This window comes from Ictidomys tridecemlineatus, chromosome 1 (assembly GCF_052094955.1).
Source record: "Ictidomys tridecemlineatus isolate mIctTri1 chromosome 1, mIctTri1.hap1, whole genome shotgun sequence".
In the NCBI taxonomy this organism is placed as follows: Eukaryota; Metazoa; Chordata; class Mammalia; order Rodentia; family Sciuridae; genus Ictidomys; species Ictidomys tridecemlineatus.
In genome coordinates, this window is record NC_135477.1 from 135,135,404 (window position 1) to 135,279,582 (window position 144,179).

Here is a 144,179-nt window from a genome sequence, read left to right on the forward strand (position 1 = left end):
CAATCCAAACTAAATATTATCCAATCTAATCTCGGAGTAGTGAATTATTCCACATTTACTACAGATGATGTTCATTATCTCAATTTACACCCCAATGATACAAAAAATAGAGCTTTAGAAGAATGGAATTATTTGAGGAAACACATCCATATGTGCAAAAAAGGATGAACTTTTCATACCAGCCCCTAAGTAACAAATCAAGAGCATATGTTTCCTCTGATAGATAGTGACCTTAGCAGGAGTGGGCTAAAATATCTACATACAATAACTAATGCCTAACTCAGAGCACAGTCATGTTTACTCAGTGATCTTTATTGGTCCCTTGGAGAAACTCTGATATTTTGGAAAATCATTGCAAGGAAATAATCCCTGCCACCTCCCCATTCCTAAGGGACATCATTCAAATGGTTTCTGTATCTTATAGCAAAGTTGATAAATTTAGGAGTAGGGGAAAATAACTTGATGCTGAAAACTACGACCCTCTGTTAGTCCTATGTGGAAAGGCTGCTATTTCAAGCTTAGACCAGCAGACAGGAAGGAGGGGGAGGAAGAGGGAGGAAGGGGGGGGGAGGGGGAGGGAGGGTGGACTATGGTATGAGGACTATTCACACATTGTCCTTCAGGAACCAAATGCAGCTGGTTGTACATCATGCAATGAGAAAACTCAGAATTAGGATTCAGAGGCTTGAGTTCTTTGATTCTACTGTCATGTGACCTCAAAAAGTTACTTAGCATCTTAGATTCATCTTCCTTTCTGAGCTCACTGCATCGCCAAGAAGATAAAGCAACAGGGAAAAAAATCCATGACAAATTTAAAACTTCTATAGGTATGTAGCCCAACTACACACACAGGTGGGTTCTATAAGGTTATGAAGGCATCAGTAAAGAAGCTTTTCCCAACTTAATATTTGCCATCTGCAGATGCATGCTGTTTGCAAGTCCCTTTCCTGCTTCATCTAGCTATTTGTTCAGCTCTAAAAATGAATTGTGTCTCAAATAAGAAGTAAATTAGCCAGTCTCAGGGGAAAAGGATGGCTTTATTACACACAAAGTTTGAGAGGTACCCACTTTAGTGTGAGAAATTCAACACATACAAACACTGATGAATTCCTTCCATGAACTCATCCCGCTCCCCAGACCTTTTGAATGGGAGGACTGCACACCTGAAAATCCTTAGCTGCACCACCTACAGATCCCATTCTGAGCGGCCCACCAAGGCCAACTTGTGGGCCAGGTGTGTCTGCTCAATTTTTTAAGTAGAAAAACATTGTAAATCAGCTCATGCCAGCTTGCCATGCACAAGATGTTATGATTAAATAATTAAAAAAAATAAACAGCATGAGTCTCTTGGGTCTAGTATTTGGCCAATTGTCTCAATTTTTTCCAGTCTATCATTTTTTTTCCTCACCATTCTCAACTTTGCTCTTCCAATGCCCAATTTGTCTAAGAATGAAAGGCACACTTCATGAGCCAAGTTCTGGATCTTTTACTAAAATTCAAACAAAAAAACCTCTTGCCATAATATTATTTTATGTGCAGTTTTCCTTTTTCTTTATTTTCTTTCCTTTTTTGGGGTGAGGTGGGGTGAGGTAACAATTCAAGAATGATCATTTCAAAGACTGCTGTGAAAAGCATCAATGATACTCTTTGAAAATTGTTTTATTTTATTATTTTTTTAAAAAAGCTTCTAACTTCAGAATATAAACTAAAATTGCAATTCATACATATAGAGAGAATACATTTTCTTGTCTTTGCTATAGTAACTTATTTCTCTAATTTTAAAAAAATTTTCATTGACTTATATTTATATCCCTGCTTCAAGATCAAGCTCTCTTCCTGCTTGAAACCCTGCTAAACTCCCAGTGGTTTGCAAAATAAAGTTCAAACTGTCAGATATTCAAGGCACCTGTTAATCTAACCCAAGCTATTTTTCTTGTCTTAGCATCCTTTTCTACCTGGTTTCTACAACACACTTCATAGAGTTATAACTGATTGTGTTTGAACATTTTGACCTTGGGTTTGGAGTGTAGCTCAGCAGTAGAAGTCTTGCCTACCATGTGTGACCATGTCCTCTTTGTTCTTTCTGCTTGTTGAAATTCTCTAGTTCCTCAAAGATCACCTGGAAGTGATCCTCTTGAAGCCTATCCCTGTGACTCTAGTTTCACTTGGTCTCTCCTCTCTCTCTGCTGTTGGGTTATTTTGGGGTAGTCTCCCATGGCACTGCTTTGGATTTAGATAATTTTGTATTGAATGGTCTAACCCAGTTAGCTTACATAATTTTTAAAGAAAGAGACTCGTTTGTACATCCCTGTTTTACTTACATCTAACAGAACCTTGAATATTTGACAACATAAATTGCCAAAAAGAGACCCTTCATAGGTAAATTGTGAGTTGAAGTGAGAAGTTCAAGAGTGATCATTCTTGGGCTTTCTGAGGGACTAACAGAACATTTTGCTCTGTCCCATCCATTCACATTCCCACTTTCTGGATATGAAAACCTGCAAAGAACAGACACCCAGAAAAATCTGTGTGGTCAAAGTTTATCACAAGTAACTTTTGGCCAAGGCTATTTGTCCACAGATGTATATTCAGAAAAGAAGCAGGATCAATATCACTCAAAACCATTGTCTCTCTCCAAATGGTATTTTTGTGCACCACCACAGTCAGCTGGTTTGTTGATTTAACCAGTGTGTGTGTATTTTTTTTTTTACTTTGTCTTTCTATTTCTAAGCTGGCATTTGAAATTTAAATTCGTCTGAAAATCCCAGAGCATACAAAATGAACCAAGGTCAGAGCTGCTGTGCAAGAATATTTTTTACCAAGATCACCTGAGTCACTACTGCATTATGGCTGGTGTTGAGTGATAGCTTCACAGCAGGGCTACTGCTTCCAGCTCTCAGGGGCCTGGAAGAGATGTTTGGATAAAAAGTGAGATGGCATCAGAAGAGAATAAACAGATGGAGAGAGAGCTCCATGGGAGGTTCTTCCTCCACCAGAAGATTGTAAAAGTCAACAAGGAGAATAGTTTGAGAGATATTAATAAAATTTGTTTTGCATTATATTTTTATGAACTTGTCCCTGCCAGTTAGGGGTATCTATTAGTCTTGAGGTGGGGAGGCAGATGGGAGTGATGGATTCAGATTGTTACAGGTGGACTGCAGAGAGAAAGAATCTTTTGCTTCAGACAATCAAAATAGGATTTATAGCAAGATGATAGTCTGGGAAGATGGTTTTTTTTTTTTCCCCTGAGTATTCCCTTCTTCCCTACCTAGGGCAATGCATTTATTTCATCCATTGGCATGACAGTAACTAGCCAGGACAACCAGAAGTTTGATATAAGGTAGAGCCTTACCAGGCTGGAGGAGGGTGGTGGAAATCCTATATTTTGATCTTGCAATATGTAAGGAATAGTGGAACAAAGAGGCAGAAGAGAGTGTGTACTAATCTCTCTATCTGATATATAAATGTGCCTGTTTGGGACTATAGAAGGAATCATCTCTCCAACTGTCCCTCATCTTTGCCAAGTTGACCAGAGACATAGGAAGATAGAAAAAGAGGGGAAAAAGGGGGTGTGTGAGGATGGAAAGGGAAAAGCAAACAGAGCCCTTCGGGAATTATACCTAGTTTAAACGTCAGCAAAGCAAGGAGCATCAAAGTGGAAAGAGGTCATTGTCCTAGAGGTCATAGGAACCCCAAGACAGTACAGAGATATGCTTTGCACGGAAGGATCTCCTCATGTTCATTGTAATGAAGGTATGATAAGGTTCACATTCTCTTGCACAACCATCAAACATTGATAAAGGAAAGAGGTAAGAGTGATATAAATCATAAAAGATTAAAATTTTAACCCCAACTAGTTAAAAATTATAAGAACCCAATTATTATATTTGATAAGGGTTATTTTAGCATCATAATGTTTAAATTATGTAAACCAAAATGCTTTCCTTTAATCCAGAGGATAGGAATTCATACTGATGATTATGTTAATTAAGAGATTAAATGAAGAATTTACATTTTCCTAATTCACCAAAATGTAGTCTGAGTAAAACTCATATCCCAGCACATGGAGAGACATGGCTTTGGGCCTTATTTCCCTGCTTACCTGAGTGATAAGCCTGAATATCCTCTGAAGTTGGGACATGGGTCTAAGAAGACAGTGTTCTCAGACCACAGTTGCCCACTGATCCACAAGATGCCTTTCTGCTGAAACTTGAGGAGTATTTCTAAAAAGCACTTAGGAGAGTGTTAGGAACTATCTCAATGGAAAAAATCTGCATCCCATTTTGTCTCTTCTTTTTAATTCTATGTTTATGGTTCAATTTTTTTCCCTTTGCCATTTCCCTTAGTTCTTACTGTTCTTTCCTCTCAGCTTTCATTTTAAAAGTCTGCCATTTAATTATAAATAAAAACAGAGCAATATTTGTTTTTTTATCACTAATGCTAAACTTCTTGTTGTATATTAACACATTAAAGCCAATGCACTTAAAAAGCCAGAATTTGAATGGTGCAAGTACAATTTAATTATGCAACTTACACATGAAATAGTCATTCCATTGATACATTAACTCACAGAATAACATCATTTTTAGTTAAGCTTCATAAATGCATATGTTCCATGTAGTTACTGGCTAAATAAAGTTCTTTGAAATCTAAACTACTTTAGGAATCCTTCATGTTTTAGTTTAAACACTTAAAATCAAAACCTATAGTGGATGGAAAAATGTTAACAGATGGCTGAAATAAAAGACTATGCCATGTTCATTTTGTCATGCATGATCTGTCATTATGTGTCCTATGATTTTTGCCTAACAATTCCTTAAGACAGGCCCTCCAAGAGCACACTTAACACTATAAGGTCCACAGATATAAAAAGTATTGAGGATCAATGCTTTGGGCTACCAATCTAGGAACCAGACCATCCCTGAGAGCTGATTGAAACATTATAGAAATAAAAGTTCCAATAGGTCAAAAAAGTTTTCTGTCTTCCTTTCCTTTGGTAATCTTCTCAAGTATCATTTTTTTTTTCACTTGGGAAGAATGTATTCTTTTATTTCTGCAGTTCATTTAATCAACATTTCACTATTAACTATGTCTATGTCATTTTGCATGTTTTGGCTGGCTATGACTCAGCCATTACATAAAACCTACCAATTGTGTGTGTGTGTGTGTGTGTGTGTGTGTGTGTATACATGTTTTTAAAAGATAAAAGAAAATCAATATAAAACAAAATTTGTATGTCCATATCATCCTACTTAAACAGAGGGTTACCCAAGAATTTGAGTATATAATAAACAAAACAGTCATTCCAATGATACAATGTAATTATAAAATGAAGCTATCAAAAGCAATGACCCAAATAATCTAAAGGTTGATAGGATTAGATAAAGAGAAAATACACAATAGTCAGCACTAACTGTTTTGCTTAGGATGTGGCATCTGATGAAGTCTAATCTCCAAGTCCTCAATTAGCAGCTCTGGACTCCTGTACTGATCATATTTCTATAACTCTATAGATTCTTCACAATAATTTCTAAGCCTCTTATACAGAGAATGCAAAAGTCAGTTCAAATGCAAACCTCTGTTGCCCAGCACCAAAACTTGCCCCTCTATACACCCTCACATATCAGTGGGGATGGTGTCATATTTATTAAACATGGCTGGGCAAACAGCTGATATTAGAAAATGAAAAGGAAAAGAGAAGAAGGTAAACACGAAGCTTTAGTTCAGCTTTAGAAAACAGATGAAGTTCTTGCAGTGTAATTAGTAATTGTGGCTTTGGCACTCTTTTGGAATTGATATCTTTTTCTTTCATCCGGCTAGATAACCTGGAGTCACTGTTAAATATTTCTAAAGTACAGGTACATATTTCACTTGTTCAACACAGATGTGCTTGTGGTTGCTACTTATTTTATCTTCATCCAAAAGCTCTATCCTATACTTCCACCTTCAAGTTTATTAGCTTTCACACAGATGTGTATCTACTTGACAAATGAACCTGCTTATTCACATACAGGTTATGGTCTGACACAAAGAGATGTTTACAGCCAGGACCCTGACCAGCAAAGAGGATTCCTAAGACACACCAACTAATTAGAACTCAAATGTTCAGAAAATTCACCCCATGAAGGCATCAGGTAATACACAGATTATATTTTCATCTTATAAATTACCATATAATTTGAGTTTGTGTGATACTGACCTAAGTTGAATCTTATAGTCCATTGAAGATTGCCCTTCTGTGCTCATTCTCATAAAAAAGAAATATCAGTAGGAGAAAAAGTGCCATTTTCAAGAAATACTTAAAATAGTGTATATTTCTTTATATGAAGTTGTCTATTATTTATTGAAAAAAAAGTTTATATTCAAGTCATTTGTGTAGGTTATTTGCCAAACATCCCCTAAATGTAGTATAAGGACAAGTTCTTTTTACATGCATGAAAAGAAACAGCGAGGCAAGAATGTGACATTTTTCTGAGTGGTAGAGTTATAATTTACTCAGAAACTTTGACCTTGTTCTGTGAGTTTCATTTTTTAATGCCATCATTTCTAATTTTTTTTATGATTCTACCTCTGCATAATTCAAATGTATTTTCCCTTCCTGATTTTCTTCTTTGGATCATTTGTTAAGTAAACATTTGTTGTGCGCCTAGTATGTGAATTGCAGATTTTCCTTAAATTATGGACATGGTAATATGCGTAGAGCTGAGGTGCCCTTCTATTTTTTAGTGTCATTCCCTCTATCCAGTGCTCTGGAAAGAATGGAAAATGGTTACTGCTAAATCCTTTTGCTCTTTATAACAGTTCTAGATTTTAGTCTTCTTAATGTATTTTATCATATATTTTTTTTCATAATACTCTTAGATTCTTTCATAAGACAAAGTCAACTCAATACTAATATCCTGTGGAACGTTAACAAATGTTTCATAAAATTTTAAAGAAATTTTGTGAATAATAATTTTTGAAAGTTTGAAGAGCTACACAGAACAATTGATTCTGGACTCCTTGGAGCCTTTAATATGGTAATGGTCTTTGTGGCTTCCCAGGAGGCAGATCAAATATATAGTTTTTCCAAAATTATTTAATATAATTTTTTGAGAACTATAGAAAGACTTTAGAGTACCACACTTAACTTTTCTTTAAACAATGCTGTGGGGTTAAACTCAGGGCCTCATACATATTAGGGAAGCACTTGACCACTGAGCCACATCCTCAGCCTGCAGCTCACGTTTTGGAGAAAGCTATTAATAGTGTCTGATCCATTTATTAGTTTCACAATTCTCTGTTCTCCAGGGACCAGCTACATTTTATAGTATTACATCCTAAAACGTTGACATTATGTTAAATTAAATTGAGTCTTGGAACCGTCTGTGTGTTCCTTCTCTATATTCTGTAAGCACACAAAAAGAGACATATTTAACAAGAAAATATTTTGTATTAATTTGGAATAGACAGAATTTTGTTGATATAGTTAACGTTTATGAAAGGGCTATTAGAATGGCTTAATGTTTCAGGGAATAGATTTTGGAGTCCGAAATAAATTCAACTCATATCTTACACTGTGTAGATACAAGATTTTTTGAAGTCTCAGTTTTTTCATCTGTAAAATGAGGATGATTATTTCTCCTTCATTGAATTTTTGTGAGGGTTAAAGGCAACAAATATATATATTTATATATGTATGTATATATATATATACACACACATATATAAACACACATATATGTAACATATGTTAAAGGCAACACATATATTCAATTATTTTATATATAAATTCAGTGAAGAAGATATCCTCATTTTACAGATAAAAATGGAGACTTCCAATATATATATTCATATATATGTATGTATTAATATATATGTATATGTATGTGAGATGGATGGATGGATAAATAGATAGGGTAGCCTCAGGCCTGCCATGGAGCTTGAAAATGTGGCTGAGAAAAAATGTTATGTTTTTTATATTTATTTATTTATTTTGGTACTGGGAATTGAACCCAGGGGCACTCAATCCCTGAGCCATATCCCTAACCCTTTTTTGTATTTTATTTAGAGACAGGGTCTCGATGAATTGTTTAGGACTTCAATAAGTTGCTGAGTCTGCCTTTGAACTCTATCCTCCTGTCTCAGCCTCTGGAGCCACTAGTATTACAGGCATGCGCCACCATGTCTATTTATTTATTTGTAATGCAATAAAATTTTTATTGAGCCAACAAGTTTTTTTTTTTTTTCTATCATGCCTTACGTGTGGGACCTAGGACATCTTATCTATTTTTGGAGGAGTTGCTGTTGGTGCCTTTTACTCGTCTGGTCTACCCAGGCTCTAGCTGTTGGTTGGCTGCTCATGGTTCACACCCATGTCATTCTTTCCTGATAGCTCTTGGTGACATAGCCACCACCAAATGCTGGAGAGGTTACATATGCTTCTTCCCCCAAAGAGCAGGCCCTTGAGAATGCATGATTGATATGGTAGATTAAAGCTCACTACCTTGCTACAGGTGGAGCCACCTCAGTGCTAAAATATCTGCTCCAAAGCTGCCTATGCTTAGACTTCTCTGGGAAATATAGCTTCCCTGCCTTTTCCCTATCATTTCTCCTGACGTTTTCTGTTTGTCTAATATCCTTATAGGTTCCTTTTGAAAGCATGGATCTCATCTTAGTATTTTTCTTCATTCAAACAGATCCTGAAATTATGTCTTCTCCAATTAATTATCATTAGTATCATTAGAAACAAGTAATTCTATATGCCCAAGATTTTATGCCAGTTTTTGGGATTTCTGAAAATTAGAAAACTCAGTTTCCACTCTGGGAAATATAAGGTTTTAAGATCACAAGAACTTCTTTTCTCATCTTTACTGTCAGTGCAAATGCGTGTGAAGATATCCATAGCCTGGCACAGTTTTTTTTAAAAAAAGAGTCCCTTATTTGTTACTAATAAATGCAAGTCTTTCTTAACAAGTATGCAAGATTTCTCAACATCTTCTGAAATAATTCTTAAAGCAGGATATTGAAACATGGAGGAGAGTTCTAATGAACCTATTGTTTCATAAATAGACCTTGCCTTCAATATGTTGAGCTTTATCAGGCAGTCATAGATTAAATGAAAAAGACTCACTACAAATTCACTCGCTCATTCAGCAATGTTTATTAGACATTTACTATGTACTCAGTATGATTTTAAGTATTCATATTAGGGCTCTTAATTCTAATGGGAATAAATTAGACGTATTTCTTTTCAAGTTCCCTTAGCCAGATTTCAATACTTCTTGCAAAGATGCCCAATACCATAGATTGGGTGGAGAGGAGGGCATTGGGAAGAGCCATATGTCATACCCTCTTGAGTGGTCTAGCCAGGTAAAAGGGCCTAAAGCCTAAAACTCACTTGTTTCATTTTCACTTTGCCTCTGTCTGAGTCTCATGTCTTCTGGGGAGCTGGATCCAGCTTTTGGACCCAGAAGCGGTCCTGGGTCTTGCTGGGGGACTCAGTATTTCCAGTAGCCACCAACTGGTTAAAGAAGAACTTTCGTGGCTCGGCATATGGACCCTGGACTGAGAATCTCTTCCCTCGGTATATTTCAAGGTAAGCTCCAACTTTCCCTTTAGGGTTGCATCTTCAAAAGCCATATGCCATTATTTTCACATGGTCCATCATGCAGAACTTTTTATGGCTCATGAGAAACAGAACAGCCTGTAGGTTTTGCAATACTTTTTTATCCTTCTATAAGGATAAAGATGGAGTAGCGATTTAAAACTCTCCATTAAAAGAAGATAAATGTTTCATTATTGCTTTCTGCATTACCCTTTCTCAGAACAGAAGAGTTTCTGGCCAAAGCAGCCAGATAAAAATGCATGAAAGAATAAGAACATTTAAGAAATGAGATGAGTTGTTTTTTCTCTCAGTGGATCACCTTACCAGCCATGTCTTTTATGAGATGCCCAAGAATACAGCAAGAATGTCCTTTATATGCATGTGAAAAATGAAATTTTATCCCAATTCAATAATTCAATTAGATCTGTATAAAATAAATTTTTTTGACAAAAGAGGCACAGGTACATTAAAATAGTTATCTAATTTCACATATCTATTAAGACAAGCAAGACACTAAGCCTAACCCAGGTCTTTGGGCCCTGGGTCTAATGCTTTATATAGTACACCCTAACTGCCTGTGGCATCTTTCTACACATGAATTCACCAATTTTTTTTTTTTTGCCTCTCCAATGCACATATTCTTTCAAATCTTATATAGTCGAGAATATGATCATATATTTTCTTTCCTACAGTAGTGCATGCTCCATGGTTCATTGGAGCAAGGACTACATCATCAATTTCTTCTTCTTTTTTAATCATTTACACTACACAGAGTAGGAGCTTTTTAGTTGGCTAAAGTTTTTTGAGTGAATACATCCTAGGGGACTCAGTCTGGATTTATTTATCTCAGAACAAATCCTAGAGAAGGCCGGGCAATGGAGTGGGTGGTGGCTTGACTAGTTTGTCAGGTATAGAAATCTTAAACCTGAAAGTGGATCAGCAGCTATTCTATTGACCTAATTTCTTTCTCCTTCCACTTATTTATTCCAATTAGCTGATAAAACACACAAGGTCAATTTTGGAGGATAATGAGACTATTTGGTGATGAGACTAGTAAGCTCTTAGTGAATGTATTTTCTTGATGATGGTGATGAAGAAATATAGTTTATCATTCATGTTCCTTCTTGCAATGTGAGATGTTTCAACTGACAAAACAAGCGATGATATTAGGAAAGTAGAATCTGTGCTTTCTGTCTGCTACTAATCACTAGGATGACTAGACACAGGACTCTGACAGTGGCTTGCAGGCAGGAATTAGCCTGAGAACAGTCCTTTGTGAACATGCAGAGAGGTCAATAAGTACATGATTATAAATTAGCTTGGTGGACTAGTGTGGTCATTAGCTGGGTCGAGTGTTCCTATTTCATATAATTGTTTGCTGTACCTGAATTAATTTGAGTGTTTAAATCCCGCATATTAATTCTGTGCTGCAGGACGTAAAGCTTTGGACTAATCCCTTTAATACTCTTTAGTATAAACACCTTAATCAAGCAACAGCCTTATAATTAGTTCTACTTACAGGCTGGATATAATTTACTAGTTTTACAGCTCATAAGTTACCGCAACTTTTTAATCATAGTAATTATGCTTCAGAATGTAAGCATAAATGGACTTTTCTAGTTTATTCCAAGAATAAAACCAAGGCAGTCAAAATCAGGAGATTAATAAAATCCAATATATGGATACACTTTGTATTTTTATGGCAGCTCAAGATCACTCATCCTTGGAATTTAATCACCAGATTAAGGTAGGCTATTGAGCTGAGCAGGTGATTTTTTTTCTTTAAAAGGAAGTACAATTCTATATATATTACAGATTTCTTTTGTTGGGTGTGAAAAATGCTGACGTGATTTAATTTTATCACAGCAGTGAATGCTCTGACAATATCCCTCTCGTGTACTAAACCTAGTAAGTAAATAATGGTTTAGCTACTAAGGATGTGCTGATCCATTTTTCTTTTTATCTATTTTTTCCCTGAGGATTTTAAAGTACAAATCATCTCTGGCATTAAGAACATTTGTATGGTCAGGCTACAGTTGAGAGAGCAGCACTTTAAATTAAGTCTTAAATAGGCATCTATATTAAATTTATTAGAAGAGTTATTTATATTAATTAAAGTAAAATTAATTATTTAAAACACGATTCAGGTTTAGGAATGTTTTATAAAATATAAGGATTCACTATACTGTCACTACACTTCAATGAATATACATTATTGGTTGATCTACTTCAAGTGTATAATTACTATCTTCATATATCTACTGAAATATTTATTTCATATTCTGGTACAAGTTCAATATGTAATTTTCTGAGAAAACTTTTAGGAAAAATAGCCCAAGGCTTTTGGATTCAACTATAAAATCTGTAATTACACAAATAATGCATATATGTGTAGATATAAATATAATTTTAGAAAATATGTATGTATATATGTGTGTTACGTGTGTGTGTGTAAATATATGTAAATGTAAATAGTTGGTCCCTGTTAGACCAAAACAAAGAGTAGTTAAATAATTTATTTTGGCCATTCTAACAAAAGGTGTTGATTTTCTTGTGGTTAATTTGGTCATTGATTTCAGTCAAGATAATTTTTAATATTGAGGGCAGGTCAGAGGCTGCCTATAAAAGCAGTTATTGTAAAGATACTGTGAGGATGTTCATCTATAGTGTCATCTGTATATACTTAAGGAAATTTCCAGAAATGACAAATTCTTTAAGAAGGGGAACAGACTGGAACGTGAACAATTTTGGGATAAACAGCGGGCTAAAGACCAGTTGGATCTAACTGGAATTAGTTTGTGGAAGGAAGAAGTGACCTGAAGAAGGAACAGAGATGCATTCGACTCATGAAGGGAACATATAGTGAACAGTGCCTTGTCATGGTGGAAGGGGTCCCTGGAAAAATCCTTGAAATAACCAGGAAAGCCTCAAACCATGAAGGGGAAAGCACCAAACCAGCATTCCAACTCTGGATGTCAGAAACATTTGTCAATCAGTGAGATTGATAGTTAGAAACCAGAAAGCAGCACGACCTATTTGGCTTGCCATTTCTCACCCAGTGGCAGGCCATAGTTGGGGGAGGGGGCAAATACTGACATTTGAATGAAGATTGAAAAGGCCATTGTCATAAAGATCACAAAAATTATAAAATACAGTACTTCTTGAAGCGAAGTCACAGATTGGGGCAGGGGTCTCCAAAACCCTTCTACATACTCTGAAAGAGCAAACCTATTTTCATAATACGAAGCACTATTTGCTTTCTTCACTACATTGACATATGCATCAATGTTACAAATGCAGTTGTGGGTGGAAACTGCTGAAGCATCAGCCTGCATCAAGGCCATAGGGCCCAAATGTTGTTATTTATTGTATTTATCTCCATCACTCACTGGCAGTTATTAAAAAATGTGAGTGCCTTTCCTCTTTCCTTCCTCCGCTGTTATAGTCAATGCATTTCTTGTAGCCAGAGAGTATTATTTTCTCTTGTCTTTATTGTTTCTCTTTTTTCTTCCCCCTGAGCTGTCTCTTCATGGAAATTTCTGTGCCATGGCTCCCTCCACTCTTCGGATGTCTCCCCACCTTTTCTGAAAAGATTTTGCCAAGTCTTGACCTCATTGGACAAAAGTCTGGGATTCGAGACCACTCTTCTTTTCCTCTTAAATTAAGTTGAACAGTGTCCTCTTCTTCTTGATACATATATTTTTTTTTCTGATTTCTAAAATGACATCTAAGAATTTTGTTTCTGGTATTAGTACTCATACTTTGGGTAAAGTGTCATTGGTTTTATGATTCTCTACTTCCTGATAGACTCTTTTACTCCTGTGTTGGGTGGAAGGCATCTCAACTTTTAAAAAGAATTATTAAACTAATGTGACTGTACTATATTTTCATGGGTTTTTAGATATGGATAAAACAATGGTATCCAAGATAATGGGCTCTGGGCATAATACATGAGCAAAAAACATCTGGGTGTTCAAAATGATGAACCACCTAAAATTACACTATCAAGGAAATTGGTGCTTAGGTCAGCAAAAAGACAAAGATGCCCTGTCATCTGAAGGCATAGTTGAAGTGTAGTTCCATGAGTGGTAAATTTATTTTATTCTACTTAGCTCTAAAGTAGCCCTACAATCTGTGTAATTTAAGGAAGTTAAAATTTTATTATTAATTGTTATGGAATTTTGAGAAATAAAGGCAGTTACTTATGAGTGAAGAGGATCAAAATATGCCACCTCTAAAAATGCCTCTATGGTGACTAACCTCTGGATCTGAGGTCCTTCCCTCACTACAAAATATGGAGTATTTTGAGCTGAAGGCACTTGAGAGTCAAGAGATATAGGCAGAGAATTACTGTATCTGACTACAAGCAGAAACTACTGAAAAATGAGTGCCACTATAAATTCCCTGTGGGGGAGTTTTAAGATGATAAAACAAACAGAAAGGGGGCACTCAAGATGACTTTGCTCAAGCAAACCTGACTCAACTATACTGTGACGTCCATTAATTTTCTGTATATTTACTCATAATCACTTGGCATATCATACATTTATGAACATATGCCCTTTCATAAGAATATAAAATATGTAAAGGCACTGAGTGTTTTATTCACCTGTGTATCCCTAGAACCTAGAAGGATACCTGGCTCATAGTGGGCATTCAATAAATGGGAGAACCAATGCCCACCTTCCTATATATATTTACCTTCAATTACCATACCCACCAGTGGATGGGCAAAATTGCTGTCTTACCACTGACTGCCCACATCAGAAATTGCCAATTGGTGTATTCAATCCCATTTTAATATAAAGTCCTAAATCTATAAATATTTATACTTTATAGAGTACTAAACAGAATACTACACTAGAGAGACATAACATGAATATATTGTAGGTTTGAGTGTAAGGCCAGATACAAAGTAGGGGATGCATGCTTAACTCGATATAACCCTTGGTTTTAATTCACAAACTTCATCCTTTTATATATTTTATAATTTTTTTTAGTGTTACAGTTCTCTGCTATTGTCTCTTTTTGTTCCCAAGTATGTATGCACTCTGAATGGGAAATGAAGTAAAAGGGGACAAACTCCTAAAATTCTGCTTTTATCTCCTTTGATTTCCTTATTGGCAAAGCACTATCAAGCCCAGAAAGACATCCTCCGGCGGCCTTTTGGGTGGTGTTCTTTGTTACGGGAAATCTTTTATTTCATTCCAGCAAAGAAATGAACCAATTTGATATGATTCTTTTATCCCAGAGAAAGGGCACAACTTCTTTATTTTCAAGGTTGTGCATTTTTTTCCAACTGTAAAACATACTCCACCATTGAAGCCATAATTATATGCACTTGTCAATCAATCTTAACCTACTACACTGTGGTTATGGCATTTTATCTAAAAAGAGAAGGATTAAAGGCTTTGCGTGAAATGAAAGGTATACACAGTCAGGGAAGTATAATGCATGTCATTAGCTATCTGGGAAGAGAGAAATGGACAGAGACAGATTACCAATATTTGATTTCTCACAGGCATTATAGAAGTATTTAAGGCTACCTACAAAATAATGTTAGGGAATTTGACACTTTGATTCTTATTTTGTTCTCTTGGCAATTATTTAAAAGAGCTCCTTCATCTAGCAGCTACATAAATCAAATTTGAAAAGGATAACATTTTAAAGTGAGATTAAGAAAAGAAAAAAAAATCCTATTTTAACATAAGTCCTATGCCACAACTTCAAGAAAGGATTTTAAATGTTATTTTCTTCAAATACAGTTTTTGTGGTGGTTGAGATATCTGCAATTATTTTAAATACACCTTGGGTCTCTGATCAGTACTGTCGCAGTTGAGAAAAAAAGGAATTTGTGAAAGGGCAGCAGAATGGAAGCCAAGACCAATGGTCGAATTTATTTTCTAGGAAATTTGTTATGATACAAAGACCAGTTATGTTCAACATTAAAAATGTTGGAATAATGCTAGTCATGAGAACTCAAGAATTAAAACTGTATCTGATGATTTTAAGGATTATGTGCTGGAAGTGAATTTTGATGATCTTCAGAATAATGGAATTACATTCAGAAAATTGAAAATAATTACTAACAATGTTCTGGAAGAATACTGCTTGTGTATCTCCAGTGCAATAAGTTTTGTTATTGATGTAAAAAGTGTTACTCATTTAAACAATGGAAGACTGTCTTTGAAGTTTTGGTTGTTAGAACTACTGGTATTAGGGGCAGGAATTTGTGGCTCAGTGGTAGAGCCCTTGCTTAGCACCTGTGGGGAACTGGGTTCCATCCTCAGTGCCACATAAAAATAAATAAATAAAATAAGGGTAGTGTGTCCATTTACAACTAAATAAAAATAAATTAAAAAAGAAGAACTACTGGTGTTAGTTGTTTTTTTTTTCCTTTGTGAGATTTTAATAAAAAACTTCAACAGTCTAATCCAGAAAATTAACTGTGCTCAGCTGCAAGAGATGTGTCAAGTCCAGAAAAAAATGATGCAAATCTAGACCTATGAGAGCAAGTGACTTAATAGGAGTGGTCAACAAACTGATCCCCAACAGAACACGGGATGACACAGAAAAATCTGTTCTCCCTCTCCATGGCATCATGGGTAGAAAAACAAACTGTGAAAATTGCAGATCCCTTCCCTCATTTAGTATGGATTAACTTACTGACTCATATAAAAATAATATGCAAATTACAGTTGTATGATCTTATTGCTCTAATGTTTAAAATATCTTAAAAGAACATATTCGTCAAATGACTTATGTCATTTCAGTTTTATACAAGACAGGGCTACACCAATTTGGCTTCACTAATGAATGAATCTGTGTACACTACAGGAAGCATACTCAGAAATTTATATCTTAGAAGTAGTATTCTTATTTCTATTTCCTATTTCATAACTCTAGATGCTACTTAAAAGCTTTGATGAAATGACTTTAACTTCTCTATCAAATTTATTTCATTCAACAAATATTTGCAGATCCCTCTAAGGAATAATATTCAGCAAAATATTGCCAGTACACATAGATCATAGATCAGTGTTTAGTTTTAAAATGGTTTGTTTTAATATTGTTCCTGTCACATGCTCTTAGTCTTATAAAGTTAACGTACCACTTTAAAGATGTTGTATAAATAGGTTGCCAGCTGGATAAGGATATGCATTAAGTGTTAATTAATGTATTTCTAAATCACTTCAAACATTGCAATTAAAACGAATAAAAATTTGGAAAGTGACTTTTTTATTTTATAAAAATTCTTGGTTATCATCACCAGTGTGTTTGTGCTTATTTTTAGAATTTTTGATGCTCACTGTATACCTTGTTTCTTATATCACTAAATATCACTTTCGGAAATAACTGAGACACTCTTATAAAATGGTGTTTCTATTATTTGAAGTTGGTTGATTTCCCTTCCTATTTTAGGTTGTCTTAGATAATTTTAAAAATTAATTTGAGTTAGATGTTGTGCTAATCATTCTCTTTGAACCTCCCTTTTCTAGCCAGAAGTAAAGGAGCAATATTTTTTCATTATTTAATTAGAGATATATAATTTATATACAATAAAATCACCAAGTTTAGTTAGACCATTTGATGCATTTTGAAAATGTATACATTATATAACATTAAAAAAATAAGAAAGACATTCTCTTCATGTAAAGATGTAGCAGTTATAGAAAGGCTCCATATTGTTAAGATGTCGATTCTCCATAAACTGATCTTTTCTTTCAATGAAACCACAAATATTTCAGAAGACATTTTGTAGAGGTTGATGAGTTCTTGTAAGATTTAAGTGAAGATTTTTTTTTTACATATTGTACAGAGAAAATACAGAAAAAGCATTTGGCAGAATTGAACATACATTTATGGTAAACAAACAAACAAGAAACAACTATGCAACCTAGAAAAATGAGAAAAGAAACTAAAACCTGTAGTAAACATTATTCTGAATGAGAAAAACCCTCCAACGACTGAGAAACAGGCAAGCATGGCTAATCTCCCCTCTTCCTCTTAACCTAGTACTGGTTATAATTATGAAATAAGTTTAAGAATAAAAATTCTAAGGGGCATAAAGGATGGAGGAATATTGTTTTCATTTAAAGATAACTTGTTGACTAAGTAAAAACATAAGTTATTGAAAGAAACAAATATAGTAGTTGCCCCTTATATATAGGGGATGTGCTCCAAAGACCCTTGTTGAATGTCTGAAGCAGCAGATATTTCCTAACCCTCTACATACTGTGTTCTACCCAACATACTCTGTAACATTGCCATATAGCACAGTGTAATCTGTCCTTCCATGTTTCATCCCCTGGTGCCTGTTTTGAATTATCTGTTTACTTTGTCTTAGATATTTTGTAAATATATAAGGATACTTTAGGACCATTATTAAATAAAAAATAAGGATTACTTATTAACACAAGCACTGGCATACCATGACTGTTAATCTGATAGCCAAGATAGCTACTGTGATTACAGGTGGGAAGCAGATGCAGCATGGCTTTCCTGGTCAAGGGGACAATTCATCATGTTACTCACGATATGCAATTTAAAAGGTACGAATTGCTTATTTTTAATTTTCCATTTAACAGTGGTTAACTATGAGTAACTGAAACTGTGGAAAGCAAAACTGGGGGCAAGAGGGGACTCTATATGAATTAATATGCAAAATTAACAATGTTACCTAATATAAAGGGGTAAATAAATCCATTGCATTATTACCTCATACCAGGAAAGAAATGGAAAATGAAAGTTTAAAAACATTCTATTCACAATAACACTGAAATTGTAAACTATAAATATAACAAAAGATGCAATAGCTTTTCAGTGAGAACTACCGAAAAATAATGAGAAGAATTAAAGAAGTTAAAAACTGGAGATCTTTGCTGTTTAATGAAATGGAAGACTCAAAATTGCTATGATTTTTGTTCTTCCCAAATTTATCTTGCAATCACAATTAAAATCTCAGTAGGATTTTTTGAGGGGCTAGAATTTGGTAAGCTAATTATAAAATTTATACAGGAATGCAATGACCTAGAACAGTCAAGGGAGACAAGAAAACAAAGCAGAAAGCCTTGCATTGCCTTATTTAAAGATTACTATAAAGATATAGTACTTGAAACAGCCTGATATTTCTGAAAGCAGACATATGTGTCAGTGGAACAAAATATGGTATCCAGACATAGAATGATACAGATATGATCAGTTAATTATTGACAAAGATACAAGGATATTTTTAATCAAAAGAATATTCTTCAAGGCAAATCATACTGAAACAGCTGTACATTTCTTATGCTATACAAAATAAAAGTAGATAAAATTAACACTTACCTTACACCAAGTACAAACATTAATTTAAAATGGACCAAGACCTAAATGTAACAGATGAAAAAAGAAAATGTAGGAGAAAATCTTTGTAACCTTGTAGTAGGCAAATCTCTTAGATATAAAGCAACAAGCATGAGCAAGAACAACAGAAAAGATAAATTGCATTTTATCAAAATTGAAAACTTTTGTCCTCTGAAGAAAACCATCAAAAATTGAAAAGTCAAACTATATAAAGAGGAAAAAAATAATAGCTACACATACTTTTATAAAGAAATTGTATCCAGAATATAAAATGGTCTTGTGCAACTCAATAAGACCAAAAATCCAACTAAAAACAAAAGATTTGAGCAGACCCTTTGCAAAGTGAATATACACATGGTAATTTCATACCAGAAAAGACATTCATGTGATTTGTCACTATGGAAAAACAAATTAAAATCAAAACAAGATATTATTCTACACTAGTAAGAATGGTTAAAATTCTGAACACTGACAATACCAAGTGTTGGTGAAGATGTGGAGCATGTAGATCTGCAGTCACTTTACAAAAACTGCAACTTCATAAGTTAAACATACACTTAGTGCAAAACCTGGCCTTTCAACCTTAGGTGTTTACCAAAGTCCACACAAGTGCCTCCACACAAATGTTCCTAATATTTTTATTTATATGAGTATGAAACTGGAAATAACTTAGATTAAATATCCTTAGCATTTTAGAAACTAGTTTATAATCTTCTTTGTAATTTGTTTCTGTTTCTATGTTTCCAAATATTTAGGGATTTTATTGGTATTATGTGTATTGTTGATCCAATTTAAATTTGTTATAGTCAGAGAACATCCTCTAAACAATTGCAGTCCTTCTCAACTTTATTATATCTTGACGGAGGTCATAGAAATACTTATAAAAATGTGAATTCTTGCCTATTAACTTCAAAATATGGGTCATCTCTAGATCTGTTTCTATAGATATTTCTTCTTCTAACTCTTGATAATGTTCTCTTTTTTCTTTTCATATAATGTTAATAGACATTGTAGATGATACATATTAAAAGATATCTTACTTTTCTTTTAACTTTATCTGAAGAGTGTTGCATTTTGTTTTTAGAGGCAGTTAAATTGCTGGTAGATAATTTCCTCAAAGGGAGGTTTAGTTTAGGGATTTGTTTATTGGGTAGATCTATTTTCGTTTTTTTTTTTCTGAATACTATATCTATATCCCTTGTCCTGAATACTGTAGCTATATCCCTTAGCTCAAAGATACCATCTTTACTCCCAAAGCCTGGTTCTCACAGGAGTCAATGTATTTCTCAAGGTGTTTTTCAAGCCTCTATGACTCTGGCTGATCTAGTCCCTGCCTCTGCATCCCCATTGGCCGGCAGCTTCTGAAAGCACTGATCTCCTTTCACCTTCAGCTATTGTTTTCCTGGGACCTTTTAAACATTTTTCCATGCCTATGCAATTGAAGACACAGCCAACTTATTTTAGCATACTTTATCCCTGGATTTTGGATCTTCTCCCTTGGTAGTCTTTTTGTTATAGAATTTCCCCCCTCTATTTCCTACTGTTCCAAAGGATTTCCAACTCTGTTTATCCCAAGAAAACTCTTAAAGTGAAAAAAGTAAAATAAAAAAATCAACAAATGGAATAATATCAAATTAAAAGGCCCCTTCACAGCAAAGGAAATAAACAAGAACTGAAGAGAGTGCTTACAGAATGGGAGAAAATCTTTGCCACCTGCACCTCAGGTAGAGCATTAATCTCCAGGATATGTAAAGAACTCAAAAAACTTAACACCAAAAAACCAAATAACCCAATCAATAAGTGGGCAAAGGAATCGAACAGATGGTTCCCAAAGGAAGAAATAGGAATGATTAACAAATACATGAAAAAATGTTCAGCATCTCTTGCAATTGGAGAAATGCAAATTAAAACTAGACTGAGATTCCATCTCACTCCAGTCAGAATGGCAGTTATCAAGAATACAAATAATAGTAAGTTTTGGTGAGGATGTGGGGAAAAAGGTACACTCATATATTATTGGTGGGACTATAAAATAATGCAACCTTTCTGAAAAGGTGTATGGAGGTTTCTCAACTAAGAATGGAACCACCATATGATGCAGCTATCCCACTTTTCGGCATATATGACAAAAATTTTAAATCAATATACTTTAGTGATGCAGCCACATCAATGTTTATAGCAGCACAATTCACAGTAACCAAGCTATGGAACCAACTTAGGTGCCCTTCAACAGATGTATGGAAAATAAAATGTGATACACCACACACCACACACACATACACACACACACACACACACACACACACACACACACAGGAGTATTACTCAGCCATAAAGAAGAATGACTCTATGATGTTTGCCAATAAATGGATAGGTCTGGACACTATGTTTCTAATTGAAATAAGCCAATCCTTCTCCCCACAAAAATGCTGAATGTTTTCTCTGATGTGTAGAAGCTAACTCACAAAGGGGGAGGAATGGGATGGAAGGAATACAAGTTCAGAGGATTAGACAAAGGGGAATGAACTGAAAGGAGGGTAAATAGGAATAGGAAAGACAGTGGAATGAATCTGACATAACTTTCTTATATACATATATGAATACACCACAATGTACATCTTTAAGTCTAGATCCTAATTAAAATAAGATGTATTCCATGCTTGTATGGTTATAACAAAGTGGATTCCACTGTCATGCCTAACCAATAAAATAAATATTCACATCCAAAACAAACCAACTACTATAAACTGATTAAGCTCTATCACCCAGCTCAGCAAATCTGAGGACTTCCTTGAGTGAGGTAACACAGAAATGTGGGGGTCTCTTCCTGTGTCGTTCTTTATTTCAAGTATACTGACCTCTCTAGTTACTACCTCGCCTCCAACACTTTCAAACAGAAGTTTTACAATATTTTGTTTAGTATTTTAGACTATCATTGGTTGAGCTGTGTGATGACAAATGCCTGAAATTCCAACTGAGGAGGCTGAGGCAGGAGGATTGCAAGTTCAAGACCCGCCTTAGTAACTAAGCAAGACCCTATCTCAAAATAAATAAATATATAAATAGGCTGGGAATACAGCTCAGTAATAAAGGCATTCCTCCGTCCCTTAGTAGTCCCTTATTAGTAGAATGGTTTTCTGGTAAAACTATTTTACCATTGCCTGAGTTGAAAAAGGTCTTAATATTTTTGTTATGGAATTTTGCTATTGTCTCAGAATTGTGGTTAAAGGCCCAGAACTGAAACAGTATATGCTAAATAGTCTTCATATATAGCTAATATGGGTAGCAGAACTCCTAAATCAAAGAAGAAATTTTCAAGAGAATCACCCAAACTGCAAGTGACCACCAGCAGGAAAACTGGCACATCTTTCTTTGGTTGGATATCTTCTTAGGAAATATAGTGGCTGATATATGTTTGAACTGTTTGTACATAAAAAGGAAGAGAACTGAGAAAGTAGTGATTATACAAAAATAAAGAAGTCCAAATTTGTGTCCTGCTGAGTTATGTTTAATATACTGGGTACATCATATTCATTGCATCTGAGAATTTAAGGTACTACATGTGAAAATGAAATATGTAATAGCCTCAGACAAGAGTGCACTTGGTTAAAACAAAATTCTCTAAGGTATGTTACAATCTAGATGTTCTATTGTGAGCCCATTCAATTGAACTATAAATTAGTTAGATATCTGTTCATAATGGAGTCAAAGTATTTAACTCTTTAACAATTGATTTTTGTAGATGGCATTGCTTTGTTCCAGTTTTCTCTCAAATTGCTAGCTGTCTAATATAAATAAAGGGATTTGGTTCTTTGACTCCTTTTTCCCCTTTGGTCTCTCCCATATTCACTCTTTCAGAAAAGAAGAATTTTAATCCAATCCTACATTGCATTTATGCTAAACAGGGATCAGTATAAGCAAAAGAGCAAAGCTTTTCTCAATAAAAATGTGAGAACTCTGGGCAATTTAAAAAAAAAATCTTTCATTGCAGGAGGATCAGGGAGCTTTCTGATGCTTAGATGGTAGGTGGTAGTAGGTTAAATCTAAGGCCCTGGCCAGGATAAGTTAAGAATAGAAGAAAGTCAAACTAGGAGAACATGGGCTTAAGGAAACTTTGGGAAAATTGAAAGGTGAACCAACAGAGCAATAAAGACATATTTAACACAGCCATCTAAATTCAAGCAAGCTGGTGAGTGATACGAGAGTCTTAGAATTATCTGAATATTTTTCTATGTGGAGCATAACTGCTCTTCACATCCAGAGCTGTATGAAATTAGAAAATTCATTCTATTTTTTCCTATATTAAAATGGAATCAATAATGTTGTATAGTTGTAAACTGTTATCAAGATTAAATGAGATAAAACTAAAACACCCCAATAATGCATAATTGAGTAGTACATAACCAATAATTGTGTCCTATAATCATCATTACTATTAAAAATACAAGCCACATGATACGCTTCCTCATTTCTTTCCTAAATTTATTTGTATAACTACATTTTAAGCATGACCTTTTCCCAGTTGTTAAAAACTATACTTCTTAAATCTTTCATTTCCTTTCTCTGTTTTGTCTTCACAATATTTAGCATTATCACACTTCATTTCATTTCTATTTTTTAATTTTGTCTCTTTTCACTGGAATGTTAAGTTCTATTAGGGCAGGAATCATTTTGTGTAGCCTATACATTGCTTCAGGGGTGAAGCATATAACCTGGTACATATTAGGTACTAAAGTTTTCAGGAAGTGTTTGCTGAATGAGTGAATGAATGGTCAGGTGGTAAAATTCATTGTCTGATGATATAGTTCTTTATCATTCTAATTTGAGCATATTTTTTTATTGATAGCTTAATTTTCTTCCATTGTCTTATGTTCTATACTAGAAGAGGCCCTTAAATTTCCATGTGACAGGAAGAGTCCATTATATTGTCATGAGAGGATACTTTTGAAACAGTAACTTTTCTTTTTGTATTTCTTATAAACCTGACCTAGTTAGAACTTGCCATATTCATGTCTTAGGAAAACACTGTTATGACCATAAAGCAAAGAAATGGTTTAGGTTTCAAAATCATGAGACCCAAGGGAATTCAAAGTTATGAAAACCAGCAACAATTCAGAACAGGATTTTCTTCTCTTGTAACTAAAATAGATTCCCTTGACTATGGGGAATTGGCAAGTTAGAGATAGAATAAACAATAAGTGAAAAGCGTTGTTGAGAAGTTTACTCAGGCTCTATCTGGACATTCAAATTAATGTCAATTTCAGATAGACTTGGAGTTCTGAATAGAGAGAGGAGCTAGGCTTCATTTCCCAGGCTGTGAACCAGGGAGAGAAAATGCTCTAGAGCAGAAACGGTTATGTGGTTGACATCAGGATATGGACTTGAAACAGTTTCACCCCTTCATGACATGAACTTCAATTATGGCAAACTTTTGCCTCACTCCTACCATAGTGACTGCTTTCAGGATGGCCACCATTTGGCTTTAGCATGTCCTACTTTTATAGGTGGCTACTGTTTTGACTGCTACTTATCCAGGGATACCCAGATGTTCCCTTTTTCCAATGGGGGAGGAATATGACCCCCATATGCTCACATCTGTACACATTTCAATCATTGACTCCGAGTCTTATTTCTAGAAGGCATTAATGTTTTCTGTAAATCTCTCGCTAAGATTTATATTGTCTTTATTTTCCACTGTGTCTAATAGTTCCATCTTGGCAGGAAAAAGTAAAGAATGATCTTTAAACAAAGTCAGAACTTTTACTTAAGCAGATTTACTAGCCCTGGGCTTTGGTGGAAAGCCCCATCATTGGACATTCCAGGAGTGGCATGAACTAGTGATCTTTCCAGATGTATTTCACATTTCTTTACTTTGAACCAGAACAACTTTGGAGGCGGAAACATTTTTTTTTTCTCCCTGCATTGTTAAAACTTATCTCCAAGAGAAGATTATCCAGCCATCCATGCCCCCCTGCCCATCTCTAAAGCCACACTGGGTTCACCGGCAGGTGAATGGGTTGCAGGTCTTGGAATGTGAAGAAATGGCTGACTTTTCTAACTTGTCCCTTCTTCATTTTCTGGTTCATTGCCACCCCTGCCTTTTACCTTTCAGTTGTTCTCAGGGGTATGAAGATAACTGGTTATTTCAGTGATCTTCTGTGATTGGATATTCCACATTTTTGCCAGAATGCTGCATACCAGCCATGTTCCTGGCCACTGTGTCTCTAGCTGAGGGTTGATTTCCACTTGTTAGCTTAGAATGTCTCATGTTCAAACTTCTGTATCTGAGTGGTAACATTAAAAATTCTTAGCTACGAAAATGGTTGGAACAAAGAGGCAGGCTTTAAACATTTCATTATAATAATATGATTCCATGGTGATGATCCAGGCAGATATCAACTAAAGATTTCCAAGAATCGATGGCAGTGTGAATTGAATAAGGATTACATCAATAGGAAGGATATTAGAAGGCAAAATCAAAAGGATTTCAGCTGGATAAGGAACAGTAAGATATAAGGTTAACTTTCAAAAAAACTTACATATATATATATATATATATATATATATATATATATATATTAGCCTGAGTAATAAGGGGTAAATTACCATTAGCAAAGAAACACAGAGCAAGGCTAGGTAGAGATACAGTGTAACAGTGATAACCAGATTAAAATATTCCAATTTCCATAGAGTATCAAAATAACTGATTATATAATTATCATTGAAAGCATCCATGTCTGATAATTGTTTTAAATGTAGCTGAAAACAGATTGACTTAGCCACCATGAGGTCAGGAGTCATATATAAGCACACACATTGTGACACTTTATTAAGCAGAGTAATTTAGATGTAGTAGAATGGGCCTCTGTACATCCCTGGTGCTCTCTCAGCCTTTACGATATTGATGTAATATGAACAAGATTAACAGCTTTAAAAAAAAATAGTCTGCTTCCTATGAACATATGAAATCAATAGACCAAGAAAAGCGAATACTTTCATCTTTGATTTGGGCTTTAAGTTCACGTTTCCTCTTTTGAACTTCTATAGAGCTGCTTAACTAAATCCCTGAACAAAGAAAGACAATTTAAAACTACGTAAAGGTCCAAAGCATCTGCCTTCCTTGGACAAAATTCTCAGTTGTTTTTCTGATTAGTAACATTTGTTTAGACACTGAGAGTGGCACGGTTGTTCCTATGCTTGCCTACTTTTCTCCATCAAATATCTGAATCTCTCTTTACAGATTTTTCTACCTATTGGTAACTCTATATTAGTTTATATCCACTCACTTTCATTCTGACTGGAAGAAAGAGTCACAATGAGCAAGTTAGACAAAAGTGATCAGAGGAACAGAAAGCCTTCTCTACTGTTTTTACTTTCTTAAATATTGCAGGAGTCAAAGCCTCCTTTAAAATTTCCTCCCCATTCTTCTATAATATTAAGAGGTTTCTATCCATCTTGCAAATTTTCATTTTAAAATAAATGTAAATGGAAGAAAATAAATGATGTAATGGGGTAAAACCATGAAATGTTGTGTCATTTAATAATGAACAGAGCAAAAGTCAGCCAGTAGAATACGTTTAGTTCGATAGCTCAAAGAATATTTATAGAGAAACATTTGCTACAAGCACTATTCCAAGTGGGATAAATTGATGAACAAAATAACAAAGACCCCTGCCCTAATGGAGTTTTCATTCTAGTGAGGGGGACTGATAATCAAAGCTGAACATAATCACAATGTTAGAGAAACATGCACAGGACTACACTCATCTCTGACACTAATGCAAGTTTGAGGGTTCTTAAGACACCCTCAGATCTAATAATTCATTAGAAGATTCCCTAGAACTCATCAGAAGTTGTTGGAGTCATAGGTTATTACTGTGAAAGGATACAGATTAAAAGTAGTCAAGGAAAGAGATGCATGAGGCAGAGTCCAGGAGTGCTCTAAATGTGAAGCTTAGAGTTATGGACAAGATTGACTTTTCCTCCTTAGACTCTAGTCTCAATGGAGGCTCATGACCATGTGTGACTCAAAGTGCCCACTATAAGTCACCTTCCTGGACTTAATGCATCATCCAGATTCCCTAGGTAAGCAAAGTCACTTTTATGAGGAACATACCCCAAGGGTTTGGAGATTAGCTTCTAGGAGCTGAGAACAATGGCCAGATCTCTGGGCAAGGATAGATTTTTCACTATCTAATATAAGCAAATCATATTGAGTACTGAGTGTTAGAAGACAATGACTGCGAGGGGAAAATGAAAAAAAAAAAAGTAGAGCAAGGCAGAGGAAATTGGGAGCCTTCATGTGTGGAGAGGCTGTTGATGGTAAGGACAGTATACCTTATTGGCAAGTGTGTTGATAGCCTCCCCCAGAAGGTGACATTTGATAAGGCAAGGGAATCCAAGTCCAGAAAGGGAAGTGACCTGTGCATATTAGATGGAATTGAACAAAGACATTGTCCAGAGGAATTTGGGTCGGTGTTTTTCCATAATCAAGGAGGTTTGGGTAAAGTAGAATCCCAGAGATGTCAGTAGTGGAATTTGACAAAGAATAATCAGGAGTTGGCTTATGGGAAATTAAAATTCTGAAATCTAGAGGAAAGCAAGGCAAAGAAGCAGGCAGTAGTATATAGGCTTAACACAAGAATATGTCATGTGCTCATTCATTCACTCTTCAAACACTATAGTCTGTTGGGATGTGTTCGCATATCCACTCAGACACCCATGGCCACTCACATAAGGAGAATCCTAGTTGTCATTCCCTAGAATGGCCTATGCTTTTATTTTGAAAAACTCAATGTTCTTCTAACAAGATTCAGTTCATACCCATTTTCAGATTATTCCCCCTTCCATTCTTTGTTAGCATTGTGAGCTCATTTTTACCACACTTAAAACACTGTATTATGGTCTTTGGCAGGTCTTTCTAATATTAAAACCATGAGTTTGTAATTAGCAGGAACCATATTTTATTCATATTTCTATCACTAGCAACTGTTACCTAAACCTGGAAACCTATCAAGCATTTTATGCTCACTGACCTATGGTTAATATTTAACCATCCTAGAAATAATTTTGGAATTGAGTTTTCACCTAAGTTTTCCTGTTTCACTTTTTAATATTAAGTGATAATTTTTTATAGAATAATTCATTTATTTGTTGACTTAACTCTTTTTTTCCCCATAAAAATCAGGCATTCTACTATGTGCTAAGGATAAAAATGAGGAAGAAACAGTCCTGTACTTTTGAAAAACAGAACTCAAGTTTTAGATTTTAAGGGCCCAATTGTCTTGATGTCAGTCATAATACAGCATGATATGAAATAGAGTAAGTATAATTTCATCTCACCACTTTTTAAAAAATATTGCCTATTGAATAGTCACTCTTAGTAATATATAAAAACAGTATTTCTGAGAACATAGAGTAGAAACATTCTAACTTTTCTAACCTGGCTCCATTGTTCAATTAAATTCACCTAAACTGACTTGGGGAAAGATTGTGGACAAGTGTTCTGAGCCTTGGTTTCACTGGTTTCTCCATTTATGAAACAAAGATAATACTTTATTTGAGAGAAATGCTGGAAAGATTTATTTTGAATACATGCAAAACTTATAGGGTCTGGTAATGTTTATTATACTTCCTATCATCCTTGAAAACAAAATATTAAAATTTAGAAATTGCAGGCAAGAAGGGATTATAAAAAAGTGTATTTCATTTTTATAATGCCAACATATCTTAAATTTCTACTCTATAAGAAGAGTGGACAGATTTTAAGTCCTTGTTAAAAGTAAGTGCAGTTAAGCTCTGGCATGGTGGCACACCCCTGTAATCCCAGTGGCTTGGGAGGCTGAGGCAGGAGGATCCAAAGTTCAAAGCCAGCCTCAGCAACAGTGAGGTTTTAAGCAACTCAGTAAGACCCTGTCTCTAAATAAAACACAAAATAGGGCTGGGGATATGGCTCAGTGACCAATGTCCCTAAGTTCAATCCCTGGTACGACCCCAGCCCCTATCCAAGAAAAGTGAATGCAGTTATGTAATTCAATTACTAGCAGGATCCTTTTCTATTAGTATACATCAGAGTTCTGACTGTATTAAAATGATGTTTTCACTTTCCTGTAATCAGAACACACTGCAGGAGGCGATGTTGTTACTTGCTAGTAATGTTCTCTGTATTTCAGATTTCGGATATGGACTTGTCATATTTTACATATTCTTTCAATTAAGGCAGATACACCTTTCTGTATGACTGAATTTAATGTATTGAAAAAGTGGTCCCATTCCACTGGTGAGCTGAAAGAGAACAGCAATGGAGCATGTAAGAAAAGTCAATTACCTAGAGGTTAAAGAAAAAAAGAAGGAAAATGCCACAGTAATGATGGTCCAGTGAATATAGATTTTTAACCCTTCATGCCATACTTTTTAGAGCCACCACAACTTATTTAAGCAATATATCCTTAAAAGAAACTGATTGTACATTTTTATGTTAAAGTATTCAACAAGGTTGATTTTATGTAAAGCTTTTCATGTCGGCTTTTAACCCAGTAAAATCTCAAGAATATCAGCTTTTCCAGGACAGATTCATGGAGTTTGAACAAAATTTCATTTACATAATGAAATATTTCATTATATATATGTGTGTGTATGTGTATATATATTCATATTTATATGTTCTTTTCATGAGTGGACTACTGCAGTTTATATCCAAGTCAAATCATTGTATTGCCTTTAAGAGACATTGTGTTCTCTTTATAAAATTCAAAATAAAACATTGAATTTTAATTAAATAAACATTAAGCTTTAAAAAAAGAGGCAATTTATTTGATTTATTACAAATTTATTGTTTTCATTACATTGTTCCAGATTTACTTATGATTGCTGAGTGTACCTTTCTGCTGGCCACTGGGCTCAGCGGTGCATGTCATGAATAGTATTATTTTTCAATGTCTGTTGCATTACAGAAATCTCTAGTTGATCCTTGCATGCAGTGTGGTTTGTCTCTTTTGAGCTCCCCAGCAACAACAACCTCTCATCATGATTACAGAGTAATCCTCGTGCTCCATCAACTCAGTAATCTATTCCAATCAGTATTTGATGGATTTGACAGGCCATCCTTAGCCAAGTGAGACAGATTCAGGCAGGTCAAGCAACTGAAAATATTGGAGAAAATTCTTGTGTTACATCAAAAATTATGTACACTAAGGTTGTTTCTGGCCTCTCCTCTCTTGATAGAGACTGAATATAAAAATTTTATAGCTCCGTCATTCAAAATATCCCCATCACTTTAGTTATCAGACCCATTCATTCAACTAAAAATCAAAGACATATAAACTGGTATTATATTTAACTAACAGTCATATTTCCAAGCTTATAAATAAACTGATTAATTAGATGCATGACCATTGCTCACTCTTAGTCTTTTTCAATTAATAAGAGTAAAACAGGAAGAAAACTGAGTTCAGTGAAGTTGACTAAAGATCAATAACTTTACCTCACATTTAGTTATTTATCTATTTAAATTTATTTTTTAACTTCTTCTCACCTTCTGGTGCCATCACACAACTGTCAACTTTTATATGACCCCTTACTCAGATTCCATATATGAATGAGATTGCGGGGTACTTGTATTTTTGTGCTGTTTTATTTCACTTAACAATCTCCGGCCCTATCCATGTTGTTGCAAATCACAGGATTTCTTTCTCTTTTATGGCCAAATAGTATTCCATGGTGTGTATGCACCATAGTTTCTTTATTCATTCATCTGCTGATGGATACTTAGGTTGATCACCTATCTTGGCAATTATGAAAAGTGCTACAATGAGCATAGCAGTACAGGTGTGTCTTTGACATAGTGATTTCTTTTGGAAATATTCCCAGGACAGGGACCACTGGATCACATGGTAGTTCTGTTTTTAATTGTCCGAAGAACCTCCATACTGGTTTCCACAATAGTTGTACTAATAATGTACATTCCCACCAAGAGTGTTCAAAGGTTGCCTCTCCTCCAGATTCTTGCCAGCTCCCATTGTTTTTGATGACAGCGATTTTTTGTTGGGTGAAGTGATATCTCATTGTGGTTTTGATTTGCATTTTTCTGATTAGTGACGTTGAACAGTTTTTCATATATGTGTTGCCATTTATATACCTTCTTTTGAGAAGTGTCTATTTGCATCAATTGCTCACTTTTCATTGGGTTTTCATTCTGTAGCTATTGAGTTGGTTGAGTTCCTTATATATTTGGGAGCTTGATCCCTGTCAGAAGTATAGTTTGTAAATATTTTCTCCTACTTTGTTTGTTAATTTTATTTTTTCTTACATAAACATAAACAAATCCCTGATTTGTGAAAAATAATGAATTAACTGTCACAATTCAATTTTGTAGAACAAAAGTAAATACTTTTAAGGATATAGGAAACCCATGATGGCAAACATTGCTCTCCTTTGTATTTTAAATGTAATGAGAAGAAAGGGAATAATTTTTAAAAGCGTGGTTTACTTCAAAACTAGCTCTTAGCCTAAGTATTCTCCAATTCTGAAGATTGGGGAACATAAAAAGAAACTCTTGTGTGTAATATGGCCTACTTGAGAATCCATTTTAGCTAGGGAAGATTGTCTCTCTTATGTATTTTTTCCTTTTTATATTGGCACTTGAAAGAATAGAATTTAGAAATTTTATTCCTGAATATACATTTATTATATTACATTATAGCTGATAATATTCATAATAAAGCATAAATTTTCATCTAAAAGAAATCGAATCAAACTTAAGAACTATACGTAATTAACTGATGTTTCACATTTTTCATTCTGGGACAAAACTGAGCTGTGAATTTGAAGTGTTTCTTAAGATAAAAGATAAAATAGAAGTAATATATAACAGCAAAACATTACTTATCTTGGAAGACTCTGTGATTTTTAAGTATACAAATTGGAAACTTACTTAAGTATAATTGATTTAACCACCTTTGAAAGATGTCAGTATACTTCAAATAGAACAAAAACAACTTGCTAAATGTAGTCCAACAACTTCTAATGTCTAATAAAAGCAAGTCTAGGATAATGTATCGTGATATCAATTTAAAGAGCTTACATCTTGTGCTCCACTATTTCCTGTCTTTTTCCTCCAAGAGCACAGCTGGTTCCCCCGATTTAACAGCTAGATTTAAATAAAAAGAAATCCTAATCTTTCCATCCCTTTTTGCCTTAGAGCTAACCTGCATACAGTAGCAGTTTTCTCAGTTTTATCTGAGATTTCAAAAAACAGCTTCCCATGTGATATGAAAATAGCATAACCTCAAAGCATGAAAAATGATCATTTTTTTTTCTGAGAATGGATCTCAAAGAAGGAGACTTTCTATAAAAATATATGTTGAGTCTTTACTGGCACATCAGTGCAACTGTGTTCATCTTAATATGATCTTCTGCTGGTGTTATACTCCCCAGCACCAAGTGGGTGGACATGCTTGAAGTCACGGGGTGGTGGTGGGAGGGTGTTTGGTTAAAAATACACTCTCTTTTGTAGCAGTACTGAACTAGATCTTCTCTTATCATACATTTACATAGCATTTTTATGTGCTTAAGTTCTCTGTAACATTTAACCTTACTGGACTTTTACCAGAACTTGTTCTCAACTAGTAGTGATTGGAGATTGCTATTTGAAATGGATTATTTGGCAATTTAATCACTGAAGTGCATAACCAAATTCCCTGCTGCCTATATGAAAGGAAGAAACTGATTTTAAATGAAAGTCCCTCGTTTAATATAGGCAAAGCCTAAGGAAGACACAGTAATGGGTCTTATTTGTAAATGCAAACAAGATTTGTTCTGATTGGGAAAGTAATAATGTGGTTAGAAGCCATTTAGTAAAAATATGTCTGAGGTAAGCCAACAAACAAACAAACAAACAATAACAGCAACAAAAACAGGAAATTCAGTGGTCAGTGCTGTCTTGCACATTTCATCTATTATTATACTCATTAATTTTCATCTTATTACAGATACAAACTGTAGAATTGTTATTGGAGCATTTATATGGAGCTAAGTCCAGAGGTGAGTTCTCACTTAAAGCTAACCACTGATCAGATTCCTTCCAAAGACTGGGAAGACACCATAATAGCAAGACAGTCACAGTGAAGGAAGCTCAGGTCCCCAAGCTGTGCATGCAGTTCCACCCTTGGCCATGTGTGTCATTGCAGCCTCATGTAATCTTAAGAAGCCCTGTGGGGGAGCAAGATCTAGATTAATATGCAATGAAGAAAATGCCCTTACCACATTTTGGTCTGAACTTTGCATAGTTAAACAAAAATATATCCTAACTGGGAGTTTTTGGCTTTGTGACAGTTTTGCCAAAGGAGAAAAAAAAAAGTTTTCATAGGGTAAGGAGGAATGGACTCCGGTAAATGTAACTTCACAGACATTAGTATGGAAGTGAATCCAGACAGCTTCTCTCCCCTTCCTCCTGTCTGCACTTTGTGTTTTACCCTGTGGCAGAGTAACTGCTAGGAAATTATGTCTATAGGAAAGTTGAATATTACTTTAAATTGCCAATAAGAAGAGCTTGGGAGCAGACAATAGAGGCTTTATTTCATTTCACTTTATTTTGCTCAGGAATGCTTTATATGCCAAAGCTCCGCGGCAGAACTGGGTGAGTGGGAGGAAATCAGACTTGTAAAAAGTTAACCTTGAACAAAGAAAACACCAAAACCTTCATGTTGTCTGCTATACTGAAAGCTTTCTCAGAGACAAAGCCAAATCAATTGCCATGAAGTAAGTATGCAGATAGTGCAGAGAAAGCCTTCTCTCACTTCCTCCCTTCCGCAAAGGTTCTTCATAGTCTATTTATTTCTTCTCCTCCTCTTTTTTTTTTCTTTCTTTTTACTTCCCAAACTACCCCAGGGAAGCAGCTCCAGCTAGTAGCAAGAGCCTTGCATCCCCTTTGTTTCCTGAATTCCATGCAGACTGTAAAGGCTAAACTCACTTCCCAGGACTAAGCTCACTTCCCAGGGCATGGCTGTGCTTTTTTCTTCTGTTTAATCGTTTGCTCAGGGAACTTGGGGAGAACCTGCTATCACTTTTTTCTGTGGGTGGGTTTAGAAAAGAATAAGCAATGGATGAAGGGTAGCATGTGTCTAAACTGAGAAAAGAAAGATAATAATTAAAAAAAAAATACTGGAAGCAAATTGTGTTGAACTGAGAAAATGTAGCTTTCTTGGGAGGGGCTGGATGTGCTGCCCTGCTTGAAGCAGTGGGAAATCCCACCTGGAGCAGAAACAGAACCTCTCTGTCCTGCCTACTGGTCTAAAGCGGGATCTCTGTAGGTCTCTGGACATTGCAACCAAAAGCTGAAAAGTGTCCCAGAGTCAGTGTCTTCAAAAGAAATGTAAAGGGGCTGAGGATGTGGCTCAGAGGTGGAGCACTCTCCTAGCATGCATGAGGCACTGAGTTCGATCCTCAGCACCACATAAATGTAGAAAAATGATATTGTGTTCACCTATAGCTAAAAAATAAGTATCAAAAAAAGAAATATAAAACAGAAAAAAGAAACAACAAAACCCGAGAAATCTTGATCAATGTTAGAAGGAAAATCAATCTCATTTTTTGAATGAAAAGCTTTCAACTTTGTTTTGACATTTAGAAGACAGTCTAATAATAAAAATGAATTTTAGTTCAGCCCTCACTCCCCCCCATTATCTCCTTTATTTTCTTTCTGATTATCTCTACTCCTTCCTTCCCTTTTCTTTCCTGTCTCCCCCTCCCTCCCTCCCTTCCTTCCTTCCTCCCTCCCTTCCTCCCCCTTTTCTTTTCTTTTCTTTCTAAGAATTTGAGACCAAGGTTTGTCTCAATAGAGAAACAAGTTGAGGATGTTTGCCCTTAAGAAAACTGTGTCATTGTCTAGTCCTAATTGGATTTTTTTTCAAAATATGGGATTTTTTTACATTTTTTAAAATTAACTTATTTATTCTAATTTGTTATACATATCAGCAGAATGAATTTCAGTTTATAGTACACAAATGGAGCACAATTTTTTATTTCTCTGGTTGTACACAAAGTAGAGTCATAGCATATGTGTCTTCATACATGTACCTAGGGTAATGATGTCCATCTTATACTGCCATCTTTCCTAACCCCATGCCCCCTCCCTTCCCCTCCTTCTGCATTGCCCTATCCAAAGTTCCTCCATTCCTCTCATGCTCCCCGCAAACCCTATTATGGATCAGCATCCACTTATCAGAGTAAAACATTTGGCCTTTGGTTTTTGGGGATTGGCTTACTTTGCTCAGCATAATATTCTCCAACTCCATCATTTACTGCTATATCCTGCCAGCCAAAAAAATCCCTTCGATAAGAAAATAGTCTACACCCGGTTAGCAGTATTCCAGTAGGAAGCCTTTACTACCGGCCAGGGCTCGCTCCAAGCAAAAAAGAACAGCCCCCACCAATGTCAGGGTTGGGTTTAAAAAAGGAAAAACGGAAAGCTCAGTATCGGTGGTATCTCTCTTTTGTCCTATTAGCTTGCGCCATGCAAGCAAGCGACTTACAGAAGCAAATTTTTGCAGTTAGCCAAGGGGCCCTCGTTCCTCTTCAGGCCTGAGTATAGCCTGGTTACACCCACTTGCATAACTGTCTTCCTTTTTTGGTGGTTATTCCCAGAATTAACCACCATCTTGTCTCTTTATACAAAATGGAATCAGGTTTGCTATCACATTTACCTGCAAATGCCATAATTTTATGCTCTTTTAATGCTCAGTAATATTCCATTTTATTTATATATATCACAGTTTCCCTGTCCATTCATCTACTGAAGGGTATCTAGCTTGGTTCCATAATATGGCTATTGTGAATTGTGCTGCTATAAACATTGATGTGGTTGTGTTCCTGTAGTATGCTGTTCTTAGGTTCTTTGGATGTGGACTGAGGAGTGGGATAGCTAGGTCAAATGGTGGTTCCATTCCAAGTTTTCGAAGGAATCTCCCTACTGCTTTCCAGATTGGCTGCACCAATTTGCAGTCCCACCAGCAATGTAAGAGTGTACCTTTTTTCCCCACATCCTCACCAACACTTATTGTTGCTTGTATTCTTAATAACTGTCATTCTGACTGGAGTGAGATGAAATCTTAGAGTAGTTTTGATTTGTATTCTCCAATTGCTAGAGATGTTGAATATTTTTTCATATAATTGTTGATTGATTATATATCTTCTTCTGAGAAGTGTCTGTTCAGTTCCTTAGCCCACTTATTGGGTTATTTATTTTTTTGACGTTAAGTTTTTTGAGCTGTTCTTATATCCTGGAGATTAGCACTCTATCTGATATGTGTGTGGTAAAAATTTGCTCCCATTCTGTATCTCTCTCTTCACATTGTTGATTGTTTCCTTTGCTGAAAAGAAGCTTTTCAGTTTCTACAGTTCCCATTTATTGATTCTTGATCTTATTTCTTACGTTTTATAAGTCTTATTAAGGAAGTCATGACCTAATCTGACATAATAAAGATCTGGGCCTACTTTTCTTCTGTTAGGCATAGGGTCTCTGGTTTAATTCCTAGGTCTCTGATCCACTTTGAGTTGAGTGTTGTATATGGTGAGAGATAGAGGCTTAATTTCATTGTGCTGCATATGGCTTTCCAGTTTTCCCAGCACCATTTGTTGAAGAGGCTATCTTTTTTTTTTCTCCAATGTATGTTTTTGGTGCCTTTGTCTAGTATGAGATAACTATATTTACATTGGTTTGTCTCTGTGTACAATATTCTTTACCATTGGTTGCACATTTTTTTTTGATCCAGTTTAGTTGGCTAGTTGATATTTGTATGTGAGTAAATTCCTTTGTTTCCTACCATGTTTTGAATATGTCCCATACAGAATTCAGGTGTTGAGACCCAAAAGCAAGTATAGCAGTATGAAGAGGTAGAACTTTAAAGAGATGAGTAGGTCATGGGGACCCACCCCTTGTGAATGGGATTAGGTACCCTTACAAAGGGCTTGGCTGAGGGAGTTCATTTCTTTTGCCCTTCCACCTTCTGCTATGTAGAGATACAGCCCTCAACAGACAACCTAATCTGCCAATACTTTGATCTTGTATTCCCCAGCCTCCAGAACCATGAGAAAATAAATGTCTGTTCTTCATAAGCTACCTAGTCTGTGATATTCTGTTATAGCAACACAAAACAAATTAATGCATAATCTCCCCCATCAGAGTCATTACAGGATGTTTCAGTGGAAAATTCTTTGGGGTCGTAAAACCTGCCTGAGATCATTGGGGATTGAGGGTGACACCAGAGAATAAAGGTAAAGTTGCAGTGAGATCACTTCTGTCACACTGATTTAACATGAATGGTCAAATTAGCTCCCCTGTCAGGATAAAAATGGAAGCTGTAGTTATAAAACATTATTCCAGCAGCAGCCGAAGGGTCTTCTGATATATTGGGAACATTAATAATGAGTTGTCCATGCATTGCCTTTTGGGTTGTTAGATAATGTGAAGATTATTTGATTTGATAAAATCTGTTTCCTGTGGATGATTGTTTACTAAATTAAAAATGGTTTGTTTGTATTCTCCCTCATCATTAAAATAATTAACATTGCCAACTCATTTTTTAAAGGGATTTAATTGGACATACTTTGGGCTAATTAACAAGGAGGGATAGCTTTATGGAGTAGAAATAGATATTCTGTTGGTTTTTTTTTTTTTTTCTTTTCAAACCATGGTTTCTTTTTGAAAGGAGCACTTCTGCTAGATTGGATCACATGCTCTCGTTTTTCCCAATGAGGGACGGTTAATCAGATTCTGATTACTGTCTTCAGCTTGTCAGGAGGTGAATGGGAGTATCAAGAAGAGTCTAGGAGAATTTGTAATCTCTAGCTGGGGGAATTGAGTAAACACATTAAATCTGGAAAGTTAGTCACCAGGGTAATGTGTTAGGAAGGGCATTTAACTACATTCTGCTAAAAATAAACTGCTAGGAGCTCAAAGAAGCATGACAGTACCAAAGCATTTCTCTTTTTCTCAAAATTTGAGCAGTATATATTGGAGCTACCAGTTTTACATAAAATTTGGAAAAAAACAAGATTTATCATAATGTAATAAAATAAAATACAATCTTCAAAGTAATCAACTATTAAGAAGGGTGAAATTGTCTATAAACTTTTACTGACGTCCCCATTTATGCTTGATGATGTCAAGTCAATTTCAAATCCATATTTTTATTTTTAAGTGAGCAAATTTTAATTCACTTTTGTAGACCTTGAGAATACCAGTGAGTACACTGTGACCCTGTAGGGCAGTCATTCATATTTTTAGATCAAACATTAACCTAAAATTATGGAGCAATTCCTTACTGAAGATATTAAGTCAATACTCATACTATATTAAAAAAATGAAGTTTGTATGTCATTCACTTGTGAAACGGCAGCAAATGAATTCTCAATTTACTTTGTGGTTATAGACAACTTAAAAACATATTTTCTATATTACACTATTATTTCTTTCATTAATTAGAAAAAAATCACAATCATCAAAAGTCAAAACTTAAGTAATAAAAACATTTGCATCACAGCCCAATCTTCTTAAGGAGCCCTCTAATACTTTATATCAAGTTAAAAGTTTTGCTATTTTAGCCCTGAATGAAATTGAAAAAAATGTAAGGTATTAATATATTGTTGAGGCCTATCATTTGATCAGTTTGTCAGAAATTGTGGAAATGGTAATAATCCGAATGTTCTTAATCATAAAAAGAAGCTTTCATCAGACCCTAATCATTTCCCATCCTGTGCGGCTGCTTCTGCCCTTGAGGATTGAGGCAGAGTTCACTGTAGTTTTGCACAGGTCCTGAAAGGTATAAAACCAATGGTTTGGGGTTTATCATCGAATACTACACAAACATAGAAGGCATGTGTTGGTGAGTAAGATAAACAAAACAGGATAAGGACTGATGTTCAAACATAGTCCTTTATTATTCCTTGGGGACGCTCTGGGTGTTTTGTTAGCACTTAATTGCTTCATTGGGCCTGATGTTAATGTATGTTCCGCAGTCCATATCAGGACTCGCAGTGTAGTTGTTAGATAAACAAAGAAGACTTCTTTCACAGTGTGTGCTTTTAGAGGTAACTAAAAATATTTGACAAGTACTTCCCCCCCCCATATAGACCACATTTATACCAAGAACTACTGCATAATATGAACATTAGTGGTTCTAGCCAAGTGTAAAGTGAGATATCTAGTAGTATGATTTTCAACAATCAAAACAGTCATATTATGTGACATCCATCATCATTTAACACAGAAGTCTTGCCAATATTCCAATCTGCTTTCTCTCAGAAGAGGATATTTTTCATTCAATTAGTGGATGGCTTTGCTTTTTTATATGCATATGAGCAGTACAACTTTAGATGATATTTTCATAGTTTTAAGGTTTTTTTTTTCCTCTGCTGTTAGTGACAAAGTCAGAAATTTCACATTAGAAAGCTATATTTAGGATTTGTTATGTAAAAACTCAGTTGTTTACCAGAAAGGTTACAGTGTTCTGCTGAAGGGAAATTTGGAGGAAAGTCTGCATGATTTCATTCCTTCAAATGGGTCTTAAACACCAAGTAGAAAGAAAGCACTAGTTGCTCATAAGGGCTGTGAGTGATCCAGATAGGGTTCCTATTTGGAAAAGATGAATATAACCCCAAAGTCACTGCACAGAGTAAAAATGTACTGGGGATACTACCTTTTAGAGCCTGAAAAGGTCAGGAAGGATTTCTAAAACATTACTTCTTCTAGGATCACAAGAAGGAATAGAGAAAGGAGGAGTGAGATGCAAATGCTTTGAAGTTTAAATGAAGAAAAGTTGCATCCTGATGACCTCTGACTCTTCGATGAAGTGGGTTCTGTTTCTTCTACGAGGGGTTTGGGAGAACAGAAGTTTGTTAAAAGTGGAAAACCTTTGAAATAGTTCTGTTAAGGATAAGAAACAATGGTATAAGTTCCAAGAAACTGAGAAATTTATGCATTTTTATCATTTATGCATCCCAAATGCACAGAGAAAGCACTAAGTTTATAGGAAGTGAATGGTTGGATGGATTATTACCATGCAGTGTTGGAGTTGCTCTGTTAGCTGTAGAGCATAAAATTATGGTGGTTCAATATACTCAATTTTATTATAATTGTATTCAATAAGTCTCAGTCACTTCATGAAGGGCAGATCTGGAAGAGACAGAGAACTGGGATTTTGCCAAGCAGGAAAGATAAAATACAATAGGACACGGGTACTTAGTGTGTTGTTTAAGCAATGAACCATTAAGTCAATCATGGGGGCGAAGGAATGAAGACAAGAGGATGCCATTGCTGATGGGGAGGACTGGAGGGTCTGAAGAATCAGCATTTGGATGGCACAAGTAAGGAATAAAGACTGAGGTTACCGAGGAAATGCCTGATGTTTGAACACCTGAGCAGCTCTTGGTGACAAGGTCTGTGGTATGTTTGTACCTGAACTGATATTTCTGAATTGTATCTTCTATTATTTCTATCCAAATCCTTCCCCATGTTACAATGGCTTTTCCCCTCCATACTCCTTGGTGCCTCTTCTTCTTCTAAAAAAGGGTTAAAATCCATTAGGAAGGCAATAAATATAAAATCCATTAGCGAGACAATAAATATAAAAGCTTGTGTTTGTCCATAACACTGAACTGTAAGAATTATCACACTAATTTTTAAAAAAATTACATTGTATCTGCCTCTAATCTCCCATATAGTATACAAAAAGATACCAAATATGAGCCACTAACATGGGTTCTTCTCTCTGTTTAGCAATATCAATGCTATGAAAAAAAAATATTTAGAAAATATCTTGTAGTCTCTGGCTCGTCAGATTTATGCCTGAGATGCTTACTGTATGAGGTGATATGATCCAATTAAAGGCAGGTGGGACAACAGCATCTCTTGCTGCAGAGCTCTCAAGTCAATGGTGCTTAAAGTTTTGTCTCCTCAGCAAACACATTAGCCCACTCAACGCAAGTCCTGCTGTCTCCTAGGGTACTTCCGCCCAGGACTCTGACAGTGTAGAGTACATCCTCCTTCTCAAGACTGGAGAGCCATGGCTATCCTCTGGCAACTCTCCCTCTTTCAACCTAACAGCACTCCACCCATCCCACACTCCATCTCCTTCCTCTTAGGAACACAGCAAAATTCCCCTCCCACACAAGAAACCTAAATAGAGATGTAGAAACGGCACATAGTAACTTCTGTCTGGGGCTTTTTACAAAAGCTTTTAACAAACACTTGAAGCCAGAAGCCTGAAACTTCCTGGAAGACAAGAGGACAAAGTGGCCTTTACGTTCTTTGGGTGTCTCTTTCCACAGGCAGTCAGAATAACAATTAATAACTTGGAAAATTATCCTGTTCCAAAAAAAAAAATCATGTAGCACAGAGTAAGCAGGTAGATTAATAAGTTTTCCAGAGAGAAATGACCCCTAAGTTACTGTCAGTCCCAAATACCTTCCGCTGCAAAGCCTGACCAGTCTTCAAAGCTGGCATGAAATCATCCCTTTACCAGGGAGTTCAGTAGATGGAAGGCACAGATACTGAGATTCAGAGAGGTGTGAGGAGACAAATTGTATAAATTCCTTGTCTGCTGCCACTGGCCTCCCTTAAAGAACCCAAAACCTGTTCTTGAAACCCTAACCAGCTAACAAGGTAATGGAGCCTCTGTCTGTCAGACAAAAGGTCTGGCAGGGCAAAGTCCCTTGCTAACCAGGGACCTGAACTAAATGTGCAGATGTGGATTCAGTTTTTCATCTTAATTCCCGCCCCCCTCCTCAGGCCTGCCTCCTGGATGCTGAGTCTCTTTGACAAGAGCTGGCTCCTAAGAGAAATTTTTGGCATCAATAGCAGCTCTCTGGAGACCTAGTGTCTACTCCATTCCATAGGTCAGCCAAGCTGTGCACTTTGTTGCAACCCTGTGTGCAGGGCTTAGTGAAGAGTGACTGTGGGAAGAGGCAACTTTTTTTATGATCTATAGCTCCTCCTAGATGACAACTCTACATGACATGAGGGAAGCCCCTGGCATTGACCACATTAGGGCTTGAGTGTGGCAACAAAGCATTAGTCCTCTTTTCACTGGGAATAAGTCTTCATCTCTCCACCATCTTTGAGCTAATGAACTTTCCTGCTTTTGAGGAACCTCTTACTTTCCTTGATGGGCAAGTGTTAGGGGAAACAGGCCCAGAAACTAGTGGGAAACATCTTTCCTGTAGTGTGATCCAACTTATTTTGGACATATCATTTAGTCGCTCTCTGACCTGAACACATCCTGTCTATTTCACTGCATGTATGTCTCTGAGATCTGGGAGGAAAGTACACAAGCTCATTACGTGACCTGAGCCAGTCACTCAAGCACTTCTAAGCCACTGCTTCTCTTTTGATTAGAATCCATGATCATGGGAACAAGGGTAAGGTAATTGCCTGGAAGTTACCTCCTCTGAGGTCTCTGTAGTCACGGATTTTCCACTTAGTGGGCTACTCAGTCTCTTTGGACTTCAAATTGGGAAAATCATTTAAGATAGATGTGTAATGTTATTAAATACGTAATAAAGAGCAGACATTCATCTTCCCAGGCTTTGCTTGCTACTTAAGGATCAATGTGGCTTCTAGATCCTGAATATGGGAGCTAATGCAGGGTGAAGATAGATGAGTGGAGGTAAAATGAGCTATACTGCCACTCACCTGTCTTTCTTTCTATGTATATAGAAAACACCAGGTGCTTCTTGTAGCTCTAGACCTTACTTTTATTGTGTGGGGATTCCCAGGCTGCTGGTTTCTCCTTCTCAGCAAATCGTGATTCCTTGTAACTCTTTTTATATGGCAGCAGCTCTGCTCCACACTTTATGGTCATGGACTCAGATATAATGCACATGGAAAAACAAGCAGGTTTGAAATGAGCCCCCAAACACTATACCCTTGTCACAAACTGCAGGAAACCTGTGTGGTACATGAGCTGAAGTTTTCCCAGAAGATCTCTCCTGGCTTACCTAGCACCTGAGGACCAAGGGAACATCTCACACAAAGACCCTACTATTGCATTGCTATAAAGAATATCTAGAAGGCAGGCTACAAGGTCACCTATCCACAAAAGAAGGTGCCAGCAATGAAGCATTCTTGTATTTCTAGTCAAATACAAGACTCAACATACTTTTGTTGGTATTGTATGAGTGTGCCATATGTATTCCTACCAGGCAGAGGCAGGTGGAGACTAGATTAGTTGGTGCGTGGCACCATTAGGAATGGTGAGAAATTTCATTCCTTCCTACCAAATGCATCATTTTCCACTGGCTTTCCTTCTTTACTACTTACTAAACTCATAGTATCCTATCTGCCTCATTTATCTCTAAGAGCATCCGACCACTGAAGGCCGTGTGATCCCATCCCTCTATGATAATGTCATCAAGTCATGTACCATGAAACTTCCCTTTTCCTAAGATGCCCACTCAATAGAGAATATTCAAAGGCAAATTTAGTATTTGATTCAAGGTTATGAACCCCACAGACTGACAGATCTATAAACAGCACTGACCTTGGTCCTAGCCACACTTGTGAGACACTCCACCTCTGAAATGACCCTGAATAGCCTTTCCCCAAAGCACACCCAGCTCTTATCCACTAGATACTAGCACTTTTTTCTAAAATTCAAAAATCCACTATTATTATTTTTAATTAATTCATTATAATTATATATAAATACAAAATTTATTATAGTACATCCCTACACAACCATAGCTTAATTTGGTAGAATTTGTTCCCTAGTATTTGCCTGTGCCCTCCCCACTTCCTCCCTCTTGATCACTCTCTTTTATTCTGCTGGTCTCCCTTCTATTTTCACATGAAATCCTTTAAGTTTTCTTTATCTCACCTTTTTTTTTTTTTTCCTCTCCAGCTTTCATAAATGAGAAAGAACATTCAACCGTTAACCTTCTAAGTCTGGCTTATTTCATTTAGTGTGATGTTCTCCAGTTTCACCCACTTGCTAGAAAATGACATAATTTTATCCTTACTTATGACTGAGTAAAACTTTATTATGTATACATCCCACATTTTTTCTTTATTAATTTGTCTGTTTATGAACCTACACTAGTTCCAAATTTGGCTAATGTGAATTGAATTTCTATAAACATTAAAATTCATGTAATGCTATAGTATGCTGATTTCGGTTCTTCTGGATCAATACTGAGGAGCTGAATAGCCAGGTCATATAATGGTTCAATTCCTAGTCTTTTAAGGAATCTTCATACTGATTTCCACAGTGGCTGTACTCACATGCAGTCCCACCGACAATATATAAATGTACCATTACCCACATCCTCACCAGCATTTGTGGTTATTAGTCCTTTAGATCATTACTATTCTTTTTTTTTCAACTTAAAACAATATAGTTTGTATTTTTTATTGATGATTGTAATTATACATAATAGTGAGATTCATCATATCATATTTTGTACATGCACATTATGTGATAAATCTCATTCCCAGTACCTTCCCTTTCCCTTCCCTCCTTCTTGCCTAGATCCACTTGTTCAACAATGTTGATCTCCCAAACTGGAGTTAGATGAAATCTCAGTGTAATTTTGATTTGCATTTCTGATTACTATGCACATTGAAATTTTTTCCATATTTTCATTGGCTATTTGCATTTTTTGTTTTGAACTAAGTGTGTTTTTTTTTTCATCTGGCCACTAATTAATTGAGTTATTTGTTTTTCTGATGTTAAGTTTGTGTGTGTTGTGTCCTGTGACTTTTTTTTTTTTTTTTAGGTGCTCAGAATTGAGGCATTGAATCGAGGCTTGCTTAGCCAGTGAGCCATATCCTCAGCCCTTTTTATATTTTATTTTGAGTCGGGCTCTTGCTAAGTTGCTGAGGGCCTTACTAAATTGCTGAGACTAGCCTTGAACTTGGCAATCCTCTTGCCTCAGCCTCCCCAAACCACTGGAATTACAGGCATACACCACCACACCTGGCCTAGTGTTAAGTTTTTTAGTTCATCATAAGTTCTGAATATGAATTCCCTGTGAGAAAAGTAGGGGGAAAAAGATTTTATCCCATTCTCTAGGCTCACTGTTCATACTCCTGTTTCCTCTGCTGTGTAGAAAGTTTTATTGATTCTTGGTTTTATTTCCAAAGCTTTAGAAGTCTTAGTAAGGAAATGGGTGTCTGCACCAATATGTTGATGTGTTGACCATATGTTTTCTGCTAGTGGTTGCAAAGTTTCTGGTCTAATTCCTAGGTCTTTGATTTACTTTGAGTTGATTTTCATGCAGGGTGAGAGAAAGAAATCTAGTTTATTCTACATATATCCAGTTTTCCTGTACCTTTTGTTTAAAATGCTACCTTTTTTCCAATGTATGCTTTTGATACCTTTGCCAAGGGTCGAGTGACTGTTTCTATATGAATTTGTCTCTATCTTCTATTTCAGTCGTCTTCATATCTGTTTTTATGCCAGTACTATGCTGTTTTTATTACTTTATCTCTGTAGTATAATTTGATTTCAGGTATTGTGATGTCTCCAGCATTGTTCTTATTGCTAAAGCAATTCTGGGTCTTATACTTCCATGTGAATTGTAGGACTGTTTTTTTTCCCTAATCTTGTGAATACTGTCACTGGTAATTTGTTGGGGTGTGCATTACTATCTGTTGATCATTTTTGTAATATGGCCATTTTGACAATATTAATTCGGTGTATCCAAGAACATGGGAGGTCTTTCCATCTTCTAAGTTCTTCTTCCATTTCTTTCTTCATTGCTCCAAAATTTGCATTGTACAGGCCTTTCACCTCCTTGGTTAGATTAATTCACAGGCATTTAGTTTTTTAAGGCTATTATGAATGGAATTATTTTCCTGACTTATTTCTCAGTAGGTTCATTATTGGTGTATAAGAAAGCCATTGATTTTTACATGATGCTCTTTATCCTGCTACTTTGCTGAATTTGTTTATAAGATCTAAAAGTCCTCTGGTGTAGTTTTGGGGTCTTTTAAGTATAAGGTCATGTTGTGAGCAGATTTGACTTTCTTTGCCTATTTATATCCCTTCAATTTTCTTCTCTTGCCTGATTGTTCTAGCTAGTTTTAAGAACTTTAGTGAACAGGAGTGGTGAGAGTAGACAAGAATCTTGTCTTGTTCCTGATTTTAGAGGAAATGCTTTCAGTTTTTCTCCATTTAGTATGATGTTGCTTTGGGGTTTATTGTATATAAGCATTATGATGTTTTGAGGCAAGTGCTTTCTATCCTTAGTTTCTTTAGTCTTTTAAACATGAATGAGTGCCAGATTTTGTTGAAGATGTTTGCTCCATCTATTGAAATGATTGTGTAATGAATTACAGTTATTGATTTGTATATGTTGAATAAACCTTGTATTCCTGGGATAAAACCAACTTGATCAAGGTATATAATCTTCACAATATGTTTTTAATGCATATTGCTAATATTTTATTAAGTATTTTTGCATCCATCTTCATAAAGGATATTGCTCTATAGTTTTCTTTCCTTGATATTTCCTTATTTGGGTTTGATATCAGGGTGACACTGACTTCATAAAAAGAATTTGGGGGTATTCCCTCCCTTTCTATTTCATGGAAGAATTTGAAGAGTATTACTATTCTTCTCTTAAGGCCTGGAAGAACTCAACTGAGAATTCATTTGGTCTTGGGATTTTCTTTTTTACTGCAGCATCAATATCATTGCTTGATATTGTTCTGTTTAGGTTTTCTATATCTTCTTGGCTCATTTGGGTAGGTCAAATGTATTAGCAGTTTGTCAATGTCTTCTAAATTTTCCAGGTAATAAAATATAAATTTTCAAATTATTCCCTAATGATCCTCTGGATTTCAGAAATATTTGAAGTACTATTTTTTAATCTTTAATTTTGTTGACCTGGGTCTTCTCTCTCCATCTTTTGGTTAGTTTGACTAAGGATTTATTAATGTTATTTATTCTTTTCAAAGAACTACTCTTTGTTGAATGGATTATTTTTTTATTCTTTAAAATCTGAAGTTAAATGTTTCCTGTTGTCTACTAGTTTTGAATTTAGTTTTTTTCCAATAACAAACATATTTTTTGGAATCTTTCTGTATATTTTAATGTAGGTACTTAATGCTATAAACTTTTCTCTTAAACCTGTATTTATAGTGTCCCAGAGATTTTGGCACCATGTATCAGTATTTTTATTTGATTCTAGGAGTTTTTAAATTTCTCACCTATTTCTTCTATGATTCATTTCTCATTCAAAAGAACTTAACAGATATTTCACAGAAGAAATACAATCAACAAGTATATGATGCAAATCAAAACTACTCTAAGATTTCATATCATTCTAGTCAGAATGGACAATTATCAAGAGTACAAACAACAGTAAATGTTGACAAGAATATGTGGAATATGGTTCACTCATACATTGCTGGTAGGACTGCAAATTGGTGGAACTACTATGGAAAGCAGTATGGAAATTCCTCAGAAAACTTGGAATGGAACCACCATTTGACTCAGTTATCCCACCCCTTGGCATCTACCCAAACGACTTAAAAGCAGCATACTAATGTGGGATATATACACAATGGAATATTACTCAGCCTTAAAGAAGAATGAAATGATAGCATTTTCAGGTAAATGGATGGAGCTGGAGAATACCATGCTAAGGGAAATAAGCCAATCCCAAAGAACCAAAGGTCAAATATTTTCTATGATATATAGATGCTGATTCATGATAAGTGGGGGGCTAGGGAAGAATAGAGTTACTTTGGATTAGACAGAGGGAAATAAAGGGATGGGAGGATATGGGGGTCAGAAGGATAATAGAATGAATCAGAAATATGACCCTATGAGCATATCTGTTTATACCACCAGTGTAATTCTATATCATGTACAACCAGAAGAATGAGAAGTGATATTCCACTTATGTATGATGTGTCAAAATGCATTCTACTGTCAAGCATAACTATTTAGAACAAATAAAAAATGAAAAAAGTACATTATTCAATCTCTATATGTTTATGTGGTTTCTACATTTTTTGTTGATGCAAGGAAATATATCATTTTTTTAAATATTTGATAAGACTTATTTGTGACCTAAAACGTATGTATTTTGGAGATGGTTTCTGAGTAGCTGAGAAGAAAGTAAACTCAACTGCTGTTAGATAAAATATTCTGTAGCTTTGTTAGGTAAGTTGGATTTATAATATTTTTAGGTCTAATGTGTATTTATTGATTTCATGTCTGGATGACCTATCTGTGGGTGAGAGAGGTGTGTTGAAATTAGCCTGTGTTATTATATGGAGTCTGTGTGAGTCTTCCTGTGAAGAAGTGTTTGTTTTAGTAATTAGGTACACCAGCAGCCGGAATATAAACAGACGCAGCTCTTCTTTCTAAATGGCTGGGCTTTGCACATAGGCTGTCTGTCGTTCATTTGATTTGTCATGTATGTCTCATGTTCCTTTCCTCTTTTTAGTGGATAAAGCCACAGACAAACTTCATCATATTTTACATTCAGTGTATGTTGGAAACTGTGTCCGGAACTGGGAACTTTTATTCCATTCTCTGCCAGTCCTTTCCTGGGCAAGGGAATTCTACTTGACGTGTGAGATCTCCAATCCTTAACTCCTCTTAGAATCTCGCCTGCTAAAGGCCTCCTAGGGTTCTTTCTCTCTTGAGTCAGTGATTGATTCTTGTCTTACTTGTCATAATCCTCTGTTTGAGGGATGTCTCCAAACCTCTAACTATTATTAGAGAGGAACTATAGGGGACTGAATAGCGCCCCCCCACAAAAAAAGAGAGGTTCAAGTTCTAACTACCATATGCTGTGAACGTGATCTTAGTTATAAAACGTGTCTTTGTAGATGGGCTTAAAATCTTAAAATGATATTGTCTTGGATTTAGGATGTGCCCTAAATCCAAAGACAATATTCATTCTCATGGTGGTGGAAAGAAAGGAAAGCAATATGAAGATGGATGTACACAGTAGGGTGATACACAAGACTCCTTAATTCCTTACTTCATAGCTGGTATTCACTTCCCTTTCCAATGTATTCTCCCTCCTAAGTCCCTGCTGCACTGGGCCTCTGAAATGAGCTAGGAAGAAGTATACCTGGGATAATAAGAGAGATTAACTCTCTTTTCTGAGAAGAAAGTTAGTCTGATGGTACCTTGGATGCATTTTTTTTTCTTTCCTTTGTCTTTCTTTTGTTTCTTTTCTTTCTTTCTTTTTTCATTTTTTTAACCTACATAACTATGTTTATTGTGGTACTGTTCACAATAACACATGGAATCAGCATAGGTGCCTGTCAAGAGATGAATGTAGGAAAAGTATGGCATATATACAAAATGGACATATTTAGTCATAAAGAAGTATGATGAATCATTTGCAGGACAATAGATGGAGCTGGAGATTATTACGTCAAGTAAAATTAGTTAGCCTTGGAAAGATAGTTATCATATGAATTCTCTCATTCGTGCAAACTAAAGAAAGGCATTGAGGAAAGGGAAGAAAAGGATTCTTTTAAGTGACCTGTCTTAATTAGGGAAATTAGCAGCCTGGATAACATGGTAGGAATAGAAGCAAAGCCACTTTGTAGCAAATTTGTAAAATCTTTCACTGGGAATAAACTCGAGATTTGACCCAGAGAACACCAGAAATTACAATTTACGATCCAAGGATCAATGACATTAATAGTGAGGATCACATACATGCCATGCTGTTTCTTTCCAAAGTGCTTTCAATTACATTATCCCAGGTAATCATCACAACATCCCAGTGAGATTTGCATCAGTGCATTCTCTCAAAGGAGGAATCTAATATTCAGGAACATTGACCACTTTTTCAAAGTTTGGTCCTGGGAATTTTGCTTCCAAATCTAACTGATGTTCTTTCCAGTACACCTCTTATCAACATTTGATAAGGAAGACCTATTACCCAGCTCTAGTTCCCATGGAGGGGCAGAGCATTGATTGGAAGTGTTTTAAATTCTGATATCTTTCCTTGAGGTCTTTCTTCTGAGAGCTGTTTTCTGGGAAGGACTAGCTCTGAATAACTAGATCTGGAACCTCATGAAAAAAGAGATTCATATCAATCCTGGGAGTGCTGGCACTGAGTAGCCCAGCCTTACTATTTAAAGCTGCCAATTTGTTCTTCTTCCTATTTCTGCATTGGAGCCTAATTAAAGCAAGAAAAAATTAAGAATGTAGAATCTGTTCCTCACTCTCCTCTTTCTAAGTAAGCAGAAAACTTTCATTATAAATGAACAATGGGATTTTCTACATTGATTTAAGGATCTCTATTCTTTCATCTTTAAAGTAAAATCAAATATTACCTATGAATTTTAAAAAATGAAGGGTTTTTCTGCATAAGGTCTTAGGTTGATATTATAGTCAGCAGTCTTCTATGGAATGAGGATGTAGAATCTCAAGTCTTCATGATTATATATGTTCCTTTCCATAGGATTCTACACCTTGAGGATAGACCAAGTAGTACCTGGTAAGAGGCTTTTAGGGGCTAGGTATTGCTCTCAAGTCAGCCTGAGCACAAGGAACAGGCTTGACCCAGAAACACTAGAGATGGGAAAGTGACTGATGAGTAAGTGTTGAGGGCTTGTTCTGACGAATCCAATCTATGGCTCCTGAGTTACAATGTTTGGAGATTTCCTCTTCACCCAGGTAGTTGGTCTATGAGCCTTGTTGGAAGCTCTAGTCTGTGTTCTGCCTTGGTCAACCTATTCCTTAGACTTGGTCAACCTATTCCTCATGTTCTAATTTTTCCTTAGAGATCCCATTCCTGATGTCTCTTTATTTCAGTATAAACATGTGGAAAAGAAAATGTTTTGTAGAAACATAGATTTAGAAATACCGGGAATGTTGAACAACAACAACAACAACAACAACAACAAAACAGGTTCTCTCTCTTTTATGCACCTTGCCTGACTGCTGTCTCTCTTTTCTTTTTCCAATTACTGGTAAATGTGGATTCCATTGAAAGTAATATCCAGGCAGAATAAAGATATAACCAATCCCCACAAATATAGCACAGAAACCTCAGGCTTCCCCAAAGCTCAGTTCCCCACCTGTTTGAGCATACTGCTGCCTCCAGGCCTGCATCAGAGGGAGTCACAAGGAGCAAGAGAGGGTAGCGGGAAGAAGCAAAGAGCAGACTATAAACCAATAGCCTCTCTGCAACCACTACACTACATGGATCTCATTTTCCCTCCTGGTTTTTGATCCCTTTCTTATTTCCCATCTCTAGCATTTCTGCACATACAGATTCAAATACCATCTATTTCTGTGTTGCTATGATCAGAATACCCAAGAAACACATCTTAGAAGAGGAAAAGTTGATTTGAGGCTCACAGTTTCAGAGGCAGTCCATAGCTAGCTAATTCCATTGCTCTGGGGCGTGAGGTGAGGCAGAACATCATGGTAGAAGTTCATAAGGAGGAAAGCTGCTCAACTCATGGAAAGCAGAGTAGGGGACATGAGAGTGAGAGAGCAAGAGGGAAAAGAGCTGGAGATAACATACAGTCTCAACGGGCTTACCCAGTGAGCTACCTCTTCCAGACATGCACCTGCCTATAGTTATACCCACTGGTCCATTCAAGTTATTAATCCATCAAATAGATTAACATACTGATGAGGTTACAGGCCCATTATCCAATCTTTTCACCTCTGAACATTGCTGCGCTCTCTAACACCTGAACTTTTCAGGGGTCATTCCTACATATAAACCATAACCTGGAATGGTTATTCCATCTCTCAAAGCTTTTCCTTTTTCCTTTATGAAGTAGGGTTGATGGGACGCTTGTGCCAAATTGAGGCATAATAAGATGATATGTAATGTGCTTTATAGCAAGCATATAAGATGACTTAAGTATTTTTTGTTTGTTTTTATATTGTATTCTCCTCTTTACTAAATGTTTTTCCCCTTGATAATGATCTAGTATAAACACTGATGGACCTCTCCTTTTTGCAAGAGAGAGATGTAAGATTTGTTCTTTAATATTAAAAGAGGGCTGGGGGTGTGGCTCAAGCGGTAGTGCGTTTGCCTGGCATGCGCAGGGCGCTGGGTTCCATCCTCAGCACCACATAAAAGTACAATAAAGATGTTGTGTCCACGGAAAACTAAAAAATATTTAAAAATTCTCTCTCTCTCTCTAAAAAATATTAAAAGAATATTTTGTTTTAATGCCTTGTTAATACCAGGTGCTTTCAATGATTTTATATGACTAAGAATAAGGAATAATGGTGATATTGTGACCTCATACAGAAAAGCCTAGAGATACAGCATGAGCTGGGTAAATTTCCTGTCTCTACACTCAGTGGCTGATCATTTGATCTTGATTTTGACCTTATCACCTCCCACTCTGACATGCAGACTACACTCCCATGATCTTGGAGTAGATGCTGGGTGAGACAGAACTGTTGCCAAAGTGTGGGTGGGTATCTCATCCCAGTAGAGAAATGTGGAGAAATAGAAAACAAGTGTGTAGAGAGACTAGCCATTTGGCATTTCTGAGTAGCAGCAGAACAGCATCTCCTGTAATGTCTCCAAGCACACAAGGTGCACGACAGCCCTTTGCTGAGATTATCCAGCTTCTGCAAAGTTTCTGTCTCTGTAAAACTTGAAACTTTGAAGCCACTGTCAGGAGAGTGTGAAGAGTGAACTCCCTGACCATTTGTTTGTTTATCCTCCCTCCAATAAGCCCTTAGATATACTTATAGAGTTTAGGTAGTATGTCAGACTTTTGATTCAGATAAGATTTGGTGACAAAGGGAGGTAGGATGATGGAAGTGATGTTTCTAGCTTGGAAGCTTGTGGGATGATAATACTTTTGATCTACTTAAGGACTCCAAGGAGAGATGCATAAGTAGATTTTTATTTTGTTGACCCTGAAATGCATCACAGTTGCCAAGAGAATCATATTCAATAACTCTGAGGTCAAGGATTTTAGTAATTCTAAGCTTTAGACCCAGGGTATAACCTTGGGAAAGTAACGTTCACCTGTCTTTATTCTGAATTTTCTCAGCAGTATTATTTCCTATTCAGAGTTGCATTGATAGTTTCTAAGGGCCCAGTGCCCAGCAGTCTTTTTTTTAAAATTTATTTATTCTAATTTGATATATAAGACAGCATAATGCATTTCAATTCATAGTACACATATAAAGCACAATTTTTCATGTCTGGTTGTACACAAAGTAGAGTCACACCATTCATGTATTCATACATGTACTTAGAATAATGATGTCCATCTCATTTCACTGTGTTTTCTACCACTCTGTGCCCTTTCTTCTTCTTTCTCCCCTTGCCTTATCTAAAGTTTCCTCCCATGCTTCCCTCATGCCATCCTCATTATGGATCAACATCCTCATATCAGAGAAAATATTTGGCATTTTTTTGGGGGGGATTGGCTTATTTCACTTAGCATAATATTCTCCAACTCCATCCATTTACCTGCAAATGCCATGATTTTATTCTCTTTTAATGCTGAGTAATATTTCATTGGGTATATATACCACAGTTTCTTTAATGATTCATCTATTGAAGTGTGTCTACATTGGTTTCACAACTTAGCTATTGTGCTGCTATAATGATTGCTATGGCTGCATCACTACAGTATGCTATTTTTAGTCTTTTCTATAGGATCAAAGACAGGAGCATGAATCCTAGAAAATTGAAGTGCTCACTCATAGCCCAAAGAGTGAGCTACAACAATTGCCAACAATATTATCCAGTTCTTGATAATCCCATCCTATTGCAGGTCAAGGATACTGGCACTAACAACAGTGCAAGGTCCTTCCAAGGGTCCCAAAGGTGAACTTTCAATTTTCATCTATTTTAAATTTATCTGATCATAAAATATATGACATCCAAACCCTGGGAAGTAGATAATTATTGTTGTTCAGACTTCCCAATAAGGACAATGAGCACAGTGACCTAGTAGAAAAGTCAGGATTCAAACTCAGGACAGTCTGGCTGTAAGCTCCAATCTCCTTTAATTAAATAATACTACAATTCTTTTTGTTTGTTTGTTTGTTTTGGTACCAGGGATTGAAACTCATAGGCACTCAACCACTGAGCCACATCCCCAGCCCTATGTTGTATTTTATTTAGATACAGGGTCTCACTGAGTTGCTGTGGCTGGCTTTGAACTCATATTCCTCATATCTCAGCCTCCCGAGCCACCACACTCAGCATAATACCACAATTCTGCTAAAAAAAAAAAAAAAAAAAAAACCCTTACTTAAAAGTGAAATCTCATGGAATACAGACATTTGTCTTTGTGGGTCTCTGGCACAGCAGGTCTCTTAGGTTCTTTTGATAGAAAGATGGACCGCAGTGACAATGGATCCATTTCTCCCAAAGTGGCTTAGGGAGCTCGAAATCTTTGTTTAAGGTAAAATGAAATAGTGATATTGCTGTTCCCTATGTGATCCCCCAACTTTTTGCAAGGAGGTTGTATAAAAAATGTCTTAGGTCCTGATTGAGTGCCCAGGCTGGTTCTAAACTCAGTCTGATAATTTAACCAACCAGGAAAGTCTCATGTATTTTTGTCTTTGAATTCAGCGTTAGCACATTTATCTCAGAGAATAGCTGTAAGCATCAACTACTAAAAAGTTATCAGTTTCACCCCATCCCTGCCATACACATGCTTACACAGGCTTGCTTTGCTGAAAAGAGCTAAATTGACAAGGAATTGGAACTCATCCTATGAATATATTTGTCTTTATTTTACCAAGGTTTCCATGAGAAAGCTGAAAAAACAAGTATCATATAACATTTAATTTAGGTTTATGACACTGATGTTACCAATGAAAAGATGTGATTATTTAAACAAATTGAAGTTACAATAAAAGCAAAGCTGTAGCTGACAAGGACACGGTGATTTAGGTGATTTACAAAGGCAGCAGGATTCCAGCTGTAGAGGACATTAGAAAGTATACTATTCACTCCACCTGGTTTCCTGGTTTTCATATAAGGCAACTGGGTCCAGAGGTGTTTGTTGACTTGTTCTGAAGTCACTGCCAGTCAGGGAAGGCTGGTCCTGGAAGTCTCCAGGGGCCAGTTTTTCTGTGTTCTTTAGTTGCAATGTTGTGGGGGGCCTGTCTGTGGACAAGTTTAAAAAGATTTTGTAACTTGTGTTCTCTTGGAAAGTGTAATCAAAATTGCCTGGTGAACTATGAAATAAACTTCTAATTTCCGTAAAAATCTATTAATCTGGTTTTCTGTTAGTTATTGCTTCTTGAGGGAAAGATCTCCCATGTGGACTGTCCTACTACCACCCATCACCACTTTGCAGGCTTCTCACAGGTAGGAAAAGTCAAAGGCTAGTTCCGCTCGTGATGTAGAGTGGAAATGACATATGTCACTTCAGGGCCGAGGCAGTGAAAAGCCCCCAGAAAATTCTCCAGCTCGTTTCCGTTTCCCTGCTATAGAGATCTAGAAGGTACAAGTTCCAGGTATTGATGATTCATAAGTCAAATAGATCTACATTACTACTTGGCAGGTGTTTTTCTGAAGAACCACCTGATCCACAGAATGCCCCAGAAGTGAGAATTTAAACACTGAGAATTCAGGTTTTGAACATCAGAATTGAAATTCCTAGGACTGGGTTGTAGCTCAGTGGTAGAGCACTGGCCTAGCATGTGCAAGGTCCTGGGTTCAATCCTCAGCACACATAAAAATAAATAAATAAAATAAAAGTATTGTATCCAACTACAACTAAAAAAATAAAATAAATAAATAAATAAATAAATAAAAAGAAATTCCTAGCTTAACCTGACCAGCTCAACAAATTTTCTTAGTATAAAGATATATTTATTCACTAATAAAAAAATCCAATCATAGATGAAATAATCATCCACAATCTGACCACAGACAAGCTATAACATTTAAAATTTGCTAAATATTTATTCATAAACGTATTTAATATAATATATGAATATTATATGCATATTATAAAAGGATAATATAAATACAACATGAAATATACATCATATATAATAAGAAATATGGCAAAAATAAACATTTATTGAATACTTTTTCATGAATTGTGCTTATAGTGATACTTGAATTGTTTCACTGACATCTTACAAATGTCCTGAAAATTTGGAAGTTTCTTAATCTCATTTTGTAGATGAGGAAACTGAATTTTAGAAAGTTTAAAATAACAGGCTAAAGGTGCACAATCAGTAAAGCAGTAAAAAGTGTATATGAGCAGCTCATACTGGAATTCATTTGTCTGGCTCCAAACTGGGGTGAGTTTTAGCTACAGAACTATATTGCCTCCAAACTATGATCATATACATGCAATTTCAATCTTCTTGCTCTGCTTATTTTTATTTGATTACATATCATACAGATATTCAGGGGCATAGTTCTCCTACAATATTTTTACTGTCTGTACTGCTGTACTGCAATGCCAATCCTCTACTGTTGGGCTCTTGGAAAGAATAATCAAAATCGCCTGGTGAACTATGAAACAAACTTCTAATTTCAGTAAAAAACTGTTAATATATTTTTCCATTAGTTATTTCTTCTTGAGGGAAAGATCTCCCATGTTTTTTTCTGTGTATACATAAGTCATCATTAAATTCTGGTTTAGATTTTCTGAATTTAAAGGAACTTATTTACATTTTAGATTTTTCTCTGAATTTTTATCAACTGCCCTCTAGCAAGGACCTTATCAGTATCAGTTCCATCAGTCCTGCATAGCAGTGCATGCTTCCTCCACAACCTTATCCATACTCTAATATTTTATTTAAATTTTCACTTATTTGGTTAATTTTGTAATGTGAAATGTTTGGTAAAACTAATAAGCTATTTATATTCCTTTCTTTATTCTTTTTTAAATTAATTTTTTTATTTATATATGACAGCAGAATGCATTACAATTCTTATTACACATATTGAGCACAATTTTTCATATCTCTGGTTGTCTACAAAGTATATTCACAACAATTTGTGTCTTCATACATGTACTTTAGATAATAAATAAATAAAATATTGAGTGATAAGAACTGTGGTACAGATAAATAGATGTCAATCAAAGCCCACATTCCACCATCATTTCTAATCCCATGCCCCATCCCTTCCCCTCCCACCCCTTTGTTTATTCTTTATATGTGTTCTTTGCTCATTTTTTATGATTGAAGATTTATATATATATATATATGAAGTAAATATTTGTCTGGCATTCTGCAAGGTCTTCTAGGAAAAAAAAAGATTTTGAATTACCATAGGTTACGCAACAAATTCCTTATGATTACATAAATTTATAGAATTATGATCTTTTAACTAATCTTAGTGAAAATTGCCAGAAGACTAACCTATGACATTGATCAAGCAGCATATGTATTTTAATTCACTATTTTCTCAGATTATAAAACACAGGTGTTATTTTCATGAAGTATATTGAAGGGCTATTTACGCAGTGGTAGAGCTAACACCTCTATAAGTTTGGACAATGTTATAAATTGGAAGCTATTTTTCTCACATAATAGATTTTTTTACTATAAAAATTTCTAAATGACTTAATGAAATTAGGCAAAGTGGGGTAGGATACCAGTAAATTCAAACATCTCACTTTTAGGGAGAACATTGGCTTGAAAAGTAATATGCATAGTGTTTATGCAAAATTTAAACTTTGCCACAATTTTATTGTCATTTTTATCAAAGCCTTGTATATCATGTATGAAAAGTGTATATATTTATATACACACAGAGAACAGCTGTAATTTACTTAATAGTACTAAGAATCACCTCTCTTTATTTGACAAAATGAAAGACCTTTTTGTCATGCTTATGCAAAAAGACCAGAGATTTAAAATCATATACGTCACTTCAAAGTCACTATAATATCTAAATGTATATAGAGTAGACTTATAATTTTGAAAATGATAACAATTTGTACTTATTAGCTGTAAATGTCAGGTATTAACACAGCCTCTTGTAAAGAACAAAATGCATATTCTCTTTATTATTGGCACTTGGCTTTTAGAATGTATTCATCTAAACAAAATACATGTTATTTCAGCAATGTAAGGGAAAAGTTAATCTTAATTATAACCTCAATTGAAGGAGTAATACTGAAACTTATTTTTATAATAAAAAATATATTGATGGTAATTGAACTAAAATTTAGTTTGCTTGTATTCAAAATTGATGTATCTATACTGTGCTAAATATATTGGAAAATTCTCCTGGTGTATTAAAGCTGATTAATCTTAGTACCCTGTAATTAAGTTTGACTCCAAAGAAAGAAGAAAGATGGGTGACATTTTCAGACTATAATTTAGACAAGTCTTTGAAATCATATAATTTGTGTCATTCTTTTATTATTAGTGTCCCAAAGCAATGTCCCTTCTTTTCCCAAACATAAAACCACAAAAAATAGTTCTATAGACAATTTTAGTGAGGGTTCCATGATATTCTATTCTTTGAAATGTTTACATTAAATCTGTGACTGTTAATCCCATGTTTTGTGATATGTTTTTACTTAGAATTGCCCTTGCTTATGAGGATAAGAAGGTTTTAAAAAAATGGTTTGCCTACCACCAAAGCACATTTCTTTCAAAGGAGTTACTGTAGAATTTGGATATTGCCTCTAGATGGGAAAGAAGTTGATATTATAAAATATAAATATTAGACCTTAGTTATATTGTATGTCTTAAGAGAAACCAATTGTATCATTACCCAAGATAATATATGAAACCAACTTAACAGATGATAGGATATTTAAACTCTTGAGAAAGATGTGAGGAACTCTTATTTGAGGTGAATGAAGTCTCCAGGTAGAACTTAGTTTGCTATTGATGTATAATGTTTTGAAGAACAAAAAGCCTGTAATTAGAGAACTGTGGGTTTGGTGAGAAATACAAACGAAAATCAGAAAGAGGAGATAATTCTGTACTGAGTATATCCAGGTAAATTACTTGTTGAAAAAAACTTGAAAAGCAAAGGTAGGAAAGGGAAATAGAAAAAGCAAAGATGGAAACAAAAGAACCCAGCACACACATATTATGAAAAGAAGATTCAATAAAGGAATTGAGGGACATGGTAGTGGAGATCAGGGAACATGAACTGACTTGGCTTTTTAGCTATTATCATAAAGAAGACAGAAGGTTGTAAAATCTGTTATCAGGAGAAGGGATTGGTGCATTGGATAAGGTGGATCTCATAATTTTTTTCTTAGAGACTCTCAAAGTCTAGTGAGTAAGACACCAAATAAATAAAATATTGAGTGATAAGAACTGTGGTACAGATAAATATGTGTCAATCAAAGCCCAAGGAAGGGAAACCTGCTAGGAGATGAAAGTAGGCAGGCTCCTTGTCATGAGTAAAAGATGAGATGATCATAGAAGAACTAAGAGGATGTGATTAACTAAAGAAGAATGTGAAAGAAATTTTAGGTAAATTGGAAAAGTATAGGAAGAGCCAAGATGTGATCATGTGCATAATATTCAAGGAGCTATAAATATTTAAGCATGAAGACAACACAAAATAGGTATAGGAAAGCATGGAAGAAGTCCATAAAAGATAAATTACAAGGCCATAGAAAAACTTGAAATGATTTTAGAGAATGATGAGATCAATTAATACTTCAGAAAAATCACTTGTGGCAGTGTGGGTAATAAGTTGAGGGAAAGAAAGGAAAACTAGAACAGAAGCAGAAAATTCAGCCAAGAAGGGATAAGGGTCTAATGTCAAGCCAATTCAGGGATAGTACAAAAGGAAAATAATTGGCTAAGTATTACATAGCTAGAATTGACAAAATGTTGAAATGGAGTAGGGGAAATGAGAACTCTAAAATGAACTTTAAACATCCTGGAAAACTAGGAATGTGTTATGGGCTAAATGTTTATATCTCCTCCAAATTCGTGGATGGCAATCTTAAGATCTGATAGGAGATATCAGGAGGTGTGAACCTTTCGGAAGTAATTAAAGTGTGAGAGTAGAGTCCTCTCAATTTTCTGAAATGTGAGGACACTGCCACTGGAAAAGGGTACTCTCCAGAACCCCCCCCCCCTACTAATTCTGACCTTACTTCCAACCTCCCGAACTGTGAGAAATAAGTTTCTGTCATTTTTAAGATACCCAGTGTCTGAAATTCTGTTATAGCAGCCCAAAGTGACTAACAGAATATGGTGGAATAAGTCACCAAGATAGAGAATAAAGATTAGTGAGTTGTAGAGGAATCCTGTTATGTTGTTGCCAAGTTATGTTTGAAACATTCTCCAAGCAGCATTTACTGGGCAGCTGTTGTTATGGAAGAGCACGTTCAATAAGATGCTGAGCTAGAGATGTAGATTGCAAATTGACATGGGTGTGTGCCACTCCAACCAATGTGCTTTTCTTCAATGAGAGACATCTAAAGAGAACGATTACAAAAACAGAGTCAGGCGGCAGGAAAGGATTCCACAGTTTGAACCAGAAGTATAGCAAGAGAGGTAGAAGGAGAACGGAGAAACTCACGGTAAGGAAAAATTACAGGTAGAGTAGGTTAACTTTTTAAAAGGTGGCAAGTAAGGGCCAAAAATTATCCACTGAGCTTGTAATAAGAAATCATTGGTACATTGGGTAACTTTTGTCACTGTGACAAAATACCTGAGAAAAACAGCTTAAAAGGAGGAAATGTTTATTTGGTTCATAGTTTCAGAGATTTCAGTTCATGGTCACTTGGTATGGTTTCTTCTGGGCCTGTGGTGACACAGTACATCATGGTGGGAACACGTGGTAGAGGAGAACTGTTCACTTCATGGCATCCAGGAAGCAAAGAGAGAACTGGAAAATTCTGGGGTCCCCAGAACACCTTCAAGAGCACACCCCCCAGTGACCTAACTTTTTTGCACCAGCCCCACATCCTAAAGGCTCATTACCTCACAATAGCACCACAGGTCAGCAACCAAGGCTTTTAGGATATGGACCTATGGGAAACATTCGGGATCCAAACCATAACAATTGGTGACCACGAAAAGAATGATTTTAATAGAGAGGTGAAGTCAAAAGCCAAATTTGGGTATTAATAAAAGAATAAAAATGAGAAAAGGAACATTGTGTGGTTGCTTTCGGAATTCTTTGGTACTGTGTTTGTCAGATTTTTATCTCTCTGATAATGTACCCGACAAGAAAAAACTAAGAGTAGAGAAAGTTATTTTGGCTCATGGTTTCAGAGGTTTAGTCCTTGATGGGCTGATTCCATTTCTCTTGGTCCAAGATGAGGCAGAACACCAAGAGAGAAAGAGTATGTGTAGGAAAGCTACTCAGGACATGGTGTCTGGGGAGCAGAGAGAGAAAGCAGAAGGGGGATGCAGGGAAGATAATTTCAGGTCACACTCCCAGTGACCTACCACCTCTAGCCACACTGCCACCTTCCTACAGTTACCACCCAGTACACTCACACTAGGATGGACTGATTAGGTCATGGCTCTCATAAATCTGATCATTTAGCCTCTGAATATTTCTACATTAACAGAGGACTTTTTTTGTGGTGGGGGGGATACATCTCACATCCAAACCATAATAAGTATAAATCCATCAAATTAAAAAAAAAAACATCAAGGGGTTGAAGGAGGAATTTTTTTATAAGTTTGTATAGACATAAACATATTTATAGACTGATGGGTAAAAGGGAATTTAGAGAAATAGGAAGTGGAAAGCATGAATGAAGGAGTGAGATTGATACAGAAGTGGGATAAAGCAAGATCCTTAGGACAGTTGGAGACAGTGACCATGGACCAAGAGGAGGGGGAATTCCTCGTTTCTTGAATGGGCAAGGGTGACTTTGAAAGCAGCTAAGTTAAACGTGAAGGGAGAAGAATGACATCAGGTTGGAGAAGTGCTCTTCAGGTGATTGATAAAATGCAGTTTCAAGTTGTAGTCAAAGAGAAGGACTCTTGAGTGCAGAAAAAGTCACTCTTTATCACAAGGAGGTGAGAAGGAGAAGAACTTAATTTAATTGATATAAATGAAGAGAATTAATAGGATTGCTTTCCCCCAAGATTAGAGCCTAGAGAGTAGTCTGAAAATAAAAAGTACAGGTGACAAAGGGTACTATCTAATAATTATAATAGATGTTACTCACTAAGAACTTCCTGTTCTGAATGTTTCATCAAAATGAGGTTTGCTTTAAAGTCTCTTACTTTTTAAAATTTTTGTAGTTAAAGATGGACACAATACCTTTATTTTATTTATTTATTTTTATATTTACTAAGAATTGAACCCAGTGCCTCTCATGTGGTAGGCAAGCACTCTACCACTAAGCTACAACCACAGCCTGCTTTCATGTTCTTTACAATCAATAGGTAATGCTATGTTAATCTCATGAAAGTTAAATAACTTGTCCAAATTCACACATCCATAAAGTTTCACAATCAAAATGCCAAAATGATGTCTGTGTCCCCAAAGACACAGACATAATATTCTTGTATAATATTCTATTTTATCTAGAAAGGACTGCTAGTTATAACCTCTGGACAAGCTAATTTCATAAAACGATAGCTTCAAATTCATATAATTCTAATTTCTAAATTTTGTCATACTTCAGTAAAGATTACCTTTGACCTTGAGTATGACGAACAGATCTAGGGAAAAGCACACAGCAGATTCAAAAAGAATGTGCTGGGCGAGGTGGTGCATGCCAGTAATCCCAGCGACTTGGGAGGCTGAGGCAGGAGGATCAAGAGTTCAAAGCCAGCCTCAGCAACTTCGAGGCACTTGTCTCTAAATATAATACAAAATAGGGCTGGAGATGTGCTCAGTAGTTGAGTGCCCCTAAGTTCAATTCCAGGTACCCCACTCCCAGAAAAAGAATGTAAGAAACTATTTTGAAAATTTATACTCCAATAAAATCTTGAAGATGTCAACAAATTTTTAGAGACATATAACCTACCCAAACTAAATCAGAAGGGCATATTCAATTTAAACAGATCAATTTCAAGCAATGAAATGGAAGATGCTGTAAAAAGCCTACCAATCAAGAAAAGCCCAGGACCACATGGATAGTTTGCCAAGTTGTACAAAACCATCAAACAAGTATTAACACCAATACTCCAAATTATTCCATGAAATAGAAAAAGGAGGAAAGCTTCCAAACTCATTCTACAAGGCTACTATTACCCTGATACCAAAGTAAGACAAAAGAAACGTTAAGGAAATAAAACTTCAGATGATAATCCTAATAAACACAGATGAAAAAATTCTCAATAAAATTCTGGCAAATTGCATACAAAAACATGTTGAAAAGATAGTGCATCACAATCAAGTGGGGTTCATCCCAGGGACGTAAGGTTGGTTCAACATACAGAAATCAATAGATCTAATCCATCATATTAATAGACTTAAAGGAAAGAATCATATGATCATCTCAATAGATTTAGAAAAAGCATTTGACAAAATACAATATCCCTTCAAGTTCAAAACACTAGAAAAAACAGGGATAGTAGGAACATACCTAAACATTGTAAAAGATATGTATGCTAAACCCAAGGTCAATATCAATCTAAATGGAGAAACATGGAAAGCATTCCCTCTAAGAACTGGAACAAGACAAGGATGCCCTTTTTTTCACCACTTCTATTCAACATAGCCAGACCAATCAGACAGACAAAAGAAATTAAAGGGATACAAATAGGAAAAGAAGAACTCAAAGTATCACTATTTGGCAATGACACGATTCTATATTTAGAAGATCCAAAAAATTCCACCAGAAAACTTCTAGAACTAACAAATTAATTCAACAAAATAGCAGGATATAAAATGAATACCTGTAAATCAAATATGTTCCTATATGTTAATGATGAATCCACTGAAAGAAAAATTAGGAAAACTATCCCATTCATGATAGCCTTAAAAAAAAAAAAAACTTGGGAATCAATCTAACAAAAGAGGTGAAAGACCTCTACAATGAAAACTACAAGACACTAAAGAAAGAATTTGAAGAAGGTCTTAGAATATGGAAAGATCTTTCATGCTCTTGGATAGGCAGAATTAATATTGTCAAAATGGTCATATATACAGATTTAAAGCAATTCCTATTAAAATCCCAATAACATTATTCATAGAATTGGAAAAAGCAATCATGAAATTTATTTGGAAAAATAAGAGACACAGAGTAGCTAAAGCAATCCTTAGCAAGAAAAGTAAAGAAGGAGATATCACAATACCAGACCTTAATTTATACTACAGAGCCACAGTAACAAAAATGGCATGGTATTGGCACCAAAACAGACATGTAGACCAATGGCTCAGAAGAGAAGACACAGAGACAAACCTACACAAATACAGTTATCTCATACTAGTACAAAGGTGCCAATAGAAAATCTCTCTTAATCAAACAAACAACAACAACAACAAAAAAAAAACTTAAGGGAATTCAGTGAAATAAATAATGAGATCAGTGAGATTTGTTTAGACATATCCTTTCATACAGATACAGTTGATTGGTCTCTTTACTTGAAAATTTCACAATTCTAATTTTTTTTTAATGGCAACATTCTCCTTATGTCTCATCTTTCATTTATTTCAATATTTAGCTATAATTTTTTTCATTCTGATTTTCTTTGCAAGAAGAGAATGAAATTGTCCAGTTAGTTTTCAAAAGACCTACTACAGTAGATGCACAGAAAATACATGGCAGATTAAAAATAAAAATTAAAAATGTATGTATCCATATATGCATAGATGTGCTATTGTGTGTGAGATTCATGACAGTTTTCAAGTAATTTCTAAGGCTTGAAAATTAGATGGTCAAATTACCTTAGAATTAGAATTCCTGTACTATCTTTCTTTGCAATCAGATTTAGTTAAGATTTTCTCTTGACAGGGGAAGAAATTAATAGGCAGAAGACTATTTATAAACTTCTGAACAAAAATGTTTTTTATACTAATTCCCATCAAGAAATTTAGCCTCAAGAATAAATCTCAACCCCAAATTATTTTTAAAGGTATATCATATGGATGGTTGAATCAATATCAGAACTATTACAGAGCCCATAATTTTTCTCCTTTTCCCTGACACACCAGCAAATAAGGTCAGGTCACAGCATCTCACCTTCCAATCTAGCAGGTCCATAGGCAACAATATTATTTTAACCGTGATCTTAAGAACCAACAATCAAAATGACAAATCCTCACATTATTTGACCATGTTTACAAGTGAGTCCGACATTCCTTGTTAACACCAGGAGGCCACCATGTGGTCTAGGCACTGTTTGTGAATCTGTCCACCTGATTAGTTTGTGTTCTCTGTAATAACCCTGATAGCACTGAACATATGTTGTGGGCAGAAGCTGTCAAGCAAAAAAACCCAGAGTTATTGCCATCTATCTCTGTCACCTTTAATATGCACACTTACTCGCCTGCTGAATACGGTGGTGAAAGATTTAGATTATTATACTTTTAGTATTTTCACATGTAATAAAAATAGTTTGATGAATTTGAAATGACTAGAAGCAAATCATAAAAAATGACCACTCATTTTACCCAATTTAAATTCATAGCCTAGAACACTATGGTTAATAATTAGCTGTAGCTAATGAAACAAGGCACATATAATTGACAAGACTATACCAGAGAGGCACACTATATCATTTTCAGATGCAGTATATTGCATGTGCCAGAATGTTATAAAAAGGAGGAAGCTTGAACTAGGCAGAGTCTACAAAGGAAAGGGGGAAAAACATTTCCTATTTGAAACATATAGTAGCTTCTGTGTGTTATATGATTTTTAAATAGACCTGACATTTTTATTAATGTGTTTAAATAAATGTTTTCTGAATCAATATCATTCTCCAGTAGTTTTTGCTAAATGTTCACCATTAACCACGTGTTTCATCTTTGCATTTTACAATCTGACAAATGTAGAATTCCAGAAAAGCATGTTGTGCACACAGGTTTGCTCAAGCACAACCGCTCTATTCACCTGGGGCTGCTGACTTCTCAGTACAGCTGGTTAGCTGTAAATCAATTACAATCATTTCCTAAGGATTATGAATCGCACTTTAAGAATGTGCTCTTATGTGTCTTAATTTGACTTTGGTAAAATTCCACTGGATTATAGAAACAGTGTAGGGTTTTATTATGAGCATGAGACAAGTCTTATTAAAGATCTGGGATATTTATTATTCTAGTCATGTCCACACTTCATTAGAAGCTGTATTATGAATAACTTACTCATACTCAACACTGATTTTATAACATCTGAAACCAAACATCAATACCAAGCACAAGATGGGAGGAATAAATTTCTCCAATCCTTAGGTCATCCTAAAGGAACAAAACTATGTGAAAAACAGATGAATTATTTAACAACTAATAATGGATAATGCTGTGCCCCTCATCCTCTATATTAATTGTGTTGGTTTCCTTAATCATATGTTTTAAAATGCCAAGTCTGTCTTGAATACGATATACTAACAAAATATTGGGGTAATAATAAAATGAGCTCCTAATATTTTAGAAAAGATTAGGATATTTCGACCCACCCAATCAATATCACGGCCGTAAATCTGGAAAACAGACACAAACTGAAAATGGATGTATTACAAAGAAACAATGGCACAGTATTCAGGATGTACAAAAGAGCACAGAAACTGAAGTTCAGAGCAAAGCAGGAGAACCTTTTGATTTTATAACCTGACAGGGCCGTAAGAGGCAGAATGTTGAACAAGGGGAATTACAGAGTGCTCAGGGTCAGTAGTCATCTGCCTCACAGAGTTAAGCACCAATATTTACAAAGAATCTTTGTTCCCTGCCTTTCCTTTCATCTATTGTCTTTGTGTAGCACGGAATGTCTGAAAGGATGTTAGCTAAAGCAAATGGAATGCTCTTCCAAGTTAGCATCCTTGACCTGAATTTCTTATCAAGTCATCTTCATAAGATGTTATTGCAGTTCGGTGGTAATTTTAATTGCACATCTTGTTCCAGTGCAAGATACAGGCAGAGTAATTCCCCTTTAGGCTTTATCAGCATGTCTTTTAAAAATAACTCCAGAAATGGATTATTTACTATAGACTTAATGATTACAGTTAATGAATACCACCAGATGCCAAGAGAATTTCATGGGTCAACACATTTAAGGAATCATTCTAACATTATTGCATTTATAAACATAAAAATAAAACGCTGTACAGACAATTACATTTACATCCTTAGTGTGAAAAATAATACATTTAAATCATATGTTTCATTTTCAAATAATTTTAAAGCATTTTAGAAATTACAAGCTCTGTAGATGTATTTTTGTTCTCCTAAGCTGAGCTAAACTCTGTTCATATTCTGAGTGTATTTTAACCTCTACAATGAACAAGTGATAATGACCACGTGAGTCTGTTCAATCTCCTTTGACCCAAGGATAAAGGGTTTGAGAAACCTGCATTCAGGGTTTTTCATGATCCATGAGAAGCCAAGGATAGCAGTTGAGCAATTTCATCATCTCTGAAAGCAAAATATACCCATGGAAGCTATTCTCTAAGAGTAATTTAGAGACTTTTGTGAGGTCCATTTATTCTTTTGGGTTATTAAGAAATCAATTGGTAAGTGGCCACTGTAGTATAATAAAATTTTCTTTTACAGCATTTTGTTAAATGTCAACATTTATATTAGTCTCCATCATTATGATCTTTCTTTTTCAGTATAAAACTGTCAAAGAATTAATTATCACAGAGCTCAATTTCACTCTTGGACCACTAATTCAAAAAAGCACTAACAGTAGTGACAGGAATACTTAAAAATAGGATATATTTTTCAGTCTTTGAATGATGCTAAGATGGTTAAAACCTGGGTCCAACTCTTCAGTATTCTGTAATATTTGTGTTCAAATTTATAGTGAACATGTATTTTCTAAATATAAAGAGTAACATTGCATATTAAGAATTTTAACCTTTACACAATCAAGGAGATTTTGTATATTCAATTAAAGCTATTGATGTATGTCAGGTGCAGATTGTAGAAACAAGCCTGAACTGTATTTAATGCTACCAATTGTTCCTAACTTCAATTGCTGCCCTTTATTAGAAATCCACTCAGACCTGTCCTTGGCATCCTGATATGAATATTTTCATAACTTTTGGCTCTTATCCCTAAAACCACAACTTTTCTCCTTCAAAATAGTACTAACTTCAATTTCTGAATTTTAGTCTTCATTTATATTTTAGTATTTGTGGGTGGCTTTATTTTCTTTTATGAGTCTCTATGTTGACTTTATAAATTACACTCACTTTTTAGCCCATTATTTGATCACCTTATATTGGGACTTATTTTAAATTCTCTGACTAATCTGATCACCTCTTGGCTTTATTTTTTTACTTTAATAAAATTAAAGCTAATGCCCTATAAGTCTACCAAACTCTTTTGTGTGTGCTTATTTTTTTTTTTTTATTGGTTGTTCAAAACATTACAGAGCTCAAGACATATCATCTTTCATACATTCGACTCAATTGGGTTTTGAACTCCCCAAATACATAATACAGACTCACTTCTGTTACATACTCACATTTTTACATAATGGCATATTAGTGACTGTTGTATTCTGCTACCTTTCCTATCCCCTACTATCCCCCCTCCCCTCCCCTCCCCTCCCATCTTCCCTCTCTACCTCCTCTGCTGTTGTTCAGTTCTCTCCCCTTTTTTTCCCCCCACCCCCTTGCCCCTCATAACCTCTTATTATTTTGTGTATCACTGAAGGTCTCCTACCATTTCCATATGTTTTCTCTTCTCTCTTCCTTTCTCTCCCCCCATTCGTCTTAGTTTACTGTTAGTCTTTTCCTCATGCTCTTCCTTCCTGTTCTATTCTTAGTGGCTCTCTTTATATCAAAGAAGACATTTGACATTTGTTTTTTAGGGCTTGGCTAGCTTCACTTAGCATAATCTGCTCTAATGCCATCCATTTCCCTGCAAATTCTATGATTTTGTCGTTTCTTAGTGCTGCATAATACTCCATTGTGTATAGCTGCCACAATTTTTTTATCCACTCATCTATTGAAGAGCATCTAGTTTGGTTCCACAGTCTAGCTATTGTGAATTGTGCTGCTATAATCATTGATGTGGCCGTATCCGTATAGTGTGCTCTTTTAAGGTCCTCAGGGAATAGTCCAAGAAGGGCAATAGCTGGGTCAAATGGTGGATCCATTCCCAGCTTTCCCAGGAATCTCCATACTGCTTTCCAAATTGGCCTCACCATTTTGCAGTCCCACCAGCAGTGAACAAGTGTGCCCTTTTCCCCACATCCTCGCCAACACTTATTGTTGTTTGACTTCATAATGGCTGCCAATCTTACAGGAGTGAAATGGTATCTTAGGGTGGTTTTGATTTGCATTTCTCTGATTGCTAGAGATGTTGAGCATTTTCTCATGTGCTTGTGGATTGATTGTATGTCCTCCTCTGAGAAGTGTCTGTTCAGGTCCTTGGCCCATTTGTTGATTGGATTATTTGTTATCTTATTGTTTAATTTTTTGAGTTCTTTGTACATTCTGGATATTAGGGCTCTGTCTGAGGTGTGAGGGGTAAAAATTTGTTCCCAGGATGTAGGCTCTCTATTTACCTCTTTTACTGTTTCTCTTGCTGAGAAAAAACTTTTTAGTTTAAGTAGGTCCCATTTGTTTATTCTTGTCATTAACTCTTGGGCTACGGGCGTTCTATTAAGGAATTTGGAGCCCGACCCCACAATATGTAGATCGTAGCCAACTTTTCCTTCTATCAGACGCAGTGTCTCTGTTTTTATATCTAGCTCCTTGATCCATTTTGAGTTAACTTTTGTGGCTGGCGAGAGAAAGGGATTCAATTTCATTTTGTTGCATATGGATTTCCAATTTTCCCAGCACCATTTGTTGAAGATGCTATCCTTCCTCCATTGCATGTTTTTAGCCCCTTTATCAAATATAAGATAGTTGTAACTTTGTGGATTAGTCTCTGTGTCCTCTATTCTGTACCATTGGTCCACCTGCCTGTTTTGGTACCAGTACCATGCTGTTTTTGTTACTATTGCTTTGTAGTACAGTTTGAGCTCTGGTATCGCTATACCTCCAGATTCACACTTCCTGCTTAGAATTGCTTTTGCTATTCTGGGTCTTTTGTTTTTCCATATGAATTTCATGATTGCTTTATCTATTTCTACAAGAAATGTCTTTGGGATTCTGATTGGCATCGCATTAAACCTGTAGAGAACTTTGGGTAATATCGCCATTTTGATGATGTTAGTTCTGCCTATCCATGAACAGGGTACATTTTTCCATCTTCTGAGATCTTCTTCTATCTCTCTCTTTAAGGTTCTGTAGTTTTCATTGTATAAATCTTTCACCTCTTTTGTTAGGTTGATTCCCAAGTATCTTATTTTCTTTGAGGATATTGTGAATGGAGTGGTTTTCCTTATTTCCATTTCAGAGGTTTTGTTGCTGATATACAGGAATGCCTTTGATTTGTGCGTGTTGATTTTATATCCTGCCACTTTGCTGAATTCATTTATTAACTCTAGCAGCTTCTTTGTAGATCCTTTTGGGTCTGTTAAGTAAATTATCATGTCATCTGCAAATAGCGATAATTTAATTTCTTCTTTTCCTATTTTTATGCCTTTAATTTCTTTTGTCTCTCTAATTGCTCTGGCTACTACTTCGAGAACTAAATTGAATAGAAGTGGTGATAGAGGACATCCCTGTCTTGTTCCAGATTTTAGAGGGAATGCCTTCAGTTTTTCTCCGTTTAGGATGATGCTAGCCTGAGGTTTAGCATATATAGCTTTTACAATGTTGAGGTAAGTTCCTGATATCCCTAGTTTTTCTAATGTTTTGAACATAAAGGGATGTTGTATTTTGTCAAATGCTTTTTCTGTATCTATCGAGATGATCATATGGTTCTTGTCTTTAAGCCTATTGATGTGGTGAATAGCATGTATTGATTTCCGTATATTGAACCAGCCTTGCATCCCAGGGATGAATCCTACTTGATCATGGTGCACAAGTTTTCTGATATGTTTTTGTATTCGATTCGCCAGAATTTTATTGAGAATTTTTGCATCCAAGTTCATTAGAGATATTGGTCTGTAGTTTTCTTTCTTTGAAGTGTCTTTGTCTGGTTTTGGGATCAGGGTGATGTTGGCCTCATAGAATGAATTTGGAAGAGCTCCTTCTTTTTCTATTTCTTGAAATAGTTTGAAAAGTATTGGTATTAGTTCTTCTTTGAAGGTTTTGTAGAACTCCACTGTATACCCATCAGGTCCAGGGCTTTTCTTGGTTGGTAGACTTTGGATGGCTTCTTCTATTTCTTCCTTTGTTATTGGTCTGTTTAAATTGTGTGTGTCTTCCTGTCTCAATCTGGGCAAATCATATGCCTTAAGAAATTTATCGATATCCTCGCTATCTTCTATTTTATTAGAATATAGGGTTTCAAAATACTTTCTAATTATCTTCTGTATTTCTGTAGTGTCTGTTGTGATATTGCCTTTTTCATCCCGTATATTAGTAATTTGAGTTCTCTCTCTTCTTCTTTTTGTTAGCATAGCTAAGGGCTTGTCTATCTTATTTATTTTTTCAAAGAACCAACTTTTAGTTTTATCAATTTTTTCAATGGTTTTTTTGTTTCAATTTCGTTTATTTCTGCTCTAATTTTAATTATTTCTTGTCTTCTACTACAATTGCTGTTGTTTTGTTCTTCCTTTTCTAGGTTTTTGAGGTGTAGTGTGAGTTCATTTATTTGTTGGTTTTTTCTTTTTTTGATGAAAGAACTCCAGGATATGAATTTCCCTCTTAAAACTGCTTTCATTGTGTCCCATAGATTCCAGTATGTTGTGTCTGTATTATCATTTGACTCTAAGAATTTTTTTATCTCTTCCTTTATGTCTTCTGTAACCCATTGATCATTCAATAACATATTGTTCATTTTCCATGTGGTGTAGGATTTTTCCTTCCTTTTTTTATCATTGATTTCCAATTTCATTCCATTATGGTCAGATATGGTGCATGGTATTATCTCCACACTTTTATATTTACTAAGATTTGCCTTATGGCATAATATATGGTCTATTTTTGAGTAGGATCCATGTGCTGCTGAGAAGAACGTGTATCCACTTGATGATGGTTGGTATATTCTATATATGTCAGTTAGGTCTAGGTTATTGATTGTGCTGTTGAGTTCTATAGTTTCTTTATTCAGCTTTTGTCTAGAGGATCTGTCTAATGGCGAGAGCGGTGTGTTGAAGTCACCCGTAATTATTGTGTTATGGTCTATTTGACTCTTGAACTTGAGGAGCGTTTGTTTTATGTAGATTGCAGCTCCATTGTTTGGTGCATACAAATTGATAATTGTTATGTCTTGTTGGTGGATGGTCCCTTTTAACAGTATATAGTGTCCTTCTTTATCCTTCTTAATTAACTTAGGTTTGAAGTTGATTTTATTTGATATGAGTATGGCCACTCCTGCTTGCTTCCGAGGGCCATGTGAGTGGTATGATTTTTCCCAACCTTTTACCTTCAGCCTGTGTATGTCTTTTCCTATCATATGAGTCTCCTGAAGGCAGCATATTGTTGGATTTGTTTTTTTGATCCAGGTTGCTAGCCTATGTCTCTTGATTGGTGAGTTTAGGCCATTAACATTTAAAGTTACAATTGAGATATGATTTGTACTTCCAGTCATGCTTCTTTATTTATTTATTTTAGTTTGGCTAGTTTTACTTTTTTGGTTATTTTCCTCCTCCTTTACTGAGATACCTCTTGTTAGTTTTGGGCACTATTTTTCAATTCCTCTTCTTGTAGTATATTGCTCAGAATGCTTTGCAGTGCTGGTTTTCTTGCTGCAAATTCTTTTAGCTTTTGTTTATCGTGAAAGATTTTAATTTCGTTGTCAAATCTGAAGCTCAATTTTGCTGGATACAGTATTCTTGGTTGAAATCCATTATTTTTCAGCGTTTGAAATACATTGTTCCAGGATCTTCTCGCTTTCAAAGTCTGTGCTGAGAAATCAGTCGTTAACCTAATTGGTTTACCCCTGAATGTAATCTGTGTCTTTTCTCTGGTAGCTTTTAATATTCTCTCCTTGTCCTGTATGTTGGCTATCTTCATAATTATGTGTCTTGGAGTTGGTCTATTATAGTTTTGAATGTTTGGGGTCCTGTAGGCTTCCAGGATTTGGCAATCCATTCCATCTTTCATCTCTGGGAAGTTTTCTACAATTATTTCATTTAATATGCTGTCCATTCCTTTGGTTTGAATCTCTGTGCCTTCTTCTATCCCGATGACTCTCAAATTTGGTTTTTTAATGACATCCCATATCTCTTGAATAGATTGCTCATGGGATTTAAGCATCTTTTCTGTGTTGACTATACTCTTTTCAAGTTGATAAACCTTGTCTTCATTATCTGATGTTCTGACTTCTACTTGATCAAGTCTATTTGTAATATTCTCGTTTGAGTTTTTAATTTGGTTTATAGTCTCCTGCAATTCTAGGATTATAGTTTGATTCTTTTTTAAGATCTCTATCTCCTGGTAGAGCTCGTTCTTTGCCATTTGAATTTGTTTGTTTAATTCATTTTCAAAATATATTTTTATTGCTTGGACTTGCTGTCTCATGTCTTCTCTAATATTCCTTTCCATTTGAGTTAGGTATGCCTTGAGTTCTTTCCCTATCCCTGCTTCTGATGTTTCTATGTCCTCTTGTAGAATTAAGTTGTCTTGCATTGTTTGTACTCCTTTTTTCCCTTGTTTTCTCATGTTGTCCCCGTTGCTTTCCAGCTCTATTTGATTGTCGTGTTTCTATTCTCTTCTATAGATTTGTTTTGGTTCTGTATTACTCTGATGCCTCTCCTTAGTGTTGTTAAATTATGCCTGCTGACGTGGATTCCACTGTGAAGGAAGATCTCCAGTGACGACACTACTTTGCTATGACCGGCCCCAGTTCCTTGCCTGGGTATCCTGATGAGGTGGTGTGACTGGACTGTCTCTGTTTGATTTCAGCTCCCAGTCGCGGCAGGCAGGCGGTCTCTAGCCGCCCAGTATCACAGGCCGAGGGCGGGTGATCGGTCACCTGCGGCCGGGTGTTCTCCTACCGCCCAGCTATGCAGGCAGTGGGTGAACTGTCGCCGGTGGGCCTGCAATTTCCAGCTGCCCAGTCTCGAGGGCCTTGCCTCTAGCCTCCTGGTTTCTCCTGCTAGCCTTCTGTAGCCGCAGGGCAGGCCGCACGAATCAGTGGGCCTGGATCTCCGGGGTCCCACAGTTGGCGATTGGGATCCCAGGCACTCTGTCCTTTGGATTTTTCCTGCTTGCCCCTCCCCCAGCTCTAGCTAGACGGGTTTTGTTTTGGCTGCAGATGGGTAGGGGGGGTTGCAGGTCAGGTGCCTCTAGTTCCCCCCTAGTCTTTATGCAGGCTCACTCTGATTCTCCCTCCCTCGGCAAGCCTAGGAGAGAATTTATGCGAGTTCCCGATGTATGGGGGATGGGCTGAGTGCCACACACCTGTTTTGTTGTTGAGATCTGTCGGAGAATGGCGGTGGATATATCAGCTGTTCAAGATGCTGACTGCTGATTCCCTTGGTGAAGTGTCCGCTGTGGGGGATGGGACTGTACCGCTTCCTTCCCCGTCTAAACTCCCGAACTCAGCCCGGGGGTCAGTGCGGGCTTGGCTGGTGGGATTCCACCTGATCGCAGCCGAGCCTCTCCCTGCTTGCTAATTAATGGCTTCCCTGGGGCGCCACGCCTTCTGTAGCCGCAGGGCAGGCCGCACGAATCAGTGGGCCTGGATCTCCGGGGTCCCACAGTTGGTGTGTGCTTATTTTTATCAAGCCTTTTATATGTACTTATTTTTCTGCTTATTGTTCTTTGTCAATCTGGATGCTTTTTTTTTTATTCCTCCAGTTTGCACTTGGGTGCTGGATCTCTGAAGCTTTGAGAAGTTTGTACATTTCTGCTTTGCTTTTTAGTTTTCTCCTGGAACCAAATGCATTAAAAATCAACAATAAAGTTCACTAGCATGAAGAAATTAAAGTTACAAGGACTGAAAAGTTCTTCTTCTAACAAAAGCTATGAAATAAAAATGACTAATTCCAGGACATTTATCATAAAATATTTTTAACCATATCTCCCTGAATAACCATAATTTTAAAAAATATAGAAGTATGATGAACACAGGAAAAGACAACTAAAGTAAACAGCATTCTATAATGTTCATTAGCATCAGAAATTTTGTTCCTGAGGAGTCACTTTGGGCAGTTGCTGAAAACATTGTCTGCAGAGGGATTTTATACCTGTGCTCTCACTTGCCCTGGAGCCTGTGGATGGCAAACCAAATGACACCTCAGTGACCGGATGTAGTCCTGTTTCTACTCATGCGAAGGGGAGTTGAGGTTTTCTTTCTCTAAAATAGTATATCATTGATCTGTTTTCTAATTCTGTAATGATTTACCTGATTTTTTAAAAATATTTTTTTTTCAAGAAAACTAAAGAATCTAGTCTTAATGGCACATATCTGTGATCTCAGCAATGCAGGAGGCTATGGCAGGAGGATCACAGGTTTGAGGCCAGCTTGCGCAAGTTAGCAAGAATAAAAATAAACAATAACAACAAAATAAACCAAATAAAAACAAAACAAACCCCCCAAAACAAAGAGCTGGGGATTTATAGTTCGGTGGCCGAGGCACATGGGTTCAATCCTCAGTATTTCCAGAACACAAAACGACAAAATGAAAAATAGCAACACCCTACAGCTAACCTACATTTCTTTGAGACAAACATAAGCATAACAGTTTCTTCTTTTAGTTCTCTGTTCTTACTTTTTTTCCCCCTTCATATCATATTTTTGCTTAATTACATATAAATATGTGCTTTTCTTTCTTGATTATCTACTCTAGAAAATATTAATTCTCAAAAAATTATTTTCTCTCCTTTGGAAAAGATGGGAAATTTAACACACTTTTCTACATCTCCCTCAATTCTCCAACTTTTGACTTGCTTATATAACTTCTACTTTCTTCTAGTGGTTTACTTTCTACTAAGTCATATGCTTATGCGTGGCTTATTGGCAGTATCAGTGCACCTTCCTGCTATGAAATATGAAAGAATGAAAATAACTTATTGATGCTTGACTCTTGTCTTCTTTCATTTGCATTTTGAAAACTGTCATTTTTTAAAATCATTGAGCCTTCTAACATCAACTTCTATTTGTAAAAAATATGAAAATTTCAAAGTATTTAGAAATTGTTTTTTAAATTTATAAAGATAATAAACTCCTTTTAAAATACTTTTGTATTTATTATTATTATTTTTATTTATATATGATAGCCAAATGCATTACAATTCTTATTATACATATAGAGCATGATTTTTCATATTTCAGGGTTTTATACAAAGTAAATTCACACCAATTCATATCTTCATAGATGTACTTTGGTTAATAATGTCCATCACATTCCACCATCATTTCTGTATGTATTTTTATGGTGCTTTATCATGTGGTAGTAAGTATAATGTTATACTATTTAAATTTTGGGAAGGTTGTTCTACCATGCATTCAACTCCACTGGATATTCTTTTAGTTAATTCTAGCTTCCTTCATGTTCCCCGAGTCTTAAGTTGCTATCATAATTTATATTCTATGTTATTCTGTTTTTCACATAAATTTATTTTCATCTCACTTAGGAATGCGTTTTTTTACAAATAAGGAAAAGGAACACTGTAACTTAAACACATAGGGGTACTATGTTAGCTTTTGGTCACTCTGACCAAAACCCCTGACAAGACATTCTGGAGGATAGATTCATTTGACTCACACCTTCAGAGTCAATGGTTAGCTGGCTTCAAAGCAGAACATCATGGCGCAAGGGTGAGGCAGAAGAAAGCTGATCAGCTCACAGCAGCACTGAAGCAGAGAGAAAGAGGGTGATAAAGGGGTCGATGAGAAGATAAATCATTCCAGGGCATGCCTCGAACTAGGTCCCACCTTCTGTAGTCCAACCAACTATCAATGGATTAATCCACTGATGAGGTCAGAATACTATGATCCAATCACCACCCCAAAATCCCTCCTCTGAATTTTGCTGCATTGGGGACCATGCTTCCAACACATGACTTTTTTTGAGGAGAGGGGCGAATTCCAGTTCCAAACCGTAGCAGATATATTATCTTATGCATTGAACACTTTAGAGCTAGAATAGCTAACCCATGTTTGGAGAATGTAAGCTCCTTCCTTCTTCCTATTCTGCAGCCCTTATCATGTATCTTTTAACTTTTTGTCAATAGGCATTGTGAACACAATCCAGGAAAAAGAATAAAATGAGAGAGAAACTTTCACTTGAGGGTCATCATCCAGAATTGTGTTATGTAGTGAATTACAGCTGCAAAGAAAGCTAAAAAATCAAGTTTTCATAGCCTTTGAGTAGAGGCAAAATATATCTAGTATATTCTATATCTTCTGCTGGAAACATATTTTTCCTTTAGTGTAAACTATTTTCATGTGCCTAAATATTTCTGAATTTTCTCCTTTCTTTTGAACTCAAGCCTTTTCTGGTTATAGATTTTTGGACTCCAAATTATTTCACTTAACTCTTAGGACTAATTTATTTAATTTTATTCAAGCATCTTATGATGACAAGTGGAATCCTGGACTGATTCTCTACTTTTCTCATATAAGACGTAGGGTTTTATGATTCCCCTATTATTATAAGTCTTACCACATTGTGTATAGTTGGATCTTTTTAAAAAAACTGACACAGCTTTGTTAATTATCCATCTTACTTTGAATACTCTAATTTTGTAATGGCTTTATTGAGGTATAAATTCATTTTTTAAAAGTACATTTACATAGTTTTGCAATAGTCACCAAAATCTAATTTTAGAATGTTTTAATCAAATCCTATGCCTATATTTCACTTCCCAAATATATCTGTTCCATGGAGATGGCTTTAAGCAAGGAATAATCTACTCTCTGTGTCTATAGACATGCTCTTCTCTACATTTTGTATAAATAAAATCATATAATATCTAGTCTATTGTAACTGGCTTTTAAAATTTGTTTTGTGTTTTTGAGGTTCATCTATGTTTTTAATTAAAATTATTTATTCATTTTATTTAAAAATAATACTAATTATTATTTGTCACGACCCCCTTGCCCGCAAGGAAGATGCGACTCAGGAATCTTCTTTCAGCAGTTTATTCAGGCCCTTGACATTCTTCTAATAATTCTTCTAATAATCCTCGGATGCCCCTCCCAGCCTTAATAAAGCACCGCGAACCCCAATGCGAAGCTGCCACGTGGACCCTTCTCACAGGGTGCTAGAAAACGACACGCCAACTTTCTCTGATAAGGAGTTGACAATACGCCAACTCTCTCTGATAAGGAGTTGTCCTTCACAGACCACAGCGGAGCCAGCGCCATCATGTAATAGCGACCACAGTCCGCAGGAACGGCTCACCACAATTATTATTTTAGTTGTTGATGGAATTTTATTTTATTTTATATGTGGTGCTGAGGATTGAACCCAGTGCCTCTCACATGCTAGGCAAATGCTCTACCACTGAGCCCCAACCCCAGCCCCAATTAAATTTATTTTTAAATGGCACATGAAAACATATGTATAGGGTAACATGATGTTTTGATAGATTTATGTATTATATAATGTTTAAATCAGATGAAACATATCTAATTGCTCAAACATTTATTCTTTTTCTTTTTTGTTGTACCAGGACTTGAAGTCAGTGGATTTTAGCCACTAAGCCATATCTGCATCCCTTTTTATTCTTTATTTTGAGACAGGGTCTTGCTAAGTTGCTGAGGCTGGCCTGGAATTTGGAATCCTCCTGCCTCAGCCTTCCAAGCTGCTGGGATTACAGGCATGCACCACTATGCCTGGACAAACATTATTTCTTAATAGTAATAATATTCAATTTCCTTTCATCTAGATTTTTGAAATGTACAGTACACTATTGTTATCTATGGCCACCCAATGGCACACCAGAATTTCTTGCTCCCAGTTGTCACTCATTATCCATTCATCAACCTTTCCCCATCTCTTCCTCGCCCCAGCCTTGGGTAACCACCATTCCACTTAACTTCTTTGAGGTCTAGCTTTTTAGTTCCCACATATGAGTGAAATCATGAGATAATGTATCTTTCTGTGCCTAGTTTATTTCTCTTAACATAAGAATCTCTAATTCCATCCATGTTGTCATTTCATGTTCCCTTATGGTTGAAGAGTATTTCACTGTACATATCTACTACATTTTCTTTAATCCATTCCTCTGTTTGTGGCTACTTAGGTTGTTTCCACTTCTTGGCTATTGTGAATGGTGCTGTAATAAACATGGAAGTGCAGATGTTTCTTTGACAGATTGACTTCATTTCCTTTGGATATATACCCAGGAGTGAGATTTCTGGATCATAGTTTAGTTCTATTTTTAATTTTTTTTTTTTGAGGAATCACTCTACTGTTTTTTATGGCTTAGATATGAGATATCTCCCCAAAGCTCATGTATGAGACAATGAAAGAATTTTCAGGGGTGAAATAACAGTAATTGCAGGCAGATGGGGTGTGGCTGAAGGAAGTAAGGCATTGGGGGTGGGCCTTTGTGTTTATATTTTCAATAGTGAGGGAAGCTCTTTCTGCTTCTGGTTGCCATGTCCTGAGTTGCTTTCATTTCATCAACTATGTCCTTCCACCATGATATTCTGCCTTATAATAGGTCCAGAACTTTGGAGTCAGTAAGCTGTGGACTGAACCTCATGAGACCCCGGTAAACTTTTTCTCTAAATTGTTCTTATCAGGTCTTCTGGTCACAATGATGCAAATCTGACTAAAATGCTGGTTTCTAAAATGGCTATAATAACTTATATTTCCACCAAGATTCCATGAGTATTTCCTTTTCTCCACAACCTGGCCAGCACTTGCTATGGTTAGTCTTCTAGGCCCTTTATTCTGTGTGTATATATTCATGCTGATATCATGGTAGTTGGGTTAGTACAGCTATGTAATATCTTTTGAAGGTAATGTAATATCTCCTGCTTTGATCCTTTTGCTCAAGATCGCTTTGGAGATTTGGAGTTTTTGTGTTTTGTCTGTGTTGTACATGTCAGTACTTCATTTATTTTTATGGCTGACTAATATTCTCTTGTGTTTGACAATCACTGTATCTGTTCCCCTGCTGGTATGCTTTTGACTTGTTTTTAACTATTTGGAATCCTCCTGCCTCAGCCTCCCAAACTGCTGGGATTACAGGCATGCACCACTATGGTTATTATAGATGGTGCTCTTTGTAAATTTTTGTGTAATTTTTTGTTTGAATGCCTGTTTCAGTTATTTGAGTTATGTATCTCAGAATGTTGTTACTGAATTATGTAATTTTATGTTTAACTTTTGTTATGGTTTGGATGTGAAACATCCCCCAAATCTCATGGGTGAGACAATACATCAAGGTTTAGAGGAAAAATGATTGGGTCATGAGAGTCTTAACCCAAACAGTGAATTAACACCTGATGGGATTAACTGAGTGGAAACTGAAGGCAGGTGGGCTGTGGCTGGAAGAGGTGGGGCACTGAGGACATGGCTTTGAGATAATTTATATCAGGTGAGTGGAGTCTCTCTCCCTGCTTTCTGATCAACATGAGAGCCACTTCCCTCTGCACACTCTTCCGCCATGGTGTTGAGCCTCACCTAAAGCACTAAGGAATGGAGCCAGCTCTCTGTGGACCAAGGCATCTGAAACTGTGAGCCCAAAAATAAACTTTTCCTCCTCTACAGTTGTTCTGGTTGGGTCTTTTAGTCACAGCAGTGAAAAAGCTGACTACAACAACGACTTTTTAAGGATGTGCCAAACTCTTTTTCATAGTAGCTTTACAATTTTATATTCTCACCACCAGTGTAGACTAGGATTTGAATTTCTCCACCAAACTTGCCAATACTTGTAATTTTCTGGGTTTTTTTTTTGTTTCTGTTTGTTTGTTTTTTATTTTGGAATCCAAGCATGTGCAAGCAATACCTAACTGTGATTTTGACTTCAATGTATTAGTTGGCCATTTGTATCTTATTTGAAAAATGTTTTCTCAAGTCCTTTGCCCATTTCAAAATTTAATTGGCTGATATTTTTGTTGTTGGTAGCTAGTTCTATAGTTTTAATTCTTGCTTTTAGGTGTATGACTCACACAGATTTAATTTTTTGTGTATTGGATGAGGTAGGGGTGGAAGTCATTTGTTTTCACATAGATATGCAGTGCCTCTTGTTGAAAAAAATTGCTTTCCCTCTGAATTGTCTTAGTGCCCTAGAGTTTATTTCTGAAATTTCAGTATTGTTACATCTTATTACATTGATCTATGTATTTATCCATATGTCTATGTCAATACCACACTGTCTTGATTAGTTCAGCTTTGCAGTATTTTTTGAAATCAGAAAGTGTAAACACAAATTTTGCAAAATTTTTTGAGCCATTTGCATTTCTAAATGAATTTTAAAATCAGTTTATTTTATTTAACTATGAGATTTTCTTCTTTTTATTTTTTCATTGATTTCACTATGTTTGCTTTGTTTTCTCTTTCTGGAATACCTAGTAAGTTGATTTCATATTCCGAACCAATTAAGTTTAAATGTCTGCTGATTTTTTTTTTGTACTGGGGATTGAACTCAGGGGCACTTGACCACTGAGCCACATCCCCAGCCCTTTCTTGTATATTATTTAGAGACAGAGTCTCACCGAGTTGCTTAGGCCCTCACTAAGTTGAGTCTGGCTTTGAACTTGTGATCCTCCCACCTCAGCCTCCTGAGCTGTTGCAATTAACATCTTTTCATCTCCATATTCTCTACCCCCTTGGATTTTTCTATATTCTGAGAGAACATATTTTCTTAGTGTTCCAGGTTTCTCATTAATCCTTTTGTCATTTCTATTGCACTATTAAATGCCACATTATATTTTTTCATACTGTATTTTTAAAACATTCTATGAAAATTCAAATTTCCAAGAATTATAATGGATTCTCTTGCTCTTGACATACATATTTCATATCCCCCATTGTCTATTCAACTAAGAATTCCTTTGTTAGTGTAATTTAGTGACTGTATGTTTCTTTTTAAGACTTTCCTTCAAAAGTTTGGTAATTCTATTTTTTTTTGGGGGGTGGTTACATTAAACTTACGTACTAGTCTCTGTGTAAACAGTTTCTAGAGACAGGATCTAACCTCTACTAATTATTGTAGAAAGTATTTGGTGGTGTACGCCATTGCTTTTTTCTGGTTGTGATCTTTGGGTATATCCCAGGGTTCAATAACTACCCAGAGAAATTTCAGAGTGTGAAGATTTCCTTACTTCTTGACTTTTGATAATTAATATTGTGATGCACCCCACAGCTCAATTAGGGGAGGGGAAGGGAAAACCAATCCAGTGGTTCTGACTATGAGCTTTCTGTCAGCTACCAAATATCTGCCTTAGTGAACATTCCTGTTTATTTTATCCATTGCCTGTGGTCTTTGATTGCTTCCACTGCTCTATAAGTTTTCTGAACTCACGCAGATTGCATCTGCTCTCTAGTGGTCAAGATTATCTCATTATTTCTGGCCTATCGATGACTTTTTCTTATTGTCAGCTCCTTTATTTTTAATTCTCTTTAAGGACTTTTTATTAGCTCTTATTTGACAAGCTATGTCAATGGGAGGTAAGTCTTCTTGGTTTCCTATTTTAATACAGATTTTTCACACTAAAAATTTTAAACACATTGGGTCTAATAATTCTCTAATTTAAAGATATTCCACATTTAGTTGTGTTTTCTGTGTGTAAAAGTTCCTGTGTCCTACTATAGGGATTAATATTAATGATGTGCTTAAGTGGTATTTATGTGTTTCTATCTGTGTATATGTATGAAATAGAGAAAGAAAAAATAGATATAAAACTTGGTCATATGCTTAAACCATCATGCTTAACAGAAAATAATATATTTAAGATATTTATATTGCGATAGCTTATATTTGAAGATTTTCTATTAAATTCTATATGACAGTATTTTCATATTTATCATGCATATAGGTGAGTCCCTTTCTCTATGTGACTGTATACCTATAATATTGTTCTTCCTATTATACACTTTCAATTTGAGTTGTAAATTTTAAAAACCTCCACTAATGTTCTCAGAATTATTTTCTTCTTCAATCTTCTATGGAAAGAGCCCTTTTCTAAGAACATATATCTCTTGTATAATAAGTAACAATATAGCTTTATTTCAGAAATGAATACTTAGGCTCTCAAAATATCTTCAAAATATTGAAGGAGAAAATAATTTGTTGTTTTTAAAGACATCTTTTACAGAAAGCTAAGTTACAAATAAAAGCTGCTAGCAGGCTTATCCCTGTGAGGTTATTTCTATCCAAATAATATAGTGATTGAAGAGGGAAATATAAGGCAGAGTGAAATGATATTAAGTACAGTTGCCACAAGAAGCATTTTTTATTGGCTAGATATTATCATCAGACTTGATAAAAACTTCATTGATCACCCTCTGGCACATTTTCTTCTTTATTTCCCATGAAAGGAAGAGCAAATGAGAAAAACTAAAAGGGTATTTCAGAAATAAGTCACACAATTCATAGAAATCCACATATCAAGAAAGCCGGTTTACCCTCTGGAGACAAATGGTTAGAAGGTTCAGCAACAATGTGAGTTGCATCGATAGAGTTCTCCAGAGATAAGCCCTTCCTTTATAAATATAAGACTGAGAGTTAGGAGTTTGGTTCTGCTCTACAGGCTCCAAGAGGCCAGAATATAGCACATATCTATGGGTTAAGAAAGGCGGGAAAGCCAGCCTCAGTGACTTGGTGAGACTCTGTCTCAAAATAATAATAATTTTTAAAAAGGCTGGGATGTGGCTCAGTGGTTAAGTGCCCCTGAGTACAATTCCTGGTACCAAAACAAAAAAGAAAGAAAGAAAGAAAGAAAGAAAGAAAGAAAGAAAGAAAGAAAGAAAGAAAGAAAGAAAGAAAGAAAGTAAGTTAAAGTAGGAGTTGATTCAAGGTTTGTCATATCTGAGCACTGAAGCTTATAGGGTAGAAATCTAAATCTCTCAGGTCATAGTAAACTATTTATATATTAACTAAAATAACTAAAGCTTAATATAAACTAGTCATTACAATTACACAGATCTTTAAACTTGGTTTGCTCTTGCTGTGTTTTAATGCCTACATTATATGTGTCGATTGAGATTAATGGAAATGTATACTGTTCATATGAGCCCATACTATGTACCAGACAGTACCATGATAAATGCAGAGAACAGACATGAGTGCTGCGTTCATGGAATTAACAGTTAGTTGGAAACAGGTTATTAAATAGTCAATTAAAATATAGTATTAAATAATCAATGAATAATCAATAGCACAGGAAAGCAAGCAAAGTGTATTGTAGGAACAGAGAGCAGGGATACCTCACTAAGTCTGGGAGCAGGGTAAAATTTAGGAAATATGTCTTAGAGGAAATGATTCATGGATCTACGTGGATGAAGTAAAAGGGTTTGATAGATATACAGTTGAGGGAGGTAGAAAGGGAATGAACATTGTTTCAAATAAAACAGCACATGCTAAGTTTTTGACATTACACATTCAAAATACTTTAAGAAGTTAGCTATGGATGGATGAGAGGGTATGAGGCAGAACAGAGCATTACACATGTTGAGGTTACTCAACACCAGGTAATAAAGGGCTCTATGGCCATCCTAATGTACTTAAACTTGATCCTAAGGGAAACGGAAAGCCACTGGATGATTTTAATTAGGGGACTATCATTACTAAGTCTGTCTTTCCAAAAGATCACTATGATTTCTACATGAAAAGTGTTCCTGGGAGAAGCAAGACTGCAGGAAATGAGTGGATTTAACAAGTTCTTTTTAATCCAAGTGAGATATGATGACAGCTAATATGATGAGACATTTTGATAGTAAAGTGAGTTATGATGGGGTCTCACACTGGGGTAGTAGTGTGAGATGTTTAGCTAGGAATATTGCTGCACCATTTTAAAACTGCATTTCCTAGTCCCTCTTGAAGCTAGATATGGACATGTGACTAAGTTCTGAGCAGTGAGAAATTTGTCCTGTTTGACTTTTAGAATGTCTCTTGAAGGAAAGGAGCTATATATACATCTTTGCACCCTCTCCTCTTTCCAGGTATCTGGAGTGAAGATGTCATTATGAATACAAAGGTAAAGGCAATGTGCCAAGGGTGGCACAGCACGAAACTGAACTGTACCTAGATGCATGATGACATCATAGAGCTGCCACAGAAGTCCAGAATCCAAAACATCAGCCTTGTTTTACTTGAGAGAGAAATAAATTCTTACTTGATTCATGTTTTATGTGTCTAGCCAAGCCTATTCCTAACTTGTACATAGGGCTCAAACAACAAACCAGATAAACTGCAAGTATTTGTTCAGGAACTCCTTGTGAGTTAACTAAACCACTACTGAGAGATTATTCTTGTGCTCCTTGAAAAGAAATGTACAAGATAATCATTATAAGAGTTTTTTTTTTTTATGCAGAGGGAGAACCAGGAGTAGGAAATGATCTCTCAATTAGAGAGTTCTGTTTGTGGGGAAAGGTTACATGATTTTTATCTTCCATTATACAGAAAACCCAGTTACTTGTGAGGTGATATACTCAAATGTCAAAGCTCTGAGGGAAAGGGCAGTCGTGATGTGCCCCACGGACAGTAAATCCCAATATAGACATAACAAAAGAAAAACAAAATGTTCTTCATCAGTCTCTCCTTATCTGCTCAAGATACATCCCCTAGTTCAAGGCTGGGAATTGATCAGCAAGCTCCAATAAACCAATTATGTGCTTTATATATCTTGACCTACCTGTCCTGTTATCAGCAAATCTAAATTGGATGAATTGGGGAAATGCCATACAACTATTTTTGACCTGGCTTTGTCATATCAATGCTACTGTGTTCAGATCTGATCTTTATTTCATCAAGAGAAAGCTGTACATAAGGAAAAGTCTTAATATTTATTTCAGATGATTTATAACTGCTTGTTTTAATCAGTTTAATCTGAATTTTCAAAGATACTATGAGTTTATTTAAAATCAAAACTTCCTGCTGATATAAAGAAGAAAAAAAGCATAGTAGTTTTCAAATTATACATATTTTAACACACCAAATTCAATAAATCATGGCAGTATATTTATGCTTTTGTCACTGAAGGTACATTGCAAATCATGTTTTCTACTTCACTATATATCTTAGCAAAGTGAACCCAAAAATTGATTTATGATTATATCATTTATGATTTATGATTAACATCATAAACCCTTACCAATGACAATCACCTGTGTACAGCATAAAAATTAACTTTACACCATTACTGAGAAGAAAATAAATTGTTGATAAAACAGGTAATCACTCAATACTCAAGATATCCAGCAGGTAATTGATCTGCAGCTTTATCTTCTTTAGTTTATGAGAATAATTGTCCAGAAATGACAAACGTTGCCAACCATTTTTCCCCTAGACAATGTAATTGTGAAATAGCCAATTAGACTTGGAGTTTCTGATCAATATCTTGATTGCTCTTTAAGATGAAGCATTCTTTTGATAGTGGCCAAAATTAAGAGGAAGGTTTTCAATAAGTGATTTAGTGCTGTGTCTAACAGTGTAATTAATGGTCTGTCTTTAACTCTACCAGAGTATAACTGGAATTTACTAACATATGCTACTACATTTTTACTTCTGCTTTGATGATGTGCTTTACATTAATATAAATGGGGTAAAATTAATAGTAGCTCACAGTATAGAGGCCCATTTAATTTTGTTGAATATTTTTCAACTGCTTTCAAGTGATGCATTTAGTTTCAATGTAATAAAATAAGACCAGTCATAATTGTAAATTTTAAAGTAAACAATTTGGGGCATACTTTTAAATTTCTAATCAGTTCCATCATTCTCTTAAATGTAAGACAAACATCTTAAAATATTTAAATATTCAGTTCTTAATTGAAATTTTAGTCTTATACAATAAAATAAAGAAATTATGAAGAAAGTACTATTTATTTTCTAGGAAAAATACATGGAAAAAAGTTGATTTACCCCACTTCCAATATACTTAAGAGAATATCACTGTATCATTAAGTATTTTTACTTATTTTAGATCATGAAAACAATGGGGTTTGTTAAATTTTCTTCTCATGTGCTTACTAAAAGATTATATTTACTGCAAAAAAGAGTTCACTGGTAAATATTAGGAGTCACTCAAAAGAAAGAAAACTTCTTTCTAAAAACTTCTTGCTAAAAGAGGGGCTAAACAATAAATGTTTACCAAAAATAAAGGCAAAGCTAAAATCCTTGAGTTACTATTTTAAAACAATGATTTAGAGTTAAAGCAATGATTTAGAAATCAGGAATTATATGTTTGAATTTATAAGAGAAGAAAATATTTGGTATTTTCACTTAGGGAAATGTTAAGTACACTGGTAAAGGTGGTTAGTAATTCTTGAGAGAGGTAAGTCTTACAATGATAAACACATGTTCTGATCCTGGTCATATCAGTAGGCAGAATCATCATCTGACAAAGAGCTTGGATTAAATCATTCCAAAGCACATTCTTGTGCTTAATGTACAAAATGCTTTTTAATTATAAAAAATTGATATGTTGAATTTCTTTGGGGGAGCTAGAGTTGAGCATTTTCATATAATCAGACATGAGGGGTAGGCTGGTATGTACTTTTTTGGTATGCATTTCACTAATTGCATTTTTATAGTAGCTAATGTCGAAGTACTTTAGAAATATTTATGCATATTGATTTCCAGTCCTAATTTTGGAAGGAAGGATGAAGGGAAAATTGTCAGTACCCTGGCAGTCACACTCTTCGAATGCAAGCATTTGCACTATTAAGCATATACCCAGGTAAAGGTGTTCTGATTGAAAGTATATTATATGTAACAAAGAATCAAGAAGACAAACATTGTTCTCAGGAGGGAAGGAGAATATAACATATGGATAACAGGCAGATGCCAAAATGGAAGTTTTCCACTGTGTGCTTCTAGGTTATGCATTTGGACCTTGGAGGCACTCAGACCTCATTTTTGTGTGTGTGTGCTGTGTGAAAAGATGTGTGTACTGTGTCCCGCTTATCTTTACTTCTAAGAGAGAAGCAAAGGCTGTCTTAGAGGAGAGGGAAAACCAATACTGGGAAGGGATCTCATGTTTTGACTCTGGAACCTGTTACTTTTGGCCACAGCCCTAAGGTTATGATTCTTGCCTGGCTCTTTCATGCTGGGTTGCTGGCAAGGAGAAACAGTGCTTCACCTAATCCCCAAGTCACAGGAATGATTCCAGTGTTCTCACCTGTGTGTGACCTTGTAGGTGATTAATTAAAATACTTGCAACAGTGTCCCATCCAATGTTGGGATCCATAGTCTGAATTTTACTTTGTTTCCATTGGATGGCAGACAGGATGAGAGCAGCTTTCATACATGGAAATTTAGACTTAATTTCATGCTGAATCCCCTTGTATATGGAAGTAATTATATATGAGACAATTAAAAAATCCCATGCTGTATTTCAAAGCCATGGTAGAAAAATAAGAACAAAGTACTTTGTATAAAGATTGCCAGGACTGCCAGATTTTTTAAAAAAGCAACATCTTCTCACAAAAGTTTTAAACTGGTTTTCTTTATTGCTTTTCATTCCTATCAGCATTAATAGGATGTTGTCGCACATTGAGATGGAATTCCCCTGTACTTGGCAGGAGAGTAACTCCTGGCTTCCTAAATACTGCTTAGATTATGGATCTTACTTTTTTTTTTTTTAACCTGCTGTGGGATGATGTTCTAATGCTTCTATTCTTATTTCAGGGACTGAGGTTAATGGCAGGACACTGTTGCAAATTGGTTGGTATCAGGATCGTGAGGATTACTAGGGTACCATGTGTAGAATTGAATGGAGGATTTAAAAGACTTTTATGTAAAAATATATTGATAAATCATGATTACCCTGAGTGCAGAGAAGGGATGACTCAAACTTTCCAAACATGTCTTTCTTTGTGGGAAGGGAATGGTGACATTAAGGAAGTCAAAAGGGAAGACAAATAGATGAGGGAAATGAGTGGGTTTTTGTTTCATTTCATTTTGTTTTAACATGATCAGTTAAAGTGTTACTGAAGTATGGAAGTCAGCATTTCCAGGGGTCATTTGTAGCTTAAGGTTGGAGCTGTATAGAGAAACAGAGAATTGACTACAACATATGTGGATGAGAGTTCATCAAGGAGGTGGGGAGGAAAGAATCTGACTTCTGGAAAGTATACACATTTTTGCAGGGCAGGAAAGGAACTAGAGAAGGTGGCAAAAAAACATGTGAAAAACTGGGAGGAGACCAGGGCAATTTCTTCTGACCTACTGGAGAGGATAGCAAGCTAAAAGTAGAATTCAGATATTTTTATCCTCTGGCTTTTTGTAGTTATGTATAAGATGAGATTTATTTCTATAGATGTTGTTTCTTTTCAGAGTATAACTCAGCATGAATCTGTAAAGGTGAGGAAGTTATCCTCTGGCATACAAAAAATGGAGTAAAACACCAAATGGGGTTTCATTCATTAACAGTTTTAATAAGAGGCTCTGTCTTCTGTGCTAGATTGCAAAGTTAAGAGGTACAAAATTCCTCTTCTCATGGTGCTTACAGTCTAGTGGGGAACTACATGTGAGAGGACTTCAGAACCTTTATTTTATTTAAAACAAGACAAGCCTGCAGTGATAACAGGTTTATACCCTGTCTTCTAGTAACTAGAAGTATAGATCCCATTAACTTAATGACAAATTTCATCTAAAGGGGATACTCTCAAATCTATAAAAGTATCACAACTAATGGAAGATACTGAAAGCATCGCCATGGAATGTCAGAAACAGGTCAGTATAAAGGAAGACCTGAATGAACTAAAATTCTTATACTTTTAAGTTGAAAAAAATACTGTAAAAATATTCAGATATTTAAAATTTAATCAACAAATCAATGAAGATATCAATGGGAAGTTGGCATTTGAAAAGAAAAACAAAGAATAATAATTTTTGATCAAAAGAAAAATAGAAGAAAAATTGGAGGCATGACTTGCTGTATCAGCTATAAAATAATCTATAAAATTATACTACTTAGAGGAATGTTGTCATAGTTTGTTCAGGTTCAAAACCAAAACACCATATCATAGGTAGCTCATGAACAAGTAAAATTTATTTCTTAGAATTCTACAGTCTGAGAACAACAAAATCAAGGCAATAACAGGTTCTGAGTCTGAGAAAGACTTGTTTCCCAGTTCATAGACACTGTTTGATACTGTGTCCCCAAATGGCAGAAGGGGACAGAACTCTTTGGTGCCTTTTTTTTAAGTCACATTACCATTCACAAGAACTGCTCCTTTTCAAAGGCTACGTATCCAAACACCATTACATTGAGGATTAGGTTTCAGCATATGAAATCTTTAAGAGACACAAATATTCAGTCTATGCAAATGTGATAGTTGTTTGGAAATATTTCATAGAAATAGAAGATGCCAGAACCATTCACAAGAACTGCTCCTTTTCAAAGGCTACGTATCCAAACACCATTACATTGAGGATTAGGTTTCAGCATATGAAATTTTTAAGAGACACAAACATTCAGTCTATGCAAATGTGATAGTTGTTTGGAAATATTTCATAGAAATAGAAGATGCCAGAAAACAGTGCCATATATGTGCAGCAATTTTATTTGCAATAGAGATGGCATGTCCAATCAATGAAAAATGGTGTATTGCTGACATAAATGGTATTGGAATAATCAAAAATGAAGCTGGGAGAAAAAAGTTTTGACATAGATTTCATGTCATATTAACATATATATTCTCACACAAATTTTAGGTAGCTTAAAAAACTAAGCAAGCAAATACATTTATAAATATTGTAGAAGGAAGTAAAATGTTTTTTATCTTGATCTGAAATGTATGTATGTATATGTACATGAACATAAAATTTAATTTGTATCTCATTCCAAATGGTTATAAGGCTAAAAGACTTGACTAGGGCCTTGTGCATGAGAGATAAGTGCACTGCCACAGAGGTACACTTCAAGCCCTCCAATCATGTTGGGATTGCAGTGTAACCACTGGTATCTGTCTCTTCACGTAGGATAACCTGCCCAAACAAGGAACCCACCTGGAAAGTAAGTGTCACTAATGAAAAAGAACAGGAAACATACATTGTTTGATTTTAAACTACAATGAATTGATCCAGGAGTAAATAAAAAAGAAATAGCTAGAAAATTTTAAAAAACATTTGGAGATTGAACAGTATACTTGCAAAAGCACATAGGTCTAAGAACTTTTTAAAAATATTTTAAGCTAAATAATATTAAATAATACCACAACTTAATAGAACTTTTTAAAAATATTTTAAGCTAAATAAATATTAAAATGATACCACAACTTAATAGAACATGTGGAATGCAGTGTAGGCCATTCTGAGCAGTAAATATATAGCATTGAGTTCATATAAAAGGAATAATATCTGAAATTAGAATCTAAGCATTAGAAATATTAAGAAAGAAATATATATATATATATATATATATATATATGTATATATAATAAACCTAAGACAAGCAAAAGAAAAGAAACAATAAAATCATAGTAGGAATTAACAAAACCCAAATCAGGAAAATAGCAGAGTACATAAGTAACATAGTTACTTATACATCAGAAATTGACTATTGAAATTTGAAATAAAAACCACAATATCATATATTAGCAATCAACAATCACATACTTAGGAATAAATATAAATATATGAAAGATCTACAGGAGGAAAAGTATCAAACTCAGATGCAAGAAATTAAAGTGCATATAATTAAATGTACAGATATTCAATGTTTATGAATAACAAGACTTCAATATTGTTATGCAAACTAAATCAAAATTCCTGTAAGTTGTAGTTCGGAAATTAGCAAACTGATTCTAAAGTTTAAATGATAAGACAAAAAGAAAAAGAAAGGAAAATCAGAACATCAGACTTTTAGTCACAGTATCGAAAAGGAAGAATAAGATCAGAAGACTGACACTACCTGACCTAAAGATTTACTATAAACTACAATAATCAAGATGACATAGATTGACAAATGAGTAGACAAATAGATCAACGGGACAGATAGTGTGACAAGAAATATACTCACAGAAATGGTGTCATGTGACAAGAAATATACTCACAGAAATGGAGTCAACTGAACTTTGACAAAAATAGCAAAGGAAATTTAATAGAGAAAGTAGAAAATTCAGATGAAAGAAATCAAAGTATATATAAATAAACATACACATATCCAGTGTTCATGGATAACAAAACTTCAATATTGTTATGCAAACCAAATAAAAATTTCTTCAAATTGTAATTTGGAAATTTAATAGAGAAAGGATAATCTTTGGCAAATAGTGCTTGAACAGTTAGACATCCACATACTGAAATAAACACATAAATAACATAAACATTAACTTTACACCTTTCACAAAAAATGAACACAAAAGATTATATACTTATGTAAAATGCAAAACTATGAAACTTATTGAACATTCCACATGAGAAAATCTTGATGATCTTTGTTGGACAATGACTTTTTTGATATAATATCGAAAGCTTCATCCAAGGAACAAACATCGAGAAATGGGTCTTCATTAAAATAAAAAGCTTCTGCTCTGTGAAAGTTACTGTTCAGAAAATTAAAAGCAAACCACTTAATAGAAGAAAATATTTGTGAAATATTTAATAAAGAACTTGGATATAAAATTTGCAAAGAGCACCTAAAACTCAACAATATGAAAACAAACAACCCAATTAAAAAATAGGCAAAGTCTAAACAGACTGCTCACTGAAGAAGGTACACAGATGGCAAATAAACCTATAAAAAATGCTTTACATAATATGTCATTAGGGGATTGCAAATTAAAACAGGAGCTACCACTAAAACCTATTAGAATGGCTAAAATTAAACAAATGAACTGGCCACACCAGATGCTGGTGAGAATGTGGAGCAACAGAAACCCTAATTCATTGTTGCTAGGAGTGCATCATGGTAGCATCACTTTGGAAGACAGTTCACTAGTTTTTTACAAAACTAAACTGTCTTATCATTTAAACACCTGCTAATTATTATTAATAAAATGAGTTGAAAACTCATGTCCACAAAAAATTTGCAAATGAACCACTTTATTTGTAATTACCCCAAAGTGGAAGCAGCTAGGGTGCTCTTCAAAAGATGAATGGAAAAACAAATTATAGTGTATCCATATAATAGACTGTTTCTCAGTCACAAACATAATAAACTATCAAGCCACAAAAAGACATTGAGGAAACTTAAATGTATATTGCTAAATTAATGAAACCCACCTGAAAAGGGTATTGTGTGATTCTAACTTTATGACATTTTGGAAAAGGCACAGTGATTATTTTCTAGTGTGTTTTTCACCCCAATGGTTTTAACCTACTAAAGTGCACCTGAAAGCACTGTAGTTTAGTTTTGTCATTTAAAAATTTTTAATTGATTTCAGTTTTTTAAAAATTATGCAGTTAGCTGGGAATGGTAGTGTATGCCTGTAATGCCAGCAGCTCAGGAGGCTGAGGCAGGAGGATCACAAATTCAAAACCTGACTCAGCAATTTAGTTAGGCCTTTCAAAAAATGCAACAACAACTGCAACAACATCAACAACAACAACAACAACAATAAAAGGGCTGGGGATGTAGGTCAGTGATTAAGCTCTCCTGGGTTCAATCCATAGGGCCAAAATAATAGTAATAATAATAATTTTATTAATAATAAGTAATAGAGTAATAATAACATAGTAATAATTTAGTAATAATAATAAGGCTGACAATATTTTAAAAATATCTTGGTTGTTTTAGGTGGAAAATAGACAATTGTAGTGTTTTGATGGAGTAATTATAAGAGACTATTAAATGGCAGCTTGGAAAGTGTAACAGGGGAGAGAAGGATATAGACTCTGCATTTAGAAAGTTGAGCCCCAAGAGTTTCATGACAGATGAGATATGGAATATTAAAAAAAGAGAAGAATTGAAGATGACTGGAAGAAGATGTTATCACTTTCATAAAAGGAGAAAGACCGGAGCAGTTACTGTTATTTAAAAATCATAGGTAAATACATAGTGATTTTGAGTATGTATATTACTAATTCATGTAAGCAATTTTTAATTATTAGAATAAAATGGCATCAAGTAATACTAGAGTATGCCTTCTTTCATTTTACAAAATAATTAGCTTCCATTTTATAATTACATTTATATTTTTATAATAGAAGAAAAACATGAAAAATGATATGATATTATTTAAAGTTGGGTATATGGGAATAACCATTTTGTAATAAATTATGAGTTAATATAAAGTATATTTTAGAACATTCCATGTCTTTAGTTGTTAGTATGAATGTATTATTTAATTTAGGTAAACAAAATTATGTACATGAACATATATGGATGTGGATATATATTTAATTTTGAGCGTACGAAGTTTTTCCCCCATTAATTAGAGTATGGTGTGTAAATATATCACTACAAGTAGTTTCAAATATCATGATTTTCAATCATAGGCAATTGAGTGTGGAAAAACAATGATTCTGTAGAACCCCAAGCACAGCCTCATAGCTTCAGGAACTGTAGTAGAAGGTGCAAAAGCCAGTTCTGCATTCCCAAATCACATAGAGGAATATGAAGGGCAGGTGGGAAGTGACTTAGAGTGGGACAAGAAAGATAGTCACTCTATCCACTGTGGATCAGAGCAAGACCAGGACACCCGTTATTATTGCTGTTTTATTACAGAAGTTCAGATGGAATGAAATATGTCATGAGAGGGGAGGGAAACTAGAAAACCTGGATCTCCTTTTCCAAAATAATAACACCAGTTCCTAAAACTATTAGGTCAATTCCCAGTAGAAGTGATAAAGGCAGGAGGAAGTAATAATGGAATTAAATCATATTTAAATAAAAAATTAAAGAATATAGGGGAAAGTACAAGTTGTGTGTGTATGTGTGTGTGTGTGTATGTGAGAGAGAGAGAGAGAGAGAGAGTGTGTGTGTGTGTGTGTGAGTGCATGCTAAAGCATGGGCACACACAGAGAAGAGAGGGCAGAGAAAAACACAAAGTGACTGAGATGGACACTTTGGATAGTGACAAAAATGTTTTTATATGGACATTTAGTTATTGACCATTTAATATTAGCAAATTATATTTATTTCTTGCAAACACAGATTTAGAAGTCTGATACTTCCAGTTTGATGTCATTAGCATTTTTTTTAATCTACATGATATCAATTCAACAGATTATGTCAATTTTGGTGGATAAATAAAAAAATGAGAGTTCTATGGTTTTTCAATGGATTTTGTTTTATATAAAATATTCTGGTTATTAACTGTATTGATTGTAAATTCATTAAATTATGATATGTTGATATTTTCATATCAAAACAGAATGCTTTTTGAAAGAAAACATGCAGAAAACTTCACAAATCTCTTTTGTTATGTACACAATATCAGTAGTATTCAGTGTTTTCTGGTTATTAGGTATTATACACCATACATACACACACTCATATAATGAAAAAGGTCATTTGTTATATAATTGATAGGAAACTCAAAAGAGGAAATGATGAAAATACATTAAAAAACATGCTCTAAGCTATGTTTTCTTTGCAATCTATGCAGATTGACATTTCAAATTGTGACTAGAGAAAATAAGAAATAATTGCATTCAGTCTTCTACAAATATATGTGCTGCTGTTCCAGAGAGTGACAGGTTGGGCGATGGGATGTTTTAGTATGGATCCATTTATATAGATTTGTTCTCTCCTTAATGGCACCAGGCAGCCGCAATTTCAGATCTTTTGTCTATAGCCCAAGCCCAGGGCAAGATCCTACTGTGGTGCAATGACCTTTTTTATTTCTTTTCTTACATTTCCATTAGTCTTTTTAATCTGTCTAATGCGACAAGTTTATGTCAGCTAGCATTGTCTTAAACTAACATTACTATGCCAGAATTTTCCAAACAGTTTAACAATTTGCCAGCTGTTGCTTTTCATAAAAAATAAAAGGTTATATGTATTATTCAGCTGACTGTGATACAGGGGCGGGGGGAAGAAAAGTGCAAGAGATGGGAATTGTAACTTTCCAGTGCCCTGGTGATTTCAACTCTGCCTATGTTTTTGGAATATTGATAGAGGGAGAAGTAATCAAAGTGAAATTAGAAAGCAAGAAAATGGGACATTTTCTGAGGTAATAACCTCAGAAATCATTTTCCTTTTATAATATCTTATATTTTGTTACTTGAAATCAATTTCTTCTGGAAATGAATTTCCTTCAGACTTGTCTTTCCTAAACACAGACACACACACAGACACACAGATACACACACACACATACACACACACACACACATATATTCCCCCCACTGAAGTTTATCTTGTGTCCTTGTTCTTCCTTTCTGTTGGCCCCAAATGTTCATACTCTCCCAAGAACAGGATTAGAAGCAATTTCATTATCATGATGCACATGGTTATTGACAGTTGTACTGAATAATGGGAATGATCTATTAAACAATGATTGACTTTATGTTGGCTATTTCTAATGAAGTCACAAAAAATGAGACTATAGAATGGGTAAAATGATGTCTCCAAATTTTGCAAGTTCATTTACATGGATATAGAATCTTAACATCCACAAACCTATTTATGTATGTACTCTGGAATTTAGGGAAAATTAGCAAAATATCTATTTTGAATAGACAGATTCTTTCTATCAGTTTGAAGTTTTTATGGCCCACACATAAAGATTGTACTCTCATTACCAGACAGATGCTAAATGCTCATATAAACATAGTAAGTATCTGTTCTGAGAAACAATATGGCCTATCTGTATTCATATATGGAAAACCATAAAATAACTCTCATAAAATATAAGAAGTCATATTCAGATAGAAATCTATGAGATATAATTCAAGGATCAAAATTGCATCAAATGCAGAGGAAGAAAGGTTGTACAGATGGGGAAAGGGGATTATACATTTTTATCAAGTTATAAATAGACTCTTGTTTAGAGATTATTATATCAAGTACTCACTACTACTCAGCACCTCACCAGAGATCTATTTCTTAAAAATCTCACTATTATTATCATTAAGTCAAGGACAAAGAGATAATTTTAATAAAGTTACAGAATTTTCAAAAGGAAAGTTGATAAACCTTTGATATTCTATAACTTTATCTATACATAACTCAATATAGTTTTTCTTTAAAATTTCCTCACCTTGCAATTGCCATTTCAACTGTGTTAACCCGTTGTTCCTAGCCCCAGCAGGAAAAGAAAGACTGGCTTCCCGATATAGCAGTTCTTCTCTTTTAAGGTCTTGTTTCTGGTTCCTTTTGCCTCAACTTCTGACTCTTTTCCTTTCTCAGGTCCTAGGCTTCCTGCTCTTTCAGGGTTTGAATTACTTATTGTATTCTTATGCCAAGTGGCACTGGGTACTTTCTGTATGCTTTGTGGGTTTGGTTTGCTTCCTGACTCCTTTTCCTAGGCTCAGACTCACCTCTTCTTAACATTCTTCTGTCCAAATAGGCTTAAAAGTCAAAATGTTAGATGACATTTAATTGGGTCCGAGTTCATCTTGTTCTAAGTTCCCTATTAGCAGCCAAGATAATATATGATGTTGTAGAAAAACAATTGCCCCCACTAATATGCCCATGTTACAATCTCTGCAACTAATACCTATTACTTTATATGACAAAGTCACTTTGATAGAAAAAGGAAAGGGACAGTGGAATGAGCCTGAAATAATTTTCCTATGTTCATATGAAAACATCACAGTAAATCCCACCATCATGAGATCCTAACTTGAATAAAATATATTCCATGCCATATAATCATAACAACATGGTTTCTACTGTAATGTATAACTAAAAAGAACCAATCAATGTAAAAAACAAGAATCTTGAGATGGGATATTTTTCTGGATTATTTGTGAGGCCTCTGTTATATTGTGATATTCAGAAATTTATGGATATATACATACGCACATGTATATGAATGCGTGTATATAGAGTCTCTGCCCCACCTTCCTGGCACATAGCTCCTAAAGCCCTGGGAATCTCTGGATTGATGAATATCTTTTGCAAGTAAAGGAGATGACTGGTGGCTGAGGCCCTTAGGTGGCTTCAGGAGGGGGACTGGTCACCAGAACACCCAGGTCTGATTAGAGGCTGAGAATTTTCAGCCCCGTCTCATGGCCTCTTGGTTGAGAAGAAGATTGAAAGTTGAGTTGGTCACCGTAATCACTGTAATCACACATACTTACGTCATTAAGACTACATAAAAACCTGAAGGGACTGGGTTTGGGGTCCCAGAAAGCCAAATCTCTGGAGGTTCATAGAGGGTGGCATGCTCTTTAATGTAGCTTCCTCTTCGTATCTCTTCCATCTGACTATTAATCTGTATCCTTTTTAATCCTTTAAAATTAGTAAATGAAGTGTTCTCCTGAATTCTGTGAGCCACTGTAACAAATTTATTGACCCCAAAGAGAGACTGTGAGAGCCTCAATTTATCGCCAATTGTTCAGAAGCACAGGCCCTAACCTGGGACTTACAATTGGCATGCGAAGTGAGACTATCTTGGGGGACTGAGTCTTTAATCTGTGAGATGTTACCCTATCTCTAGGTAATTTCAGAATTGAATAAAATTATAGAACCCTGGTGGATATCCCCTGGAGAACTGATTGCTGATGAGGAGAAATCCCCACACATTTTGGTGACCAGAAGAGAAATATTCTGTGTTGAGCGTACAAGAGCCAAAAAAAAAAAAAAAAAAAAAAAATTACTGGGATCTTTAGGAATAATTTTGTCCACTAATAGGGGTAACTAGTTAACTTATTATCATATTTGCTTATTATGCTTAGCAAGGTTAAAAACCTAACCTTCACCTTTGGTATTATAGATTTTTTTTTTTACTTTTTTAAGTGAAAAAATCCTTTCAACAGATGAAATAAATTGATTTTACCACAGATAACATGGTACTCCTATATCCACTGCTGGATGTGGGGAGGATTGGTGAACAAAATAATTTTTCAGTGTCATGGTACTGGTTGCATGGGCTTTAGTCATATGAAACTCCTATGTGTTGAGTTCAGAATCACTGAAGAGGAAATGAAGACAGACAGAACACCAATATACACCACTGGGCCTGGTGCCTGGTACCTGATAGGGTGTACAGTATCATCCTGTATGTTAGAAATCAGAAATGATGGTATTATTATGGGAAATAGCTGTGACAATAATTTTCCTGAATGTCTTTGATACAGGCAATAATGAAAAAGCAATAAACAAAAAGTAATATTGAAGGAGAAGAGATTCTCTCAGGTATGTCCCGGTAATGCCAGGGTGCCACATCACCTTTCTCCCTTTTATTAAGCTGTAGAATTAGCCTACTACTAGTTTTTTGGAATAATGTGTAATTTCACTTGAACATTATTTTTATTTTTATGTAGATATTCTAGAAATTCTCACCAATGCGAATACATAGGTGATATCAAGCAGCTGGAAAAAAGCTTAACTCACTATAGGGTGCTGGATCCTTTAGTTACACCTGTGATTTTATAAGCCTGTTATAAATTTTTTATCATTTATTTTTGCTTTTAATTTTTCCATTACCCTTGGAATTTATTGATGACTTTTAATTTAGTTTTAATGTGAACATCTCACTAAGAACGAAATGAAGAACATCGACAATTCTGCCACAGTAACACTCCTTTGAATTTGATGACTACAAAAATCTTCTATATTGAAGAATATTTTATACACTTTGTTGGCTATGGTGCTTTCCCTAAGTTGCTACCACAGCTATAGTAACCTGCTATGGATGAAGATTTTGTAATAATTAAGTCTTGAAAACCTTTTAAGAAAGTCATCTAATTTCAGACCTTTTAGCTGAAGGCAGAAATTATGAGATAATAATGATAATACATCACATTGTTTTACTAACTTAGAGACAGTGAATTCTGGACTTTTACAAAACAGAGAGTTTGAGAGAATCTAAAGGGAAAGAGTCTTTCAATGTTCTACAGATGTGACACTGCCTTAACCTTCACTAAGGGATCATAATATCTGCCCATTTAAGAATTTCAAATCTCAGCCTGTCAATATAATCATCATGCACACATGTGTGCATATATGTGCTCATACAAACACACATATGGTATACAATAGTCCTTCCCTACATATGGTTTTGTTTTTCAACATTTCAGTTACCCATAGTTAACCAGAGTCTGAAAATATTAAACAGACAATTCCAAAAACACATATTTGATAAGTTTTAAATTACTCTTATTACAGTGTATTGTTATGGCTGTTTCTATTTTATTACGTTATTATTGTTAATTTCTTACTGAACCTAACTTGTAAATTAACTATTGTAGGCATGTACATATAGGAAAAAACATGCTACATATAGATTTTGGTTTTCTCTGTCTTCAGGTATTTGCTGGAGAGTCTTAGGACTATTACCAATGTCTAAGTGGGGACTACTATATTTTTGAACCACTTTCAGAGTTTTCCTCCATTGTAAGAGAATGCAAGAAAAGATGAAAAGGGAGGAGCATTTAATTGTGGTAACATGATTGATCTAAGGATTACTTTAAATGGAGAGGTCCATTTACATCATGTTGATTCAAACCCAGAACATGATCAAATTACCTATGGACTTACAGATATAAACACAAGTTGGACATGATAAATTACCATTTGTAGATAGAAATATATTCTTGTTGATTCCAAAATATTCTCATTTTCAGGGATGCTCAACATTTCAGAGAAAGGGTTGGATCTCAGGAGACAGCCACAACTGTAACACACAGCTGGAGGAGTGTGTGAGTGGGCACTTAATTTCTATATATTGACCATTTTTATACATTAGGTATTTCTTTTTTCATCCTTGGTTTGGGTAGAAAGTACTTCTTCTGGTGGCAACATAAGACTCCTCAAGAAAAGGCATGAGTATGCTGCACCATTATAAATACATGACATATTTACTTCAAAATGTCTGATAAGCAAGTTCATGTTTTACATATACAATGCTGTGAATTCCTGCTCTTGTCCAGGATATTTCTGCTGGGCTTATTCTTACCTCCCTAGATCATTTTTATAAATAAGTTGTTAGGCATTTATGGAAACACAGCCTTTCTCAGTTGGTTTGAGCCTTTTTGTGTGGAGCTGTCATCACAAATTTCAATTGATATAGAATGAGCTTTTTCTATCTTATAGACTGAAACTTCAATTTTTGTTTTACAACTCATCAAATGGAGAATATAGCGGTTCATAAAACTTACTACCAATATTGGAAATAATGGTAGTTGTATTTGAGCACTTATTTTGGGTCAGGTTCTTAGAAACATTACATATACCACATAATCATTTCTAGGTAGGTATTACTTATATTTTGAGTATAAGACTTGGAGAAGTTAAGCTACTTTCTCAGAGGAAAAACATATGTTCAATAGCTAAGCCTCCAAATTATATGCTTTTTTGGTTAAACCAAGCTGAAAATATCTCAGTGCTCATAAATAAATACTGTTGAGTCAGCGGCAGCGTCTTCATTTGCAAAATTTACATGCCACAAATACATGTTTAAATAAGTGTTTGCTGAAGAAATAAATTACATCAATATTGAAATTGTAGTATAATTGTATCTTTGATACCAATGTTTTATTTTTATTTTTTGGAACTCATATTCAATAAAAGGGGGAAAACATTTCCAAATGATTCATTTATCAAGCATTTATGGCATATTTTATATGTATATGGTACATATATTAACCAGAAGAAGTCATGGTCCTTGTTCTTCAAACAACACATAAGGACTTGACACAAATAAACTTTGTTACAAGCTATAATTTGAGGTAAAAATAAGGACTAAACATAATACACTGAAGAGCAGAGAAAATAAAATTATGGGGGAACATTTTGAAAGGATGCATAGGGATGTCTGATTGAAGATGATTCTGGAGAGGTGGAAGAGTTTGACCATACAAGGATTAAGGAGACCATTCCAGGGAACCAGAATGTCATGGAAAAAGTAATTTAAAAATGATTGAGTATTGCTGTTTTGTTTTAGATTATTGAGAAATATTCCTCTTCCTTCCTTTTGTGGTAGGTTAGGTTATACTTTTCTGCCCCACTAATGTTAGGCTTGGCCGTGTGGCTTATTCTGGTGAATGCAAATGACAGATGTGACATATGTTCTACCTGCACAAACGTTTTATCCTAATTTATAATTATGTTTGACTTCTGGTTCTTCTCTGGAAAGCATAAGTACATCACATACCCAGTCCCTGATCTGAAGTAGAGTCATAGTCATCTTGCAGTTTCTATGTAACTTGAACCAGAAATCAACACTTGTTGTTTTATAAGCCATTGACATTTTGAAGTCTTTTGTTATCTAGCACAGAACAGTGAAAAAATAATACAATACGATGGCATTTGAATCTGGCCTGTAAGGATTCCTGACTGGAGAAGAGGATTTATATGGGATTCTAAAGTTAAAATAAAACAATAAGGACTTTAATTTAAAGATTTAGATTTTATTCTATAGAACCCAACATTTTTTTTTTCAATCTTGATATCTATTCCAATGTCTAAAAAAAAAAAAGTTTTTTTCATTCTAACAGCATTAGCAACAAAAGCCATTTTTTGATGAAATGATCAAATGTGAGTGCTTCTTAGATACTCTTTGTTATGCCCAGATTTCATGTTGATAAATAGATCCAATAATTTTACGTTCACTTTTTTAATGCAACATCTATGCTCCCTTATCAACCTCCTCTCATCTGGAGTTTTCACGGAAATAGAAGCCTGGCGTTTTCATGGCTTTCATCCACTTCCTCACTAAGCAAAAGGTAGGACTTGGTAAAGTCATTTACTTTACAGAAATTTCTTGTTTTGATTTAGAAGTTGTTTCTTTGACATGGTATTCAAAGTGTTCAGGCAATAAACGGAATGAATGACAAAATTTATGTAGTCTTATTAATCAACTTAACATACCTCTATAGAAGTGAGATGTGTAGCAATAATTTGGATGAACTGGGACACATCTGAGAACAAAATTGTCCTATAACAAAAATAAACTAGAGAGATTTGTGTAAGCCTAGAGGTTTGGCCATCCCTTGTATAAAGGAACTCAACTATCACATTCTTTGCTGCCTTCCTACATCACGGGAAGAGTAAAAGGAAGGAAGACTCTCAATGATATTGTGCCTTTTCCATGGATCATTTTTCATAAACACAGGTTCTGTTTCTGTTTCCCTGACTAGTAAACCAGCAAGAGAAGGGTGGACTACTGCAGCACCCAGTATACAGGGGATAGAACTTTCCTGGCAGAACTTCCCTGAACATAGAGAATTTTCTTATTATCTTCAGTATAATAGTAGAAGAGAATCTGAATATTCATTGCTTTTATTTAAAAACAAACATGTAAAACGTGGCTTTTTTTTATTTTAAAGAATTAGCAGAGGAGGAACCAAGATGGTGTGCCGGACAGAGGCAGCATTCTGTGTTGCTGGGTGACCTGGGACTCAAATTGTGAGAATACTGCTTCTCTACAAGCGATATTCTTGCTCCTACCCAGGAATCATGGCTACCATGCCAGTGCAGGGCTCCACAACTCAGCGTCAGAATAGGTCTACCAACTACTTGTCCACGCAGATCTACCGGGTGCCCAAGTGGGACCATTGGCATCAGCACCTGAGCAGGAATTACAGCCACTCCCACACAGGACACCCAGCAGCTACCCATGCGTAGCAACTCCAGCTGCCACTCCCATGTGGACCCCCATCTACCAATGTTGGGTTCCCCCAGTCACCTCCATCTTGGGACTCTGCAGCAACCGAGAGTCCGCTACAGCCTGCCTGTACCTGGGAACTTCCCACAGGCTCTGAAGACAGCTGACAGCCACACACTGCATGCCACAGAGCTCATCTCAGAACTCATTGTTCAACACCATCAGCCGGCTCCCCTCACCCAAATCGACACCCCATCACTGAAAGCAACCACTTCCATCTTGGGTCACCTTCATCACCATCTTTAATGGGTCCAATTCCCAGTTTAGAACTCTGGCTGGCCAGGTGCCCAGTTTCTAACTCTCCCTCTCTGCAGAAGCCTCTAACCCAGAACAGTGACTTCCCAACACAAAACAGCTCTCCCCACGGGGCAGGTGCACAGTGTGTCCATAATGCCATACCAAGAGCCCTGGAGAAAAAGTTCCCTTATTAGGAAGTAGTAAGGGAGAGGGTGAGTGTGATACAGTTTAGAGACTAACACATAGACCAGGAACTGGGAGGTCTTCAGGTGAGATAAGGAGATAAGACCAGGTACTCACATCACATGAGTGGGCCCAAAAAGAGATCATTGAGGTGCAGTCTCCCTTCAGGGACCAGTGGGTCCCACAGGTGCCCTCCAACCAGAACCAACTCTCCCACCTTGGTTACCTTCACCATTCTGAGGGTGGAGATAACAGCTAATGACAGAGAACCTCTCTATTGGATGAGAAGGAAAGCAGGAAAGATACCGATCTCCAACCAAAATAACCCTGTTTTTTCCTTTGAGTTTTTTTTTTCTTCTGCCTCTCTATTCTCCTGACCTCACATCCCCAACATATGTGAAACCAAGAACTTTGCATGAATTAGAATTTTAAAGACTAGGACATCTGAATAGTATATTACAGTTGTGTTGTATGTTCTTTTTGTTTTTTTTCTTTTTTTCTCCATTTTTTGCTATTCTAACATTTTTTATTTTTCTTAATATACATGTGTGTTTGTTTTATGTCTTCCCACCTACTTGTCTATCCAAAATTACTTTCTCTCTCTTCTCCTCCTACCTCCTCAGTGTATCATCCTACACTTCACCCCCTGGTTCTTTGTTCACCATCAGAAACTGTAAACCCTTTTATAAACCTATTGATTATGTTGTAGATAATAATTGAATTCACCATTTCTGTACATTGTGACTAAACTGTAAACATCTTAATAGCAACTATTTTAGGTTGTATATTGTTTATATTGGGATCTGTTAACATTATCCTTCCCTTCAAAGTTGAGGTATTGGAATCCTACAGGGGTACTATAAGCCAAAAGAATAATGTCTTGGATCCACAGTGCTAGAAAGAAAGACACACAAGCAATATGACAGACAGCACAATAGAAGAAAGTGCCCCAAACAAATCAAGATACCACATTATTAGAATCCATGACCAGCACAGCAAAAGAAATTACAGAGAAGGAGTTCAAGATGTACATAATTAAAATATTCTGTGAAATAAAGGATGATGTAAGAGAGCAAATACAGGCAGCAAAAGATCATTTTGACAAAGAGATACACAAACAAATACAGGAAGCAAAAGATTACTTCAATAGGGAGATAGAGGTTCTAAAGAAAACCAAACAGAAATCCTTGAAATGAAAGAAACAATAAAACAAATTAAAAGTTTAATTGAAGGCATCTCCAACAGATTAGACCACTTGGAAGACAGGACCTCAGACAATGAAGATGAAATATATAATCTTAAAAAGAATGTAGACCACACAGTGAAAATGGTAAAAAACCATGAGCAGAACACTCAAGAAATATGAGGTAGCATAAAAAGACCAAATTTAAGATTTCTTGAGATAGAGGAAGGCATAGAGGTCCAAACCAAGAGAATGAACAATCTATTCAATAATATCAGAAAGTTTTCCAAACATAAAGAATGAACCAAATTCAAGAGGCTTAAAGGATGCCAAATATACAAAATCACAACAGATCCACACCAAGGCACGTTATAATGAAAATGTCTAACATGCAGAATAAGGAGAGAATATACAAAAGAAAGGAATCAGATTTCATATAGAGAAAAACCAATTAGGTTATTTGAAGATTTTTTAACCCAGACCTGAAAGCTAGAAGATCCTTCAATAACATAAACCAATCTCTAAAAGAAAATGGATGCCAACCAAGAATCTTGTATTCAGCAAAATTAAGCTTTAAATTTGATGAAGAAATAAAAACCTTCCATGGTAAACAAAAGTTGAAAGAATTTACAGCTAGAAAAAATGCACTACAGAACATCCTTGCCAAAATATTCCATGAAGAGGAAATTAAAAAAAAAATGAAAATCAGCAGAGGGAGTTATTACACTAAAGGAAACACTAAACAAAGGAGAAATCAAGTCAAGGTAAAAAATAAAAATAGACAAAAATGGCTGGGAATACAAATCAAGTCTCAATAATAACCCTGATTGTTAATGTTAATGGCCTAAACTCACCAATCCAAAGACATAGGTTAGCAGATTGGATTAAAAAATATGCTGCCTCCAGAAGACTCATTTCATAGGAAAAGACATACATAGACTGAAGGTTAAATGTTGGGAAAAATCATACCACTCACATGAACTGCAGAAGCAAGCAGGGGTTTTTATCTTCGTATCAAATAAAGTAGACTTCAAACTACAGTTAATCAAAAGGGATAAAGAAGGAAATTTTATACTGCTCAAGGGAACCATACACCAATAAGACAAGAATATTTTGTCCTTCAATGAATGAATGCATTTTCTTCTCAGCAGCACATGGATTCTTCTCTAAAATAGACCATATATTATAACACAAAGCAACTCTTAGCCAGTACAAAAAAGTAGAGATACTACCCTGCATTTTATCAGATCATAATGGAATAAAATTAGAAATCAATGATAAAATAAAAATAAAAGCTACTCTAATACCTGAAGACTAAATAATATGCTACTGAATGAACAGTGGGTTGCAAAAGATATCAATTAGGAGATTTAAAAATTCTTAAAGGTAAATGAGAACAACGACACAACATATCAAAATCTCTGGGACACTATGAAGGCAGTAGTAAGAGGAAAGTTCATTGCATCGAGTTCATTCCTTAAAAGAAGGAAAAGTCAACAAATAAATGACCTACCATTACATCTCAAAGCCCTAGAAAAAGAACAAATAAACACCAAAAGCAGTAGAAGATAGAAAACAATTAAAATGAGAGCTGAAATCATTGAAATTTAAACAAAAGAAACAATTTAAAAATTTGACAGAACAAAAAGTTTATTATTTGAAAAAATATATAAAACTGACAAAACTTTAGGCATACTAACAGAGAGAAAACTCAAATTACTAACATATGTGATTAAAAAGGAAGTATTACAATAGACACTACAGAAATACAGAAGATAATTAGAAATTACTTTGAAAACTTTTACTCCAATAAAATGCAAAATATTGAAGCCATCAACAAATTTCTAGAGTCTTATGATCTACCTAAATTTAATCAGGATGATATACACAATTTAAACAGATCAATATCAAGCAATGAAGTAGAAGATGCCATTATAAGCATACCAAGCAAAAAATGCCCAGAACCAGATGGATACACAAGTGAGTTCTACAAGACCTATTAAGAAGGACTAATACTAATAATCTTCAAATTATTTCATGAAATAGAAAAAGAGGGAATACTTCCAAACTTATTCTATGAGGCCAATATCACTCTGATTCCAAAACAGGCAAAGACACATCAAAGAAAGAGAATTTAGACCAATATCTCTAATGAACATAGATGCAAAACTTCTCAGTAAAATTCTGGCAAATCGAATACAAAAACATATCAAAAAGATAGTGCACCACAATCAAGTGGGGTTCATTTCAGGGATGCAAGGTTGGTTCAACATACGTAAATTAATAAATGTAATTCATCACATCAATAGTCTTAAAGATAAGAATCATAAGATCATCTCAATAGATTCAGAAAAAACATTTGACAAAATACAGTACTCCTTCATATTCAAACACTAGAAAAATTAGGGATAACAGGAACATATCTCAATGTCATAAAAGTTATCTATCTTAAGCCCCAGGCCAACATAATTCTAAATGGAGAAAAATTGAAGGCATTCCCTCTAAAAACTGGAACAAGGATGCCTTCTTTCACTACTTCTATTTAACATATTTCTTGACACACTAGCCAGAGCAATTAGATGAAAGAAATTAAAGGAATATGGATAGGAAAAGAAGAACTCAAATTAGCACTATTTGCTGATGATATGATTCTATACCCAGAAGACTTAAAAAATTTTATCAGTAAACTTCTAGAACTAATAAGTGAATTTAGCAAAGTAGCAGGATACAAAATCAATGCCCATAAATCAAAGGCATTTATGCATATCAGTGACAAATCCTCTGAAAGAGAAACGAAGAAAACTTCCCCATTTATAATAGCCTCAAAAAATTGGGAATCAACCTAACAAAAGATGTGAAAGACCACTACAACAAAAACTACAGAATTTAAAAAAAAAAAGAAATTAAAGAAGACCTTAGAAGAGTGAAAGATCTACCTTGTTCTTGGATAGGCAGAATTAATATTATCAAAATGACCATACTTCCAAAAGTACTATACATATTTAATCCAATACCAATCAAAATACCAATGTCATTCTTCATAGAAATACAAAAAGCAGTTATGAAACTCATCTGGAAAGATAAGAGACCCAGAATAGCAAAAGCAATCCTTAGTGAGAAGAGTGTAGTAGGTGGCATCACTATATTAGGCCTTAAACTATACTCAGAGCAAGAGTAACAAAAACAGCATGGTATTGGCACCAAAATAGACTAGTTGACCAATGGTACAGAAAAGATAATTGTAGTTTTGTGGATTAGTCTCTATGTTATCTTATATTAGACAAAGGTGCCAAAAACGTACATTAGAGAAAAGATAGCCTCTTCAACAAATGGTGCTGGGAAAACTGGAAATCTATATGCAATAAAATGAAATAACCCCTATCTCTCACAATACACAAAACTCAATTCAAAGTGGATCAAGGACCTAGGAATTAAACCAGAGACTCTGCATCTAATAGAAGGAAAAGTAGTCCCAAATCTCCATCATGTCAGATTAGGCCCCGACTTCGTTAATAAGATTTCTGTAGTGAAAGAATTAAAACCAAGAATCAATAAATGGAATGGATTCAAACTAAAAAGTTTCTTCTCAGCAAAAGAAATAATCAATGAGGTGAATAGAGAGCCTACATCTTGGGAGCAAACTTTTACCACTTGCACATTAGGTAGAGCACTAATCACTAGGCTATATAAAGAATTAAAAAAGCTAAACACCAAAAATCAACCCAATCAATAAATGGTCCAAGGAACTAAACAGACACTTCTCAGAAGAGGATATACAATCAATCAACAAATATACTAAAAAGTGTTCAATCTCTAGCAATTAGAGAAATGCAAGTCAAAACTACTCTAATATTTCATCTCACTCTAGTCAGAATGGCAGTTATTAAGAAAACAAACAACAATAAGTGTTGGTGAGGATGTGGGAAAAAGGCATACTCATTCATTGCTGGTGGGACTGCAAATTGGTGCAACCAATCTGGAAAGCAGTATGGAGATTCCTTAGAAAGCTGGGAATGGAACCACCATTTGACCCAACTATCCCACTCCTCTATTTATGCCCACAGGACTTAAAAATAGCATACTACAGGGACACAGCCACATCAATGTTTATAGTGGCACAAGTCAGAATAGCTAAACCATGGAACCAACCTAGATGCCCTTCAGTAGATGAATGGAAAAAGGAAATGTGGTATATATACACAATGGAATATACTCAGTGATAAAAGAGAATAAAATTATGGCATTTGCAGGTAAATGGATGGAGTTGGAAAATATAATGCTAAGTGAAGTTAGCCAATCCCCTAAAAACAAATGCCAAATCTTTTCTTTGATATAAGGAGGCTGATTCATAGTGGGGTTGGGAGGGGTAACATGGGAGAATTAGATGAACTCCAGGTAGGGCAAAATGGTAGGAGAGAAATGGAGGGGGCATGAGGGTAGAAAAGATGGTAGGATGAGATGAACATCATTATCCTAAGTACATGTATGGAGACACAAATTGTGTGAATATACTTTGTATACAACCAGAGACATGAAAAATTGTGTTTCATATGTGTAATATAAATTGTAATGCATTATGCTGTCATATATAACAAATTAGAATTTGAAAAGAAGTAATAGAGTATCTACACTGATATTTCATCACATTCAGTGAGAATGACTAACCATAAGAGTCCAAATATTAATCATTCCTGGAGGGCATGTGAGAAAAAAAGAAAAAATATTATATACAGTTGTTGGGATTGTAAATTAATACAACTACCATGGAAATCAGTATGGAAATTTCTCAAGAGACTAGGGGACACCATAGAACCCAGTTATATCATGCCTTGGGATTTATCCCCAAAAACAGATGTTACCATACTTGCATACCCATGTTTATCGCAAAACAATTCACAATAATGAAATTATGGAACTAGCCAATGTGTCCATCAGTGGATGAATGGATAGGGAAAATTTATATATACATAATGAAATTATATTTAACCATAAATAATGAAATTATGAGATTTTCAGGAAATTGGATAAACTCAAGAGCATTATGTTAAGCGAAATCAACCAAACTCTGAAAGTCAAGGGTCTTATATTTTTCTTTCATATTTGGAAGTAGAGAGAAAAAAGGAGAAAAAAGAAGGCAAAGACCTCATGAAAATAGAAGGGAGACCAGTAGAATACAGGATGGGAACTAGGGAAGAGAGAAAAGGAAAGAAAATGGAGGTTTCAGAGAACAAAATTGACCAAATTATTATTGTTGTATTGTGCGTATCTTCAAGTATTTAACAAGGAATCCAACTATTATGTATAATCATAATGCACTAAAAAATACAGAAAAAAAGGATTAATAGCTTTTACCCAATATTTCCTCTCCATTTTCTCTAATGTGAAATGTAGTGAAAGTAAAACTATTAGGAGTGCTAAGGAAACTGTCATTGTTAAAACATTTTAACTGCCTCTAATTTTACAGATTTTTCAAAAGGGAATATTGCAATGAAACTTAAATTAAGAGTTTTTCCTTGATATCAGCTTATTGAGGCCAGTAATTATGCTACTTTTTGTTATGTCGTTCCCAGGTGCAAGTACAATTTTAAACACAGAGTAAGGGTTCTAAAGTCATTGTTGAATCCAGGAAGAAAATTAAAACAAACAGAACATCATGTGAAATACACTAATATAGATTAAGAAACAAATCTATTTTGATAGCTATTGAGAATTGTAATAGAAAAGATTCTGGAAATTAAGAAATATGACCTTGATTTTGAAATTTTGGAACAATTTTAATGAGCATAAAGAGTTGGAAAAGACCAGGGAATAAAGTGAATAAACTTTGAGACATCAATAGGGTTGGAGTTGTGGCTCAGTGGTAGAGTATTTGTCTGGCATATGTGAGGTCTTTGATTCGATCCTTAGCACTGCATATAAATAAATAAAATAGGGGCTGGGATTGTGGCTCAGCAGTAGAATGCTTGACTAGCATGGGCAGTACCTGAGTTCAATCCTCAGCTTCACATAAAAATAAAGGAATTGTGTTGTGTCTATCTACACCTAAAAAATAAATATTAAATAAAATAAAATAAAAGATCCATTGACAACTAAATACATACATATATATATAAATATATAAACTTTGAGAAGTTAAAAAGGAAAACATACATTCATCAAACATGGAGGAAGAGGTTATTTAGAACAAATGATTTGTTTTTTTCTGCAATGACAATGATCTAATGTTCTAAAGATGGAAATATCTAAGTCATGAGAAAAGTTATTGTTTGTATTATAGATCCCTAAGCTGATATTACCATCAGTAATTCCTACTTAAAAATGTTTCTGTTCTGCTGTTTTATATACCTAATTAAAATAAATAAATTAATTTAAAATATGTTTCTGAAGTGACTTGAAATACATAATCCTTTCCCCCCATAAAAACATTCATACAAATGTACTTGCTTAAAGTACACTGATTTATTACCTCACAGTATCAACTGGATCCTCTGCAAAGCTGCTGTGTCATTTAAGCTCAACTGGGGATGCAACTATTTCCAAACTCCTGTGATTTGGCAGAATGCAGTACCTTATGACTTGTTGAACTGAGAACCTCATTTTTTTTCTGGCTGTTGGCTGTAAGCCAAACCCTGACATATATTTATGTGAATCTCCCCAACACGTCTACTTAGTTTATCAAAGCCACCAAAAGTGTATTTCGTAAGGCAGGTTGTCAGAAACTGTGTATAAATTATGGGTTTGTTTGAGCCAACATAAGGCAGGGAAGCTGCTTGTTTGGGAACTCCTGGGTGAAATTCCCAGGTTCAGAAAACCCATATCACACTGGTACCCTGTCTTAGCTCACAGCCCCAGGATCAAACACAGCTGCCAAGAGATGGATGTCACCTGCCAAGCACCAAACATCCTGCTTACCTCAAGATCCCAGTCACACTGAAACCTTTGATGTATTCCCATTAAGTAAAGGATTGGGGCCTTGTTGTTCAGTTCCAGTTCCTATCAGGGCTGGAAGACACATCAGGTACCCCTCTTTAAATCTAATTTCTGGCTTTGTCTTTTATTTCCTACTGATTATTTCTGACTTTTATTTTCCCAGGTGGCTCACACCTCCCTCCAAGCAAGAATCTGCTCTCCCTGGGTTCTGGTAACCCTGGAAGCAGGTTATACATTATTTGGTAAATAATATCCCATAACCATTGTATTTATTAACAGCAAGGCAAGGTCCTGAGCACAAAGTAGTATAGGAAAAAATTAAGTAATAATTCAGCAAAGCAAAATAGAGCCTTAAAGCCTAGATCCTTGTATAAGAGAATTAAATTAATATACAGAGTTGTAACAAAAATGCTTTAGTATGAAAAGATATATGAGCTAGACTGTTTGTGGCATTATTGTTTATAAAGGTAAAAATGTGGGGACAAAGTAGATACTCTACAACAAGGAAAAGATTGAATAATTTATATGTATCTCATATTATGTAGCAAATAAAATATAGATTAAAGCTAGGCTAATTATCTTAAGAGTCATGAATGAGTAAAAGAAAGAAGATACATGCAGAAATGAATAGTACAATTGCATTTTTTTGTAAAGCAAAATGAATATATATACACACACTGGCACATGCGCGTTTATGCGTCATCTATCTACTATGTCTTCTATATGAATGTTTCTGTACAAGACTATATAGAGATGATTAAAAATAAGAAGGGACATAGAACTTTTTGCCTGGTCCTCTTTGGATTTGAGAAGGGTAACTCATGTAAGTGAAGTGTAAAAGAAGTAGGCATTATAAACTATATGTATTTTTGTATTTAAAATTTTTAAAAAAGCTGGGGACATCTAGTACAGGAGGCTGAGGCAGGAGGATCACAAGTTCAAGGCCAGCCTTAGCAACTTAGTGAGATACTAAGGAACTTAAGGAGAACTGTGTCTCAAAAAAAGAAAAAAAAAAAGGACAGGAGATATGACTCAGTAAAATGCCTCTAGGTTCAATTTCTTGTACCCCCCCACATTAGAAACTAAAATCAAAGCTAAAAATTCACTTTTAGATTAATAAAGGTCAATATATTTGAAAACACATTAATGAGAATTTGTGAAATGAGTATTGGCTGATTTGTGAGCCAAATTTGATATCCTGCATAGGTATTCCACAGTACCTATTAACATTTATAATGAACATATCCTTTGAACCAGTAATTTCACTTGTAGGATTTTTATCTTTACAGGTATACTCATAGGTATGTGAATTATACAAGAATGTTAATGTCAGTCATGATAGCATCAGAAGATGTTTATGAATAACCTAAATGAACAACAGTTGAGGACCAACATATGACATAACACATTCATACAATGCAAAACTTCACTGCTTTTCAGGAAAATAAGGCATCTCCATTTGCTTTAGAGTAATTTACAAAGTATTATGTGAATGAAAAAATAAGATCCAGAGGAAAGTATACAGATCGCTGCTGTTTGTATTTAAATAGAAGCACATGTGTGTGCAAGCATGTGTGTGTGTGTGTGTGTGGTTTATGCACATTACCTCTGGGAATCCTATAAGATTCTTGAGACAGTGTTTTAACTCTGATGAGGGAGACAGAATGGCTGGGAGGTAAAGTTGAACTGCCTTTTGTTTCTTTCATTTTATTCTAATTTGTTATATATGACAGCAGAATGCATTACAATTCATATTACACATACAGAGCACAGTTTTTCATATCTCTGGTTGTATACAAAGTATATTCACACCATTCATGTCTTTATACATGCACTTAGGATAACGATGTCCATCTCATTCCACATCTTTTCTGCCCTCCTTTTGTTTCTTTTTGAGTTTTATAACATGTGTTTGCATTATTTATTCAAAATTAAAATATTCTAAAAATTAATCTAAGAATTTATTCTTGAGTACAATATCAGAAGGTCTCTTATAATGATTAGTAAATTAATATGACCTTCTAATATTCCCACATTTATATATGTAAAATGTTAGAAACTTGTTCTTCACTATAAAGCTTTTAACCTTTTATTTTTTTTAAAGTTCCTTTATTTCAGAAATAATCTTAGAAACCATTTGAAGTTAAAAGCACTCTTTGAATTAGAACTGAAACAGAAAAGACTACCAGTACATCGAAATGATTAAAGAAGTGTGATAATGGATTTCCTGGAGCTCAAAAGTGTATGTGCTTGGTTTGAAAATTTTAGCTAAGATTGAAGTAGAAAAAGATATAATTCTGGAGGCCAATGTTCATTCTCTGCTTTTTCTCACCAAACAAGAAAACCCATGGTTTTTCTCTGGTATTCCCAAGCAGGAAAAAGCAAAACAAAATTATACCTGATAAAGGGGTTAGTGAGACACTTGTCAATTGTTTTCTAGAATGGAAAGATTTCAGTTATAACATCCATAATTGTTTTCAAGAGTGCAGTTTGATGTATAAGATTTCATACTTCTTTAATAGGTACCTTATAATTCTTTAATTTTTCTTCCATTTTGAGTCAAGACAGTGTGATGATTTTTACACCAAAGTAGATCTGGTGTTGTAGGTATTTTCCATATGTTAATTCTCTGATAAGATGGTAAATATGTCAATTAATACTGCTTATTGGAATGAATCACATGATAATAAAACTCTAATTACTATTTATATTGATTGTACTTACTAATGCAATGTTTTGTCAATATGTCACCCCAAATTCACAGAGTTGCCAATTTGCTTTAAGGTTTCTATATTTCTAAATTATTAAGGATTATCATCATGTAATACTTTTTAAATAAATAAACTATATTATTCTTATCAGATTGATAGAGCCTTCAAACTTACATGTAAAGATTATAATTTAAAATCAAGAAATACCTAGTTTTCAAAATGGTATTTCTCCTTTTGAAAACTACCTGAAAGCAACAAGGAGAACAAAAAACAGAATTCTGAACTGCATTTTCCATAAAATAAGATCTAAGTAACCTCCAACTAAAAGATATTAAGAAGAGTTACTCAGTACAGGTTGGTGGTCACATTGAAATGGGATTCTCCTGGCTGTAGAGCTTAGACATTGCCTACACAGTTCAGCCTCTAAAAGTAAGTGCTCCACTTAGGTTGATTTTGTGTCTTGGCTTTTGTGAATTGTGCCACAATAAACATGGAACATGGATGTCCTTTTCTCTGGCTCACATCCGGCGTGGGCCAGGGAAAGGATTCCCTCTGGAGGGATGGGCTGGCTGAGAAATAAAAGCTAAGAAAAGTAGCATCACGAAATAACCACAGGACTGAGAAAATGCAGGTTTAGCATGGGGACAGCAAGGGGCCAAGCTGACCAGAGGGGTATAGCTTCTGATAAGGAAGGGAGTCCATGCTTGCTTTATTTATATTGGAATAGATCCAAGGGATTAGATAGAAAGTTCTTCACCAAAACAAAGGTGGGGAGAGGTAGACTGCTCAGTTCCTAATGGGTCATGTCCAACTCTGGTGCTGCACGGGACTTTTTTGGGCAGAGCTGAGAGAGTTTACTTGTGTGGGGCTATCCTGTCAGCGAGATTGCCACAGAAAGTTCCCAAGCATCAGACCTTCTCCCTCACTGGCTTCAATGCAGAAAAGGTCCATACATATTTCATAGGCATCTTCCTGCCCTCTTCAACATACTGATTTATTTTCTTTGGATGAATACTTAGTAGTGGTATTGCTGGATCTTATGGTAGTTTTAATTTTAAATTTTTTGAGGAACCACTGTATTATTTTGCATAATGACTATGCTAATTTACATTCCCAACAATAGTGGATAAGAGTCCCATTTCTCCATATCCATGCCTGAATTTGTTGGTTTTTGTCTTTTTGATAATAGCTATTCTAATTGAGGCATGTTTTGGTTTTGATTTATATTTCCTTGATGATGAGTGATATGATGTTAAGCATTTTTTAATGCACCTGTTTGGTTCTTTATATGTCTTTTGAGAAATGTCAGAAATGCCTATTCATATCTTTTGCCCAAGTTTTAATCTGATTGATTGATTGATTGCTTTTGAGTTGTTTTAGTTCCTTATATATTCTGGATATTAACCATTTGTCAGATGCTTAGTTGGCAAATATTTTCTCTGATTCTTTAGGATGTCTGTTCACTCTGTTAATTGTTTCCATTGTTTTACAGGAACTTTTTGGTTTGATATGGTCCCATTTGTCTGTTTCTGCTCTTGTTGAATTATTATCCCCCCCAAATCTTTTGAATTATTATCTGCCAAAATCTTTGCATATACAAATGTCATGGAACATTTCCACTGTTTTCTTCTACTGGCTTAAACAATTTAGGTCTTAACATTTAAATCTTTAATCCATTTTGAGTTAATTTTGTATATGGGTAAGAGAGTGGTCTAGTTCCATTCTTCAGCATGTGGGTATCTAGTTTATTCAGCATCATTTATTGAGAGAATCTTCTTCCCCAATGTGTGCAATTTTTGCCTCAAAAATCAGTTGGCTATAAGTGTGTGGATTTATTTCTGTATTATTATTCAGTACCATTGGTCTATATGTTTACTTTTATGCCAGTGCCATTTGATTACCATAGTTCTGTAATATATTTTGAAATCAGGTAGTTTTGTGGCTTTGGCTTTATTTTTTTTCTCAGAATTACTTTACTTATTTAGGGTCTTTTGTGGTTTCATGAATGTCCATTAACCAATAAATGGATAGAAAGATGTGGTGATGTATACAATAAGAATACTATTTATCCAGAAAATTTTAAAAGGATGAAATCCTTTTATTTGTGGCAACATGCATGAACCTCAAGGACTTTATGTTTTATGAAATTAATGAGGCACAGAAACACAAATACTGCATGATCTCACTCATTTAGGGAACCTAAAAAGGTAGATGTATGGAAGCACAGAGTAGAATTGTGGTTACTAGATGTTGGGAAGTGTGTAAGGATGAAAGGATGAGAGAGAATGGTCAATGGTACAAAATTGTAGTTAAATAACAGAATAAATTCTGGTGAGTTCTGTTGCATATCAGTATGACCATAGTTAACAACATTATATTTAAAAGTAATTATAAGAGAGAATTTTGAAGTTCTCACCACAAAGAAATAATAAATGTTTGAGATGATGGACATACTATCTACCGTGATTTGATTATTACACAATGTACACCTATATAGGAATGTCACATGGTATCCCATATATATGTACAAATGTTAATGGTTGATTAAAAATAAAACTGGGGCAAGGGAGTAGCTCAGTGGAGGAGCAGTGCTTAGCAGGCATGAGGCACTGGGTTCCATCCCTAGCCCCACAAAACAAAACAAAACCAACAAACTAGAAGCAACAAAAAATAAATAGTGCTTTATGGTGCAAAAGTAACCTCTATTTAAGTAAATCCACGGAAATGTTGTACTCGGTTGATGGAAGTTTTTTAACTATAATCAAATTTTGGTTTCTCAAAATCTAAGAGGGGCAAAAGTATTGAAGGAAGAAGCAGACTTAATGCCATCTTTACAGAAAGTGCAGAGAGAGAAATCCACAACTTTCTACACAAAGCAAGGGATCAAAGCACAGAAAGAGTAGTTCCAGGAGGAAAGTTGGAAGACAACGATAATAAGTGAAAACTGATATAGACATCAGACTTTTAAAATAAAATGCAATTGACCGAAATGAAGGCTAATGTGAAAATAGCTCAAAGGGAATAAAAGGTTGAAAGTAGCCATATAAACTTAGAGAACAGAGTGGAGAAACTTAGGAACAATGTAGAAGTCAGATAAGTTTCAATTAATCACAAGTCATGTCATCTCTCCCTTGTATATTAGTAACAATGTATTCTCCCCCCCTTTTTTGTTCTGAGAACTTGGCAAGATTTTAATCAATTGTGTTGATTTTCTCAGTGAATCAACCTCTGCACTTGATTTTGTCTATTTTTTTCCAGTTCATTGATTTCTATTCTGATCTTTACTAATTTTTTCTTCCTGCTTATTTTAGGATTCATTTTATCCTTTTACTTTAAGTTCCTTAAGGTGAAAGTTGAGGTTATAGGTGTGAAAATATCTATCTATCTATCTATTTATTTATTTATTTATTTATTTGATCTCATGTGGACATTTAGAGCTGTCAATTTTCTCTAAATGCCACTTCAGGGTGAAATATACAGTCTGAATTCCTACCTTAGGAAAAAAACCTCAATCCACAAATTTTGATATTTTGTTCTTTTACATTTATTTACATTTTTTATTTCAAAATGTTTTTAAATTTTTCTTTTTGATATCTTCCTTTATCTAGTAATTTTTTATGAACACAGGGCTTCATTTCCAAATATATAGGGATTTTCCAGATCTTTACATAATTTATTTTTAATTTAACTTGATTATAATTCACAAACATAGATTCAGGTCATCTACTGATTGAGACCTGATTTCAAATATGATCTATCTTGATAAATAGAATCTTAAATAGAATGTGTATTTGGCTGTCATTGTAGAGCACTCTGTAAATTCAGGTCAAGTCAAAGATTGTACATTTTCTCTAGCTTTACTGTTTTTCTAATTGTTCCACATTTATTGAAAGAGGAATGTTCAGATCTCTGAGTATAGTCATAGTTTCTTCTGTTACAAAGTTCATTTATACTAGTGGAAAAAAATATTGAAAGGCAAAATCAATTTGACATTAGAAATATTCAAAAATATTATTATGATTTTTCATTTTAAATCTACTCTGATATATACACACTCATGTGTGTGCATGTGTGTGTGTGTGTTTGTGTGTATGCATGTGGGTTTACCTTTACCTTTATCCTTATAGTCTTCTAGATGATATTTTACAGGAATATTTCAATTCCTATTTTCACCCTGAGATAAAAATGCATGTAATTCTATTGGCTAAAAATTATCCAATAGTCTAGGAATTCATGTCAATTACACTTGGCAATCTGGTTGCCATGAAAACCATTTGCTTTATCTGGTCAAGGGATAGTTTGAAAGCTGGTTGACATGGTGATAAAATTTCTGTTATGCAATTGACATATCATCTAAAAATATAATTGCATTGGATAAAGCTATTTAAATCATCTTTCTAATGTTCTTTTCACTTTAAAAATCATCTTTCTAAAGTTCTTTTTACAGAAAAATCATGAATACATTTACATTTGCCTTGCTCCCATTCTATTTAATAAACATACAGAAGAAATTCATTGAATTTTTTGTCACAGATCAAGGTGTACTGTTTATAATATTTTCTCTCTGGCTATTGAGGTGTTGATTATAGTGATTATAAAGAGAAGGCTCCCCCCAATTTTTTATTGAAGGAATGTATGAGAGAGAGCTACGTAGATAAATCTACCTCTCTCCTTAGATTTTATGTGAGCTCTTTAGCTGTGTCTAGAAAATGAATTAATACAAGAGATAATTAATAAGAGAAAAACATAGGTTTTATTGATTTTACATGTATAGGGGACTCTTCAAGAGAGAGTGAAATCTACAGTTATAACCAAAGCAAAATGCTTTTATACTTTTTTAGACAAAGAATAATAAACTGTTAAGGGATGACAAAACAAGAAGGTGATTTTTTTTCCTAAATAAAATATTTACACAGAAACATGCAGGGATCTGGAGAGCATTGTGTTAAGTGAAATAAGCCAGGTACAGAAAGATAAATATCGCATGATCTCACTCATATCTGGAATCAAAAAATGTTGTTCCTGTAGATGCTTGGAGTAAAATCATCGTCACCAGAAGCTGATAAGAGGAAAAGGGAGAGGTTTATCAATGGGTATGACATAGCTAGATGAAATAAATTCTGGCATTTTATAGCATAGTAGGTGTAAATATAATTAATAATATATTGTATGTCTCAAGATAGCTAGAAGAGAGGATTTTGAATGTCTTTACCATAAAGAAATGATTAAAGTTCAAGATGATAGGCTTGCAAATGACACCAATTTGATCATTGCCCAATGTATTTATGAATCACATTGTCACATCAAATCCTCTAAATATGTATGATTATTATGTGTCAATAAGAAACAGGGAAGCAGATCTGTAACTGAAGATGAGGTAGTATTAAGCTTTTAACATATAGGATGGTAAATATTTCCAAGAATTAGATATTCAGGTCAAAAAACCAAAGATTTACCAAAGCGTGTTTAGCTGAAGTAATGATATCTAGAGTTGGTCTTGAACCTTCTAAATTATCATTACTAGTAAGGAATTACATCGTAGCTATAAAACAGAATTTTTCAATAGATGTAGTTTAAAATAAGATAATTTCTTTTTCCCTATAAACTTATATGAGTGATAATCTTTATCACAATTATATATGAGCAATAAAATGAAAGATTATTTTGTAGTCTTTTTTTTTTTTTGATGCTGGGGATTGAACTCAGTGGCACTTAATCACTGAGCCACATCCCCAGCCCTTTTTTTGTATTTTATTTAGAGACAGTGTCTCTCTGAGTTTCTTACACCTTGAAATTGCTGAGGCTGGCTTTGAAATTGTGATCCCCCTGCTTCAGCCTCCCAAGCTACTGAGATTATAGGTATGTGCCACAGTGCCCTGCTAGTAGTCTTTAGTTTAAAAACCTTGTCTTTTTATTTTTATATAATTAAACGCATTGATATTTGTGGGAATAACTCTAAAGGAAATATCTAAAACCCCGAAAGCAAAGCACAGGAAATTAAAAGCCTTCTATGATGCTAAATATATCTCAATTCATTTTATGAGATTATAGAGACATTGCTGGCTAAAGTTTTCTTAGATAACTTAGAAATGCAGAATGCTTGAAATATCTTATCTAGAGGGTGTATCTTATGCATACAGTGTCCCTACATTTCCATTATCCTCTGTAATTCCTCCTGAAAGTTAGGAAGGCAATGCTAGTTTTCTGAGCTCCATGTTGTCATTGAAAAGTTCATCTGCTTATACAATTATACAAAAAAAAATTTGTTCCAATGAAATCTCTGTGGAGAATTCAGCAAGTAAATCTGATCAAAAGAAAACAAGGTATGAAACAGATTTTCAATAAAGATAGTTAAAAGTCAAATAATTTTTTTACCTATGAACTTATAAGTGATAATATTTATCACAAATATATACATAAATAATGAAATGATAGTCTTTAGTTTAAAAACTTGTCTTTTATTCTCATGTAATTAAATTAAACACATTAGTATTTGTGGGAATAACAACTAAAGGAAATATTACATGTTAACATGACTAATTTTGCCAAATGATAATTTTAATGTACTATCCCAAGCTTCAAAGTTTATATTTCAGCTAGACATGTTAATAATGTGCTTATTGCTTAAATGATGTAATTAATAATGATTGCAATATGCTTATAAAATAAATTTTGAAATAATGTGAACAAATATTTGGGGATCTCAAAGCACCACTCTTCCCCTGTAGAGTCCTGAATGATTTAAGCAAGGAAGCAATGAGGTACCATGTGGAGCCAAAATACCACTGTCATAAAGAGAGGCTCAATTAGATAGCTATGTGGGCTTATTGGCCCGTCTATCTGAATTAGGTGGAATAATCCCCATTGTCTGCAGAGCTGGACAGATAGCAACTCCACACTCCACCACCCATCTGTGCCCACTGTCAGAAATCCAGATGAAGCAGGACCTTGGATTTGTTTTGGTAACTTACTTTTAAGAGAAGAAAGGGCCACTGAGACCACCATGTCCAATTGTTTTCCCACAATTCAATAGTCAGGTAAGTTATCCACCCTTATAGAGGAATTATGCTGAAAGGAAGTCATTTTTAGGATATAATTTTTATAATTAGGATATAATTTTTAAAATTCCTAAAAGGCACCAGAATAGAAAAGTAGCATTTACAAAAGAGCTGTCTAAAAAGAGATTGATAAAGGTTATTTCTTTTCTCTCTTGGTGGGTAAATTTATAGATTAAATGACCAAGGTTCTTGGATAGTTAAATTAACTAAAACAAAATGCTGGATTGAGTTTGAGAGTATACAGTAAAAAGGAACTAACTTAAAAATTATTTCAGTTAAAAGAAAGGATGTAATCATAGTGTTTACAAGTGCACAGCTGGGTGGTAAAATCTTTGGGGAAGGGGAAGAACAGAGGAGTCCTAATTAGAATAAGATATATTCCATGTGTGTTATAATATTATATCAAAATGGATTCTACTATCTTGTATAACTAAAAAAGAAACAACAACAAAAAATAATTACTATCACAGTGTGAAATGTGAATTTAGTTTTGTTGTGAAGGGATCATGATTGGATGATGTCTTGGGGTAGCTGTTAGAGTTATTTTCCTCAATTCTTACAAAGCTGGGTTCTTATTAACTAACCAGCCTGTCTCACCTTCCTATCTAAAATAGGAATTTATTACTTATTTCTCCCTCAACTCTTTCTTTTCTTCAGAACACTAATTATAATTTTCAGTTCTATTTTACATGTCTATTTTGCTTTTTGTCAGTCTTGTTCTATAGAATTTACACACCAAGAAGACAAAGATTGCTGCTTTGTCACTAATGTCTGTCACAGAGCCAGACACATAATTGAGTCAACAAATGACTGACACTCAGAACCTTTAGAACCTGAGACTGCAAAGTCCTTATATTCAACCATTAATGTGCTGCTCTCTGTAGCTTCATCTCTGGTCACTTCTTGCACCACTGCTTGGACTTATAATTCTAACGTAGACAACTTGCTACGTTTATTGGTCTGTTGGCCTTTTGTTTTAATAGCTTCTACTCTTTTTTTCATCTGGCTAGTTCTAATCATAGATGAAGATTTGGCTTAGGCACCATTTTTTCCAAAACCTTTCCCTGATGTTTCTTCTTTCTCCAGGATAGATTAAATAGCACGAACATCTTGAGCATAGTCTTTTATACTGCTCTTGCCATGAATTTATGTATCCACTTCTGCCTTTTCACTGAGTAAATGGTTGTTGAAAGCACATAAAGAGGGCCATTGCTCAGGACCAATCAATTTATAAAACATTCAATGCTTGAAAATTTTCAGAGAGAAAACTAGGATTAATGGAAAGAGTTAAATATAGATGGGATCCATTTATCAGGACTGCTGTCATTTATCTGACCTAAAATGGATTCACTTATTTGTGATTGGGCTCATTAGTCTTTTTAGTCCTTATGGATAAGTTTGTTTCAGATTACAGTCTCTTCAAATCAAAGAACAATATGAAAATAAGAAAAATATTAATCTCCAATTAATTTTTGATGATGACTGATAGTAGTGGTTGAGATACTTTTTGACTGAAACACACAGAGAGAAGAGAACTACATGTCAAACCAGTTTAAAATAAGGATATTTATCTTCAAGTAAAAGTGACTTGGGCTGGGGCTGTAGCTCAGTAGGAGAGCACTTGCCTCGAATGGGTGAATTACTGGGTTTAATCTTTAGTACCATATACAAATAAAGGCATGCTGTCCATCTACAACTACAAAAATAACTTTTAAAAAAAGTGACTCAAAGTTAAGGTAATCTGTAGGCTTTTCTGAAGACAATGTCATAAAAGAATTAGGTTCTTTTATTTCCCAGGTCTGCATTTTTTCTTTCTTCTTTCTTTTTTGGGGGGCTGGGAGGGGGACTGGGGATCAAGCCCAGGGACTCGTGGGTACCAAGCAGGTAGGTGCTCCACTACCCAATGTGCTTTGCCCCTTTTCCAAGTCAGGAGACAAGTTTCTCTCAGGGCTGCAGGATGACTCCCACAGTTCCCTGAATCATCGGAAAAAATTCAAAGCACAGCATCACTTCTTCTGGGCTTTTTTTTTTCTTTAAGATGAAAGGGTCTATTCCAAAAACCCATCACAGACTTCCCCATATGTCCTTAGTCAACATTGGGTGGCTTGTTCATTTCTAAACCACTCACAGGAGAGAGGAATGGAGTTCCACCATTAGGTCTATCCTAATCATTGTGGATGAAAAGGACTACAAGAATTGAATATTGAGATCAGTGCATAAGTAAAAACCATTCCATTGGAATAATTAAAATACATAGGAAACAGTAAATCAATAAATCAAAAGGAAGTTGCTGGCTATTTTACAATGTTAAGAAAATCCATAAAAGCCAATATGGAACAGTGTGACTATTCCATGAATCACAGCACTTCTTGTATTATCCCTCAATTCTAACACACAGAAAAAGATGGGGATCACAACAGGAAAACCATATTCAGCTACCTGGTCCTCAGTCGTTGCACATTCCCAAATTATGATGAATTCACTTTTCAGCCAGTTTTAATATCGTTTTCTTTTGACTCCACTTCTAGACTATTTCCATCATGAAGACTGAAGGATAGATAAAAAAAACCTATGCTCAGAAGAGTTTTCATTTAAGACTGTGGGCGAAAGATATACTATGAATAGTATTGATTTTTTTGACCTCAGTCAAGTGACATGGAAGTGTAACCTAGATTCATCTTCTCCTCTCATTTGTCATAAATCTTTGACATGCCGATACTTTATATTTGAATGCTTTGTGCACATTAGCAATATTGTAAAATCATACTGTATTGTGACAAGGCACTAAATTTATTTCAGAGAGGGTCCATTTTAACACTGTATGCACTATGAATAATAAAGCAGTTATTGATTCTAATGACAGATTATTACAACATTTATAATTTAGTTGAAGCAAGACTTTTTTCATTTGAAATTGGAGAAGTGTTGCTAAAAAACACAGTATGTTAGCTTTCTTTTTATTATAATTATGTTCATCATAATAATGTGGTATTATGTGTGTATCATATTTAGATATTGGTACATATTCTATAGCATATATTTTAATTATATTTTTATTATTTAATTTTTACTAACAAAGATAGGTATAAAGCTTATATATTAAAACTCAGATAAATATAATTATGTATTCTTTTTCACCCTTGGCAAGACATACTATCACAAAGGACAGTAAATGGATCATAGTACAAAAAAAAACAGGTGACTTGTCTAAAAGATCTGATTTATTTAAATGAAATGGAAGGCTGGGGATGTGGCTCAAGCGGTAGTGCGCTCGCCTGGCATGCATGCGGCCTGGGTTCGATCCTCAGCACCACATACCAACAAAGATGTTGTGTCCGCCTAGAACTAAAAAATAAATATTAAAAATTCTCTCTCTCTCCTCTCTCTCACTCTCTCTTTAAAAAAAAATAAATGAAATGGAAATGCAGTTAAGGCAGATGCTTATTCCTAATTGCACTTATTTGAAACTCTCAGTAGCTGTGATATTTTGACCACAGGACCACATGTATGAATAGCTGAGTCACTAAATTTATTTAGAGTAGAATGTATGTTGTATCTTTTCAATTGCATGAAATTGCTCAGATAAATAAAATTCTATTTTCCATGTTGAACTATTTGCTATTATTTTGTCAAATTGGACCAAGAGTTGTCTTCAAACTCAAATATGCCATGCTCTTTTTTCATTAACTGTGTATCCACATATATCTATATCTATCTATCTATCTGTCTGTCTATCCATCCATCCATCCATCCATCTATTCAAAGGAATAATATGCTCATTGCATATTATATAGATGGATGTCTGTTATGTTTTAGATATGAGGTGTTTCCCAAAAGCTTACATATGAGATAATGCAAGAATGGTCACAGGAAAGATGACCAGATTATGAGATCTGTAACCTAACATTGATTTGGGTTAACTGGGTGTTAACTGTAGGCAGGTAAGGTGTGGCTGGAGGAGGTGCCTTTGAGGTGTTCAGTTGGACTCTCTCTGCTTCTTGGTTGCCACATACTGACCTGCTTTCCTCTGCCCCACCCTTTTGCTTTGATGGTTTCTCTCATCTTGACTCCAGAGTTGACCAACCTTGGACTGAACCTCTGAAACCATGAGCCAAAAAAGAAACTTTTCCTCCTCTCAGCTGTTCTTGTCAGGTATTTTGGTCACAGTGATGCAAAGCAACCCAAACATCATCTATCTCCTAATCTTTCCTTCTTCCAGCCTGCTGCCTGCTACATAGATCAAAAACTGGAGTGTCAGCTTTTGTATTGGCCCAGGAGAACAAGAGCCACACCAGGGAAAGGCAGAATTATATACTGAAGTAAGTCCCCTTACAAACTCCAGACTGCATTCCTCAAGACAATATTTAATTAAGAAAACAATAGATATTTTCTTGAATATGTTTATAATTTTTAAATATGTAATACTATATCTTTTTTAAAAAATTTTATTTATTTTTAGTTGTGGTTGCACACAATACCTCTATTTATATGTGGTGCTGAGGATCGAACCCAGGGCCTTGCACATGCTAGGCGATCCCTGTACCACTGAGCCACAACCCTAGCCCCACTATATCTTATTTAAGGTAATATTTGCATACTTTTGCAAAAGCAAGGAAACAATTTAAATTGATTCCACAAATGGCAGAATATTTTGCTATATTTTATGGAAACAAAATTGATTTACAGGATTAAGTGGATCATTCTTCAGTTATTGTAGACATGAAAATCTCAAACCTACCAATCATCACATTAAAGTTGCTAAGAAGTTAACCTACCAGAAGATTTTTGTGATGGTTTACATTATAGTCTTCCATTATTCTTTATCTCCTTCTCCACTCTTGTTGACATAGGCTTGGCAATGTGACTTATTCAGGTCCCAAAAAATCAGAGTAGGAGTGAAGTACATCTTTTTGAATAGAAGCTTTAAGAGCCACAGTGTAAGATTGCTTTCTTCTTTTCTATGAAAATTTGACACTCTGGATATAGAAGACACCTAGAAGATTCAACAGAGAATCTGATGACCCATTGCCAACATGAATTGTAAGCAAGAAACAAGACTGTTTCTGGGAGCCACTGATCATTTTGAATTTTCTATTATTGCAGAAATAATCTAGTGCAGAGTTCTCAAAATGTGGCCCCAAGTCATGTAACATCAACTGTTAGAAAAAAAAAATGGAGGTGTTGGCTTGACTTCCTGAAATAGAAACTATTTAGGAAGCCCTGAAAGTGACGCTGAAGCATGTCAAAGTTTGAAAACTGCTAATCTAGTGGAAACTGATTCATATGACTTCCAGGTGAATTATATAACAGCTTTAATGTGATGATAACTCCAAAACTACTAACCAGTTCTGGATAATTGATGAGGATTCAAGTTTTAATTATTTATGAAATGAAGCTCTATTTTTAAATAAAATATTATATTATTAAATAGGAAAAGTAGAGAGCTAAAGAAAATTTCATACTGATTAAATAAATAAAATATGAACAAATAGAATGCAGCCACACATTGCCCACGCAAATGGGGTTAGTGTCAGAAGGAAAAATAGAAATGGACATTCCAAACTAGGTTTAAAAGATCATTATGGTAATAATAAAATTAGAAAGATATATGATTCTCAGATACAGAAAAAGTTGATCAAAAATAAAAATTATTTAAAAAAGAAACTTAACAAAACAGGGCCAGATAAATATTTTAAGAATAAAATAAAAACAAAATCTTTCAAGTTCAAGCCAAGCATAATGCCTACCTTTCAGGGAATTTATTTCCCCACTCAAATCAGTAAGGAAAAATTGTTCTCTTTATGGATATAGGTTTTTGAAACAGTTTGGTTGAAAAAAATGAAATCATAATAACCTGATTTCTTTCCATTCTTAGTGTATAAAATAAATTCCAGATGTACTAAAGACTTAAACATCAAAATTAACCACATAAAATAACAGACATAAATTTTGAATCAGAGTACATGCCAAAAGTTGAAAATTGGGACTGATAGCTCAATGGTAGACTACTTGCCTAGCATTCATGAAACTCTGAGATCAATCCCCAGTGACAAACAAATAAACAAATAAAAACTTGGTCAACATGAAAGAAAAGTTAGCAAATTTGAATATCTAACAAATGAAAACTTTTGCACTAAAACGTTAATACAATGAAAATGACAAATAAATAATTTGATTTTTAATAAAATAAAATTACAAATTGGGATCATAATTCTGTATTCCAGATGACATTTTAAGTGCTATTTTTCCTCAAAATAAGAATAAGAACCAGTAAACAATTTAAAATTTGGCAGAGGACTTGAAAAGGCAATAGACCAAAACAAAACAAAACAAAAAAAACAATTCCTTTTAAAAATATAAAAATATTTGCTTTTCCTCAAAATTAAATAAAAACACAAATAAGGTATCTTCTTTTTAGTTGCCCAAATTGAAATGCCTGATGATGCTTGTCTCTCACTTTGAAAAAAAAAATGTCAACACTTCTCTGGTCTACAAAGTCCCATCTGATTGGCTAGTGTCTGCTTCTGGGAAACCCTCTCCCCCACCTCCTACCTACTGCATCTTCTCTGCACTAGACAGGCCTGCCTTCTTGCTCCTCCTTGAACTCATCTGGCAAGGAACCTCCAGACTTTTCTACTTATTTTTTCCTCTACTAGGATGGCTCTGTTCTCAGTTTGTATTTCCTCATTTCATGATGTTTCTGCTCCAGTATCAAGTCTCAGGAAGGCTCTCCATGACCAGCCTCTGTAGAATATCCTCCCACCCAACTCTCTACCCTATTACCAGGCTTTATTTCAGTAAGATATATATACAAATTGTAATATTTTTAAAAATTACCTCTAATGAATCATATGGATGATAAACCATGAAACTTTCTCTTATATATATACTCTTTGTATATATAATATAAAGAGGAGTGTGTAAATGCCATAGTGTTAGGGCCATTGTCGCTCTCATTTCTTTAATAGTGCCAGCATCTACCTAAAGACCTGGCACAGAGCAGGTACTTTATATCCCTGAGTAAATGTGTAACAGATGCACAAGACTGATGAGGACAGGATACACTAGCTGTGTCATTCACTTCTAGAAGGATCAGAAGTTAGCCAAACCTAACTGAATCATATATTTTTAATATTTACCAAAAACTTCCTTATCAGAGGGAAAATTATCAATTTCAATTTTCATAAAAATAATGTCTATAAATCTTGATTCTGCAGTTCCACATCTAAGATTTGATAATGTAAACTTGTTTCTATGTGTGAGTTTGTCAGATTTTGCATGGATTTATGATAATGGTCTTTGTGAGGACAATAATGTTGAAGTGTCTGTCAGTAGAAGATTGACTAAGTAGCAGTACAACCACAGAGGAGATATTAGGCAATTATTAAAAATTTAGAACTCTCAATCCATCTATGGGTCTGTGTGTATGCTCCTCTAAAAGAAACTCCAAGGTATATTGATTGGGAATAAAACCAAGTGAAAACAACCAAAATATTCTTTAATTTGGACAAAACATACATATTTGCATATGTACACACTATATATGTGCAAATATAAAAACAACTAGTGATGCTAGTTGACTGAAGTAAAAGGAATTGAGTACCTGGGGGACAGGTAGGAGAAAGGATTGTCTCTCACTATAAGCCCTTTTGTATTCTAATTTTTTTTTCAATTTTGTTGATATTACCTACTTAAGAAATTTTAAAACTACCTTCATAAAATATCTGTACAAATACAATGTTGGATATGTACATATTTCTTATATATGGTAAAGCACTCTTTCATTTATGTTTTTCTTGTTATTTCTATATGTACAAATACAATGTTGGATTCTTTATATTTTTTTCTATGAGTAAAGTATAACAGTATTATTTCATCCATATGATTCATTAGAGGTATTTTTTTAAAAAAAAATTACAACTGATAAATTTTTCACAAAGAAGCAATGCTGAAGAAAAAGTCCATCTACCTTGACATAACATAATGTATTTCCCTTTCTATACTATAAAAGCATGTAGAAACAATGTAAAATGGCTTTACACTTATTGCATTGATGATAATGGAAACGGATGCTTTTTAAACCATGAAACTGTCTCTGCACTGCTTTGAAATAGCCAATTAAGTTACACTCCATTTTGGCTTAAGTGATTTGATAAAACGCAGAATCACTCCATCAATCCTTAGTCATGAACCTTTGCTCTCTAAAGGTTAATGCTCCATCCTACTTCATTGAATTGAATGGTTTTGTCTGTTTATATATTAAAGCAAAATATATATATATTTTAAATAGCATTTTATTTAGTTCCCATTTATATAAACAGCAATGGGAACAAGGATGTTATGAGAATAGAATGTTGTAATAAATAGTTTCATTATGGGATTATTTTGCCCTTTCTCCCTAAAATGATAAGACAGTAGTCTGTGAAAGAAAATTATAGATATAAAATACAGCATTTGCTTTCCATTACTTTACTCTTAATGATCGGCAAGACTCTCAGTCCAAGCTTTGTAAGTCATAGAACACCACAGGAAAGAGATGGCAAGAACATTAATTTTTTTTTCTTTTAGCTATCATAATGGAACTACGGAAGCTATTTCTTATTTTTAATCTTATTTCAATACAGACTGGAGTTTTCCTCTCCAGTATGTTTTGCATGAGTATGTTTCAGTGTGGAAATAATAGACTTATATTTTATGCGCATGAATTTCATCTCCAAAGCCACTGTCCTCCTCAGCCACTATTGTTCACATGGAGATTGGACAAGTGCCCAAGGGCATAGGTGCCAGGCAGGGATGCTTTGACCATGACAGTTTGCACAACACAGCCACTGCCATCTTGTTAGCAGGCATACACATTTTTGTCACATGCTGATTAATTCAGTCACACCTGCTCTTACTGTGTCATCCTAAGGATGGGAGGTGGACTTCTTTTGGCTACTGGCCATTTAATTTCTTCACATCCTAGGACAACAAAGTCAGCTCAAGAGGTCACTTGGTCTACTCTCCTGCTTTTAAGCATACCAATAGTTAATTGTTGAAGACCAACGGGTTTCTGTTACATTTAAAAGTATTTAGTTGGATGGTGATTCCACAATTTGTAGCCAGCTTCAGTGTTTAATCAGCCTTGTAATTGTTGTGGAGTGGGATGCTTGATAAAGAAGAAATTACATCTTTGCTTTTTTTTTTTTTCAGTTAAAAGGCAGAAAGGCAGAAAAGTTATCTTTCAAGTTTCCAGTCTTGTCTACTCCTGTCCTTAGAGACATGTACACACAGCTTTGGAGGATTTCCTTGTACCAGGAAGAATAACTTGAATGGTTCCTTTCCTAAACATAAATCGGCAGTTAGCATGGAGTCATCCCACCTACATCCCAGGTTATTGGAAAAATAACAGAAGAGTGTACACAGGGAGCCCCAGTGTCACCAGTTGCAAAAGAAACACAGGAGGAGGGCACTCTCAATCTCTCTCTCTCTCTCTCTCTCTCTCTCTCTCTCTCTCTCTCTCTCTCTCTTTCTCTCTCTCTCTCCATCTCTATCTCTATCTCTCTACCTCTCTACCTCTTTATCTCTCTCATGGGATTAGAACATTCTTGACTAAGTCAGATATTTCCAAGTGAAGGCAGCTGGCAGGAATAAATAGGCTCTCCAACTTCACCTCAAAAATTACCAGGCATAGAGAAAGAGTCTATTATGAGTTAAGTCGTGACTCCCACCCCCCATTCATTTGTTGACATCCTGAGCTCCAGAATATGACCACATTTGGAAACAGATTCTTTAAAGGTATAACCAACATAAAATGAAGGCACGATGATGGTACATAACCCAATACGATTGGTAAATATGTAAGAAGAGGACCTTTGGGTTATAGAGGGAAGGCCATGTGAAGACACAGGCAGAAGGCATCCATCAACCAGCCAGGGAGTGGGGACTCAGAGGAAATCACCATGCTGTCACCTTCAACCGGCCTCCAGAATTGAGAAACAATAAATCCCTTCAGTCTAAGCCACCAACATTTTGGTATGGCAGCGTCAACAAGCTAACAGCCAGCCTGGGTGATTTAAATACAAGTCACACAGTCGAAAACCTCCTGGACTCAGTTTCTGTAGGCTGGTGGGTGTTTGGAAGGAGTACTGTGCTTGAGAGAGAAAACATGGGCCCACGTTGGCCTCAGGCAGCCATAACTTTGCATACCATGGGAGAGGACTCCTCTTCCAACCTCATTGTATCAAGAGAACTATTTCAGACCATCAATCAAGAGGTGGTTCTGCCTCTGAGGGAAGAAATTCCCAGCCTGGACAGCATTTCCTTTGAACAGCCCATAGGAAGAAGAAGACGGAACAGGAGGATTCTTCAAGTTCACTCCTCTGCAATCCCTAGGACTCCAAGCATTTACTTTCCACCCAACATTGCTCTAAATACTAAACATGATGTCCATATCATAGCAAAACCCAGTTAGTGTACTTGAAATAGGATGATTTTGCTCCCCTCTTCCCTTCTTCTCTGTGAAACACTTCCATTAGCACAAAAATGTGCTGGGGAATGGGAAGAGGATAGTGCAGTAGCCAGAGGTTTAAAAAGGAATTGTTAGTAAACAAAGGGAGGCCAACATCAAGAACAAATTAAAAAAATAAAAGAAAATTAAAAAAAAAAAAAAGAAAAAGAAAGACCCCTGAAGTTACCTTGAGAATGACTGTAGCAGAAAGGTGACCAGATAAAGAGTCCCACTGTAGGGAATCAGAAAAAGAGTAAATATCCTGATCTTACTCCCTGGCCACCTCTGTTGTCCTGCCAAGGCTCCCTAATGGCCCACCCCACAGGAAGTTGGAGTATCCATCTTACATCTAGATTGGTTTCCCAGGTCAGCACATGAGAGGAGAAGGGCGGAGAATGGAATTGAGGAGCAACAGAAAGGTGAAGACTGTGCCAAAGTCACAGCTAGGAAGAGAAAGATATGGCATTAAACCCAGAAGTTAGGCTACAAAGTGAATGCTCTGATTTTGTCACAATGAAATTGCTTAGGAGCCGAAGTGGCTATCCTATAGACTCCTCTTCCATGTGATGTTCTGGCCCTAATGCAGTAAACTCTTGATGTCTCCGTATGACCCTGATTCTTACACTGTTGGCTGAAATTCTAGTTCTAATTAGGTCTTAAAAGTACAGTAAATACTGGGAGTTTTGAATCAAAGAATATCAGAGAAAATCACATTAGGCCTGATAGGTATAACCTGGTTTATATGCACTGAGGATAAAAAAAATGACACTTTACATTACATAATATATAATTCAATTTTATGATGTTTAAGCAGAGGCAAAACTATTCTATGGCAATAGAAGTGATTAGCTTTGGGAGACTGTTGAAAGTTACAAGGGAAATTTTTGAGGTGATGGAATGGTTCACATCTTGAGCTGGGTGTTACAGGTACAAAAATTCATGGAGTGATATACTTAAGGTTACCGCACTTCATGAATCCTATTATGGGCAGCCAAGCCAAGGCAAGCTGCTTTGCTCCCAGACAGCCGGCTTCGCTCCAGTTGGATTAAATCGCATAAAATTCATTTTTTCCTGTTTCCATGAACTACCTATTTCTTCGCCAGGTGGGCATTTAAATGTGGACAGCTGGGATCCAGAAAGGTTCCGTTGGCTTAACTGCTGGTAACACTACTGAAGGTCAATTGTATCTCAATTAATAGAACAAAAAACTTTTGGTCCCAAATGGATAGAGTCATATGAAGTACATGGTTAAAAAGGTTTATCTTAAGTTGACAGTCAAAACTTTACTGCCATTTCAGAGGTAATAGAACTGGTCTTTTATTTTCCTTTTTTAAATAATACATTGGCAACAAGAGAGGACTGATACAGTAGGCCTTGGGCATTACAAAGACTATCAAATAAGAGTAAGCCTAAGGATCGATGGGTGGGTGAGAAAGCATCCTAATGTAGTCAAATCAAACACTTAATATCATTCTTCCTCTCTGTCCTGCAGCATGGCTTGATTTTAAGAAGCATTAAATCTTCTGAGAAAACAAAATTCTTCATAAATTTTTGACTGCACTGATGAGTTAATTATTTGGAGGGTGTGACACAAGAGGTACTGTTCAGAAAAATGGTAGGAAGACTTGCCTTGGAGAGCCCGGCAAGAGCTGGGGCAGAACCTTTCCTCGCTGTGATGAGAGCAGTAATGATGGTGTGAGAGGTAGGATTCCACTTCAGAAGCAATAGAAAGAGCCAAGTCAGCATGGGTAGTAACAGTGGAAACTGCTTCCCAGAAGCAGCACCAAGGCCCAGCCCCAAATCAAGACTTGCAATCACAGGCCAAGACCTAGAATGTAGAATGCAGATTAAGACGGTTATTTGAAATAGCAGGAAACTTGGGAAAAGTAGATTTGTCTTTGAATTCTTCCAGGGAATGGTGGCATACCTGCTCATGAAGGCCAGAAGCAATTCCGCATTCCTGTGGTTTGCTTCCCTCCAGCTTGAGGAAGACGGGTGGCTCTGTCTTAGCCAGTTGGGCAGTTCTGCTGCTCAAGTCTGTTTTGCCTTGATGGCTGTGCTGAAGAGATGAATGTCAGCATCTTTAAAAAGGTTTTTATACTTGAAGGCATTCATTAAGACATTGCACAGCTGACTGTCTCCTTGGATTGCCAACTTCCCTTCCTGTGAAAAGTTTTTTCTTTGCTTTTTTTTTTTTTTAATTTTTTTTTAGTTGTTGATAGACCTTTGTTTTATTTATTTATGTGTGGTGCTGAGAATTGAACCCAGTGCCTCATACATGTCAGGCAAGTGTGTTACCACTGAGCCCCAGCCCCAGCAAGTTTTTTCATTTTTAATCACCCCTGCTTTCCTTCTCTGAACACTCCAGTTGTTTTCAATCCTTTGAGATATAGATAAATTAAATCCAGACATAAATCAATTAATCCCAATTTACAATTTAAGACAATTTTTTTTTTTACTTCTCAATCCTTAAATTTTCATTTCTGTTAGCATTACCCAAAATCATTCAATAAGATAAGTAACTGGGTCTTGCCTTCTCTTACTTTTCACATGACTCCAAATACCAGGGCCTCTCCTGTCACATTTGTCCAATAATTAATTTTACCTTGCCTGCAACTCTAATATTTACTACTACTTTACAATTTACTTAGTCCATGAACTGTTAGATGAGAGGTATTTGTGCGGTAGTATAATTCTTAATTACTTTCTTATCAGGAACTTATGATTGAGGACTGTACTAGGTACTTGAGAAACAACTAAATAGGGATAGCAGCTGTAAACATGTATAATTAATATAAACACTAAAATGATAAAAACAGTAATCATTTTCCAGCAAACCATTCATTATTTTCTATTTCATATGTGTGGCATTTCCTAGGAGACGGATATGGCCCTGGAACTCTCTGGTTTGTTTCCATGTTTATTAAAGGGCAGACTTTAGTGGAAAGAAAACTAGTTTTACCTCCACTAATCCAGGGAAGCAGTGTGGTAGAGGAGACAGGATTAAGGTAGATCCGTTTTCAAATCCTGGCTGAGTGACATGTACAGTACAACCTCAGGCAGGTTCCTCTGTTTCCCTGACACTCAGTTTCTTCAATAGTAAAAGGTTGATAATTCCTGTTTGTAGGACTGCTGGGAGGATTCTAATAATATTCACCAAGTGCTCACAGAGGTGTGTCCCTAGATTGGCAGACATTACCTAAACATTCTATCTCCGGACAAAAGTTTGTTTTACCCATTTTAAATAATTACAAGATTCTAAATCAAAAACTAGCATTTGAATTCTTTAGTTTAAAAATACTACCTTATTGACTATTTATACCATAGGCCACTATCCCTTCAGCCACATTTGCAGTTCTTTTATAACCAATCTTAAAACAGAAAAACAAAGCCAAAATAAGAATAGTACCTGTCAATCAGATAAAATGCAATAGTGTCTCAAAGTGTTTCATCCTGGGACTAGAAAATACAAAATAGATATCCTTCTCAGATAGACACGTATCAGTAGTTTTGTCCAAGGAGACCATATGTTGTAAAATACTCTTTTAGTGAACAACAAGAAAAAAGGCTTAGCTAAGGTAAAGTTACTTAACTCCATGGACACCTGAAGCAATTAAAGATCTATGTAGAGGATAAAGAGTACACGATCAGAACTCTTTATATCTTGTCCTTCTTTTGAAAAGGGGAAGTGAAATCCAGATAAATCATTCATTCAATAAATATTGAACGACTAGATTATGCCAGAGAGTGTGACTACTTGGTAAATAAAAAATACAGGCAATTTAAATAGTGCCCTCATGAATTAGTCATTAGCAACCCAACCTGTGTTTCATAAGACTTTTGTATCACTCAGAGCTCTTAACTGTAGGCAACAGCATCCAACGGTTTTTAAACAGAAAAGGAATGTCCTTAAAGGATATCACAGAGCTCATTGAAATCTTGGTGGGACTGAAGAACCAGGATGGAGGTGAAATGTGAAGGAACAAAGCCCTGAATACCCCCAGAAAGTGGTTTCTTGAGTTAGCTACTACCCTGAGGCCTGACTACATGCATTACTTACTACCTAGTCTATACTTTCGACTCAGGCCCTGGATGTCCTGAACCTGCTGCAAGCACTACCTTCAGAGAAGTTGCCCCTATATGAGCTTCCAGATCAAAGTCAAAGTAAGTGTCTCCTATGATGCCTGGATGCTGGGTCTCTCGTCAGCATTGCAAAGAAGTTTGAGAATTTGGATTTCTAAACTTTCCAGATTCTACAACAGTCAATACCACATTTTTTTTTTTTTAACAAGGAAGAACTCCTTAAACAATGAAATGAGAAAAAGAGTTCATAATCCAAGCTATCTTAATAATGACAAATCTCCAGTACTGTGACACAAAGTAAAAGTTCTATGACACATAGGGGCACCATTATCCTGAGAGGGTTTTGACTCAACTCCCCAAAGTTTCTGGAAGAGAAGTTGAGGCAGAGGGGCACACAACCAAGGAAGCAGTGACTTCTGGGTAGAAGGAAACCCAGAAGGGGATACTATTTGTGCTTGACATGCAGGGTGGGTTAGATTTAACTACACAAAGATGATGGATGTGTATAGGAATTGACCATGAGAAGAGAGAAGAGAAAGCAGGCAGGAGGCAGCAGGGATGGTTCTGTAGATGGTAATAGTTTCTGAATGAGAGGGGTCATCACAGAATGGAAAGAGAAGGATGCTCTGGGAGAGTCTCTGGCATAGAGATGCGCAGAGCCCCTGCTGGTGGGACCCAGAAGTGAAAGGGAGAATGCAGGGAGACTGGGAGGAGACAGTCCCCTGTCAGAGTTCTTCCTACACACCTTCAAACATGATGATGTCATTAACAGCTTCACTCTTTTAGGGCACTGTTGGAAGACTAGTTATTAATATGAATTATTATATAGGCAAAGGAGATAAGGCAGGAAACTCATTCTAGTGATCAGAACAAGTGTAGATAAGAAAGGAATTTATCCCTGAAATATTGAGTGGCATAGCTAGGACATGAACTAGATGTGGTAGAAACTGAAGAGTTGCCCCCCCCCCCCGCAAAAAAAAAAAAAAACAGAGTGTATGTAAAAACTACCTTGTAAGGCAAGTGAGTCAAAGAAAAGAGACAGGGATGGGAGGGAGCTCAGTAGATTTGTATGGAATAAGATCCACCTGTAATACCAGCTCACACCTGTAATGCTCGGGAGGCTGAGGCTGGAGGATCACAAGTTCAAAGCCACCCTCAGCAATTTATCCTAGGCAGAGGATCTGCTATCTGAGACCAATTATCCAAGCTTCTGACTCGTTTATCAGTGTCTTAGTCCATTTTCTGCCATTATAATACACATCCCACATACTGGGTAAATTATAAACAGGAGGAGTTTATTTGGCTCATGGTTGTGGAAGCTGGAGTCCAAGATGGAGGGGCTGCATCATAACAGGGTAGAGGGGCAAGGGGGCACACATGGGACAGAAAAAAAGGGCTGAGTTCACTTTCATAACAAATCCAGTCTTGAAATAACTATCTCACTCTGTGACAGCAGCACTGATCCATTCATGACCTGGGTCCTCTTAGGCCCCATCTCCCAGCATTGCTGCATTAGGTGCTAAAGTACAAAATGAGTTTGAAAGAGGGGAAACCTTCAAACCATAGCGATGAGACTTTTCATTAAGTGGATAAATGCTTTGCATTGTGAGCAAGAGTTCCCTGGACATGCTTCTCCTTCCAAAAGGAACTAATTCCTTGAGGGGCACCAAACAGGCCAGGACAGATCCATTAAGTATCATCTTGCTTTTTGAATATTCTTGCTATTTTACTCTCTCTAGAGCTGAGGAGAGGAAAGCAAAGGAGAAGCAGGAATGTCTCCGGGCCAGCCACAGTGCAGTCTTTATTTGCTTTCTGTATCATGCATGTCTAACCTCTAGGATAAAAACAAGTCACAGCCCAGAAATGTTAGGAAACTTTGATTAGTGGATTGAAGTTCAGGATTGAAGTCTGGGTCTTTGTAAGAATAATTTCTATGCTATGAAAAAGGCATAGAGATTTGCTTTCAATATGAAAGAATGATCAAATCCAGAGTGTGGGATCAGGATTGTATCATGTCTGCCATTTACTGTACCAGGAATTTGAGGTTACCACCTAATTTCTAGGGTTGGTTTATGCACCTGTGCATCTGTGTCATGAATAGTTTTCTTTAAACAAACAAAATTATCAAATAAGTCCTATGAAAATTCCAATTCATATAAAAAACATTTCCAGCTGGGTGTGGTGGCTCAAACCCGTAATACCAGTGCTCAGGAGGCTGAGCCTGGAAGATCACAAGTTCAAAGCCACCCTCAGCAATTTATCAAGGCCCTAAGCAATTTAGCAAAACCCTGTGTTAAAATAAAAAATAAAAAGGACAGGGGAGGCTACTCAGTAGTTAAGTGCCACTGGGTTCAATCCCTGGTTCCAAAGCAAACAAACATTTCCATGTTTAAATGGCCTACAAAGTCAAGCACTTCCAGACCCCATGATTTAGATTTCTTATTCCCCAAGGCAGCTTCTCGTGTATTTTCTTGGAATCCAGCTTGATCAGCTCCAGTGTGCTATTGTGTTCTGTCCTTCCTTGATGGCTCTAGTAAAGTTTGTTGAATCAGCAGTTATCTTTGGAAAACACTTTGAGGCTTTTGGTGGTAGTGGTTATAGTAATGGAAATGTACATTGTTTTAATGTAATTTCAGGAATAAATTGCAATGTACATATTTGTGTACATAACAAAGCAAATCTTGCCTAGGACTTGTGATGACCTAAAACCTCAACAGCTCCAATTTTTCCCCTTTCCTTGCTCTAAGAGAAGGAACAGTATGGCTTTTATTTTCCTAGCCAAGTCTCCTCATGAACAATTTCTGCTGAATAAATTCCATACCATTTGAACAGTTCACATTTGACCAGTCTCCCTTAGGATTAATACATTATTTTACTCAATTGCCTTTAATGAAGTTAAACTCAGGTATAATTTTAGGAAGACTCTATTTCCTCTCTGATGCATTCTGTGATGGATTACAGCATGAACAGAGGACAAAGTTAATTGATACAAAATAACATTTCACCAAATATTTTGTGATAGACATATTGTATACACCATGTCAATTTCTACAGTCAGGTGGCAAATACAGGCATGTATCAATTATCCCTAGATATGAGAAAACTGTTGTGGGAGGTTAACCTGCTCAAGATGTCAAAGCTAGAAAGGGACAAGAGGAGGATTCCCCCACATCTGGATTCTCTCTGTTCCTGAGGCCAGGGATGAGGACCTGTCATAAGGATGGACTCAGGGGAACCCCTCACCATGTCTCCTCATGCTGACATCCAAGATTTTATTTATTTATCATTATTTAAATGTCAGGCATATTCTATGCCAGTTCTTACCAAATTCACTGTTTCTCTCTTCATAGAAAATAGATTTTAGTTCTGTGAAGATAGCTAAATAATGTGACAGATTATTTTTCATTTCACATTTTAGCATCTTTTGGCTGAAACTGTTAATAAGAAGCAGGTAGTACATAGCTATCATTTGTAAGCAGAGTTGTTGATTATTTAATACATCTACCTCCAGGGTGCTCCTCAGGGATCCAGATTGCTTAGGTGGAAAGAACAAGGTTTGCAAAACAGAGACATTGGTTGCAGGAGAAAAAAAATTACCACACAACTTCTTCATTTTCCTGAAAAGTGTGTTCTTACTACCACTTGGATTCATAATTTTAAACTGAAGTTGTAGATGTACATAGTACCTTTGTTTATTTTTATTTGGTGCTGAGAGTTGAACACAGAGCCTCACACATGCTAGTCAAGTGCTCTACCACTGAACTGCATCCCCAGCACAATACCTTGAGAGTCTGGCCTTTTACATACTTGACTCAGTAATTTTTCATATCCTGTGACATTCATTATTTCTTTGTGTTTATTAGAATGCAGAGTAGTACAGATATACCCATACACTGTATTCAGACAAATGATTTTGTTCACTTTCCCTGAAAGGAGATGCTTATAATTAAATATGGAAGAAAATTCTTTTTTAACTTGAAGTTCCAATCACTCTCTGACATTAAAACAAATGATTTTAAAGGGATCCTAAGTCTTCCTGCATGTCAAGATTTTTCTTTACAAAGCATGAACTAATGAGGTTAATATAAATAAATATGGAACAAATGGACTGAATAATCTTGAAACACACAAAAATGTAATGGAAAAAAATGTTTGGTAAAAACACGTTATAGATTTTCTTGAATTCCAAATATTTGGATAATAGAATGGTGACTGCTCAACCCAAAGTCCAGTCTCACACCTATTCTTTAGTGCAAAGTTGAAATCAGTAATAAAACATATATAATGAATGTGCCTTTTGTTGTTTCTAAAGTATGTTATATTCTATGGCCAACTGATACTTAAAGAAAAAAATGGTTCAAATAAATAAAATGTATGTTAATTCCCTCAGCATGTACAATGTGAACCTCATTGTTCCAGGGAGAACCCACACTATTTATAGTTAGCTTGATGCTTGGGTTTGACAGGCAGCCATCTGGGGCACCGCAAGAGGCCATCTTGAAAACACAAACCTTCAATAAGATCAAAGTGTGTGCAGAAGTATTAAATTATACCCAGATAGAAAAAACAGTGTCCTCGGTTTTATGTGAAATTTAACATTGAGACATGCTCTATGAGTTTTCCGTTCCTTGCATACACCCAAAATTCATGCCCCTGAAATGCTTAGAGATGACTGGTGAGAAAAGAAAAAAAAAAAAAAAAGGAGAAAAGAATCTAAACCAGGATCACATGTCCTTTCAGACCTCTAACTGTGGCATTCATCTGACATAATAGAGACTCAGAAACACAGTGTGCCTTCACTCTGCGGGAGTTACAAAGCTGCTCAGTGTAGGAAATCAGCACGTGAACATCTCTTCCCCCAGCTAGAAAATGAAAAACACCTGACACTTGAGAACTGTTAGTACATGATTTGAATGCCATTAGGGGCTGCTCCTACACATTCTGTATTACAGCTGTGGAGTGTGTAACCCATGAATAGCACTTGTGTTATGTTTGCTTTAGAAAACTGTGTTGATCCCTCCAGGCGCTCTATTTGCAAGTACTCCCACGTGAGGCATAGAGCAGGGGGAAACTGAAGCAAACAGATCTGTCTTACAGAGAGATTATTCTATAAGGAAATATTTTTAGAGGCTGGAGAAATGGATAGCATGCCTCCCACTTGGGTTGTAACTTTTAAAAGATGGTGGCCTAGGAGATCTTTTATTGACATACCCAAAAATATTCATATAATGTGCAGGGCTTAAGTTCTAGGCAACCCCCTCCATGTGGCTGAGATTTTTTAATAATGTTTGACCCAGCCTCTTTGGAATTAGTTTGTGGAAGGAGGCTTGTAATGTGAGTGTTTTTCTTTGGAAAAACTTGCTCTTTAAGGTTTTTTGAACTACTTCTCTACTTGTGAAAACCAGATCAGGGATAATCTTTCAATATGTTATGAGCTCTCTGTTTCTTTTGGATTTCTTTCAAGTGGCCTCTTCAGCTTTTCAGATTTGGAATAAAATCTCTTTAATTTTTTTTGGAGTAAAATTTCTTAATGTTTTTTTTCTCTATGTACAATTCAGTCTAGACCAAAGTGGTATATTTTAGAAATATGTGAGCTAATGACTAAACTTGCTTTTGACTAAATGAGTGCCTCACAAAAATGGTGGCTTGGTTTCTGCTATAATTTTCTGTTCCAATCACAATGTTTTTTTTTTTTTTCAGTCCTGTTGACTTGTTCCTTTGCTTATTTTAGGATTGTTTTGTTTTCAGGTGGCTGCCAGGATTGCATAGTTATTTCTGTAAAAGAACTGGGCTTGGAGCATGGTTGCATCTGTAAAACAAATCTCTTAATTACTCAACAATGCCTATACAGTGGGTGATTTATGTATGAGTCCACCTAACACCCACACAAAATCTCACCGATATTCCCCAAGGTGGATATTATCATGACCATTTTTATAGATGAAACTATTTTCAGAAATCACAAAGTCAATAAATAACAGAGACAAAACTCAAAAGTTAAGTCACACTAATTCTAAAGTTAGTGATCTTAAATTTTATCTTCCATTAATTTCTACAAATCACCATGAAACATTCTCAGAATATCTCTGTTCAATACATCTTTTCAGATCTTGACATGGCTATTGCTTACCGAATAGCTTTGTCTTCTCCTTTGCCTTTTAAGCAAACGCCTAAAGAATTGTCTAATAAACATTACAGAATCCCACTCCTGCCTATAGTGATTTGGAACCTTGAATGTATTAGAATCCTGCCGCAGTCTGGCTGGGCACAAAATCACGAGCCACTCACAGCCTTGTAGATTCAAACAGCAATTCTTTATTCCCAAACTCACACCGGCACTCTACACGCACGTTCTGGGGAAAATCCACACCTCCACTGGGATCTGCATCCCAAATACTCTCTGCATCCCAAATACTCTCTGAATCCCGAGAGAACTCAACGGGAACTCAAGGAGCAGGCGCCTGAGGCAGCAGGATACGCCCCATTCCCAACAGGATCCACCTTAAATCTGGAACCGCCCTAAACCCGGATCCGCTCTGGTCCTTGAGCAGGGTCACCTTTCTCAAACATTCATGCAATGTCACTGCAAATGACCTGGGTCCAAAGCAAGCCCATTTCCACAATGGAGAGTCCTTCCTCTAAGCCACATTGTGTAGGCTGACAAGGAAATTACCATGTGTCATACCTACTTGGCTATGGCTCTCAGCAGAATCCCCTGAAAAACTTCCTAAAATACTAGTGCCTGACCCTAATTAGACCATTTACATCAGAGTCCCTGAAAGTTGACCCACAACTTGGGTGCTCTTTTCTTTTTTGTATGTTTGTTTGCAGTGATATAGATTGGATCGAGGGCCTCATGCATGCTAGGAAAGGACTGTACCACTTACCTATATCTTCAACCCAAGAACATGGGCATTTTAAGTGTCTCTCCTGGTGATTTAATACACAGTCAGGGTCCAAAAGCTATGTTATATATTGACATAAATTCATAAATTAATTAAGTTAAAATATTTAAATTCAATTATATAGTAGTCACTAGTTTGTTTCGCTATTTAATTCATCCACTTCCCAAGCACACAATAGGATTATACCCTTGACTCTCATGAGGTTGCTTGGGGTCATGTGACAATTTCTGGTCAGGAATTAGTGAGTGGAAATGATATGTGAGTGTCAGTTTGGATTTTAGGACTGGAGCATTTAATGTTGATGCAGGACTCTCCAGAGCTCTCTTTAATTTGATGACAATGATCAGAAATATTTCAGATAGTGAGTACCCTATCAATTCCAGTCTCAGAGTAAGGATCATCTGGAATGGAGCTTTGACAAGCTCCACTGAGTGAGAATCTTTGGTTTCAGGCTATTCTACTACTATATACTACTATGTATTATCTTATAGATTACCCCTAGAAATGGAATTGTAAAGTATTTTCAGATACTTTATTGAAAAAAATAAAAACAATAAAGTTATGACTAGTGAAATAAAGGAGTTACAGGTTAGAATATGTAGCACAAATAGATGTCAAACTGGTGGCAGAAAAAAAGTCACTCAGAATTACTTTTAGA